General features: G+C 35.1%; 13 protein-coding genes and 1 non-coding gene across 15 annotated transcripts; 6 read left to right on the plus strand and 8 right to left on the minus strand.

Moving 5' to 3' along the window:
* Positions 1–8,624: 8,624 nt before the first annotated feature.
* On the plus strand, positions 8,625–11,999 carry LOC140888734 (uncharacterized protein At4g38062-like). Its single transcript, XM_073296434.1, has 4 exons — positions 8,625–8,739; positions 9,201–9,698; positions 9,843–11,335; positions 11,414–11,999. The coding sequence occupies exons 2-4, from the start codon at positions 9,225–9,227 to the stop codon at positions 11,997–11,999; spliced, it is 2,553 nt and encodes an 850-aa protein (XP_073152535.1). The 5' UTR covers positions 8,625–8,739; positions 9,201–9,224.
* A 2,352-nt stretch (positions 12,000–14,351) lies between these two features.
* Positions 14,352–20,744, plus strand: LOC140890766 (mechanosensitive ion channel protein 2, chloroplastic-like). The gene is made up of 13 exons (XM_073298797.1): positions 14,352–14,489; positions 14,572–14,646; positions 15,014–15,171; positions 15,849–15,972; positions 16,118–16,215; positions 16,291–16,404; positions 16,844–16,901; positions 17,817–17,966; positions 18,089–18,199; positions 18,478–18,645; positions 18,758–18,871; positions 19,367–19,423; positions 19,533–20,744. Exons 1-13 carry the CDS (start codon positions 14,412–14,414, stop codon positions 20,493–20,495), a joined length of 2,268 nt encoding a protein of 755 aa, XP_073154898.1. The 5' UTR covers positions 14,352–14,411; the 3' UTR covers positions 20,496–20,744.
* Positions 20,745–20,856: 112 nt separating this feature from the next.
* On the minus strand, positions 20,857–25,652 carry LOC140890767 (O-fucosyltransferase 39-like). Its single transcript, XM_073298798.1, has 10 exons — positions 25,025–25,652; positions 23,772–23,834; positions 23,574–23,655; positions 23,302–23,375; positions 23,113–23,201; positions 22,796–22,999; positions 22,208–22,478; positions 21,861–22,088; positions 21,582–21,779; positions 20,857–21,366 (listed from the first exon to the last, which is right to left on the minus strand). The coding sequence occupies exons 1-10, from the start codon at positions 25,157–25,159 to the stop codon at positions 21,157–21,159; spliced, it is 1,554 nt and encodes a 517-aa protein (XP_073154899.1). The 5' UTR covers positions 25,160–25,652; the 3' UTR covers positions 20,857–21,156.
* A 1,968-nt stretch (positions 25,653–27,620) lies between these two features.
* Positions 27,621–32,478, minus strand: LOC140890768 (GPI mannosyltransferase 1-like). The gene is given in 6 exon segments (XM_073298799.1): positions 27,621–28,063; positions 28,066–28,339; positions 28,445–28,992; positions 29,856–30,038; positions 30,749–31,126; positions 32,340–32,478. Coding segments are annotated over 5 exon segments (1,311 nt in total). The 5' UTR covers positions 31,020–31,126; positions 32,340–32,478; the 3' UTR covers positions 27,621–28,028.
* A 7,480-nt stretch (positions 32,479–39,958) lies between these two features.
* Positions 39,959–40,962, minus strand: LOC140888735 (uncharacterized). Its single transcript, XM_073296435.1, has 2 exons — positions 40,600–40,962; positions 39,959–40,528 (listed from the first exon to the last, which is right to left on the minus strand). The coding sequence occupies exons 1-2, from the start codon at positions 40,960–40,962 to the stop codon at positions 39,959–39,961; spliced, it is 933 nt and encodes a 310-aa protein (XP_073152536.1).
* Positions 40,963–44,216: 3,254 nt separating this feature from the next.
* On the plus strand, positions 44,217–59,350 carry LOC140893630 (kinesin-like protein KIN-14B). 2 transcript variants are annotated; one of them, XM_073302711.1, is made up of 23 exons: positions 44,217–44,607; positions 46,206–46,329; positions 46,613–46,699; positions 46,824–46,994; positions 47,073–47,179; positions 47,783–47,914; positions 48,046–48,224; positions 49,015–49,176; positions 49,560–49,651; positions 50,090–50,241; positions 50,536–50,709; positions 51,218–51,364; positions 53,501–53,689; positions 53,919–53,990; positions 54,110–54,183; positions 54,304–54,526; positions 55,065–55,256; positions 55,357–55,572; positions 56,060–56,407; positions 56,649–56,747; positions 57,723–57,863; positions 58,026–58,184; positions 58,735–59,350. In XM_073302711.1, exons 1-23 carry the CDS (start codon positions 44,422–44,424, stop codon positions 59,188–59,190), a joined length of 3,882 nt encoding a protein of 1,293 aa, XP_073158812.1. In that variant the 5' UTR covers positions 44,217–44,421; the 3' UTR covers positions 59,191–59,350. The 2 variants fall into 2 exon arrangements, with proteins under 2 accessions (XP_073158812.1, XP_073158813.1); XM_073302712.1 differs by having other exon boundaries at positions 54,131–54,183.
* Positions 59,351–64,011: 4,661 nt separating this feature from the next.
* LOC140886556 (mitochondrial uncoupling protein 5-like) lies at positions 64,012–65,228 on the plus strand. The gene has a single exon (XM_073293193.1). It carries the CDS (start codon positions 64,130–64,132, stop codon positions 65,093–65,095), a length of 966 nt encoding a protein of 321 aa, XP_073149294.1. The 5' UTR covers positions 64,012–64,129; the 3' UTR covers positions 65,096–65,228.
* A 134-nt stretch (positions 65,229–65,362) lies between these two features.
* On the minus strand, positions 65,363–74,249 carry LOC140886555 (uncharacterized). Its single transcript, XM_073293192.1, has 22 exons — positions 73,920–74,249; positions 72,998–73,433; positions 72,371–72,600; positions 72,223–72,279; positions 72,003–72,137; positions 71,566–71,684; positions 71,166–71,477; positions 70,910–70,997; positions 70,722–70,827; positions 70,516–70,626; positions 69,402–69,565; positions 69,183–69,303; positions 68,875–69,099; positions 68,585–68,775; positions 67,943–68,110; positions 67,763–67,868; positions 67,243–67,380; positions 66,951–67,112; positions 66,642–66,842; positions 66,247–66,444; positions 66,080–66,151; positions 65,363–65,812 (listed from the first exon to the last, which is right to left on the minus strand). Exons 2-22 carry the CDS (start codon positions 73,430–73,432, stop codon positions 65,660–65,662), a joined length of 3,492 nt encoding a protein of 1,163 aa, XP_073149293.1. The 5' UTR covers position 73,433; positions 73,920–74,249; the 3' UTR covers positions 65,363–65,659.
* Positions 74,250–85,453: 11,204 nt separating this feature from the next.
* LOC140891233 (uncharacterized) lies at positions 85,454–88,235 on the minus strand. The gene is made up of 5 exons (XM_073299616.1): positions 87,991–88,235; positions 87,148–87,566; positions 85,949–86,053; positions 85,783–85,854; positions 85,454–85,679 (listed from the first exon to the last, which is right to left on the minus strand). Exons 1-5 carry the CDS (start codon positions 88,130–88,132, stop codon positions 85,620–85,622), a joined length of 798 nt encoding a protein of 265 aa, XP_073155717.1. The 5' UTR covers positions 88,133–88,235; the 3' UTR covers positions 85,454–85,619.
* LOC140893690 (small nucleolar RNA snoR128) lies at positions 86,510–86,602 on the minus strand. The gene has a single exon (XR_012153282.1). It is a non-coding gene; the product is annotated as a small nucleolar RNA snoR128 (small nucleolar RNA).
* A 3,214-nt stretch (positions 88,236–91,449) lies between the features above and the next one.
* LOC140892203 (cyclin-D4-2-like) lies at positions 91,450–93,973 on the plus strand. The gene is made up of 6 exons (XM_073301012.1): positions 91,450–91,874; positions 92,200–92,304; positions 92,418–92,519; positions 92,833–93,034; positions 93,126–93,247; positions 93,583–93,973. Exons 1-6 carry the CDS (start codon positions 91,545–91,547, stop codon positions 93,811–93,813), a joined length of 1,092 nt encoding a protein of 363 aa, XP_073157113.1. The 5' UTR covers positions 91,450–91,544; the 3' UTR covers positions 93,814–93,973.
* A 4,646-nt stretch (positions 93,974–98,619) lies between these two features.
* On the minus strand, positions 98,620–99,496 carry LOC140892317 (zinc-finger homeodomain protein 1-like). The gene has a single exon (XM_073301166.1). The coding sequence runs from the start codon at positions 99,486–99,488 to the stop codon at positions 98,814–98,816; it is 675 nt and encodes a 224-aa protein (XP_073157267.1). The 5' UTR covers positions 99,489–99,496; the 3' UTR covers positions 98,620–98,813.
* Positions 99,497–102,512: 3,016 nt separating this feature from the next.
* Positions 102,513–105,776, minus strand: LOC140891170 (putative GEM-like protein 3). The gene is made up of 4 exons (XM_073299513.1): positions 105,327–105,776; positions 104,733–104,834; positions 103,097–103,368; positions 102,513–102,906 (listed from the first exon to the last, which is right to left on the minus strand). Exons 1-4 carry the CDS (start codon positions 105,685–105,687, stop codon positions 102,718–102,720), a joined length of 924 nt encoding a protein of 307 aa, XP_073155614.1. The 5' UTR covers positions 105,688–105,776; the 3' UTR covers positions 102,513–102,717.
* Positions 105,777–131,277: 25,501 nt separating this feature from the next.
* On the plus strand, positions 131,278–132,633 carry LOC140892296 (putative clathrin assembly protein At4g40080). The gene has a single exon (XM_073301139.1). The coding sequence runs from the start codon at positions 131,424–131,426 to the stop codon at positions 132,459–132,461; it is 1,038 nt and encodes a 345-aa protein (XP_073157240.1). The 5' UTR covers positions 131,278–131,423; the 3' UTR covers positions 132,462–132,633.
* Positions 132,634–144,179: the final 11,546 nt, after the last annotated feature.

The following is a 144,179-nucleotide window of genomic DNA, read 5'->3' on the forward strand; positions in this document are numbered from 1 at the left end:
CTCGTCCGTCCACGGTCCCGTCTACGCGATAAAATAATTTAAATACTAAAAATCATAAAAATCTCAAATTATGGGTTAAATGCTTGAAAATAAATCTTAAAACATGCACAAATAATTCACATCATAATTTAACCCATAAATCTAAAATTTTAAATAAATAAATTTCCTAATTATGCATGCGAATTTACGTATTAAAATACCGGGTGTTACAATTCTCCCCCCCTTAAATTGGATTTCGTCCTCGAAATTAAAGTACTTACCCGAACAACTCTGGGTAGCGAGTCCTCATGTCTGCCTCGATCTCCCAAGTAGCTTCCTCCTCCGAGTGATTCAGCCACTGGACTCTGACCATCGGTATGACTCGCGTCCTAAGTCTCCGCTCCTCCCTAGCCAAGATCCGCGCTGGCCTCTCCTCATAAACTAGATCAGGTGGCAATTGCAAGGGCTCGAAATCCAACACATGCGACGGGTTAGAGACATATCTCCGAAGCATGGATACATGGAAAACGTTGTGCACTGCTGCAAGCCCTGGCGGTAGAGCTAAACGGTAGGCCAACGTGCCAACTCTCTCCAAGATCTCGAATGGCCCTATATATCTAGGGTTAAGCTTACCTCTCCGGCCAAAACGTACCACTCCCTTCATAGGTGACACTCTCAAAAACACGTGATCACCTACTGCGAACTCCAAATCTCGTCGTCGAGTATCTGCATAACTCTTCTGACGACTCTGAGCAGTCCTCATTCGATCCCGAATCTGAGTCACAATGTCAGCTGTCTGCTGCACGATCTCAGGACCAAGTAAAATCCTCTCACCAACCTCATCCCAATGCACAGGAGATCTGCATCTCCTCCCGTACAATGCTGCATAAGGAGCCATACCTATAGACGACTGAAAACTGTTGTTATAGATAAACTCCACTAATGACAATCTAGTCTCCCACGAGCCTTGAAAGTCGATGACACAAGCTCTCAGTAGATCCTCGAGAACCTGGATCACTCTCTCAGGCTGACCATCTGTCTGGGGATGGAACGCTGTACTGAACAAAAGTCTAGTCCCCAATGCAGTGTGCAAACTCTTCCAAAATGCAGACGTAAATCTCAGATCTCTGTCTGATACTATCGACACTGGTATGCCATGCAGTCTAACAATCTCCTTGATGTAAAGCTCTGCATACTGTGCCAACGAGTAAGTAGTACTCATCGGCAAGAAATGAGCTGACTTGGTGAGTCTATCCACGATCACCCAAATAGCTGTGCAACCTCTGGCACTCCTCGGTAAACCAACTACAAAGTCCATCGTAATATTCTCCCATTTCCATTCCGGAATAGGAAGAGGTCTAAGAAGTCCTGCTGGACGCTGATGCTCAGCCTTGACCTGCTGACAAGTCAAGCATTCTAACACAACTCTCCCGATGTCTCTCTTCATCCCGGGCCACCAATACAATAGCTGCAAATCTCGGTACATCTTCGTACTTCCGGGGTGAATGGAGTACGGAGATGTGTGAGCCTCTGCTAGAATCTCAGCTCTCAACTAATCGACGTTCGGTACCCACATCCTACCACGGTACTGAACAATGTCATCCACAACTGTATACAGAAGACCACCCTTGGCCTCATCTCTCTGTCTCCAACGCTGCAACTCCCCATCTGTAGGCTGTCCATCCCTGATCCAATCTCGCAGAACTGGCTGCACCGTCAACACTGACAAGCTCGGTGCATGACCACTCGTGTAAAACTCCAAATCAAACCTCTGAATCTCACTCTGCAGTGGTAACTGCACTGACAAACACGATACCACTGACGACTTCCGACTCAAAGCATCGGCCATTACATTAGCTTTACCTGGATGGTAGCTAATGTCACAGTCGTAATCCTTCACCAACTCCAACCATCTCCATTGCCTCATGTTCAACTCCTTCTGAGTGAAGAAGTACTTGAGGCTCTTGTGATCAGTGAAAATCTTGCACTTCTCTCCATACAGATAGTGTCTCCAGATTTTCAAAGCGAAGACCACTGCTGCTAACTCCAAGTCATGTGTCGGGTAGTTCTGCTCATGAATCTTCAACTGCCTTGATGCATAAGCAATAACCTTACCACACTGCATAAGTACTGTGCCTAAACCTAGCTTAGACGCATCGGTGTACACCACTAAATCCTCGTGCGGTACTGTCATCGCTAAAACCGGTGCAGTAGTGAGTGCTTCCTTCAGCTGATCGAAGCTCCTCTGACAGTCTGAACTCCAAATAAACTTCGCGTTCTTCTTGGTTAAGGAAGTCAAGGGTACTGCAATAGAGGAAAAACCCTTGATGAACTTCCTATAATATCCTGCCAAACCCAAGAAACTGCGAATCTCCGAAGCATTCCTCGGAATACCCCATTTTTGCACTGCCTCAACCTTCGACTGATCCACTGCAATCCCATCTCTCGAAATAATGTGGCCAAGAAATGCCACCTGCTCGAGCCAAAACTCGCACTTGCTGAACTTGGCATACAAACGATGCTCCCTCAAAGTCTGCAAGGCTGTCTGTAGATGCTGCCTATGCTCCTCAATGCTCCTAGAGTAGATCAAGATATCATCAATGAAGACTATGATGAACTGATCAAGATACGGCTGAAAAACCCGGTTCATGAGATCCATGAAAACCGATGGAGCATTGGTCATCCCAAATGGCATCACTAAGAACTCGTAATGCCCATAACGTGTCCGGAAAGCAGTCTTGGACACATCTGCATCTCTAACTCGCAGCTGATGATAACCAGATCGCAGGTCGATCTTGGAGAACACTGAAGCTCCCTGCAACTGATCAAATAAGTTCTCTATTCTCGGCAGTGGGTACTTATTCTTCACTGTGACCCTGTTGAGCTCTCGATAATCGATGCACAATCTCATACTGTCATCCTTCTTCTTCACAAATAATACTGGAGCTCCCCATGGAGAAAAGCTAGGACGAACAAAGTCTTTCTCTAATAACTCCTGTATCTGCTCCTTCAACTCTTTCATCTCGGTAGGAGCAAGTCTGTATGGTGCCTTAAAGATAGGCACGGTGTCTGGCACTAAGTCGATGCTGAACTCCACATCTCTCACTGGTGGAATTCCTGCAACATCCTCCGGAAAGACATCCGGAATGTCACGAACCACCTCTATCTCTGATAATGATCTGCTAGATGGTCCTGAGGCCGTGACAATACTTGCTAGAAAACCTTGGCAACCCCGTTTCAACAGCTTTCTCGCCTGAATAAGAGATATCACCTGAGGAATATCACTGCTCTGAGATTCATGGAAGGTAAACGGGTCGCCTTCTGATGGTTTCACTGACACTGATCTCCGACGAAAGTCAATCGAAGCTCCATTGGCTGTCAACCAGTCCATACCCAATATCAAATCAAATCCACTCAACGGCAAAACCACCACATCTGCGCGAATGGAGTGCCCCTGAAGCTCCAACTCCAGTTCTCGAATGACAGTAGAGGTAGAAATAATCTGTCCTGACGGCATAGTGGCATCATAACCACTGTCAACAATCTCAGGTGTGATGCATATCCGTCTGATAAACTCCAGGGAGATAAACGAATGCGTAGCCCCTGAATCTAGCAACGCAAACGTGGAGTTGCCTCCAACTAAAATTCTCCCTGCACGCAAAAGAATCCCAACAATTTCATACCACTACCAAACTTTCCCCCAAAGATGAACTAATAGCCCTTAATTCTAATCACAAGTAAAACATGCTTCTTATTCTAACATGCAGATAGGTAACCCAAATAACAAATTATTCCACAAAGAAAAAAAAATTAAAATTCTTAACCAAAGGAAGAAATTATAAAATACTAGAGGTAAGATATACCGGTGATCAAGGAGGTATCTGGGTCTGCCTCCTCTGCCTGCATAACGAACACTCTACCAGCAGTGTTCTTATTCCTTGGGCAATTAGCTATCTGGTGTCCTGACTCTCTACAATGGAAACAAACTCCTGCTCCCAGAAGACAAGGTCCCGAATGCATCTTCTGACACTTCGGGCAAGTAGGAAAACCTCCAGTATTAGGGGCCCCGCCCCTCGGCTGCTGTGGCCTCTACTGCTGGTTCGGGCCCTTAGACGGCCCAGTATACTGCTTCTTCGCAGGAGACTGCAAAGATGGTCGCTGAAATCCAGACTGAATCTGTCTCTTCCCCTGCTGCTCTCGCTGTATCTCTCTCCTACCCTCCTCTGACCTCAGTGCTCTACTAACTGCCGCCTCATAAGTAGCGACGTCCATCATACGTACGTCATGCTTGATGTCCGCCTTCAGTCCCTCCACAAACTGCCTCATCTTCTCCGGTGGACTGTCTGAAATCAGACACAAAATGACAGCCCCTCTCGAACTGTCTCACATACTCAATCACTGACCTGTCCCCCTGTTGGAGACTCATAAACTCCCGGATCATGCGACTGCGCACATCCTCCGTGAAATACTTGGCGTAGAAGATACGCCTAAACTCCGCCCAAGTCAATGTAGGAAGATGTACTCCCCTGGCAGCACCCTCTCACCAAAGAGCTGCATCTCCCTTCATCATATAAGTCGCACAGTTCACCCTGTCCACGTCAGTAATCCCCATGTATGCAAAGATGGACTCCAAAGAGCGAATCCACCCCTCAGCAACCAATGGATCGGTGGTACCAGTGAACTCCTTCGGTCCCTTTTTCTGGAACCGCTCAGCTACGTCCTCCTCGTGGGACAGTCTAGGACGTGCAGCCTGCTGCTCCAACAGAGCAGTAATCCCTGCCATCATATTAGCATTGGCCTGCTCCAATGCTGCAAGAGGGTTCTGCGGAGGTGGAGGTGGAGGTGGAGATTTCCCACGTCTGTTCATAGGTCTCGGAGGCATTCTGCACCACCACATATTTCTTTATGTAAATCGCCATGCATAACTAAGTGTTTTAACATTAATGCTAACTTAAATTCTTAAAAGTAAATCATGCTATAAACACTTAAAACTTACAGACCGGTAGTGTGAATTTCTGAGCTCGCATAGCAGTAATGACCCCTCCAAGGACCGTGCTTTGATACCAACTGAAACGACCCTAACCCTCTAAATATAAATAAATATGCGGAAATTTTTTTTTTTTTTTACAATTACTAAGTAAAAATATGTACATACATGTCCATACATATATGCACAGAATAAATAGATTTAAAAATAAATAACTTAAATAAAAATGCAACCTTTAATAAATTAAATATCTGAGTCAAACATTTAATAAAATACTGACATAAGCAAAATAAATAAAATTTGCATGCACTGAAAATATTTAAATAAAATGAGTAATAATATCCACCACTGAAGATAAATAAAATGTATGACATGATAAAAATATTCAAAACATGACGTAGACTCAGACAACGGTCACGGGGTTACTGCATGTCCGCTCATAGGTCATCGCCGCCGGTGAGTACTACGTCTTCCTCTACGTACTCACCTGCACCATATCAGTGTAGTGAGCCTAGAGGCCCAACATGCTAACATAACAAGGGTTTAAAATAATTTAAATCACTTTAATACTAATACATAACATATACATGAATGAGCATGCTTAAAAATATCATGAACATAACATAAACTTAAATTAAACTTGAATATCATAATAATACATAAATATTGTTGAGCAAAGTATTTTCTAACATCGAAAGGTCGTCTCCATAGTGTAACCATACATACATTAAATACTGATCAGCGTGGTAAACCAACGTACGTGGCGGTGACGGATCACCTCTTAAATTGGCAGTAAACTGTCCTTCAATAGTTCACATATGGGGACGAATCCCCCTTAAATTATCACACTACTTCAACTTCCAACATAAAATTATTTTCTTTTGCTCAACCTTAAACATTAAATCATGCATAAAAATTATTTCATGAATGCATGTACTTAAATAAAATGTGTGTCCTTCATATATATTTAATTTAATTTCATACTAACATATAAATATTAGAAATAACTTCCATGCATAAAAATAATTAAATATATATTCAAGACACATGCAATTTCTCATGGGTTGTACTGAACTGCTGGCCCTAACACTCAAGCCCAATTTCTTAAATTCTGGCCCATTAACACTGAGAATGGCTCATTAACATACCTAAGCCCATTAACACCTTTCTAAGCCCAATAAATCAATTAAAGCCCATTAGCACATACTTGGCCCAATAACAACTTAATCTGGCCCAATGGGCCTAAAAGCCCAAAGACTGGCCCAATAACTTCCATGGGCTCCCAAGCCCATAAAAATTATTAGGCTAACTTAAAATAATTATTCAAGCCCATTAATAAATTTAAATGTAACTCATTAATTTAATTAATCTAATTAGCCCAATTAAAACACTTTAACTTAATAATTAACTTAAAAATAAAATACCCGAGCCCGACTAACTTAACCCGGACCCGAACCCAATTAACATAACCCATGAATTTCCAGACCCGACCCGGACCACCCCAAAACCCTACAACCCGTCGCCCCTCCCTTGTTTCTTCTCGGCCGCGAGCAGCAGCCCTTCTAGGGCTGCTGCCGCCCTGCTCCGGCCGCCCCTGGCCAGAGCTCCGCCGCCCAGACGTAGCCCATGTCTGGGCGGTCCTAACCTGGTCCCTGAACCCGAGCCATGCAACCCAGTCCCTAGCCAACCCGAGCCCTTTCCGTGAACCCTAAACTGTGCGCACAAGGACCAATCCTTGCACCAGCCCTTACCTGGGCTCGTTTGGCTCGAACCACTCGAGCCACTCGAGTCCAGACCACTCTCACACAGCCTAGGGACCCTTGGCCAGCAGCTAGACGCACCCATGGCTAAAAAAACGTGAGCATGCTTCCACAAAACATGAATAAAGCACATAATCAAAGCCAACTCGATTTTTTTGAAAAAATTTCTTGAATAAATCTGATGATCACACACACACACGCATAAACACTGATATGGCGAAAAAAAATTCGAAAGGAAACATGCCTTGTACCGTAGGTTGAAGAGAAGTAGGCATGTAGAACGATTCCGGGACGACGGGGCGACGACAACTTGACTTGGAGCTTCAAAAACGTGGCTATGGAGTCCTAGGGGGTGATGGCCGATGAAGAAGATGATGAAGATGGTGGGGTGGCGGCTGAGTGATTGTAGTCGGGTGTGGGGTTGGGTAGGTTAGATTAATCTAGGTTTTAAAATAAATAATTAAAATTAGTTAGATAGATAATATAATTTAATTAGATAGGTAATATACATAAAATATAAAATTTTAAACTCTTAAAAATACAAAATAATCTAATATAAAAACATAAATCCCGAAATATAAAATTAAGGGAATTTTAAAGATAATAAAAAGTCAATATTTTGGCTTATTTTGAATAAAAACGGACTCCTAAAAATATATAAAATTAAATACTGATAATTTTGAGAAAATAAAAGTCAAAATAATATTTTTGGGCTCTAAAAATGCTCATGAAATAAATTGGATAGAAAGTTGTTATCTCGTCCGTCCACGGTCCCGTCTACGCGATAAAATAATTTAAATACTAAAAATCATAAAAATCTCAAATTATGGGTTAAATGCTTGAAAATAAATCTTAAAACATGCACAAATAATTCACATCATAATTTAACCCATAAATCTAAAATTTTAAATAAATAAATTTCCTAATTATGCATGCGAATTTACGTATTAAAATACCGGGTGTTACAGAATTCATGAGAGAAGAGAGAATTCATATGAGTCAATACTCAGATGCAATTTTCATTGAACTCAATCACCCCTATTTATAGGAAAAGATTACAAGATACAAATCTGTATAAATATTATATTGACATATTTATTTTGATCACATATCTTTAATAAGATAATCATCTATAATAATAATATATTTATAACACACTTTGATTTTTTTGAAAAAATTAAATCACATAAAATACCTAAGATGATATCATGTGTTAATTTTACGAGAAGAAAATTTTTTCTGACAAAATTCATAAAAAAATATATATTTTTTTACAATAAAAAAGAGCGGAGAGTTATTCTCATGGATAAATTAGTAGACTACATTTATGATTGCGTTAATATAAAACTGGTACAAATTACGACGGGACCCACCACAGGTTCGATTAATTAACTTATAAATTTTGACGGTAATTAACTTATAATTGATATGAATGAACTAGATCCATCGTTTATTTGTACGCGGTAAGTGCTTAAAATAAAAATATCAAAACTTCTCACTAAAAGTTTGTGGTTAATGCATTCAACTCTTAATTAAGTATCCGAGCAACTTAATTATTATGGCGAACCAATTGGAATCCGAAGAAAACCTATCCTTTTTTTAAAAATTAAATTTAACTTTACCATATACATAATCCATTTATTAGCCCCGAGTCACAACTTTAAATAGAATCAGCCCAAGATGAGCCCAATTCAGAGTCCATCATTGAAAAGTGGGCTTTTTCAGGCCTCACCAGTCACCACAACGGATCAATGAATAAAATAAAGTTAAAATAAAAAGATCAGATTGCGATACAACGGCATCATCAAAACGACCAACGACCTCTCTCTCCGCCAAGGATTTCAAATCTCAACGGCTATTTTCCCCCAACAACCTCGTCCATTTCTTGTTCCATCATCACAGAAGCATCGTCGTTTTACAACAAAAGAAAGAAAACAAAATATTCACAGGGATCACAGTTCTAACATCCAATGCGATCCCGAATTACAGATTCTTAATTTTGTCCAGCAACAGGTAATTTTAACATTTGCTGCTTTTGTACTTTAACCTCGTTCTTTCACTTTTTCTGGAACTGGTTTCTCAAATTCTTGTGTTTCTTCACATTTTTCTGGGTTTCTAGCATCGTAAACTTGGGTATTTTTTTTGGTTTATTTGAAGTTCTCATTTATTCATACATACTTTAGTACTAATAAAGTTGATGCCTTGGGGGTTTATTCTTCGAAGTAGCAAAACATTATAGTGCTTATTCTTACTGAACCCTTAGATGTTATTGGCAACAGATACATCAAGGTAGCTAGGAATAACCAATTGTGAAGCATAAAGATACTTTCTTGCCCTGATTTAACAATTTCACGAGTTCCATGATGTAATACGTGTATGATTTGATCGATTCTTTAGGCTGCAACTCGATTCTATATAGATCATTTTTTAAAATCAAGATAATCACCTCTTCGCCTTCTGTAATAATGCAACAGGCACTATAAGCAGAAGTAAAGAGAATGGATGAGGTTTGTAAAGAGCTAGACGAGGCTAAAGCTGAGATCGAAAGGCTTAGGGAACAATCTCGAGTTAAAGTAGAAGTAGCTGACAGTTTAAAAAGAGCTCACATTGACCAGATAAGCAAGGCTAAGGATGCAAGTTCCAAGTTGGATCGACTAGCTCAGGAGTTAAGTGAAAAGGAGGAAGAACTTTTAATTGCAAAGCGAAGAAATGAAGAGCTCGAGTCTCAGTTGACAGATAAAGGGTCCATTATCAAGAATCTCACTTCTTCACACGATAAACTTCGAGTTGATACGAAGGGGGATGTTCGGAAGCGTGAACAAGAGAATGAGATGCTGGGATTGGCTCTGGATGATGCAAATGCCAAGAATATTGACCAAGAACGACAAATTCGTTCTCTTAAAGACGAGATTGAGAGTGTAAAGAGCGTTCTAGATGGTTCACAAAAGAAGCGTTCAGAATTGGCCGATAAAGTCAAGGAATGTGAACAAGAGAACAAGTTACTGGGATTGGCTTTGGATGATGCAAATTCCAAAAATATGGATCAAGGACAGCAAATTTGTTCGCTTAAAGGAGAAACCAAAAGTCTTGGGAGTATTCTTGCCTGTTCACAGAAGTGTTCGGTATCAGGGGATCAGGTCAGAGATTTTAAAGATGAGTTTTTTGAATTGGAGGAGAAAAATAGGAAGTTCGAAGATCAGCTAAAATGGAAGAAAGAGCAATTTGGTCATTTAGAAGAAGCTCATCAGAAGCTTCGTAATGAGTTTAGAATGAGAGAAAAGGAGTGGGAAAAGGAGAAAGATGCGCTTCTTGATGACATCTCTTTATTACAATTGAACCTGGACTCTGAAATTAGAATTTCGAAAGATTTTCAGAGTCGGCTTGAAATGTGTAATCAGGCTCTGGCTCATGCAGAAAGTAAGAACAAGCTTTTGGAGATTCAACTATTAGAATCCAGGGCAAGTTTTGAGAATGTTTGTTGTGAATACAAGGAAGCCAAATCAGAACTCGAGCGTTTGACTGATCAAACTGGCCAAGATATGGCAAATATGAGGAGCACGTTGAGAACAAAGGAGGTGCTTTACAACGAGATGGAATACCAGTTCAAGAAAGTGGAGCAAGAGAAGCAAGAGTTGATGGTTTGCCTTAAAGAAATCCAAGAAGATCAAATTCGTGAGGCGGGAAGATTTTCTTCCTCTTCTAAGCTTCAAAACAAGCTCAGATCCTTGGAACAGGTTCACAGGGAGTGTTCAGAAAATCTTAGAGCCAAAGAATCTGAGTGGCATATCAAAACAGAGAAGATAACGGCAGAGCTAATACTCTGTAAATCAGAGTTGAAAGACAAGGACTTGGCGTTGAATGAGGTTAAAATGGAACTTGAAGCTTGTGATTCTCTGATTTTGAACTTGGAGTTGATGAATCAAGAGACTTCTCTGATGCTATTGGTTTTGAGATCAGAATTTTTCGAGGCCCAACTGAGGCTTGCTGATATTCAAGCTTATGCTGATCATAAAAACAAGTGCATCGAGGACGACATAAGTGGTCTAGTCGAAAAATTGGAAGCAAAGGAGGCGGCTCTCAAGCGGGTTTGTAGCAAACTCGAGGAGGAACGTGAGGAAGTGGCAGTTTTTTCAGAAAGGGTTCAAGTTCTTGAAAGGCTGCAAGTTCCTCTTCAGAATGAGCTCGATAAGCTCGAAAAAACCCTCAAAGAATCATCAACCTGCCAACAAAGTTCAGAGCAAAAAGTGTTGCAATTACAAGGTGACTTGACCGAGATTCGTGATGCTCTGGATAGGACAAATGAAGAGCTGAATGACAAACTTTTTGAGGCAAATAAACTTGAATTTGAAATGAAGATATGGAGATCGATCGCCGAGCAGTTGGAAGCAAACCTCAAACAAAACTATGAACTACGTAGAGAATTGGAAGCTTCTCTGCTCGCACATACTGAGGTAGAGGTTAACCTTAAACAAGAAAAAGAAAGCCTTGGCCATCTACTTGCTGAGAAAGATGAAGAAATAGACCATCTTCAGCAACAACTCGCTGAGAGCACAAAGGTTGAAGAGACAGCAGATTGTTCATTTCAAAACGTGGAGATATATCAGAAAGAATGGCACAATGTGGAGCAAGAGTGGGTCAAGAACGAATTCGAAGGAGCTATTCTTGCTCAAGTTGATGCAGAAAAAACCCACGATCACGAAAAACAAACCCTTCACCAGCTTGTAGAAGAGAGAGACCAGAGAATATACAATCTGCAGCAGCTTGTTGCATCGTTGGAACACGAGTTTGAAAGCTCAACCACGTCTTTTTCATCTAGGCTGTCGTATATGCAAGAAGAGATGAACATATTCCACGACTGGTGGGAGAAGATAAAGACAGCTGAGGTTCTAAAGGAGATGGAGATTCAAGAGAAGGATCTGATGATCATGGAACTTGAAAATGATTTGATCGACGTCGGAAATAAAATACAAAAAAGCGAGCTCGCACTGGAAAGAACACGATTCGAAGTCATGTCATCAGAGAACAAAGATTTGTTGGATACAATGGGGTGGTTGTTTGATAGAATCAAGAATCAAACTTTAGAAGATAACCATTTAATGGATAATCTGGGAAAGATGGTTCAGAGAATGGACATGGAAAATCCGGATATGAGATTAACTGGTGATGATTCCAAAGAGAACGTCAATATTAATCGTTTCTCCTGCTCGTTCTTTTTGACGAAGAAAGCTGAAGGTGTTGAAAGAAGATCACCCTTGAGAGCTTTTAACAATTAACACTACTTGTACTTTTTTTTAATTTTTAATTTATTTTTTTAAACTCCATTGGCTAGTCAAACATTTTCAGTTTGGAAGTGTGGAGGTCTCATGGTAATTGCGGCTATGGTCATAATTTTTAAAATTACAAGAATATAGCAGTATCTATTTATTAATGTAGTAATTGTGGTGTATTTCATTCAGATATTTAATGATTTAATAATATTAATTATTAATATTGATTATGTTTTTAAATTATATATTTTTTTGGGATTTGATACATTTTTTATATTGAATTTAATAGAATATCACGTATTTGCAAAAAGAATTCTTCAGAAACTCATATTATGTAAAGAATTTTACGTTATCTTCATGTTCGAGTTAAATTTTTTTTTATTTATTAATGTAAACATTTTTACTTATATAAATATAAATAGGAGTCAAATCGGTTATTTCTTACATGTATATGTATATGTAATTTATTTTTTGGATTTTTTTATTTGATTGATGATAATTTGGGCGAGTTTAGGAATAGAAGTGGTGGTTAAAAAATAGACTCTTTAAAAGTGACGAAATAAATTTAGTTCAATAATTCAATTTTATTCTTTTAACTAGTGTTTATTTTAACTAATGTTTGGTTATTAAATTAGTGTTCTACGCACTCGTGCATGCATAAATATTATTTTTTTTTTGTTTTAAATATTTGTGTGAAAAAAACTATAGATTATATTAAAATTAAAAACTTTTAAAACAAATTTAATAATTTTTTTTAATTTTTTGGTGATATTAATTTTGTGAGACAATTTTCTTACTTTATCAAATCAATGAAAAATATATGTTTCAAAAAAAAAATCAATGAAAAATTTTAAAATTTTATTTTAAAATTTTATTTTTCATTTTTTATGTGAACTAAGTCGCCGTCTCATTGATAAATATCGGTGTAGGCTTTTATGAATTTTTATTAAATAAAAATACAATGTTATTGTGACTTGAGAATAGGATACTTGGTAGATAATATCTTTGTTATTTTTAAATTAATAATTTTTTTATATATTTTTATTAAGAGTGATGGAGTATTAAATTTTAATAATGCGGATACATATAAAATTGAAATTTATACTATAGATGTAAATAAGATTGCATATATAAAAAAAGAATAAATGCTTAAGGAAAATAAAATTTAATCGATAAAGTTATATGATGATGATAAAATTATAATCTATAATATATATTGTATAATAATTTCACCCTTTTTATTAATCTTTTTTTTATCGAATCATATCAAGATTTCTTTCATGTTATCCCAAATTTAACACTTTATTTTATATTATTATTAGATATATTAAATGACTAAATTATCTTAATTTTATCTAATATCCATATTTCATTTTCTCTTAATTTTCATTTATAAAACTTATTAAATTATCCCCTTTTTATATTTGCATCTCAAAATTCACGTGTTTTTTCATCGTGATACTTTTTTTTTTACATTTCTTTTAAATAATCAAATTGCCGCTCTATGATAATTTTTTACATGTATTTTCAAATAATTAAATTTTCGAACATATAAAAATTAAGTGTGACGGTTGTTAGTTTTAAATAAGAGTTCTTTGAATCAATTAGGAGTTATTTAACATAAAGTTTCAAAAGAAGATGAAATGACAATCCAATCGTGGTCTTGACAAAGTCATTAAGAAAGCGAGAGGAAGATCTCGTTCATGATTATTAATCTAGTTCGTGAATATTGATAATCAAAAGTAGAAATCTAAAACATGATGTTAAATTCAATATGATATTATACGTACCTACATAGAGTACATGTTATATTAAATAAGAAATTAATTTAAAAATTATTTCTTTTCAAATTACGATATTTGTCTTGTTAAAAATTACTTTAATTTCGGAAGACAAAAAATAAATAAATAAATAAAAATAAATTTGGAATCATGGGAAGAACACATATTTGAATGTCAAAAAACTAATAATTTGATTCAAAAAAAAAAAAAAACTAATAATCAAAGCATATAAAGAATTAGGCATCGCTTGGTTCGCTTGGTTTGAGTGATAGGATAAGAAATACATAGATAAGTAATATAATGTAAATTAAAAATAAATAAAAAAATAGTTAATACATTATTTGATTTGATGGATAGATTATAATTTATTTGATTAATTGATATAAAATTAATAATTAATAAATAGCTAAATAATATGACGAAAATAAGACGAAATTGATTGGAAGAAGTTATACATAGACATCAAACCATACAATGATTAATAATACATCAAATAATAATACATCAAACCATAAATGCCTGAAAACATAAAATAGCCACAAAATGGAAAGTCGGTGGCATTTCAAGTAATAGCTACGGAAAAACTATATACTAATATACACAGTAAAGGACGAAATATTTTCGCTCTCTTTCAAACATGTCTGCTGCCGGTTTGACGCAATTATTCCCTGAATATGGAATTTGGGGAAATCATGGTGCCGGCAAACGATTACGGGTAAAATTTAGCATAATTAGTTTCAATCTTTTGGGGTTTCATTTGATTCGGATTTATTCTGATTCTTTTCTGTCATCAATAGCTTTTCAATCGGCGGGATTTGAAAACAAGAGGCCAATTCTGCTTATTGGACTCTCACCTGTCGTCGGTTTCACGGGTGTGCTCTTTTTCTTTTCCGTTTACCTAGTGCAGATAATTTTGGCTAAATGGAAAATTTGTTCCCCCTGTTTTCTTGTGGCTAATTTGATGATGTGTAGTATAATTCATTTATTTTATAAAGGGAAAGATCAGATTTTGTCAGGCAGTTATGTGAAATCGACCTGTTGCCTGGATTCTTCAAAATGAAAATGAGTGGCATTTCCGAAAGATTGTTACTAAATCCTATTAACATGCTACTTTATTAAAAAAGTAATCGAATAAGTATTTATGATTATCGTATTTCTCTTTTACACTGTTATCCGCAAAAGGAAATGTTCAGTTATTGTTCTTGGTGGAACCTGACTTGGTTTCTTGGTATGGTTCAGATACATTGTAATTGGAGCCCGAATATTCCCAAGAGAGTTCTTAAACGGGTTTACAACTTCCCATGTAAATATCGGACAATCAAGTGCCAATGTTCTCTAAATCCAGGCCCATCGTTGGACGCAACCTTTGTAAAGAGTGTTGTGGTAAATTTAGCACGGTATTACCCATTTCCCTCTATTTTTTTTTTCTTTTTCTTTTTTGGATCAGATTGATTGTTTTAATTGGAGGACCAGTTTGAGTCTCCCTAACATCTAGTGGCAATTATGTCATGATCGAAGTTTATAATTCACAGATTTCAACATTTCAACGGAAACAGGAATGTGCCATAAATCCTTGTTAGCCTCATAGGTTAATGATTGTGAGAAAGCTATGTTTTGTCTCTATATTCTTTCTTTTTTTCTTCGAATATTTTGTCAAACTTAGTTGCCCCTAACTTTTGTTGATCAATTTATTACCTTGGATTAACAATATTGCATAATGCAAAAGCCTGTACCTGGACCAGTTAAAAGAATATAGAAAATAATGCAAGAAACAAATCAAGTTGCAGTCCTTTGTTTCCTGAAACACTTCAAATTGCAACATGGAGGAATTGTATCCAATCTGCAGCATTGAATCCACATCAGAAGATATCAGGGATGTCATGTGCTCTTGTTGTGTGTTGTTTGAGTATTCAGATATACCGATATAGTTCAACATAGAACCATTAATAAGTTTAGAAAATATGTATAGGAATAATACAAGTACTCTTTATTAGTAAAGAATATTAGTATTGGTCGCTGTTTCTTATTATTTGTTTTAAGGAACATTTGTCAACCGATTCTCTACGTTTTCTAGGTCATTTAAGAGCTGGCAAGGAAGTTCTGTCGCAGTCAATTTAGCTTCAGCAGTTGGTATTGTTATTTTCACAATTTGGGGACTTCGGCCAGTTGTGCGTATAAGTAGGAACATATTTTTGAATGTACGTCTTTCTTTACTTACTTAGTTTTTCACATGTAAAAGTTGATTTTTTGGACGCCTCATTTATTGTATGAGCGTAGTGCTATTGATGTTGAGCTTCTTCTTTCATTTATAATTTGAATATTTACATCAAACGTGCCCTGCAGAAAAACGACAGTAGTTGGAAAAAAAGTACCACATACCATGCTACAACCTCGTATATTCAACCTTTGCTTTTATGGGTCGGAGCCATCTTCATATGCAGGTTAGCTATTCTCTTAAAAAAAAGCCAAAATTTAGATAGAGTGTAATATATTGAATGAAAGTGAATATCTTACAGAACTTTGGATCCAATGGTTCTTCCTACGGAAGCTGGTCAACTTGTGAAGCAAAGGCTCCTAAATTTTGTCAGATCATTATCCACAGTGCTGGCATTTGCCTACTGCTTGTCAAGGTGAATTTCTGCTTGTTTGTTAATGAGTGTAATGTCTAACAGTTTCTTTGCATCTACTATTTTACCCTTAGCAACCTTTATCACTTGAATCAGGATTTGGACAGCCATGTATTCTTTTTGGTTGCTCAGAGTTTTATTGAAGCCGTTTATATGTGTTTTAGGCTTGGAATTTTGTTTTTCCATCCGTTGTTGACAGAGTTATATCAGTGCGTTGCTCTATTTCGTATGTTGATTTCTGTTCTGTGCCACAATTTTGTTTGTGATATCTTGTGCATCATGAATTTGTAAAAAAAAAATTCTTGTTTTATGAGTATTCGACCTTTTGTGGCCAACTAATCAGATGTATGGTAGTGCCAGTTGGCTTACCAGGATCAGTAGATACTAGTAGGTTCTACATTCACATCACGTAGGGCTAAGAGATTTTTTGTTTTTTATGCAGCGTAATTCAGCAAGCACAAAAATTCATGGAGACAAATGACGCAGTTGATACTAGAAATGTATGCTCCAACTTTTAGATACTTGTGAAGGGATTTTGAGTTCCATTTTTATATGTGAAACCTTGTTACATCGTAGGCTTTTGAGTTTCAGTGCCAAGCTCTAACGTTATTCATGCCCTCCAAATTTTTTCACTAGATTCACCACGATACAAGACGAAGTTTGTTATTCTTGTTTTAAAATTTTTTCACTAGTCTCACCACTATACAAGCACCTAGTTTGTTTTCCTTATTTTGAGTATGACTTAAAAAGTTCAATGAAATAGCAAAGTAAATGCATTTTTGTTGTACCGTTATGATAGCGTGCCATGAGTTCCTTCTTTTTGGGTTTTTGCATCGGTCCACTGTTTCCCATACTTCCTTAAAGGTGAACGCGCTGAAGCTTTTGTATTTTTTGTTGCATGCTTTTACAGTGATAATTAAGTGGTAGTATTGATATCTTAGCGTATCAGCGGCTAAAAAATAGTTTCTAGAGTGTTGAACTATCTAATACTTCTGATGTATTATGAATAGGGAATACTATAAAACCTTATTCGGTAATTTGTACGTCTATCTGTGGATCATGCAAGGAGCGTTCAAATTACCTTCTATTTCTTGCAAGTTTACAGCTGTTAAAACTAGTTGTTCTAGATTGTTATTAAATGATATGGAAAGAGGAATAATAAGATCTCTGAAGAAATGGAATATTGAAGCATCTAGTTGATTTTTGCTTGCAGCTAGACTAAGATACTAAAAGAAATTTTGTTGGCTCATGACATTTTCTCATAAAATCTAGAGCGTTGTGTTATTCATGTTTCACGTACTTGTCTACTTGATTACCAAGTATTGTTAGAATTCCTCATTCTTTTATGCTTTTTTAGTACCATGAATTTTATTCTAATAAAAGTCTCTTTAAACAAATTGGTTGCTCCTCGGCAGATGGGCTTCCAATTTGCTGGAAAAGCCATGTACACAGCTGTGTGGGTTGCAGCTATATCGTTATTCATGGAGTTATTAGGTTTCTCAACCCAAAAATGGCTTACTGCTGGAGGACTAGGGACAGTTTTGCTGACGCTTGCTGGGCGGGAGGTGTGTATATATTTTAGTTTCTTACATCATATTTATGGTTTCATATTCATGCTGCCAACGCATTTAGTTGTTAATTGAAGAATACTATTTCAATCAATTTTCTTTTTTATTTCTATATGCAGATTTTCACGAATTTCCTTTCAAGTGCAATGATTCATGCAACCCGACCATTTGTTGTGAATGAATGGATTAAAACTAAGATCGAAGGATATGAAGTTTCTGGGACAGTTGAGGTTAGTAGTTGGTCTCTAGTCCTCCCAATGATGAATGTGGAGCTTGCAAATATTAGCAATATAGTGGCTCTGAGTGTAATATTTGTGTGTGTGTTGATTCCCTCTTATCATCATCATCATTTATGTCTACCTGTTACGATATTTATACTATGCCGTGGAAAGAACATGCTGTCATAATTCTGAAATTTCTCTTTTGTTTCTTGGCTTAATAGCGTCCTCAAGTGTATCCTTTCACCTATAATTTTTTCATTGTTGATTTTTGCATTTTCGCTTGGCAGCATGTGGGATGGTGGTCGCCGACGATTGTGAGAGGCGAAGACCGTGAGGCCATTCACATTCCAAACCACAAGTTTACTGTCAATGTTGTGAGAAATTTCAGTCAAAAAACTCATTGGCGTATTAAAAACCACCTGGCCATCAGTCATTTAGATGTCAACAAAATTAGTGTAAGAATCTTTACAACTCTCACTGGTGATAATTCTAGAATGTGTCTAGAAAAATTGATTCATTTGCTTTGAACTTGATTCATAACATATTGCTTACGCCTCTTATATATAGAATATTGTAGCTGACATGCGCAAGGTCCTCGCAAAGAATCCTCAAGTCGAACAGCAAAAGTTGCACAGAAGAGTATTTTTGGACAATATTAATCCGGAAAACCAGGCCTTAATGGTGAGTTGTAAACTTTTAATATACTTTAGTTGGTGTGGTCCTTCTATTGGGTTCATTTTATTTGTCCAGTTTCAGTATTATGATATTATGGCAAAATAATTTCTCCTTGAAGAAAATCATGGCAAAACAACTGAAAACTAGGACAATACAGAAAGAAAATGAACTCCATTTTCATGTTAAGAACTCTTCAATCTTTCATTCCCACTCTCGTGCTCTATCTCATTAAATTTTGAAGGGTTTTGGTGATTGGATCACCAATTCTGATGCTTGGTCAAAATGATCATTCTTAGCTCCCATGATTGGAATATATACTGTTTCAACATTGTTATTTTTAAATGCGTGACTATTTTGCAGAATAATTCTGTTGAAAAACTTGGCATTTGTTCATAAGAATGAATTCCACGGGATTATAGTTTATATGTCTAGCTATTTTGTAATAGTATGCAGATCTCCTTTAAATGCTTCAGTCTTCTAATTTGGTCAAAAATATTACAGATCTTGGTGTCCTGCTTTGTGAAGACTTCACATCACGAAGAATATCTGTGTGTCAAGGTGAGAACATATGTTTATGATTTTATTCCCCCCAGATGCATTTCTTTGCATCTGGAAACTTGTCTGACCCGATCGTGTTTTCTCCAAAACCTTTTGTTTTGGGAAACAGGAAGCAATTTTTCTAGATCTTCTCAGAGTCATAAGGCACCATCGAGCTCGACTAGCCACTCCCATCCGCACAGTTCAAAAAGTATACACTGATGCAGACTTGGATAATGTACCATATGCTGATTCTACATTTAACCGGGGAGCTCCAGCCCCTCCAGCCGGCCCATTGCTTTTGATTGAACCCTCCTACAAAATCAATGGGGATGATAAGACCAAACCTCCTCAAGCTCGAACAATAAAGATAAATGGGGAGGAAGACAACAAGGATACAGGAAGGTCGACACCTGATAGTAAGATGGATGCTCAAGGGGAATCAACTTTGAATGCGGATTCCAAGTCACGAGAAACCGTCTTGCCTGACTCCAAGGAAAACGAGTCTCTGAAAGAGGATGTGAAACCTGCCATCAAGGTTGGACAAATAGCAAAAGCAGATGCCAAGGAGAATTCCAAGGTTTTAGAAAAATCTCTCTCTGATCAAAAGTTCAATATTGTCAATGCTTCAAAGTCTACCTCCAAGACTGATATCAAGGCTGCAGAAGTGTCAAGTTCTGATGGCAGCAGTTCACGTGGTTTGACTCAGAACACATCTAACAAGAAGCATCTCCCAAGTGTTGGGCAAGAGGATACGTCGGCTTCCATGCCAAAGCCATCAGGAGGTAAAAGACTTGATGATGTATCATCTCCTTCACAGTTAAAACAAGATACCAGACAACAAGTTACACCACCTATTAACAAACCTTCTATGGAAGAGAATATTGTTCTTGGTGTTGCATTAGAAGGGTCGAAACGAACCCTCCCCATTGAAGAAGACATGGTTCCTCAACAAAATCCTGTTGATGTGAAGGAATTGGCTGCACTTCGTGCTGGTAATGGTCCTGCAGTCACTGAAAAGGAGAATACTGATATTAAGCGGTCAAAAAACTCAGGATCATCAACCCTCAATCAGCATGACTTGCAAGATTAGTGATGTCTCCGAGTATTAAACTTGTGAGGAGTTGGTTCGAGTTTTTTTATGCTTATAGAGCCATTGCCACTGTACATAGTTATTCACTCTTCATATTCTATTCAGGGTCCGTCATGAAATTATGTTGCGTGGATCATACATGTCACTTGAAAATGTTTTCGATTTTTTTTATGCAAAAATTTCTTGTTCATTGTAGAAACAATTCTTGCGATGAACATTTGATTTATGCAAGTCATTTGGTATTCATATACAATTCAAAAAATGAAACCGGTTTCTTATAGCAAGATTGAATGTGCATCAGTCTTTCTAGTAAGAAATGCCTTTCGTCCTTAAAATTAAGGATAATAGGATTTAAAAAAAAAATCACGAATAGCGAACAATTGAATCCAATAACATATTACACAATAACCTAAAAGCTATTTAAGATAGGTATATCACTCCATGTCAGATGACTTTGACCCCATATTTAACAAATGTGCACATGCCTTGGATCCATCAGTGCAAATAAACATCATCTGGTGCAACACCAAATGCTGCAGAAGATTCGAAATGCTGATGAATTCCCAGTGCTTTATGGCCAAACAAAAAAGGGTCATAACTTATTTCAAATAGTACAAGCCATAAATATCTGCCACACGCCCGTATGCTAACAAACGAGAACTCAAGCTTTGCACATACAGTCGGGAGCCGGATACGTGTATATAGATTGTTCTGCTTTGCGTAGTCTGAGTTGCCCTTGCCTCGATATGTGCCCTTCGGTGACAGCCTCCTGGAATTCTGGCCAAGTCAAGCTTTTGTTCAAGAAAAGCTGCCCTAACAACGCCATGTTAGGCCTTATAGTCTTCATATTATGGTAAGTTCGATGACCAACCTGGTATATGAAGAGAAGTTTATTCTCATGTAACTCGAGAATGAATGAAAAAGATACACTGCGAGAGCATAACATAAAAGTTTCCCGGATCCAGTAAAACAGACTAAATGTTACCAAGGGGTAATAGAAACTTCAATTTCGATCCATTTTATGTTCAAGTTTCTTTTGTTTCACACAAAGAATCAAGAAAATAGATGATAACTTGAAGAACTTACCATAGCATTGTGCATATTTCCCGGCGAAGCGGAAATGAATATATCACTGTGCATACCGACATAGTAATCAACAGCCGCCAATAAAGAAGCTTTTCCTTTTATTTGAGCTCTTTCTTCGGAAGAAGTGAGGGACTTCTTGTCTTCCATTAGAGGAAATAAACTCCGCAAAGTCGAGATCCTGGCTTCCCCACCATACACCTTTACATTCAAGAAAAGGTTATGTTACCGTCTATTCAGATATAATCAATCATCAGTGGAAATAAAATAACTCAACAAAACCTTGTGCGAAGCAAGATACAAACGAGTGGAGTTATCAAATCCAAGGGCTGCCAAAAGCAATCCAATTTCTTCAGGAGTTAATGGGCACCGGCCTTGACTCCTCAACTCTTCATCAGTAAACTGAGAATTTAATACCCTTCCTTGCCAAATAACTTGTCGATACTTGGCCAGGGCCAATTTTTCGGCCTTACCTCCACCAAAATCACAAGCCGAATGAGCAGCCATATCCTGAGAAGACAACCAAATTTTCACACTCACTTAGCATATCACACAATAAGGATGTGTCAATATAAACGATCTTAAACTTATTAGATGCATTAAATATTGACTACAACAAGCAAATATACCTTGTCGAAACGAAGGTGGAGGACAACAAACTTTCCAGCTTCTTGCTTGTACTTGGGATTGGTGAACTCCCTAATATAGTTGGTGCCAGTAGCTTCACTGGGGCCACGAGGGTATCTGAGGCAACTAACAAGTGCATCTCCAAGAGCTCTGATGTGAGGTACAAAAACTAAAGCCTGGAAGTTGACTTTGCATCGTAGTCGTTGAATGTCAGCAGGCATGTTGTCAAAATCTAAACGGTGAGAAAATGGCGCAATTGCAGCGATTCCATAACTGAACAAAATTTGAAGCTTAGAACTTGACAAGGTCAACTTTCTAGTAAACTTGTAAATTAGTCTTCTTAGTGTTAATCTAACATTGTGATGAAACTTTAGGTCAATAAACTCCAAATGTGACATGTTCTTAAACGGTCATTCTAGTTTTCAGGGACAAAATGAACTTTCCTGGTATAATCGAAAATAAGCCCACTAAAGCTACATGGGAGATATGACCAAACGACAATTTTTGAATGTGAAGTCCAGCTCACAATGCCAATACAGTGGACCAATAAATTAATAAATACAAAAGGAAAAATTATCATATCGACCAACCTTTGCAAGAGAGGCAAAACATTCTCTAGATACCAGTTTGCAGAAGCATGAACAGATGCTGTTTTTACTCTTGTAGCTCTAATAGCTGTAGCATAATACTCCCTTGTGCTCCAAAAATATTCATCGGGCAACTCTCTGACTATAGATATGTCATCTTTCAATGTATCGATAAAATGATCCACGTCGAAAATATCCATGAAAGTACTGCATTAGAACAATCGAAACGGTCTCATTCAAGCACACTTTGAACAAGAAAAATAAACGAGAACAATATTCTTTTAAATAAACGTCTTATAGTATGGAGTCCTAATGAGTACCTTGAATCTTGCCAGACAGGATTTACTTCAAGATAAGGAACTATAAGAGTAGCATTCAAAATTTTGGCAACCGCAACTGCATCACAAATCTATGTGAATGGAAGTACATATTAGTAAAGAATCTTATTATTATCAGCATTGTATATGCTTAATTAGCATATATCATATATAATAAACAGATGTCCTTACACCCATTCTCTGCTGGTTTAGTCCTCCATCAAGAAATACTTGAACATATCCTTGAGATTTCTCAGGCAATTTTGCTGAAAACAAATAGCTAATCAGTAAACGGGTCCAAATCGTGACTCTATGATGCTTATTTTTAACAAATTTTAAATTTCATTATTTGGCACAAATATTTCAAAATTGATTTAAGAAAAGATCTCAATTTTTACTCACCTCTTCTAATGGTAAGTTCCAAATAAAATGATAAAAATGAAAGTCAGAGCCCCAATACTTACTGGAGGTGAAGCCATGCTGAGCACAGGTTTTCCATTGTTGGCCGGGCAAAGGCATCCACAGGTCAGCTTGTTGTTCATCTGACTAGAATAAAAAAATAATAATAATAAAAAAGAACACGAACAAATTATAGAGCATAATTCAACAGAACAATTATTTTTATGTCAAGTTAGATTATAAATAAGTGAAATCATACTCACAGTTTCGCGACGCAGAGCACTCTTGAGTAAGCGAGCGTGCATAGGTTTTGGGGTATTCCACTCCTGACAATACAAGAACAAAAATCAGTAGTTCAGAAGACATTTTCGACACATAAGAGAGAAGCTTTGCAGGCAAGGTTGCATAGTCATGCACCAACTTTAGAAGACGTTCACAGTTTATACAACTGTCGCATGCTAGGTTCACGAGTTTTAATTACTAAAATTGTTTTAAACAGCCAGGACCTTATCTCTTGGCACTCAGCACACGCGCGATCATATTCTATTACATGAGAGAGGTTATTACAAATCTTCTTACACAAATACTGGCACTCAGCTTCCCAAAAGATATAAGCAGATTTCAGTATCTTTCTTTTTCAACGACGCTTGTCAAACACCAACATTCACCAAATGAATCAGCTCAACCCCAGAAGATCCATACGAAACATGTATTACATCATTTGCAGATACGCTCATACTCGCTGCCCTTGAGAATGGCACACCCCATCCAGAATTAAGAATAAAGGGGTAGGGGAGGGATCAATCAACCACATCCATTTTGCACAAATTTTAAACGAGTTTTCAATGCAATGCATATTTCTTTACATACATGCATAATATTCTCCCAACATTTTTTAAAGTTTCGAAGCCTCGGGGTTCTTTAGATTCTAAGGGCTCTGCCAGATTTTAAGCCGTGTTACACATCATGTGGTTACAGCAATTATCAGATTCTATTGAAGTAAGGCATATATACAACTAAAAGGGTTCAAATCAAGTTAACCTAGCACTTCCATACTTCCAATTTGGAATTGAAGGCCAATTCTCTCCCTAATTCTTTTGCCAGTAACTATACATTATATATTTTCTCACACAGCATCCACATTTGCTTTTCAATCTAAATTAACCCAAATTAAATAATTCCTAAGAGATTCCACCAACTTCAAAAGGAAAAAGTCACCACCGACAAAGCCCAACAAGCTAAAGTTTGACCAAGAATTACAAGAACCTGAATCCCTCTCAAGATCAAATCTTTTTTTTTCAAGAAAACGTGTTTCCACACAAGATGCCTTCACCCTACCCCTTGTGTAGCCATCTGCCACAGCTTTAACCGAAAACACATCTAAAAAAGGTAAAGTGCAACACAGCAATTGCAAAAAATTTCACACGAGAAAAGCAAAAATTTCAAACGCGACACAAATCAAGGTAACTGCAAAAACAAGAAAAAAGCAAAAAATAAGAGGAAATCAAGAACATACCGAGAGAGCAGAGGGCAAAGCATGGCTGAATGGAGTGAAAAGACTTGGAAACAAAAGGGGCAAAAGAAGAACAAGAGCAGCAGCCATGGCTCCTCCTCTGTTGCTATGACTAAGAGAACGAATATGCTGCCTCATTTTAATAAATAACTTGATTTGTACGATTGCTACGGTAATATATTTTTGTTATTAAAAAATTGCGGCTTTAAGGCCTTTCACCATGGGAAAAATTACATGCAGAAGAGAAGCTGTCATAATAAATAAAATAATAAGATAGGAACCGTTTCACACGCACACACACACTCTCTCTTATAAATTAAATGAAACAAAATGATATTTTCTTTTTCAGCACAGCACCCTTAATGGGTTTTCTGCCTGAAACAATTATCACACCCAAAAATAGTTTATTTAACCCTATACAAAGCTAAAAATGAAATCTTGACAACTTTTAGCATATAAAGCACCACTTTTCTCAATAATTAGGAAATGAATAATTGAACGGTATAGGATTCAAGGCTAAAACACAATGAATGCGCAAAGAAACAGATTGACAGCAGATGTAGCGGCATGTTGCTTATGCAATTTTGGATTGGAAGAAAATTAATTGATGGGAAGGGTGTTGAGGTGTCTTTTTCACTCACAGCCCCAACGGATAGATATAATGGGCGAGAGGCACCGCGTGGCACGTGTCACTCAATCAATGAATTTGCTCCGCTGTAGTTTCACTTTTACAGAGGACACCTCATCAAGCTGGAAGCTACTCCTGTAATTCTCTACAATTTAACAATAATTAAACCCGATAATACATACTCTGTCATCTTGTACCCAAGAAGACAATATAATCAGATTAGTGTTATTAGTATTGTTTTTGGCTTTAAAGGGAAATTTGTAAGCTACAAACAAAGAGTTGAGTAAATAGAAATCATATGTAAATCATTTTAAAAGGAGAAAAAATTATATGTTTTCTTCTTTTTAAAAGAATATCAGAACTGCGAGATTTTACGACCGACAAATAGTCTTACTTCGTTTGGTGTGTTGGTGTGAAGGAAGTTCACACTACATCTACAATATTATATATGTATATATATCCTCTGAACGATGACTCACCATAAATAATGAATATCAAAATAATAGAGCATGAACATATTATAATAAAATGCCATTAATTTTGAATTATTAATGCAATTCAATTCCATTTCTTTGATTGTGGCTCATTGGTATGAAAATTCAACCTGTGGAACTTAATAGAGAATTAAGATTTATATCTTATCGTACATAAATTATTATTATTATTATTATTATTATTATTATTATTATTATTATTATTATTATTATTATTATTATTATTATTGAGATTTTGGGTTTGTATATATATTTACTAAACCCATTTGTCGACCTAGGAACATTTCAGGGAAAAAAAAAGAAAGAAGAGAAATATATTTTTATATTCTTAAATTCCTTTAAATAAAAATCATAATCTCAATTCTCAACAACTGGATTGCATGGACTCTATTGCACAGCCAACTTGGTGGACCATGTCAAGTATGTTTATGTCCGGTGTTTTCTTTTTCGTCGTCGTCGTCGAAAAACTCTTTTATTTTTCTTGTTTGATGATTAACGACATTAAAAAAATATTTATTACTTTTTATCATTGAAAAACAAATAAATACATGAACTTGTTTTTAAGCTTCCAAATATATGACCATTACCTATTTAACACTTTTATTGATGGATCGATCGTTCATGAATCGAAACATGACTATTTTTCAATAAAAAATGAGTATGACGAAGCATTGACTTAAGATATTTTTTAAATGAAAGTTACTGAGGCTAATTAAATTTTTTTTTTTTTGTCATTTTCCATTTAATTCAACTCATTCCCTCGATCTTGACGTTTTGCTTAATTTTGGATTCCTCAAATTAATTTTTTATTCCACTCATCATCTGCATTCTTTCTGTAGTAAAATTTTCCTCTCGGCTTTTGTAGTATTTGTCACTGCTAGTTATAAAATGAGCCATAATTTTTTATATAGAAATATATCTCTTAAATATCTTCAGAATACAGAGGGAGCGAGGACTCCATTCCATCCAATTTATTTTCCACAACAAACAATAATATTTCATTTTATAGAATTTATAATTCTATTTCACAACCCCTCAGCAATAATGAATAATAAATGCCGATAATTAAATAAAACTTATTCCGACGCAGTTTTATTTTATTTTATTTTTATTGGTGGATATCCGAGAGCCATCTGATCTTACAGCCTTTCGTTAGGTCTGATAGTCACATGATCAATTCTATCTTTTTTTGTGTGAAATAAATGGGCACTTTATTTTACGTGAAATTTGGATTTTGGAATATTAAAAATACGATTTTTGAATATATTTACGGCTTGATCCTTAGCAACAATAATTAAATTGTTCAAATAAAATGTTTGAAACAACTACATAAAAATATAATAAACATAAAAACCAAAGCATTTCAAGTACCAAACAAATTCTAAGTCGTAGAAATAATTAAAAAAAAAATTACTTCACATTATTGTTAAAATCAAAATGAGAATAAACTAATTAAAGTTGGCATATCATATATTCCACACTAGCATGAATTGATTGCATGAGATGCGAAAGCTAAATCATATCCGTCCCCAGTGTTCTTTTGTTTTCGTATTTTTCCACTCTGGTTTTAAAGTTTGTCCGATGGCTTCTAAATGATAATAATATAGTTGGCCTCAATCCTCATTACCATATTTCAACAAATATCCTTTTCCACCTCAGTGATTTTCAATTTAACATCATTTAATAAGGTAATTTCAATATTAACATCTTTTACATCAAAGCTAAATGGCCGAAGTTCTTGATATTTTCATTGGTACACGCTTCCACCAATGAAATAATTGAAACAAAAATTTCAAATATTGATTTTCTCCTACTGGCTTTATAGCTGGATCCAACCATGTTCATTTCACTCGGCCCCAAAAATCTTCATAAGAATACATATTAGTCATCTTTCATAGTTTTGCTCAAATTTTCCTGCACTAGTCGTTTTAACACTGGACAGTACACATGGTTGCCAATGACAGTAACAAGTACAAAAGTATTTGCTGCCAAGAACACCAAACTTGCAACCCAAAGCTGAATGAACACGTTCTTACCTCGAAATTCGAGCAAATAACCCCAAAGCAGCCAATGGGTTTGAGCGCCAATCCACAAAAAGATGCAAGCTAAACCTTTCCACTTGAGCTGCATCTTGCTCCACGGCAATATTAGAGGCAGTAGACAGAAGAACCAAACAAAGTATTGTGCAGTTATGACCTGGATAGACATCAATCAAATAATGATTATCTAGTAATGTTAACTAGTACAATTATGCATTAATGGGGTATTTTGCAGAACTAGAGGTATTGTATCGTCACAAACCTTGTTGAAAGCTACAAATGCAAGTGTCTGGAGAAAGAAACAGAATGGCAAATCACAGGCGAAACTGAATATCAGAACTAGCTGCACTGTGAACTGAGGGAGAAAGGCAATGAGCTTTTCAGTCACAGAGAACTCGTGTTCGTAGTGGAGGTATATGTGATAGAAGTAAATAGAAAAATTGTGTCGTGGATCTGTACGTGTGAGATGATATAGAAGCGCCTCGTGCAAGAATTCCCATCCGTATAAGAAGAAGCATAGCCCAGTCAAGACGAAGAAAGTGGATCCAGAAATTAGTCCAAATATGGCTCTCTTCCAAGTAATAGTGCTTGTTAGAAATGCCCTTATAGACTGCGAGATGGTGATTCTTGAGTCACTCAAGTGATGGGATGATTTTGAATTTCTGGAACTCCAGTTCACTAAGACAGGTTTTTTACCGGGTCGAAAACATCGAGGATCCAGAAACAAGATTATAGGAAGTGCATAGATTATAGGATATATTCTGAGGTGAACAACAAGCCCATACCAAAATGCTGCCTGTAAAAGATTACCTGTCCGAAAGACAACAAAAAATTAAAATAGCTGACTTTGGCTGCAGTTCATATAAAGAAACATATAACGTGAAGAATAACAAAATTTTGGGTCTGGACTCCAAGTGCTAACATGAAAATGAAGAGAGATGTAGGATATTATAATTTCTTTTTGATAAATTGCATCACAGAAATGACTTGCACGACGCATCTAGTCGACTGCTACTTGAAATTTTATAAATCTTGATCATAAATTTTGGGCATATTGATGCAGAAATATCTAAGAAGCTTTTGGTGTCTCTGCATCTTCTTTAGTACAGTTACCATATATTGTCCTCTTCGTTTCGTGTTAGAATAGAACCTTAATTTTTTACTTGTTATTAGTTTTTTATTAGACGAGATTTTACGAATGTTTCGAGGAGAGAACAAATAGTTAAATTTGCTTACATTTCTAATGTTTGACTGACTTTTTGTTTTCGAAATGAAGGTAGATGCTGCAACTTTTATGCAAGCATAAGTGAGGCTTTCAGATGTGCTCCATTCAATATAAAAATAAAAGAGCACAAATAGAGCATCACTTTCAAGTGAATTTGCTTTAATGATTTAACACTCACACAAACTATAAATCACCTAACAAAATTAGTACTCGAAGAAAGAAAAGCTTTTCTATTCATATGTTTGCGGTCTATTAATCTAAGTATGCGCTGCTGGTTTAATGCTTCTAAATATCTAGAAATAACTAACCAATTTACATCTAAAATTGTCTTCAAGTGTGGATAGATTTATACACATGGTTAGTTCAACTTCACATGCAGACATTTTAAAAAACAAATTGTTAAGGTATTTATTGGAAGAAATTTTATCAAAAGGGATTGAAGTTGTACCATCCATCATACATAATAAGATCCAAAGAATCATGGCACACACAATGGGCTCACAGTTGCCCCGGGTTCCAATGGTGAATGTGAATGGATTAAAAAGCCATGCCATAGCAGAGTAGCGGCAGAGTTTGGCAGGTACTCCCCGTAACTTCAAAATTTTGTGAATAAAGGATCCCACAAGTAGATCTGTTGAGTGAATTTGAGTTAAGATATATAATGGAATTGTCATTGGATGCATAAAAAACCATCCAATGCACACGTATCCTATTCCTATTAACACCTAACATATACTTTAGTTACCAAAAAGAAAAGAATTGAGTGCAAACTGGTTCTAAAAGACTGACCCGAAAAGGAAGCCTTCCATAATTTTATTTTTCCCGAAACCTACGTAGTTGAAACTCGAAATGACTTATTTCACCAAAAGGATTTTACTTTCCCCTTCATATTTTCCAGAAAGAAGTTACAACATCTAGAAATTATTTGAAAAATGACTAGATTTTGGAAATGAGCTTTCGAAAAGATTAATGATGAGTTCCCCTCCTTCCCACCCCCTTCGAAAAAGGAAAAAAAAAAACAAAAAGTATACACAGAGTATAAATAAATTCCAAACATAAAGCCTTAAAAAATCTTGTGAATCAGTTAAGTCTGGATACAACCAATTAATGTTTAGTAATTACCATTTTTCTTAGGGTTAAGATATGAAGATGATAGCACTTGACCAACACCAACCTGACTTGGCTGCCTTCAGGTTAGAATGCTTAAGAATTTAGCACCGAATATGTTTCTTTCCCTTCATGGTTAGAATCCCCCTTGATTAAATAAGTCCAAATTTCAATACAACCCAGTTCAATTGCCACCCAGAAAAATAGGTACTTTTCTAATAAATAATGACATACCTGAGGCTGAGAAAAGGAATTTACCCCACGATCGATGAAGAAATGAGTTAGGCATAAGAAGAAACGCTATTAGGGGTGAATACCGATAAGTAGATCTTTCATAAGGTGATTTTCCAGATGCCATCAAGGCAGCAGCATCAGAAAAAACAAAATAGTCAATATCCGTGTATCTAACCTCCATAAAAGCATCTTGCCACTCCCCATACAAAATCAGAAATATGCGAAACAATGCTGAGAAAAGAATCAGAGACTGGAAACTTATTTCTGCCATAGATAATACGGCGAGCAAATCAACAACCACCTTGAGTCATAGACCGCAGTATCTATTCCCAATACAACTAGCCATGCTGCGGAGAGCATTCATGCTGATTGAAATATCTGTGGAAGAGGGTGTTAGGATCTAGATCTCCTAACACAATTAAATTTGCAAATATTCATTAATGGACACGAAAATAAATTGATTTATATATTATGAGGAATGATAGAATCAGTCAAAGAATCATTTTACAAGAAGAATACACATTTTCCTTGCCCCCAGAACAAAGCTAGTAAGAACAAAACAAATCCCTCCTCCCTTCTATCCCGCTTAATTTATTTTGCCCCCTCCTAGTCCCTTTCCTCTTGTCAAAGTTGTTGTTTTTACTAGAATTCTCTTCTTTTTTTTTTGATAAGAAACAATATTATATTAATTACGGGAAAACTATTGAGCACAATAGGCGACAAGTGATCCGCAATCAACAAAAATCTTGTCATGAACCTACTCATATCAACAATAGAGGGTATGTGTTAGGCTAGATCTCCTACACACTTAAAAGGAAAATAGATTGATATGGGACTATAATCTGAGAAATATCTCAGCCAATGATAGAATCCTTTTACAAGAAGAATACACTCACTCTCCTTGCCCCTAGCACAAGCTAGTAAGAACAAATCACAATAAACATGAATGAATCCATCTTCTTTCTCGCATGCCTGATTCATCTTCCTTCCCCCTCATTCCTTTCCTCTTCCCCTAGTTATCGTTTCTAGAATTCTCTTGACACGATAATAGCCCATCTTTATTTATCCAGTCCGATTCTGTTTAAGTCCCCAACAGTATGTCCAAAAAATCAATGTGGCTGTTAATGTTGAGAGGAAGATGGACAAATTTCCATGAAGTAATGTGCATTTCACACACAAACATCACCACTTATTCAACCTTTTCTGTGGCCTCTAATTAATCAATTAAATAATGTCCAAAATCTACTTGGTAAAACTGACCTGAAAATTTTAAGTATCATTTGTTTAATTCTAGTGAGACCACTATATCTAATTCTTGTCGAGATTATAAACATCTTATTGGGGGTAAAAGACCAATCTTTTTAAATCAAAAGTTTATAGCGTTCCTTCCAATTTTTGGATAGGTTTCACGGCTTCTTGAAAACAAAATCCTGAAACATCGAGGACCTGCATTTATCCCTTTAAAAACAATTGTGCACTCAGGGTTCTCCGTGTCCTAATTTTACAAAAAACTATCAAAACAACAGAAACAGAGGTTAAAAAAAAATTAAATTTGATATAAGTACTGAGATTGAAGGAAAATAACTCATACCCATTCATTAATGATTGGTAGAATGGAAGCTAGATGAGAACCCGAAAAAGAGCGAATTTTTTGAAGTTTCTTGGCTGATCTGATCAGAGTGAAGCAAGGTCTCAAGAGTCGAGCCCCTCAGTACGACTAATCATCGTCGAATACTATTTATTTGATATATGAGGTAAACAAAGTTCATGTTATGTACATTTAAACGTAGTTAAAAAAAGGGAATATAGTCAAAATGATTCAATAAGTTTGCACATTTTGTGTTTTGGTTTTGTAAGTATTTAATTTTGGTTTTTTGTCCTATAAATTAAGTTATAATTGGTTTTTAGTCTTTTTTTTCATAGAATGTTGACGTGACATCAGAAAATGCTGATATGATACCTAAAAATGTTCAAGTGGCAATGAAAAATGATGATGTATCTGTTGTGACTTCAACAATTAAAATGATATGTTTTCAAAACCGAACTGTACCGACCGGTTCAATCAGTTCGACCCAAAACGGTCACTGATTTGATCCGAAACACTATCATAAATCGTTTTAACGGTTGAACCAAAAAAACTGGTCAAAAACCGGAAAATTAGTTTCTAGGTTTTTTGTTTGAAAAATTAGTTTTTTTTTTATTTTAAAACCTTAATTTAATATTTATTATATATATATATATACATGATTGTTTAAAATTTTTTTCTTTATTATAAATATTATTTATTAATATTAGAGTTTATAATTTTTTGAATATATTTATATAGTTATTTAGTTTTCAAACTAATATATATATATATATATATAATTTTTTTAAGTTTTTATAATTTAAAATATATTATTAATTATTATATTATATTATATTATATAAACGGTTTTTCGATCCGACCGTCCGATTAAAACAGTACAACCAGTTGGACCGTTATTTTTAAGTTGGATCGGTTTGATCACCGGTCCGGTTATAAAAACATTGCTTAAATAAAAAAAAGGACTAAAAACCAAAATATAACTAAACTTACAGGACCAAAACCCAAAATTGAATACTTACAAGACCAAATCACAAAACAAGCAAATTTACAGGACTATTTTGGCTATTATCCCTTAAAAAAATCATTTAAACGAATATATAGTATAAAGATAAACCAATATACTAATACTAATACTAATATCAAAATATGCACATTATTAATATACTCTGTTTACAGAGTATTGATACAATGCATGGTTATTATGAGCATATCTGAGGTGACATTTATCTATTTTATACGATGAAATATATCTAAATTGTACATCTACTAAATGAATGTTACGTTGGAAATAAAATATAAAACCCATTAATTTTGGTAATTATATCGTAAATGAAGTTGATTTTATAAAATTTTTCCATGCATGTCTAGTTAGTCATTTGTATTCTTTGCAAATTGTTCATTGATCTAGATCCCATGAGACGATCATCTCGATTCATATTTACAGAAAAATAATACTTCAGACAAAAAAAAAACCTTCACTTTGTATCAAAATATATTCACAATATTTTACATAACATAAATTAAAATTTATACTTTATAATTAAAATAATATTTTTGGATATAAAAATTAATATTTTTGCGAGTAGATCGAATCACTAAAATACACATGAAATAATTTAATAACGAAATAGCTGTGTAGAATAAATTAATTGTTTTAGAGTGCGTTTACTTTGTGTGATAGGATAACAACTGGATTGATAAATTGGTTGATAATGATTGGATAATTTAAATATGTGATATGATATTTTAATGTTTGGTGTGAATGATTGATTAAAGAAGATTGTTTGTATGGTGTTTCTTTCAATTGATTATTATATGGATTGATAATTAATATTATATGTTTACCAAAAATGCCCTTCCCTATCTTTTAACCTATCAAAATGATCGACCACAATTTCTCACCCCAGGTTAGTTCTCACCCCATACTACTCCTCCAACATAGGTTAAATCTCAAACCCTTTCCCTTACCTTTTCCAACGAAGATCTTCATACAATAATTGTAACACCCGGTATTTTAAATACGTAAATCCGCATGCATAATTAGGATATTTAATTATTTAAGTTTTAGATTTATGGGTTAAATAATTATGTGAATTATTTGTGCATGATTTAATTTATTTTTAAGCATTTAACCCATGATTAGTGATTTTACGATTTTTAGTATTTTAATTGTTTTGATCGCGTAGACGGTACCGTGGACGGACGAGATGACAACTTTCTAGCCAATTTATTCCATGAGCATTTTTAGAGCCCAAAAATAGTATTTTGAGTTTTATTACCTCAAAATTTTTAGTATTTAATTTTATATAATTTTAGGAGTCCATTTTTATCCAAATTTAGCCATTTTAATGACTTTTAATTATTTTTAAAATTCCCTAAATTTGTAATTTCGGGATTTTTATATTTTTAGCTTAAATTATCAGATTTTAACTTTTAATGGGGGTTTTTAAATTTTATATTTTATATTTAAAACTTTTAATTATCCTAAAACCTATTTTAATTAAATTAAAAACCCAAAACCTAATCTACCCAAAAACCTAACCGATCACTCACACATTCAGCCGCCTCCCTCCCTACTCTTCATCATCTTCATCGTTCCAGACATCCCCAAGACTCCATAGCTCGATTTTCATTAAGCTTCAAAGGTGTGTTCGTCGTTCGTCGTCCCGAAATCGTCCCACGCTCGTTTTTCTCTTCGTTTCTCGGTGAAAGGCATGATTTCCTTCTATATTTTTTGTGCCTATCAGATATATTAGTGTGTGTATTGGGTTTGCATCAAAAACATTGAAGAATTTTCAGAAAACAAATTGTTGTAGTTGTATGCGCATGTCTCTTGTTTTGGGTTGAACATGTCCACGTTTTTCATAGCCATGGATGTTCTAGCTGCTGGTAAGGGTCCCTAGGGTGTCTAGGGTGAGTCTAGGCTCGATTGGCTCGTTTGGTTCAAGCCAAAAGAGCCCAGAAATCGAGAGGTTGCAGATCGGGCACCATGGTCGCGCAGGCTAGGGTTCTCGGGAAGGAGGCTTCGGCTCGGTGCGTGGGACTGCATGGAGCTGGGTTCTTGGGCAGGTTAGGACCGCCCAGACGTGGGCTACTTCTGGGCGGTGGGGCTCCGGCCAGGGGTGGCCGGAGCAGGGCGGCAGCAGCCCTAGAAGGGCTGCTGCTCGCGGCGGCCGAGAAGAGAAGGGAGGGGAAGGGCTGATCGGGTTTAGGGTTTCAGGGCTGGTCCGGGTCGGGTCTTGGGTCCGGGTTGGGTCTGGAAGTTAGTGGGTTAAGTTAGTTGGGTCCGGGTCCGGGTTAAGTTAGTTGGGCTCGGGTATTTTTATTTTTAAGTTTTTAGTTTAATTAATGGTTTAATGGGCCTAATTAAATCTCAAAATTTAATTGGGCTCCATTTAATTATTTTGGGTTGAATTTAATTATTTGGGCTTAAATAATTTTATTTAAGTGAGCCCACTAATTTTTATGGGCTTTAGGGCCCATGAAAGTTATTGGGCCAGTCTTTGGGCTTTTGGGCCCATTGGGCCAGTTTAAGTTGTTATTGGGCCTAGAATGTCTTAATGGGCTTTAATTAATTTAATTGGGCTTAGAACAATTTTATTGGGCTTAAGTATGTTTATGGGCCAGATTTAAGTAATTGGGCTCGAGAGTTTAGGGCCAGCAGTCCAGTACAATCCATGAGAAATTTGCATGTGTCCTGATTATATATTTAATTATTTTTATGCATTGAAGTTATTTTAATATTTATATGTTAGTAAGAAATTAAATTAAATATATATGAAGGACACACATTTTATTTAAGTACATGCATTCATGAAATAATTTTATGCATAATTAAATGTTTAAGGTTGAGCAATAATAAAATATTTTATGTTGGAAGTTGAAGTAGTGTGACAATTTAAGGGGGATTCGTCTCCATATGTGAACTATTGAAGGGCAGTTTACTGCCAATTTAAGAGGTGATTCGTCACCGCCACGTACGTTGGTTTCCACGCTGATCAGTATTTAATGTATGATTTAAGGTTACACTACGGATACAACCATGCGATGTTAGAAATTTAACTGCTCAACAATGTATGTATTATGTTATTTAAGTTAATTTAAGCTATGTTTATGCCATGATATTTTAAGCATGTTCATTCATGTATATGTTATGTATTAGTATCAAAGTGATTTAAATTATTTTAAAACCCTTGTTATGTTAGCATTTTGGGCCTCTAGGCTCACTACACTGGTATGGTGCAGGTGAGTTCGTAGAGGAGGATGTAGCTCCTACCGGCGGCGAGGACCTATGAGCGGACATGCAGTGACCCCGTGACCGTGATAGATGTTTGAGTCACATTGCATGTTTTGATTATGTCAGCATGTTACACATTTTATAATATTTTTCAGTGGTTGTGAGTTTGGAATATTTTATTGAATATTGTCAGGGCATGCAAATTTTACATCATTTTTCTTATGCAGTATTTTTAATTAAATGTTTGACTCAGATATTTATTTTATTTAAAGAATGCAATTTTTATTTAAGTTATTTATTTATTTATTTATTTTAAATCTTTTTATTTTGTGCATGTATGTATGGGCATATATGTGCATATTTTATTTAGTAAGTATATAAAAAAAAAATCCGCATATTTATTTATTTATTTAATAATTATAGAGTTAGGGTCGTTTCAATAATAGCCCATATATCGACGATTGTTGGAGGTAATGAATATAATTTTTCTTTCATCTTTGATTATAGAATGTATATTTCTTTCTCATAATTTCGGGTAAATAATTTTTCTTCAAATTTCCATTCCAAATTTTAGGTGCATTTCCAAAGTGAAATAAGTTAGCTGATAAATTATATGATTAATTTATTGACAAGTAAGAATGAAACGCCGAGCTTAATGTTTTTCCGTATATTATATGATTATTGTGAACTTTTTGTGTTTTGGGTTGTTTTTAATTATAGGCAGCTATCGATGTTTTTACTAAGATTCCCATACATATTTTTTTTGCTGTAGTTTCATGTTAATAATGAAACGAAGAAATATAATTTAAGTTTGAAATAGAATTGAAGCGGCTGAAGCTTGTGGTAATGATGTTGTATATCCTATTTGATGCACCTTGTTTTGATGGTTTTCAGTATAGATCCTTTGTGTTGACTCACTTTTTTCTTGCAGTTTAGAAGATTAAGAAACTGAACCGTGGAACTAAAATGGTGATTTTCTCAAATTTAGCATTTTCTTGCTTCACATTACAAAACATATTTGTAATGTACGTGTATTGTCTATTTTGTTATCCGTGACAGGGCAAGACCTACGTTGTATTCAAAGGACGAAACCCTGGAATTTATAGTACATGGGAGGAAGCGGAGTTGGAAGTTTGCGAATTTCAATCACCTGTTCACCGGTCTTTTCATAGTCGGGATGAAGCGGTGAAAGCTTATACTAATTACATCGAGAAGAGGCATAGATCCGAATCACAGCATACACAGAGAAGCGAGAGTTCGACTTCAACAAACAGGGCAAGATCAACAAATACTTCCAGTTCATTTAATGCCACTGAATCTCGCAGCTTAAGCCAACTTATAGAAGCCCAGTTACAGTTGGCAAATGAGCAAAGACAACTTTCTTTAAGGTCTGCTGAGATATGTGCTGCAATAGAAAGGAAGTTGCGCTCGATGAATTTAAAGGAAGATGCCAAGTAGATGGTGCTTCCATTTCTAATTAATGTTGTGAGATAAATATGTACTGTTTTGAATGTGAATTCAGTGACAAATCTTGACTCTACCTATGGTACTTTTTTGTATAAAGTCTTGTACGTCAAGATGAATCCACAAATATTTGTAAGGGGGAATGTATGTCGAATCTGATTATGTTGTATGCAAGTTCCATGGTCTATAGACCATGTTCCTTAATTATAGTACAAATATCTAGTAATTATGATTTCTGGCTTATTTTAATTTAGTTGGTTAGTATTAATTATTGGTAATGTTATTGCATATTATAAATTCAATACGAAAGATCTGATAAATTTTTTTTTTTTACAACTACTATTTGGCATTGATGTTTTTTCATCATGAATCTGCAGGCTTGAGGATTGATGGCATGGATGTGAATAGAAAATGGTAAGACAATACAGTAAAAAAATCTAATTGATGTATTGTTGACTTGATGCACAACCACCTATTTGTATATTGTTTGGTGGTTGAGAACACATTTATTTGACTTACTTTTTGTTATATATATGTGCAGCACTATACAATAATAGAGTCCAACTTAGTTCCGGCCCTTGAAAGCTACATCTGTTGTCCACAAAATATGGATGACTCCCCAAGTAATTCGGACTCTACTGCACCATCAAATAACAACACTGATAAACTCCCTCCTGAAATCATAATTCTGTCCAGTGATTCGGAGGACGAAGATGTCGAAGTTGTCCTACTATCTTCTGAAGGTGAGAATGCTAATTCAGGAAGTGAAACAAATGCTGGAAATGGTGACAAAACTGTGTTGGATCGGGCTGATGGCAAGAATGCAATAAGATGTAAAGATGCAGATGTTTCGATCGCAACCGACTGTGGTGGAGAAGAATCGGAATCATGTCCCTCAGATGAGGCAACCACCGAAACCCCTGCTTCCATCCTAGATGACAGCAGTGGTGACTCCACCTACATACAAAGCTCTCAGTCTTCCAACTCAGTAGATGATGTTTACTGATAAACTATGGTGTCCCGTACTAGTAAATAGTGTTTGGTTAATGAGACTCATATTTCATGCCTCACATTTCGATTGGTTTTGGATCACGGTTATGACTCCTCTTAAGTTATTTCCGTTGTAAGTAGATGTTGCTTACCGTATTGGGCATAAGTACTCTAGTAGTGGTATATATGTTTTGTTTAAGATGGCTACTCATCGGTCAATCAACCAAACATGAAGCACTATTGTAAATGTATGTTGATGCATAATATATGTCTCCCTATTTTGTTTAAGAGGATCTCTCATTCTCCCACACATATCAGTGTTGTAAATTTGTTTTCTTTAAGATGATCTCTTAATCTCACACACATTTTCTAAGGAACATAACAGAAGGAGAAGAATGAGAAACCATAAATTCCAACAATGTTGATAGCAAAGAAATATTGTGTTACAAAATACATAAAACCAATAGTTTCGTTCAATCCTAAACCAAATAGGTGGATCATTAATTGAAAATTTTCACAAGTATATAAAAACATCCGAAAATTATTTTAACTTTGACATATTGTCTTCGTACTGCATTTCCATTAATGATAAGCACCAAATGTCTAGTTCAATACAACATATTATATATAATCTAATTAATTAAGGGAGACTATGAAAATACTGAACTGTACGAATAAAACCATATAATATTATAACATGACAATCACCAAAAAATCAACTGGTGTACTTACAACAAAAGCGCTCGAACAAGTAATATAATCTTGCGCTCGATAAAAGGTTTTTAACCACAAACGCAAGTACACCATAGTCATAAGCATAGACACTACAGAGGCTCGACAATAGAACCCATGGCTTACATAATGTTTTCCAAAACACAAAATATGTAGTGCCCTAGATGCAAAATATCAAAACAAGTTCTTGATCCAATCATCAATCTTTCTGCAGTAGCCGTCGAATCAAACTTAACCTACCCTCATGGGGCAAACGCAAGAACAGTACTAACTTGCTTGGATTGTCTACCATCAACTCCGCTACAAATACTTTATCATCCATGTTGATCTCTGTCATATGTCCTAATGCGTCAAATGCATTATCCATAAGGGCAGCTATCTTCTCGTCAGTACCAAGTTTCTTTACGAGATCCGACATAGTTGACTTAGTAATGTCTGCTAAATTGTTGATAGCATGGACAATACCATCATCACTTTCAACATTTTTCTTGCATTTCTTTGAGTCTCCCTTTCGATTGCTAGTTGCATTAGACAAAGGACTTTGTGACACTGATATTGATTCACCGGCACCCTCTGTCACATTGAAAAAATCAGTTGCCACATATTCGACATCAGTACTTACATCAGTGTTGATGTTCAGAACATCTTGTACAGCAGCCGCAAATGGCTCAACATAGCTCCCTGCTGCCCTATCGTTACCAAATATCTCGCACCAATCATTGAAAAATGGCCAGGACTTATTTCTCATGAGGCGTGCATTATTATCTGACTGTAACACCAATGTACAAAAAATTAGCCTATATAACATGGAAATAATTAAAAGCTAGAACAGGTTTGTACCTTCACAAACTCTTCCCAAGCCTCGTTCGAAGCTTCAATAACTTTGTCGGTGTCATTCCAACCTATACCACTTCGACTTAACATTGACATCAACGAGCCATGTGTTTTCTTCCACACATGAATTTTAGAAACAATGTGAGGATTAGCACGGATATTTGAACCTGGAAACGCTTTTGCGAGCTCAGTCTCCAAGAAAGACAAGTATCCACAACGAAAACCATTTTCGCTCCTAAACCCTCGATGGACTGCTGTTTTTAGAGCTTCGATAAGGGCTTCTTCCTCTCTCACGCTCCAGGTACGACGTGTTTTTTCAGTTTTATTTCCTTTTCCCTTTGCATTGAAAATGCTTGGACCAGATTCCATAGTTGTGTATTTAACCAATGTGTGATGACCTGCATATAATCGGAATTCATTAATTTAAACATAAATATATTTTAGCTAAGGACGTGGGAACACGCATACTGACTTGGATAGCATACGGTATGAGTAAAAATGACCAAACATTGAATCAAATAAAGCTTTGATTATATTACACATGATGAGAATCCAAACATAATCAGTCAAACAAGCGAAACATTGATCAAACACTAATAACAACATCAACTAATCTATCACTATAAGAACATAGAAAATTTCAGCAAGATGAAAAACACTGTTTCATGCCTCCCTTTGATACATCGAATTTGCTAAATTGTCTCTCCAAGTGTCCCAAGCTTGAGAAGATGTCAAATTATCTATAAAATCATCACTTGGGCCATGTGTAGGACTACATGTTGTATCTTCCACTTCTTCAACAGGATCATTGGGCATTTGAGTTCGGATAAAGTTATGCAATAAAATACAAGCCATTATCATCCTATTCTGAATTTTCAAAGGATAAAATGTAGGTGATCGAAGCACAGCCCATCTCTTTTTAAGCAGCCCGAATGCCCGTTCTATGACATTACGTGCACGACAGTGTTTGGCATTGAAACACTCCTTGTAATTTTGAGGCCCAATAGATGAATTGGCCCAAGCATGTATGTGATAGCGTACTCTCCTATATGGTGTCAAGAACCCTTCCACGTTAGCATATCCATTGTCACATAAATAATAGCACCCTGTCACAAAACAATCATTGGAAATTATAGATCTAAATTTATGAGAATTATGAGATTCAAGCACCGTAAAGTACTATGAATCTCACCGCCAATTAACACATATTTATAGAGGCATTAACTGTACACACTTGTTAATATTACCTCTCGGAACTTTGAGACCTTCAGATCGTGTCACATCATCATGGAGCACCCTTGCATCTGCTGCTGATCCCTCCCAACCACAAAGCGCGTAAATGAAGTTCATATTATGATCACACAAACACCCAGTACGTTTATGGCAATAGTACCCTTTCTTGTTCTAAATTTGGGCTGCTCATTTTTTGGAACATGCACACTTACATATGTACCATCCAATGCTCCGAGACAACCCTGAAATTAATTGTCAGATGGTGTAAATACCAAAATTTAATATCATGATGATGATGTTTGGAATTAAATGAGATTATAAACCTATTTTACAAAAAAATATGAAATATATCATAATTACCTTGAACCATTTTCAAGTATCATTTGAAGAGTTTTCGGTAATAGGAATAGGCTTGACAAGAAGTATAGGGTGTAGTTTCAATATGGAGGCCAACACTTCGTGAAAATGATTGCTAACTGTATGACCACTACGCATGTAATCATGTCCGGTAACCCTGTTTTTTTTATGATGTGCTAGAATGGATAAGAACATAGCAACCTTCTCCTCTACCTTCACATATCTAGATTCGACCAGCCCTCCAACATTAGTTAGTAAGTAACACAATCGTGCAAAGGCATTCCGATTCATTCGTAAATTCAAAACACACTGAGCATCGCCAACATCAGTGATCCTATGTAAATGATTAATTTGTTGATTTATTCTTTGTGTCATATTGTAAGACACTTCTCTTCTATGTGTGACACGTCTTCGTTTCGCAACTACATTCTTGTAGTGTCGTGCTAAAACACATACCATCAACAGATTCCCCAACAACATACGATGCACCAATATGATAAGGATAATGTTTCTACGTCGCGTGTCCATTGGTAGAAGTACTTAACAAAATAGAGAAAACATTAGATTGTCAACATATACAATACCACTTAAAAAAAGATGGGTGACTCTATATCAAAATTGGGGTACACCATAAGTGTGCTTCGTGTTTGAGTTTCTTCATTTTCGAGTTTGATATGTAATATCAAACTGACATTTTTTTACATCGAGAAGGATGAAAACAAACAGAAATCAATATATATGTTCATACATCAGTGTAGAATTACTTTGTATTTCTCTTATTTTCTAGGATAAAGGAAGGGTAATAGAAATAAAAATAAAAAATCATTAAATGAGCAATGAACAATGATAAATGAACAGCCAATTAGTTATTGCATAAATAAAATAGTGTTCCCGAACAATAATGTGTAAATGAAAAAATTATATGGTTGCTTCTGGTTACGAAGCTTTTACACAGCAAGATGAAAATCAAGACACCCATTGAAAGAAACAACACAAAATTTTTTTTAAATGGCGCCCAGATCGTTTGTACCTATTTTTGCTTATTACATAATCAGCCTTTACACCCGCTTAGCTCAACGAAAATCAGCATTCACAGACACCATTGTTCTTGTACATCGCGTGAGAGAACTCAGATCTAGATTTGAGAATAGTGATAATGAAGCATAATTTTTGGCATTAAAATCGGAATATGAAGGGGCAATATGGTAATGTTGTCCTCTCAATCCAATTTACTGTACACATTTGGATTCTTAAACCCAGCGTGTGAAGTGGATTTGTTTTCCCTATTGCACAGTGAAATATCTCGGGGCTTCGGGAAATGGAGAAAAGCCTTAACGACGAGAGAAACAAGGGATAGACCATCAATCACAGGATAATCCCATACACCAAACACAGCCTTAAAAACCATTAACACATACAATATGTACGACACGTCACATCAATGTTTTTGACAAAATGTCAAAGTTTAAAAAATTTATTGACGTGAAATAAGCAAAAAATTCAAGTAATTAATTAATAAATGGGAAGAGAAACAAAGTTATTGGTCCATAATATTGATACTTTATTTACAATAGTACATATACGTGAAATTCTCTTTAGTTTTAATAAGACAATTTTTTATTTATTTGTTATGTAATCTTCTGTTTCGATTATATATCTCTATTTTTTCACATAAATTACACAAGTCATTCGAAAAACAAATTACCTAAAACCTTTTTATTTTATTTTTATTTAATTAATTCAGAAAATAGTTGCTAGTTTTTCAATATATAAAATAATTAACAGAGTACATTAACAAAAGAGAAGGAAAAATATGGTTAAGTATATTATAATCTTATATATCTAAAAACAAAAAAAAAACATAATTTATATAATTGAAAAAGGCAATATGAATAAATTTTTTGTTATATATCAAACTTAAATGTAAAATATTAATAATAACAACAACAACATAAAAGGTGAAAAAGCTATCGGGGACACAAATTTAAAACGAGACAAAACGACGACGTCTCTCTTGTACCACCACTAAAAATTTTTGAAACAGATTTATCAGTGTAATAAAGCTGAAAAAATGAAAGCCACAATTCAGTAGGAGGAAGGAGAGGACAGATACTTCTTACATGCTCATCTTTGTAAAGTTCCTCTCCCAATCTGCAAACTTCGATTTAAATCTATGTGATTTCATCTGTCCACTTCAATTGCTTTCAATTTCGGATCGATCGAGGATTGCTTTACGAAATGGCGGAGCAGAGTGGGAGCAATAATCGCTGGAACTGGGAAGTGGCGGGATTCCAGCCCAGGAAGTCAGTGGAGCGTGACGAGTATATCAAGGCATCCGTCGCACCTTCACTCCGCCGTTACTCCGTTTCCGTATCACCTCATTCCGAGCTTTCCAAAATCCAGCGACTCAAAGATAAAGTCAAGGTTTATGCTTTAATCTATGTTTTCTTCTACCAACGTCGTTTAAAGGGGCAATTGGTATTTATCATCGATTTCTTGATGCATTTTACTTTGGGAATGCGTCTACAGTGTTTTAGCTTTTGCATAATTGTCCTTCGCGCTTGTTGGCAGTGTTGTTTTGTCGAGTGGAGTGTCAGTAAATTGAAAACTTCGAGCTAATTTTGAAGTTCAGAGATGTGTATATTGAAAGATTGTTAGGATTGTATTGACTGTGTGTAAAAATCGAATCTTGAGGTTTGAAGTTTCTAACGCTATTTTGATATTTGTGGTGGTCACATGGATTGTTCACAAGTTCATGCTGTAGATTCTAGAAGGTGGCTTCTGTACTGTTTCTTGCTTGTGGCCGCTGGGTTGATAATCAATCAAATATAGTGTTCAATTCTTGGTGTGGTATCTGGTTTTCTGAAAACTATAATATAATATCAGAATCAAATTAAATACAGTTGTGGATGGAAGTAGTCGTCTGTATTTTGTCATCAGTTAATTCTGGAAACCTTGAAGAGTTGCAGATAATTCAGTTTACTTGTATATAATTAATTTTTTCCTGCTAGAACTGGTGCAGCAACCGATTCTTCTACATGTAAACATGTATCTTCCAAGTGCCAGAGAATATGGAGAGTGTTCCAATATGTGGTTTAAAAACACTGCTGGAACGGAGTTTTATGGAAGAATCAACGATTTTTGGATCTAACCAATTGTTGGATATGGACTTCTGTTCTAATAATTTTATGGAATACAGTAATTGCCCTTTGCTGGATGTTTCTGATTCACAATTGACAATTTAGATAAGTAAATACACATTATGTGTCAATAAACTATGGAATGATATTAATCTACGATTGCGAAATGGCTTTGATTACTGTTAAAAAACATCCTACTTCTCCCCCAGGTGTTTATCAGCAACAACCGCTTTATTTCATTGCTAATTTAGATTACCACAATGGTGCTTGTTTGATAAGCCTTCTAAGACCAACTCCCATCGAACGCCATCCATGGTGCTAGCTTTGGCGTAAATAAGGTTTTATTTTTAATAAATTAAATAATGCAATTAAAATTATGAACGCATTAAAAGATAAAAAATCCCTTTTCAAATTTAAACATATAATTCATAATGTGTTTATTTGCATTATTTATTTTATTATAATACACAATAGTTATAAAGTATGTGACTTAGTTATTTAATTAAATTGATTCAACTTCTTAAATAAACCGAATTAATTATTTACATCAATCAAATGTAAATAATATGTAAATATATTAATAAATTTATAACTTGAAATTCGGTGCAACAAAACAAATATTGTGAATAAAGTGATGAAGACCATTTTGAGAATATTCTTTTTCGATTAAAGTTTGAAGTAGATGAGTTTTATGACTCGTGCAAAAATTGTGAGATTTTACTGCAAAAACCATGGAAAAGTAGAATTATGGGTTGGAGATAACTTAAGGTAGTCAGAAATTGATGATTTTGTTTTCGGCTTTAGTGCAAAGAATCTATTAGTCCAATGACCAAAAAAATATTACTTCAGAAAAAATGACAATGTCTAATTCGTTTTGAACAGCTTATTAGGGAAGATTACATGCATTTGAGGCAGGAAGTTGCAGATCTTCAAGACTATTCCAGTGCAAAACTTGATCGAGTTACGCGTTACTTAGGCGTACTTGCTGAGAAAACCCGTAAACTTGGTAATAAATTTCGTTTCTCTTAAAAATGAGTGAAACATAGATTTCAACATAATAAAAAGATGCATAAGCAATGCAAAAATTATGTGTAGAATGTGATTCAAACACAATGGACAAATATGTCTCCACTTATATTGTTTAAAGTTTTGCAGACACATGTTAAGCATATGTTGAGTTTGAGTTTTAAGTTTTATGATAAATATTCAAATCTTTTGTTTTTCTTGGGTGTTTGTTTGTATTCTTGACGTTTTTTTGTTTGCTGGAATCCATTCTCATTTACTTTCAGATCAGGCTGCCCTTGAAACAGAAGTTAGAATTTCGCCACTGCTATCTGAGAAGAAGAAGTTATTTAATGAGTTATTGACTGCCAAAGGTAATAGTTTCTGAAAGCTGTCTTATGTGTCTCAGCCTGTTATGTTCTGATGTTTGAAAATCATAAAGACACATTCTACTGACAACACTTCACTCCTACATGAACCTGAATTTATATATTGCAGGAAAGGTAAGGGTGTTTTGCCGCGTTAGGCCAAGTTTTGAAGATGAAGGTCCATCAATTGTTGAATTTCCTGATAATTTTACTCTCCGTGTAAATACCGGTGATGATAGTCTCTCGAATCCAAAGAAGGATTTTGAGTTTGATTGGGTTTATGGACCTCATGTTGGACAAGGTGGAACTTATACTGTCAATTAACTTTCATTTTCTCAGCTGGTTATCACATGCATTAACTGAGTCCATCCATTTGCAGCTGATCTTTTCACTGATATCCAGCCCTTCGTTCAGTCAGCATTTGACGGATATAATGTATCTATCTTCGCATATGGTCCAACATACTCAGGAAAGACGTATACTATGGTATCTCCTCTTGCCTTGTCTCTCTTTGTATCATTTTTGCTATGTGCTTTTGCTCTATTATCTTTGCATATTTGCAATGTTCTAAAACGTGGTAGGTGGGCGGCCACCCAACGTCTAGCTTCTAGGCACTAAGGCGGCCTCCTAGACAGTTTTTTTAGCCTAAATATGTAATTCTTTTTGTTTATCTCCATATCTATCCAATAATTCCTCTGTATCATTTTCAAACTAAAAAATCCATTGCATTTTTCTCCTTCATCTGATACAAATTGACAAGTACCGCCTATGCGGCAACCAGGCCGCTTAGGCGGTCGATTGATGTAACAAAGCCCAAAGGCATCGCCTTTTTAAAAATCGGGGCGATGGGCGACCAACGGCGCCTATTAGAACACCACATATTTGTAGGTCATTCCCTCGTATGTTTCTTCGACGCTGTTATGCTTATGTGAAAATATGTAATGCTTTTGTTAAAGTTTTATATCGAAATAAGGCTGACGATTCTCATTCAATACAATATTGAATAACTTGGAATGCTATATATTATCACCTCCGGCTGTTCAATTTGACGATATCTCTATTTTTCTATTAACACTTGTTTTCCTGCAGGAGGGATCCAGCCATGATCGTGGTTTATATGCTCGTTCTTTTGAGGAGCTTTTTGATTTATCAAACTCGGATTCAACTTCTACATCTCGATATAGTTTCTCTGTTTCAGTTTTTGAGCTATATAATGATCAGGTTCCTTTCCTTTGGCACCACCATTTTGTTTCATATAATATTTTCTTTACTTTTCTCGGCATAATTTTTTATGTATAATGCTTGACATCTTTATAATACCTGATGTTGGACCTTGCATATGCTTTTTGTAGATGAGAGACTTGCTGTTGGAATCTGGAAATTCTGTTTCAAAGGTCCGTATTGGATCACCGGACTATTTTGTAGAACTTGTGCAGGAGAAAATTGAGAATCCAATAGAGTTCTCGAAAGTTTTGAAAGCAGCATTCCGCAATCGAGGAACCGATGTTTTGAAGTTTAAAGTCTCCCATCTGTATGATTTATAGTAACGATCATGCAGTATTAATAGGCTTCTTGTTTTTTCGTGTTTGTCGTTTATCGCTGCTATTCTTTGTTTGATGAACCACAATTATATTTCTTACACCATCCATAGTATTGTGGAAGGTCAATGAGCTTTACATATATACTTCGATTATCTATCTCATTTATTTCTCTGTGGCAGAATTTTTTATTTTAGAGTTTACAATGTGAACGCCCTGTCATAGATCAGACTCGATGGAAAATTCTTTTTTTCTTTAAAAACTTCATTATTTAAAGTTATCAAGAAATGAATGTATTCTTGATTTCTGTCAGAGTTTCAATCAATAAAACCAATTTATATGAACCTCATCTTGAAACAGCTAAATGCGTAAGAACTGCTGATTCTGTTTGTGTTCCAGTAGGAATTTGACCTTCTATTTGTTACTATACGTAGATAGCAAATTGATGTAATAGAAGCTTAAGTTTTTAGGACCCCTACTCGTAGTTTGCATGGTCACATGTTTCTGCCGAAACCGAAGTATGTTGATCTCCACTTGCATAAATAGTGTTAGTTCTTGGAGCCTTTCCCCCCCCCTTTTTGTTAATCAATTTCTATCCATGATTAGAAATTTCTGTAGTGAAAGAAAAATCAACCAACCAATTTTTTGAATTCATCAAATTTTCTGCCATGAGAATGTATTAAAATTTTGTATACCTGTTCTATTGCATTTTACTTCGCGAAGGACATGATAACGGGTGAGAACTTATATAGTAAACTTTCTCTTTGGCTTGATGTTTTGTAGGATTGTCATGACACACATATATTATAAGAACTTGATAACGGGTGAGAACTTATATAGCAAACTTTCTCTCGTTGATTTGGCTGGAAGTGAGAAGACAAGCGCTGAAGAAGAGACTGGGGAACGGGCCACAGAGTTGCTGCATGTCTGGAAATCACTCTCAGCGTAAGTGAGAGTTTCACGTGGAGAAATAATTTTTTATCTTTGAGATGGAAGTCTTGCAATGAAGTTAGCCATAACGGGATAAAATCTGTGACAGAATAGGCATCGTTGTTTCCTTCATCGCTATGGTATTTTAAGATATTTCTAGCCAATGTAAATCACAGTTGCAATTGGTAATCGTAGTGTAGGTATATCTTCTTATTATATTTTGTTTTTAGCACACAAGTATACCCTTTGTTCTGTTATTAATCATAAGGAAAGTACAAGATCTTGTCGTGCAAAGTTTTGACCCGTGAGATATCTACTTATTTAGTTTGTCCACTTGTTCGTTTTCTTGCTGTTTGTTTACTAGTTCTTATTGATTGTTTTCAATGTTGTACATGCAGGTTGGGTGATGTTTTGGCATCCTTGACCTCTAAGAAAGACGAAGTTCCTTACGAAAATTCGGTGCTTACAAAAGTTCTCGCAGATTCTTTAGGTATCAGTCTCTTTTCAATACTTTTTATGTTGTCAATTGTTTTTTTATATATGTTTGTGAAGATATTAATTTTAGGTGTCTTATTTGATACAAAAATTCATTGCTCAGACGTGGGCAAATGTTTACCCTTCTTATCTGCGGCTGCATTTTGTTGTTTGCTCCACTTCTGTTGAGTTAACTTCTCACAAGTGATTCTTCATTGTCTCCATTACTTTATTCACATACGAAATGCTACTCTTTGCAGCGTAGACAACGCAATGCATAAAAAAATATATGTTCAAAATGCTAAACCTGTTATTTATTCACCTGAACTGCTGTCCAGTCTTTTCATTTATACTTTTTAAGCATATACAATTTTCTTATTTAAAATTTCTTTCTTTTTTTTAATGGTTCTCATTCCTATTCAGATAATAGTCCGTCTTTTCATTCATCATGCAGGTGGAAGTTCCAAAACAGTGATGATAGTCAATGTTAGTCCAAATGCATCAAATATTTCTGAGACATTATCATCCCTGAATTTTTCTGCAAGATCTCGAAATGCCATGTTGAGCCTTGGTAATCGAGATACAATCAAGAAGTGGAGAGATATGGTAAGTTTGCTCTTTCTAAGTGGCTTCACTATATTTTTCTCATAGCAATTAAATATACTCGATTAAGAGGGATATAAAAAAGGCTGTCACAATGTCGCCTTTATTTTTCTATTCTGATAATGCCACATGCAGTGCCAAAAAGTTCATAACATTTATCTAGATGACTATAATTGTCATGGCCATTTATCAAAGGCATGGTGCTAATTTCATGATCAGCGTGCTAGTGAAAAATCTTCTCGATGAATCTGATGGCATTTTCTTTTGCACTGATTTTCAACTGTGATGTTCTTGTAGGCAAATGATGCACGAAAAGAATTAGGTGAAAAGGAAAATGAAATTAGCAACTTGAAGTTGGAAGTTCTGGAACTAAAACAAGCTCTGAAGCCTTCGAATGACCAGAATGTTTTGCTATATAATGAAGTTCAGAAAGCTTGGAATGTTCCTTTGACGTTGCAGTCAGATTTAAAGGTTTGTGAGATCATTCTTTGGCATAGTTTTCCTGTACTCTCTTTAAGTACTTGTTCTTTCACAATGTGTTGCTTTATTTAACTACTGGAACCTTTTTATTTTATATCTTTACTTTGCATTCAGTTGGCTATTGTTGTAAATGCAAAGGTCTAGGTTTATGTACTAGATCAACTGAATGATTTCGTCATAAATTTTTTTATGTAACCTAGATCTTACTTGGAGTAAAATTTTATTATAATGTGAATAACAGTTTGCCTCTTCCTTTTAAATTTGAATAATGGTAATAAAAACTCAAAGCTGACTCTCATATCCCTTTTGACATGTCCAATTTCTTTTCAGAGAACTTGTTAGCTTTTTCTCTTCAATATTTCACAAACACTGCATTGTTAATGAATCAGATGACAGTTGAATAATTCTTCTTGAAACGTGACAGCATTATAGTGATTCGACTTTCACTTAAGTTTCTTTCTCTTGTTACAGCTAAACCTTTTTTTGTCATGTTGCGCAGTCAGAAAATATGATGCTTGCAGACAAATATAAAATAGAGAAGGATCAGAATGCACAAATCAGGAACCAGCTTTCTCAGTTATTACAAGTGGAACAAGAACAAAAGATGCAGATCCAAGACAGGGATTCAACAATTCAGATGTTACAGGTTGATCCAAAATTCCGATATTATTCCTTTGCCATTCTTTAGTGTAAATTTGGATATGAACTGCCCACGTAACTCCTCTATAGGTTACTGTAGAATGTTTGCATCATATTTACTTCAAGTGGCTGCATCCTTCTTTTGGAAACAGGGAAATACTGAAAAGTTTTCTATTCATGAAAATAGAATTGGGTTAATCAATTATCATTTTCATTTGCATATCTGGAAGCGTTCTTTGCCTGAACATCTATTAAATACCGTCTTTTTCATGCTTTAATTTTATGTTACTCATTACTGGATTCTAAATGATGAATACACATATATGGTTGAAAAGAGTTCAGTTTGAATGCCGGCCCCTGCAGCAGTTATCTTCAAATTTCTTGTGGAATGTTGCAGAGAAGCAATATATCCTTCAGCAAATAAAAATTATGTGTTCGTTTTCATCTCGCCAGGAGTTATAGTTATTTATTAGCTATTATTATTGCTGATATAAATTCACGTGTTTTCTGTTTTTGATATGGGGAAAACTTGGGGTCGGAGTGCCTTTGGCGGCTGAAATATTGACTTCTTGGACTGGGTATCATGTAATCTTTGAGAATATATCAATCTCCGATTTATTAAGAGATTGGGCTTTTGCCTTTTGTTGATAGGTGTAGGATCATGACAACCTTGTTGTCGAGGGCGGATTAATTGTCCGCATTTTGTACTACATAACTTTATCATAATTAATACAATATTGTTTCTTATAAAAAAAAAAAGTGATTTAAGCTGCATATAACAATGTTGGACTTCTTTATCACGTAGTTCAAATATTTTGACACGTAAATATACCAAGCTCCTTAGCTGCCTCATCTCATCTCTTACGATATTGGTCAATTGGTATTGATTCTAAACACCTATTGATTGTGAAGAGATAGTAATTTGATTTTGATAGATTTGTAATATTGCGGGATAACTATTGAAATGCTTGGTTGATTGGATTAATAAAAGAAGGACGTAAATTTAGTTAGTTGACAATTTTACGTTTATTAATAATCATAATTTTCGTTTTCAATATCATCATTATCCTCATCATCCCATTTTTACACGGACTTGGTGCTTGGCTGGGTGGTAAAATAATTGAGTGATCAATTACTGAATGTTGAATAACATGAGTGATATGAATTATACCTTTTTTTAGCAAGCAAAGACAATCATACTGTTTTTATTTTCGTTTTAGTTTTTTGCATATTCATTTTAAAATTGGTAGGTGTTGTGGTCAATATACATGTCAATCACCGATGCTGTGGATTTTAGACAAGGCATCCACCTTCTCGGATAAATTGTCAAGCAAAAAAAAACAGAGTGAGAATTTGAATTAGAAATTGATATTTGGAGTTGAACAGTTTCTAAAAACTTACCATGGACACCGATTTTTCCTTGTTTCATTCCATTTCTTGTTACTTTCCAGATTTTCTCCTTCATCTAACGTCACTTCCATGGACAGCAATTCTCTGTTGACTGTTATCACCGACCTTGGCCTTGGTCGTCTCTATTGAGCATGACACCTCGTCTTTTCTTTTTCTTTTCAATTTTTTATTTTGAAATAACTTCAGTAATTTAGATTGGTGTAGTGATGAGGACGATTCTGTGGATGGAAGATGCTAGTCCCTTCCCTCTCTTGTGATGAATAATCAAGAAAATGGTGATTTATGCTGTGCCAATGGTTTTGATGCAAAGTAAGAATAACTGCACCAAACGCTGGATGGGGCAGGATTATTTTAACAATCCAGCCTCAATCTATAGTACCAAAGACATAGTATAGTTGGAAATGATAAAAATCTAGATATATTCTCATTTATGCGACACATGATTAGTTCTTTTGAAACCTAAATCAATTTTAGCATGTTATATTTAAAGAACATGATGTTAGGCTTTCTGAAGCGGAACATGTAAATTGCTTTTTCAGAAATGACAGCCTTATGGTTGATTATGTGGCTAATTTGTTGGATGTAGTTTGTGGTAGAAGTTTATAAGTTTGGCTTTCTATTTCCAATGTTATTTGATTACTCCAAAATCTGCTAGCAGTTCTCAGATAACATTTTATTAGATAGCGAGACTCTGAATGTCGTCGCTTTTCACTTTTAATACTTTCATCTGCAGGCCAAACTGAGGAACGCTGAATCACAATTAAGTGAAGCCCTTCTTTCTCGTGAGACCAAATCAGCAAATGGCTCTAAATCACAGACTGAAGACGAAACCAGCAACAAAGCCACAGGGGATAGCATGGATTCTTCCGCAGTTACCAAAAGGCTCGAGGAGGAACTCAAGAAACGAGATGCGCTTATTGAGGTACTTTATTGTTCTCATATAGGATTATGTTGGGGCATTTTTCTTTTAGCATTTCATTTATCGAGCTTCACTGCAAAGAGATGAGGACCGAACTTTTTGTCTTCATGGTAATGGTCAGCGGCCTCTGTTAAATATGAAGGCATGGAGACATCATTATTTTTCTTTTCTAACAGTAGATTGATTTTATTTGCTGGGAGGATGAACTTTCTTTTGTCCTTTTATTTTCCAGAGATTGCATGAAGAAAATGAGAAATTATTTGACAGGTTGACAGAAAAAGCATCTTTAGCTGGATCACCTCAGGTTCTTTTATCACTATCTAAAATTTTGTTGCATGTTCCAGTGGTTCAGTTTGGTGTGTTATGTTTCTTTATTGTCGCTTATGCACAGAGTAACGTGTTGTTTTTACCTCCATGTATTAGTCACAAAATCTTTTCTCTCAGTTGTCAAGTCCTTCTCTGAGGGGATCAATCAACCAGCCTCAAGTAATAGGAAGGTGCGTTTCTCTTCTGGTTTTTGAATACTGAAAGTTTGAGTTTTCCACATGGTTCTAGATTTTCTTTTTCTTTTTTTCTATTGATAGAAATTTCTCTCTTCATTTAATTTTTTTTTACAGGAACAATAATACTAATGGCAAAGGACGACCTGGTGGTGATGGTTCTTTGCAGTTGACCCCTGATAAGACTGACGGCACCATTGCATTGGTTAAATCTGATATTGATAAGGTTAAAACTACTCCAGCTGGTGAATATCTTACTTCTGCCCTGAATGATTTTGATCCAGAACAGTATGACAGTCTTGCTGCAATCTCAGATGGAGCAAACAAGCTTTTGATGCTGGTATGGATGGGTTTCCCCCATATATTCAAATGTTATTTTCTCACAGTAACAATTTGAATTTGTGAATTTCCTGCTGCTATTTCACTTTCTTTAGGGACGTTTTCTTCTACAATTTTTAAACCTGGAAGGATTTATTTGTGATAGTGTTTTCCATGCACCTTAAGTTCACCGAATTACAGAACTCATTTTATTCCCTTTCAATTCCTCCAGTAACAAAACCCTTTCAGTTCCTCATGGAAACACTTTAGTTTCTTTTTTGACTCTCATATTCTCATTGTAAGAAAAGTTGTGCATGCTAGGATGCGTTAGATGCTACAATTTGTTCGATATATTTTTGTGTTACGCTTGTTTGGTGTACTGGCACCATTCTCATGTGTTTTTTTTTTATGTCTAACTAAATCATGTTTTACCATGTAAGGTCTTCTGAAATTTTGTGCACTTTGGAATAAAGGAATCGAGTATTAACAATCTGCCAAATGGTTTACTATTGTTATTTCACAAATTGCTCATTTTCTGATGCTTGTTTGTAACTTGACAGGTTCTAGCTGCAGTTATTAAAGCAGGTGCTTCTAGAGAACATGAAATACTTGCTGAAATTAGGGATGCTGTGTTTGCTTTTATTCGTAAAATGGAGCCAAAGAGGGTGATGGATACAATGCTTGTTTCACGTGTTAGGATTTTGTACATTCGATCGCTACTTGCTCGGTCCCCGGAGTTGCAATCTATTAAGGTACTGGAAGTTGTTTTCCATTCCGTTCGGCAGTTTTCTGAATCTATGTTAGCATAAAATAATGTGACCTACCGAAATTATTTCTTTTGTTATAAATCAGGTTTTACCCGTTGAACGCTTTCTGGAGAAACCTAGTGGTGGACGCAGCAGAAGCACGAGCCGCAGTAACAGTCCTGGAAGATCTCCTGTGAGATATGATTCAAGCATAAGAAATGCATTGATTCAGGAACAGATTCAAGCGTTCAAAGTGAATATAAAACAAGAGAAAAAGTCAAAGTTGTCTTCAGTTGTCCTGAAGATGCGTGGCATCGATCAGGTGGCTTGGGTTATATCTTTTATTGTTGTATATTATCAGTATGATTTCCATTATCTTTCTGGGTTCTGTTTTTCTTTTCATATTTTTTCCTTGGTGAGACATTGAAAGTGAGATTCTTCCCCCTCAAAAATATGATCTATAATACAACCTGTGCTCCAGGTAGTTTATGCCGTAAATATAAATTGCTTTGTTTCTGTACCATGTATAATAATGATAAATAAACTCACTTCAATTTATTTCTTTTGCTTTTTAAGAAAAAACAATACATTGCATTGCCTTTTTTTTTTTACTTTTCCTCTTGAGATCCTCTTCCCACCCACCCTCAATAGAAAGATAATACTATGCTTTTCAGTTACCTGGCATCACGGTATATCCACGAAGGGGCCCTTTTTATTTTCATATACTGTTTTAGTCGTCTATGATCATTTTTTGTTCGCAGCCTTTTAATTTCGTTGAGTTTGTGTGACACTTTAGATTCTCTATACAGGAAACATGGAGACAACATGTAACAGGGGGAAAACTTAGGGAAATAACTGAAGATGCCAAAGCCTTTGCGGTTGGAAACAAGGCTCTCGCAGCTCTTTTTGTTCACACCCCAGCGGGTGAGCTCCAGCGCCAAATCCGAAATTGGCTAGCAGAAAACTTTGATTTTCTTTCTGTAACTGATGATACGGTAGCGGGAGCAACTGGTCAGCTGGAACTTCTTTCTACGGCAATAATGGATGGTTGGATGGCAGGACTTGGTGCTGCCCAACCTCCAAGTACAGATGCTCTCGGGCAACTTTTATCTGAGTATGCTAGACGCATTTATACTTCTCAAATGCAGCACATGAAGGTATGATGACCGTTCCGTCTTACTGTGCTTTTCCTATTGTCATGCAATAATTCTTTTCATAGTTGTACGCTGACATCTGCATGGTGGCCTTCTGATGCTCTCTACTCCCTATTTTGTTCAGTGTTGAATTTGAATTTGCCCCCCTGAGGTTTAGATCAATAATATTGTTAGGTCACTCAACCTGCATGCATTGTATTGATAATTTTTTTCATAAATAGTTGATATTCCACATATCTATCAGGATATTGCTGGTACTTTGGCAGCCGAAGTTGCAGATGATCCTGCACAGGTAGCCAAGCTACGCTCAGCTCTGGAATCTGTGGATCACAAGAGAAGGAAGGTCAGCACCATATCAGTGTTTTTTTTTCACTTTTCCTGTTACTGGCGGGCCCTCATTTTCTCTCTTTACGTAAATTCTGTTGAGATTTCATGCTTGTTGTTCATCATAGCTAAGAATTCATCTATCATACATGCCTGTTCCAGCAGTAACTAATTTGACCTGTTTTTTGTTCTTTTTCTTACTTGGTAACGTCTAAAATTACTAGTTACTAGAAGTAAAAATACAGCAGTTTTGATATTTTTTCATAGCGATGTGAATGTTACACAGTGCATCCAATTTTTCATTTTTGAACCATGGATCTTAAAAACAACTCATTTGAAACTGTGACTGCTTTTCGAACTATGGTTTCTTAAGAAAGAAAATGTCAAGAAGATACTGATTTCCCCAGGAACCGCTACTTGGTTTCCATGGGTTAAGAAACATTATTATCTACGGTTGCGTTTTTGGATTAAAATATTTTGTTTTGAGAATTGAATTTAGAGAAAGGATTTGAATTGATTCCTATAATGAGTGTTTGTAATATCTTGTTTTGGTTAAAAAATAATTAAAATTGAAGTAGAAGGGTTTGAAATCACACATGCGATTAGACTGGATTTATGTCAAGGGTTTGAAAGTAAATCCACAAATTTCTTTCATTCAAATGTGACATTAGGGTAACTGACACTTATTGAAGTTTCCAGTTTTTTACTGTTGAGGCTTCATGCTGACTGAGTGAAGTTCTTTGGCTAAAATATTATGGCATAATTGCAAGTTGAGAATTTTGAGATGTTATCAATGTATAAATTTTTTTTTTGACAATATGCTGACTGCTTATTCTTCAGGTTAAAAAGGTGCTTCCGATTTGATCTCTTATTTTCGATTAGATATTAGAACTTTTCATACTTTTTTCCCCCAAGAAGGACCATATTTATTTGTCTTGATGCAGTTGGGATGTTCCCGAATCAATTAATCGTGTCATTTTGCATGAATAATCAGATTTTGCAACAAATGAAAATCGATGCGGCATTGTTGACTTTGGAAGATGGTGCTACACCCATTCGAAACCCTTCAACTGCTGCTGAGGATGCAAGACTGGCATCGCTAATTTCCCTTGATGGCATGTTGAAGCAAGTCAAGGTTTACCGTGTTTCTTTGTTCTTTCTTTTGTCTCGTTCTTTCTTTTCTTTTCTTTTCTCCCCTAAATTGTGCTATTAGAATATTATGGATCATTGATAAAAAAAAAGGGAATATTATGTATCAGTAAAAAGAATCTGTGACAGGTGTTTTTCTTTTTAACAGGAAATAATGAGGCAAACATCCGTCGATGCTCTCAGTAAGACTAAAAAGAAATCATTGCTTGCTTCTCTAGATGAACTAACGGAACAGATGCCTTCGTTACTTGACATTGACCATCCATGTGCTCAGAATCATATTACAGAAGCTCGACAAGCTGTGCTGGTATACTGTTAATATCATGCAACATGGAATTGGTTTACCAAATTTTTTAGGTTGACAGATTAAATTGGGTTTTGTTTTTAGCTTCCAGTTTGCCATTTTTTTTACATTTATGTTAGCTTACGTTATAGTGTTAATCTACTTGGTACTCCTATAGACGAGGAGATAAATGCATATGATCTTCCCAACTTAGAGGCGGATAAGTGCAATAATCTTCGGTTCGCTGAAATGTTCTCGACACATTACTTTATTTAAAAACCAATCATATAATGCTGAGGAAGCCAAGAACATGAATCTAGGTAATTGCTGTGGATGAGGACCTATGTATCATGAGATATCATGATGGCTCATCTTTATGCGCTTTTATTTCACACACCTATTTTCATAAGAAAGGTAATAGCATATACGCCTAACAGATTTGCTAAAATTCATGTTTAACTGTCCTGATTGACATATATGGTATTCTTGTAGCCAACATGCCTAACGGATTTGGCTAGTTCTCTTGTTTCAGTCTGTCCTCGAAAGGCATATCTCATATTCTTGTTTTATGCAGTCAACTTCTGAAGAGGAAGACAAACCCCAGGATAGAGAAAATGCTTCTAAACTTGGTGGAGATGCTGCATATGGTGCTGAAACCGATGTTGGGCAGTGGAACGTTTTGCAATTCAACACAGGCTCAACAACCCCTTTTATCATCAAGTGTGGAGCCAACTCAAATTCTGAACTGGTCATCAAGGCTGATGCACAGGTTCAAGAACCTAAAGGTGGGGAAATAGTTAGAGTCGTTCCAAGGCCATCTGTTTTGGAAAGTATGAACCTTGAAGAGATGAAAGAAGTATTTTCACAACTTCCGGAGGCCCTAAGTTTGCTTGCTCTTGCTAGAACAGCGGATGGAACTCGAGCTCGGTATTCAAGATTGTACAGGACGTTGGCCATGAAGGTTCCTGCACTCAGGGACTTGGTTGGTGAACTTGAAAAGGGGGGAGTACTAAGGGACGTTAAATCATGATTATTAAATCATTGAACTGGAAACTAGTTCATGTAAATTGTTCCTTGTATTCTTTTATCGCATGGTAATTTTTATCCTATCCTTTGGGATCTTGTTATTGAAATTGTGACTCGTGTTTTTTTGTGTATTCTTTTGTTGTGAAGTAAACTCTGTTCTTTTATCAGTTTGATTTAATATTGGCTTCAGAAAGATGGTTGCCATTTCCACCCGTTTTGATGTGGTGTTACTGTTAGTCATGGAGAAACTCTTCTGGGTAGTAAGTTTGTGTCGACATATTATACTTTACGCATTCACGTGCCTATATTATCAGCAACCTTAGCACAAATATATATTTTCAATGATATTTTAAAAGAAAAAAAAAATCATTTAGTTTCGAGATATCAATATTTCCGTATCTTTGCCTTTTGTTCATAGGTTATCATCTGTTTGAATGCCAAAATACTTCAATAATTATGGATAAAATGTTTTCATGATTATCCTGAAATGATATATATACACACAAAATTAAGGTTATGATGGTATTATTATTATTATTTCTCATCAAATATGCAAATTTTATTGGGTGTCCGAACGAATTAGCGGTTGTAAAAGTACCATGCGTCCATTAAATTTAAAACACCATTTTTTTTTTATATATATAGCCAAAGTGGATCACAACTTGAATAATATCAGCACAAGCATTTAGTTTTATTATTATACAACCTCAGCATCATTATAACTCATAGCCATGTATTATTTATTTGAAAATACTAATACATTTCTACATGTACATGGCGGTGGCACTCAATTTTATTTATTATTATAGACACAACTCAACTACAACTTAAATTTAGTTCATAGTTTCCGGTTCGGCATTTTGCATGTATGCATTAGCTTCTTCAGCCGTACGGCAGCATTTGCACCCCCATATACTCCGCAGCACCCGTATCTGCAACGGCCACCACCTCCACTTAGATAGAATTAAGTATTTCAAATACACTTTTGTTGCTTAGAGAAGTAACACCATAAACATCAAATCCACTTATTTTTTGTTTATATGGTAATTCATGATAGTTAAGATGTATTTTAAGTTCATCCAAGAAAGTAATGATTTAAAATCTATTTTAATCTATTTAACTAGTTTGTAAATAATTAAGTTATGAATTTAAGATTTCTGATCTATGTTTTATTGTTAACATTAAAATTATAATCGAAATCTATGGATTTGAAATACTTTCATCCAAGCGCAACCGACAACCATATAGTACTATGAATATGCCATCTGTCTGGAACAACTAATACGTTTTTTTCCTACTTCTTAATCTAAATAAAAGCTTTATCGTTTGCATTTCAAGTGTTTATAATCTTGTTCATTCATACTCGTGAAATAGTAATGATATTAATCCATGCACCGTTGCATGTGTTGTCAGTTTTGTACTTATATAATTTTTTTAATCATTAATCTGATTTATATTTAAATAGGAGTATAATATCATGATTGTAAATATAATGAAAAGTCTTGTTCCAATTTAAATTGATCATTTGTACCTTAATTGTAAAAATGAATAAGAAACTAAACTACGTACAATTTGAAATTATGGGGAAAAAAAAAGGAAGAAAAACGAAAAACCAGCCAAGATACCATGTTTATTAATTTGTCTCTAGAATTAAACTCGTTAGACTTACACTTATTAGTATTAATGATGATAGTTGATACATATGAATTATGATGTATTTTCGTTCTAAATTAATCGTTCATTTGTTTAAGTGCTTTAATTTACTCTTTGGATAAGGTTTTGTTTGGATTTGAGAGAATAATGGAAATAATTAAAGGTTTGATTTGAAATCCATCACAGTACACATTAATAACTCAAAAAGTAATTACTAGTTGAAATTTGAAATTAATGATCAGATTAATTTGTTTCTGTAGATTTGAAACCCTTAATCATATGGTTAATTCAACCCTAATGGTGGGGATATGTCTTTAACAACATATGAATGGCTCATATATGGTCAATTTTTATTTATTTATTTTATTTTAAACTGGGTCTACCGTGGATCTCTGATGCTTAATTAGTGAAACATGCGTGCCCTTGTGCAAACAACTTTGAAATTACTTAACATAAATGAATTCAAACAGTCAAAATAAATTGATTTGAAAATTTCAAAAATTCACTTACTGCAATCAAAATGCAACCTTCGTGATGTTAATTTTAAATAGTAATGTTTTTTTTTGGAACTGGACAAACTTTCTAATAAGGAGACACGTCGTAATTTATGTATTATTTACTCTTTTTTTTTAGTACAAATTACATCGAATATCGAAATCACATCATATTGCAACACTAAAAAGTGAAATTTGCTCGCACAACCGATGAGACTTGAGTATAGACTCGAGATGTGCTTGTCTCGAGCTAAGAAATTAGCTAAATCTACCTAAATAAATTAGAAAATCTACCCGCAATCAGCGGAAATCGAACCTGAGAATATCGGTTAATTTGGCCATTGGTTGTTTGTTGTAATTTGATCTTTCATTTTAAATATATGTATACGACAGTAATACTACATATCTTTTACTCTCAAAAAAAAAAAAATACTACATATCATTTATTGGATATAATATAATAATTCAAGCTAAAATACTCTCCATCGTCTTGCCATATTTTCTAACAAAAAACAAGTACGATTTATGTAAAAAATTTCCATACACAAAAGACAATTACGCTCACACACCCCAACTAATTAATTTAAAAGGGACATGTATACTCCATTGTGGGGTATATAAGATGATCGATGTTTATCTCAATTCATCATATAATTTTTCAGATTCATTTGACAATGCGAGGGATTCACTTGAACAAGATGAATTAAGTATATAGTGAATGGCCTAATTAACATGACAGGCCAAGAGAGGTATAGACTATAGAGTAATTAATCAGTACCATTTGGTCTTTGGTGAATTCTTTTTATAAAATTTCTAAAGTATCATTTTTATCAAATTATTGATATACATAACATCATGACATTTTAAGTTTAAAATAATTTATTTATTGCACACAAATTATATATCCTTTTTGTAACCATAACGTACGCTTGTACTTTGATCACGAATATTTATTATGCATGACATAAAATTAATTAAATCCGAGAATTATCGGTTTAACTGATACAATATTTGAGAAGATAAATTTAATTGTAATAGATTAAATGATTAATAGTTAACCTGATAAATTGATTTCTCTCACTCAACCACCCATATAAATAGTATCCTTTTTATTGGACTGTATTATATTAAATATAATTAATATCGGAAAAATGATAGTGATTTAGACATTAATAATTTATGAAAAACCCCTAAGCGAAAAGAAAAGGTCGCCATTTTAACATTCCACACTAGTTGGAATTATTTCCAAGTCAAAGTTCATGCATATGGATAGTTTGTCCCCAGATATACCTCAAGAGGCTTCTAATTTTGTGCAAGTCTCTTGTGAGATACGGTATCCGTGAGACGAGTTAACTTTGTCATATTTATAGTAAAAAAAATAAATATATGTTTCACAAAATTGACTTGTAAAATCGTCTCACGTGATTTTTAGTGTTTAATTTTATTATTTTGTAATTTAAACTTTTTATAGATTATAGATTTATAATTACATTTTTCGTATTTGGATACTACCTAAATATATAAAATTATTCGAAGAATATATGATATTATATTTTTCCTCTTTTATTCCCTGTTTGTAGGGGATAATATATATTATATATGGCGTAGAATGTTATTTTACACTATCAAAAATTCATCATCATCTCATTAAAAAAAAAAAACATCAACATCGTGCCTTATTTATTATTTCCCATTAATTGCCCCTTTGGTGAGGTCAAGCGCGCAACACTTTTGACTTTCCAACATTCATTTTCAAACCATATATAAGAAAATGATTAATTCATATTCATATCATTAGGGATAGATTCGTGCTTATTTTACAATCGATATATTCTAAGATATATATTATATACGGACGCTGGAGTAATTAATCAATAAATATATCAATGGGTATAGAAAAAAAGTATAATGATGAAAGGTGTACGTGCTTAATAAGACTAAAGCAGCTTAATAAGACTAAAGCATATATATATATATATATATATATATATATATATATATAGAGTTTCTTTCAAGTACCTACCTACCATGCTCACCAATGATGTGACACTATTCTATTGGATGTGATAAAGATGTGATAAATTGTAGGTCCAATAGAATAGTGTCACATTATTGGTGGGCATGGTAGGTGGTCACTTAAAAGAAACTCATATATATATATATATATATATAATATATATATATATATATAGTGTAGGTGAGTAACTTTCCAACCTTGTAGATTATTATTTCACCCAAAACGAAACCACCAATTTATACCACTTTTTTGTCAATTAGTTAATTGTGAGGGATTCAAAGTCTTTAAAATACCGAATCACAATTTGTGTTTTATATATATATATATATATATATATATATATACTACTATCCTGTCATGTATATATGCTTACTAAAATTAATTAATAAATAGTGGGAAATTAATAGTGAAAAATATAGCCAACAATATTAATAGGAACACGGTTAATAGTTGTATATAGCTTAGGTGTCCAGAAATTCAAATTTTGATAACTTCAAAGTCAAAGGAAACAGAATGAGGCCCGCCCGCTCTTTCCTAAAGTCAACAAATGGGAATTATTTAGAGAAGTGGGCCCCTTAAACTAATTCCCCCCGTAACCGTATATTTTTAAGTTGAAATAGTCCACATATTATTCACTTCCCAATTTCAACAAATCTTTCCATATAAAATCCCATCATTGGTCTCTTCAACATTTCACAAAACTTCCTTCTTCTTATTCTTCTTTCAGCCGTTGATTTATTTGATCTTTTGGGTTTCCATTAAGGGGGATCGGATCGATCATGGGTTTGAAGGGATTTGTTGAAGGTGGCATCGCTTCCATTGTTGCAGGTTGCAGCACTCACCCACTCGATTTGATCAAAGTGCGCATGCAACTTCAAGGCGAGGCCGCACCACCTGCCAACACGGTGCTACTCCGCCCTGCTCTTGCCTTTCAATACCCCGCCGCCGGAGCCCACCACCACCATATCCATCTCCCTCCTCCACCTCGCGTCGGTCTGGTATCGGTTGGCCTCAAGATCTTTCAACAAGACGGCCCTGCCGCATTGTTCTCCGGCGTTTCCGCCACCGTCCTCCGCCAGACGCTATACTCCACAACCAGAATGGGTCTCTACGAGATCATCAAGAAAAAATGGACCGACCCAAATACAAATAATATGCCTCTGATGAGGAAGATCACCGCTGGGCTTATCGCCGGTGGAATCGGAGCCGCCGTCGGAAACCCCGCCGACGTAGCGATGGTACGGATGCAGGCCGACGGCCGGCTCCCCCTCTCGCAGCGGCGGAACTACAAGAGCGTGGTGGACGCCATATCTCAAATGACCAAGAACGAAGGAGTCACTAGCCTGTGGCGTGGCTCTTCCCTTACAGTTAACCGAGCCATGCTCGTGACAGCATCGCAGCTCGCATCATACGATCAAATCAAAGAAATGATACTGGAAAAGAATCTGATGAAGGACGGGCTCGGCACCCATGTTACCGCCAGCTTCGCCGCCGGATTTGTGGCGTCGGTGGTGTCAAACCCGGTGGATGTGATCAAGACCCGCGTGATGAACATGAAGGTGGAGGCAGGGGCGGCGGCGGCGCCTTACAGTGGTGCCATTGACTGTGCAATGAAAACAGTGAGAGCAGAAGGAGCCATGGCATTGTACAAAGGTTTCATTCCTACGATTTCGAGGCAGGGACCCTTCACTGTGGTTCTTTTTGTTACGCTCGAACAGGTCCGCAAATTGTTAAAGGATTTCTGAAGATGACGACGAAAATTAATTTATTTATACTCATATTGTATACTATTCGATAGTAATATAGAGCATCACATTTTTTTGTAATTCCCAAATTTTATTTCCTAGCTCGATAATGAATTGAGGTATAGACCATAAACCATACTCCATACTCAAAAATAGTCTAGTGAAAAAAAGAGAGATTAGAACAAGTGATTAACAGAATGATGATTCACCGTTACTTTCATAGAACTTAAGGGATACGGGTTTGGACATAATTGGGAGATCAAGCTTCAAATTAATCATCAAAACAAAAGAATATATAAAACAAAAGAATATTAATATTTCCTACGTATCTCGTCTCTAATGCTTTCTATGACTACATATATTTATCCTAAAGAGGCAACTTTATGTTGACCATGAGAGTTGGCTTGTCCCTCCAAAATCAAGCATACTCCAAGAATCGACCTGTCCGATCCAGTAACCACATCTCCGGGACTCTGTCACCATATAGCTTGTGAGCCAACAGGTCAAGAAGGGGATTTGAGTTATTTAAAGCTCGAGTTGTGGCTGTCATATATCACATAAATTCTAATAGTAGTAGTTGTTGTCCTTGTTATTCACGGCATCCTTGCATAGAATCGATCGTACTTCAAGAATCGACCTTGGAGGTTCCAAATCCTTCTCTTGTAGTGCATTGCCCAGCAACTGTTGCATTTGTGAAGCAAATGTGTCGTCTAAAACCTGAAAATAATCACATACCCCATTCAGTCAAGCATAATAAAACATATCAAAATAGGGGAGCTCAACTCCTCTTTACCAGTTTCTAAATATTGTACAACCTTTACAATGTTTACCTCTCTCAAGTGAAACTTTATAATTTTCCAAATTTAATTTAACAATCCCAAAAGTCGAATAAACTATTTAGTTAGCCTCCTACAGTAATCATAGGTAACCAAAAGTAGTTCACCACTGTTTTCACTGTCTTGAGAGATATTTAGCTCAACTTACAGTAGCAGCAACTCGGGAGGCTTTGTGCCAATATCGGTTTTCTTTCCTGTCTTCTAAAAACTTTAGCACATCCTACGTTGAAGAAAATGAATACGGTCATGATAAGTATCCGACATTTGCTTATTTAAACAAGAAGCATACAAGAAGGTTCTAAAACATCTCGATACCTGGCCCATCCGATCCCAGAATCCTCGGCAAACTATAACAAAAACTTGAGTTTCAAGTACGTTATGAAGTTGATTGATAGTAGTTGCCAGCATCTCCTTCAAAGGCTGCATCTTATGCCGTAAATCGGATTCTATAACATTGCCTCCCTTGGCATTTTGAATAATCTTCTTCAGCTTTGTCACATTATGCAGTTTTGTCTGAATATAAAAAATGCATACACGTGTACTTGTAATCAGAAGTAGCTTGCGTTTTGAAGGGGTTACTTTTAATAATGTTAATAGCTCTTCAACGTGCGCAAAATAACAAAACCATCAATCAGTCACAGCTGATGCCAATTGTTTAGTGAAACTTGAGCTCACATTTCAAGAACTGGCAGATTTTATAAAATACTCACATTTTCAATAAGTTTATCAGTAACCGATTGTACGTAAGCTCTGAATTTGGATCTAATCATCACAGTTACTTCGCTGAGACTTTCCCCAGCAACCATATTTCCACTTTCAGGAATGCAAGATACCCACATTTTCAACTGTGCTTCTATTTGGGGCCTTAGAACATCAAGCATCCTTTTCATGGAATTCAATACGGCTCCCAACTGGAGTGGGAAATAAAAAAGAAAAAGAAAAAACAATGTAACTATCTGTTTGAATGTATTTGAAAGCAAGGAGATGTATCCAAACTTGTAAAAGATAATGCATTGCACCTCAGCTGAGACATTGTAAGGACATAAATTCCCCTTGGCCAATTTCTGGACATATTTGAGACCAAATTTCATTGGCATAGCGTTTTCTTTCAATGGGGATAAAACATCCGCGTATTGCTTCTCCAATCTTTCTACCACTGCTTTCTCAACATCTGCTATGGACTAATGAAATACACAAAGGAAAGAACAAGTCAGACAAACAAAAATGTATGCACTGAAACAAATCAAACAATTCGGACCAGTGATGCCTTAAAAATACGAACAAATTTTGAGTATTTGTCATTATTCATACATTTTCCAATGTAAAAGTATATTCTGGCCAGCGACTGATAATGACATCATACTCGGCCAGCATCTCCTTTAGACGAATATATATATCATCTACAAAAGTGGTTGTGGAATGCTGCACAGAGAAGCCAGCAGACTTTACCTGGAATTACATTAGCGCAAGTGAGAAAGACAGATTTTCAAGCATACTTCACCAAATTAGCCCCCCCACCTCTCCATATTCTTAACATAAACAGAAAAAATGGTACCACATAGCCTCAACTTAGGTGCCTAAATCTACAAATGAGATGTGTAGTCCCCACCAACTGGTCTAACAACAAGTAGATATTATGAACTTTCATATCATACAAACCATATCCAAATATAAATGCATCCAACCACAAGCTTAGTCACGTAAAACTCTTTCAACTGAAAAACAAAAATGATCTCCAATTTATCTACTTCATTACTTGAGGGATGGAATCTTTTTAAGTTATAGATTTACCAATTAAATGAGAGGCATATCAAAATACATAAAATAGTACCTTGTCAAACTTGCACAATTCAAGCAAAGCGAGACGCTTATCTTGGATCCAGAGGGTTATGTAGACATGAAACAACTCTTTTGCATCGACCCCACCTTTGATGTGACTGCAAGAACCCAATTTGAGTGAATGCCGAATAATTGTAGCACCAAAAACATGAAACATATTAGAGTCCACTACCTAACATTCCACAAAACAAGATCTCTTTGAAAATCAGCGGCAGCAATAACAAGTTCTACCACTGGAGGCGTAGGTCCAGCTGGAGGGCATGCTACAAGGAATGCTCGCAATCTACTGTAGAGCTCTGTACTATATATGGATGATGAAAGGTTTGGAAGGTCTATAAAACTGCAGAAAATCCACAAGAAAATCATGAGAATGAGAACTGATAGCAATTTTGAGGAGGAGGCGAGAGAAGTGTCCATATGTTGGAAAAAAAGAATCCATGAACTCAATCTTACAAACCTTTGGATACAAAGAATGGGGAATGAACAAGTATTGTTATAATGCCCACAGCTAGCAAACAAAAATTACCAAGAAAAGAGTTCAAACCAGCATTAAAATGCATAAACATGGATTAGCTTTGTCATGTACTAAGAACAATGAGGGGTCCAGAAAAACACAAAACTATATGGTGCATGAAGGAAAAAAAGCTGAACAAGAGCCTCTAGGGGGAAAAAAAAAAAAAAGAAATAAAATAAATGGGTATCAAAAACGAAAAAGGTCAGTAAGATTATAATTAGATTGTCCAACAACAGAACAAAAAACAGCAGCTAATTACTGCCAGGATGCATAACATCACCATGTAAGTAACCAAATTACCTGGGTAGAAGATCCTGCTTGTGGATTTCGATATCAGTCAAAATCTCATTCCGTATGTTCAAACAAAGTGATTTCATTTTCTTATATGCAGTTGAAAGAGCCACGGGATCCATCAATATGTTTTCGTTATTGTTGGAGACAAACTCTTCTGATTCTGCCAAGTGCATTTTTGACCTCTTCTTTGTAGCATTCTGCACAGGAGATTCCAATATAAAGTATTGAAAGGAGCACATATATAGTATTGAAAGGAGCACATGAAGATATCGATTGAGCTTGAGAACCATCCTCACCTGAAAATATCGGCATAATTTTGTCTGTACCTCAGGTGAAAGTATATCATTCAAAAGCTTGTATAGCTTCAAAGCAGGAATGAGAGCTGGCGCTGCCTCTCCTGTCGCAGGCCGGAATATATCCATAATGCCCGACAGTGATGATTCATCTAATGACTTGTAGTTCTCAAATACTAAAGTAAGAACTTGCTCAATTTGATCGGACACCTCACCTAAGATACGGACCTGATCATCAATCAGTTAAATTAACAGGAGTTACAACCACGAGAATAAAGCTTCAGAAGTCATCAATCTCGAATTTCACTCACCTCTTGGTGACTCAATATGTTCTTAGTTTTGCCTTTGATTACCACAGGTAGCATCAAATTGTGCACCAAATCAAGACAGTCTGCAGTTGGAGTGGCAACATCCATAACATATGACAAGTATCTGAAAATGCATGATTAAAAAAATAGTAATTATCCATGATAGAAAACGAGATTGAAAATACTTGTTCCTCGAGTAAACCGGAGGACAAATTACAGTACCTCAATTTTGTGTATGCATCAGAAACTCCAAAATAAGATGCAAATTCGGCCAACAACCACCTCCATGAACCATGTAGCGACAAGTTTCTTTGCTGAAACTGTTGGATTTTCATTGCAGTCTCTAACACACAATCATATGCAATGGTTTCCGCAACAGATCCACACTGTCATACATATACAGCATAAGCAAAGAAATGGGAAAAAAACAATGTCGTTGGTACTGAAAAGCAACAAAGATACACATTATAGAATCCGATATTCATACAAAATTAATTGACTTTTCAAGTACAATTGTATTATTTTTTTACAGGAAGTACAATTGTATTATTAAATGCAGGAAAAAATGGCAAAAAATTTAATTTATTTTTGAAGAGATCATCATATATGATTGTGTGTTTTTCAGAGTTTTACAGAACGTATAAATAAGCTAGACCTTTGCCAATGACCTCTTGGTCAGATGGCATCACCTCTCCCACAATTGGAAGAGGTCTTGGGTTCTATGCCCACTAACCCCACCCCTTAGACAAAAAAAAATAAGCTAGACCTTTACTGCAAATTATTTCACAATCTTTCAATGACCTTTCATTATATCCATTCTTTTTGCAATAAAAATCTGCAGTACCATGTACTCTATATAACTTGCAGAAATACAAATAGAATGCTCAGCATTCTACCAAGAACTCAAGGGGGACAATACAACACAAAATGGCTGCTAAAATGTTATTGATCTGTTTAAATCCAGTTAACACAATAGCACTCACTTTCTCCCAACTTAATTGGCCTCTTCAAATTTTTAATATTATTTGAACCAAAATCTAATGTTTATACTTTCAATAAGCAAGCCTAAACTTGATTACATGGTTCAATGATGACACCATAAATGTCCAAGGCATTTAAAGCTTGAAACATAAATTAATCAATCCAAGATTTTTATCATAATCCAGCTCCAGCTCCAGCAAGTTAACAAGAAAAACCAGACTGTTCGATCATGACATTTTTGGCAACCTCTTATTGTGAGTTTTGTTGTAGACTTTTAGTTGAGAGATCATTATCTGCCTATGCACAGAATGTGAGAAGTGAGTCAGCCTTCATGAGAAGAAAAAATAGTAAATACCTTGTGACTATTTTCATCAAGAGTAGTAGAATAGTTAATGTATAACTGTATTTTTCCAACTTGTTCGTGCTCCGGTTCACGATATATGAAACAACTACGAAGCTTCTCTCCCTGCATCACAATAATAATAATAAAAAATCAATCAGTTACCTCACACACCAAATTTTACAAAAACAAAGTTGTGAACACAATCTAGACATCATTACCGAGTCCTCAGCAACATCGGCCACCTGAAGCACTGCATGGCCACAATACTTTCCCTTTGAATCGAGGACTTCAATTATCAAATCATCTCCAAGTCCATCTGGCAAGCTGCACAATTGCATGAAAAAATTTACTACTCTGAGTGCACCAAGTTGAAGTACAAAGGAAAGAAAGTGAGAACTGCACGTACAATACTCGAGTTTCACCAGATCCCGGATTCATTCTGACGGCATCCTCTTCAGATGAACTTTTTGATCTCAACAAACAGGTATATGATTCTGCCATCAAAATAAATCTACATTGTAACATCCCAGATGAAAACATAAATTTGATATTCCCCCAGCTTCTATAATGAAGTACTTTTTTGCTAAATATTTACTTATTTTTCAAACAGTAATACAAGAAGCAAATGTAAGTTGTGACCATGCCATTGATGCCAGGCGTACCTTGTACCATTTCATAGGAAACTGTACTGCTGCGCCAGGCATTCAAACCAATTTTTAAGAGCTTGGGAACTTCTTTTACATATCGACGTGTTCCAACAATTACATAAGTCACGCTTTGTTGTAATAAAGAGCCATTGACATTCATTACTGGGGCTACACGTTCAGTCTTCAGCGCTCTCCGTTCAGAAGAGATTATTGATTTTACATTAGTCAGCCGAAGCTGAAGAGAGTCCAGCTTTATGCTCGAGGATGACTTTAAAGATGAAAAGGTGCATCCAGTGGGTGGGTCCATTCCCATTTTCACTTTCCGCACTGCAAAATAACTGGTTCTATGAGGATTAATGCACCAAGAACATGAGAAAGGATGAACTGATCAACTACGAGAAAAATGTGGAAGGACCTTGAACTTTGATTTTGCCAATGGTTTTCTTAGTCTTTACTGAAGCTCCTTCACTGACAAGTTCTGAAGAATCCTTTTTCAGTAGCTCTTCTTCAGACTGTAACAATATGTGCTTTAACCTACAATGGGAGAACAGTTTACAGAACCCGAATTCTGGGAGTAGGAAAAATTTCTAGAATTTGGAACTTCGTGGCATTAAACTACAACACGAATAGGATATTCTGGCAATTGATTTCAAGACTCCCAGTCAAGGTTCAAATTTTTCATTTAAAATACAAATCTGCAACTGGAACCATCACTTTTAAAGGATATATGGGGCAAAGAAGCAACAGACTTCAGTAACAAAAGCCATTCACGCCATTGTGCAACAAAAAAGTCAATAATTAAAGAAAAAGAACTACAGAAAATATATTGGCAACCATCTGTGATTTCCTCACCCGAACGCATCCCTCAGCAGTGCACATTCATTTTCCAAAAATGCAGGTGCTTCCATACACCCTCTGGCCCAGGAATGTAGACATAACCTAACACAAGCATCGTAGGAGAGAACAGAGTACCAATAACCCAGCCCACTGCATCAAAATTTAAATGATCAGCTATAACATTTGATAAGATTAGAATGCATGATGCCAAAATGAGAAGTAATAGCCATAAAACCTCGCATGAAAAGTAGGAAATCGAGCGGGCAAAGGCTGAGAAGGCACAGCTGTAGTCCTGTGAATCGCAAAAAAAACTACCCTTAATACCATGGACCTACATAAAGGTGGTTAGATTGAAGAATGCATGATACAGAAAAGATACATACTTTACAGCCACTTTAGGATTATTAACTTCTGTTGCACCTAATTTATTGTTCTTGGACATGTTGGACTCAACCTTGGTCGCAGAACTGCCCAACGTTGTGGAGCTAGCATCAGCCATAGAAGGTGGAAGTTTTTCTGGAACTAGATTAACTTGCTTATACGAGCCCACCAATGGAGGTGCAGTAGGTATATCATCCTCATGTGACCTGTTCTGCTGCTGTCTATGGAAGCCCTGTTGAAGACAGAAAATCCAACTAGCACATTACAATTTTCTCATGAAAGATCAGAGTATAGAAACAAGAAGCAGATGCACAAGTAGCAGCTGTAACTTTGTCTCAGGGTGTTCCTCACGTGAGCAAACATAGATAATATGGGTGACCTTAGAACATATTTTCTATTGAGGTCCAGGTCCCTGATATTCAATAAGTTTTTAACTAAAAAGCATATATATAATAATATGATAATTCTTTGTTTTCTACCGAAACAAAGTCTGATATTTAAGCTAAACAGAGCCAGATTAAGCTTTCCATCAAAGTTTAATTTCTAGCTACTCGCTAGTGAAACCAAGCATTTAGGCTCCAATTCCCAAAAGACTTATTCAAAAGGAATCTCAGGTTCAAAATCCGGACCTGATTCACAGTCTCCTTATTTGGCTGCATACTGATGCCTGATGCATTAACCCCTGACTGCACCTTTTTCTCACCAAAAATCCTATTGTTGTTTCTTGGTGGTGTGGAATTCACTTCTGAGCTCGTGATTGATTCTGACGAATCATCATAGATAATCCCATGGCGTCCTGCTCGTCCATTCAGAAACCCATCGTACTTCGTACTTCCATTAGGAACCTTGTCATCCTGCGGTGATGATTCAGGAGAATATCGGGTACCATAACACTCTCCTTCAGAATCAGAGCAAGTATCCATCTCAGATTCTGATAAGTTGTCAATGACGCTGGTAACATTCAGCCCAGACGGCATGTGCCCACTCCGAAATCTGGACACGGAGGGCATTCCCGAGCTGAGGCCCCGGTACCTCAACCCAGCCATTGTATCAGCATTCGACATTCTGTGCACAAAATCAGTAACCTAATCACAAAATACTCAATATCACTCCAAACCAAAAAGCTCTATGCTTTATAATTACATCCACACAAAAACACATTCACACAACTAGAAACCAAGATAAAGTTTGTTAAGCTACGTTAAAGATCTAAAATTTTCAGGATCTGAAAATGAAACAACATAAATACGTACCAAAACTTAAAAGGAAAAAAGGGGCGGGGAGAGAGAAACTTGATTTGTGAAGAGACTGATGAATCCCAGTTCTTATTTTTCTCGTATTTAGTATTTACCAGTGTTTGGCAGCGAAATCATCAAAAAACAATAATATATCACGAAACCCACGATCTTTCCATGTGAAGTTGAATCTTAGAAAAAGGTAACAAATTTTGAGACAATGCAGCACAAAACTTCCCGTAAATACGCAGAACACCCAAAACTCATAACATGAAACAACCCAAAAAATACTGTACAGCCATACAAGGTGAGTTACCCAGTGTAATTGGTGTGATACACACTCGACTCACAATGTGAACAGAAATTCGAAGAGTCCGACACTTCGACTGCTCTTGTAATTTGAATTTTTTAAATAATATTCTCTCTCTTTTCTCCCGAGTTTCAAGAACCCATTTTTCTCTGTTTCCGCCGTTCTTGAATTAGTAGAACCTTTCACAAAATTCAAATTCTTAAAAATTAAAATAAAAAATCCATATATATATATATATAGACTACTAGTAAACTATTTTTGTTCCTTTCATTAAAAATCAAGTATTTAAGGAAAAAAGAAACGTTGAAAATAGAAAAATTTACAGGCAGACGTTATGAGTAAGTGGGTGGCAACGTGAGGTGAGGATGTCGTGGAGTTTGAATCTTACACTGCTCTTTTTAACGGTCGGTCTGATTTAGTGGCGAGGCTTGGGGGACTTTCTCGGGTTTAATTCAGTGATATTACATTTAATTTTGTGATTTAAGGAGTATATTTTTATAGTAATTAATTATTGCACTTTAGTGTGGAAAGTTAGAAGAAGACAGTGAATTAGGAGTGCTGGAACTTGAGTGGGAGCCTGCTGTCAGCTTTGCTGCATTAATTATTTATCTATACTATTTCCATCTTCTCTTTACTTCTTCCGTTTTGTTTTGAAAAATAATATATTAATCGATATTTAATTATTAACTCCATATGAATTTTTCAAAAAAATTTAGGGTTATATCATATTATCCATAAACCACGGTAACTTAATAAAGGAAGAAGGTATTTTAATAACTATTTTTAGTGAACTTCCAAAATAATTTCTCACACAATAAATAAAAAGATTAGATAAAATTTATAATGGAATTTTTATTTATTCTCACATTATTTGTCATAAATTTCATTTCCACGTTGATAAATTTTATAATTTATTTATGATGTGACATCCTATCATCATATTCAACTAATAGGTGATTGATTTATGAGTCAATTATGAATAAATCCCCAAACCCAAACCTTTCTTTCTCCCAACTTTCTTCCTTAAAGATTCTTTCTTTGCATTCCCTAAGGACCACAAAACTTGATTATTTTAATATTTAATTCTTGTACTCAATATGGGTTGTTTTGTGCTTAGATCTGAAGGTTTTATACTTATATCTAAAGATCTTTGTGCTTATATCTCATGTTTTAATGCTTATTTTGGAACAAAGAATTATGTGCAATAAATGGTATCAGAGCTTTAGATTAAATATTCAGACTTAATATTATTCGTTAACTCATACTTTTCTTTGTTGAGGAGAAGATTTTTTACAAAAGATGACTTCAAACGAAGGTTTGAATCAAGAGGATTTTATTTATATGAAATCCTATAAACAAGTTAATCTGTTCACAATAGATTACTTACGACAGAAAGATGATTTCTAACTCTCAATTTTTAGAAATTAGCCCAGATTCATCTAAACTCTCCGGAGATCTTAAAGAAATTCAAAAGACGGTACAATATTACAGCAATCAGCTGTATGAAATACCTCGGCAGATTGAAGGAATCCTTAAGAAACAAGAAGAAATTCTTGTAACCTTAAAGGATCTTCAAACTAAAATCACAAATCTAGAACAAACTTCAGGTTCTAGAAAAGGAAATACAGGAGGAAGGTTACCACTCTCGTTTGGTACCGAACCGTTGTTACATCAGAAAGGTAAAACCAAAATGGTTCAAAAAACTTTAACTGATGATGAAAGGATGATTAATCTTATAAAAGCAGTATCAGAGAAAAACACTATCTGATGACTACTTTAGAGAGATTAAATCTCGAGGATCTACAAGATCTCGCGGATTCTTTTGCGAATCTCAAAGTAGTAGATCTAAAAATGAACTCCCCTGAGGGTGAACAACCCATAGGGAATCCCCCAAGATATGCGGTTAAAACAGAAGAACCACATAGTGAGTTTCAGGTTGGAGAAAATTCACATCCAGCAGGAACCAGATCAAGAAGGAGTAAAATCCCACTCCATCAAACTCCTTACGGAAAAACTGTTTTAGATCCAATACATCCTTACAGGGTTATGTTAAACCTTGATGTTTTGGACTTCAAAAATAGAGAAGATCTTATAGATGATTGGACGTCAGCTATGAGAATTGCAGCAGGGACATTAGATCTCAATAAATAAGGATTCATTAAACTTCTAGAAATGAGTCTAATGGGATCTGTCAAGATTGCTCGGGAGATGACTATGTCAGATACGAAGAAATCAATCTTAGCAGGAGAATCCCTTAGCGAAATTGGAGAAAGAATGGCCACCCTATTTAAAGCACAATTCATAGGGGTAGACTATTTCAACGATCAAGATACAGAGAAAAAGAGAAGATATACTCAAGCTCTGTATAGCCTCGAGTTACATGATATCTGTTTAGTTGATGAATACATTATGTTATTCACTAAATATAGATGGAATTCAGGAGTCGAGGAATGTGACGCCCGGGGCTGAGGAGGCAGGGAGTGATCGCCGGTGCCAAAAGGTTGCACGGACAATGAGCGGCTCCTGGTAGGCTTCTAGGCGGAGGGAGACATGAATGAACCGATCCCGTGCCGGAATGAGAGGGGATTCTGAGACTGTGTAGGTATGAGACTACATAGTTGAGGAGGGTTTAAAAGATTTCATATGTACTGCTCATATCAAGAAGGTGCATCTTCTTTTCGGGAGCTCATCACATAAGAACTCCAAAGTTAAGCGTGCTTGACTTGGGGAAATTATAGGATGGGTGACCCCCTAAGAAGTTTTCCAGGGTGCGTGTGAGTGAGGACATAAGCACGCTGAAAAGACTCGTCTTGATACAGTGGGTCGTTACAAATGGTATCAAAGCCGACCTCTCTTAGTACGGTATGGTTCGGGGACGAACCAAGCGGAAGATGGTGGGCATGTGACGCCCGGGGCTGAGGAGGCAGGGAGTGATCGCCGGTGCCAAGAGGTTGCACGGACAATGAGCGGCTCCTGGTAGGCTTCTAGGCGGAGGGAGACATGAATGAACCGATCCCGTGCCGGAATGAGAGGGGATTCTGAGACTGTGTAGGTATGGGACTACATAGTTGAGAAGGGTTTAAAAGATTTCATATGTACTGCTCATATCAAGAAGGTGCATCTTCTTTTCGGGAGCTCATCACATAAGAACTCCAAAGTTAAGCGTGCTTGACTTGGGGAAATTATAGGATGGGTGACCCCCTGGAAAGTTTTCCAGGGTGCGTGTGAGTGAGGACATAAGCACGCTGAAAAGACTCGTCTTGATACAGTGGGTCGTTACAAGGAAAATGTAGCTATTCAGCTATTTTTCGCAAAAATGCCAAGTCCCTGGAGAGAAATGCTGATTAAAGAATACGTTCCAGGTCATTTTGACACTTTGGCAAGACGCGCGTCCTTTTTGAAAGGAAAATTGGCAGAATGGTGCCATATGGCAGCATTACAAAAGAACTACAAGAAAATAAGGGGTATAAATAAACGTACACCTTTATGTTATAAAGATAATAATCTTCCAACGATCATTGGAAACAGATCACAGGGATTTAAAAGGAAGAAATTCAGAAGTAATCCCTACAATAAAAGAATGAGAAGTTATTGGAAACCAAGAACATTTTGGTCCAAACAAAAGGCCAGATCTTATAGGTCAGGAAGAATAAGTGGACCTACAAGAACATCCCCAGTAACAAGCTCATCACAAAGCAGGGGAAGAACACCATCAAGAAAAACTTTCAGAAGAACTCATACAAGAGCAAGTGAAAGCTTCAAGGATTGCAACTGCTGGACATGTGGAGCAAGAGAACATATATCTACAAATTGTTCAGAAAACGAGAAAAAAGGAGTTAAACTCTTTGAAGCAACACCAGATATGGATGATGCGGTCTTCTTTCAAGATCTAGTCCAAGTATATCAATTTGAGGATATCCCCTCAGATGAAAGCATATACGAAGAAGAGATATTGTTTAGTCAAGAAGATTCTGAGGATGGATCAGAATCAGAATCAGAATAAAGAAGAAGTGTTTCGGCATGAAACACATGAAAGTTTGGCTGGATTATTTAGCCAAACCACGATATCTCATAATATGGTCCAAAGGATTATGAGAGAAAATCCAACGTTACAAAAGTACCAGGGATTTTTGGCAGGACAAGTAGAAAGAGTCTTAGGCAACCTAGGGCTTAGACAAAGAAGACATAATTTGATTTACAAAGTATCCAGAAGGGAAATGACAATCGCCATGGAGTTAACAAGTAATCAAATAGAGATGCAGTTAATTCCTTTTGAAGAAATAAGAGAGGAATTGCAAAAGTTGAAAGGTGAGGTAGCAAGGACGATGTCTTGGATTCATATTGGAGCAATCCAAATAATGATCAAGGCAACTTTTAAAGAATGAATAGATTCACTCATAGATATCGTAGTATGCGATAAAAGAATGGGGAATATTCAAGATGTTGTCCTGGGTACTATCTCAGGAAATCTTTGTGCAGGAAAAATTGTATGAGTTATCTATCCAAGAATAGCCTACAATTTAGCTGACAAGGACTTTAGTCGAGCCTTGACGTTGCATCAAAACTTCAAGGAAAAGAGACTAATGAAGGAAGGTAATAGACCATATTCTATTACATATCAAATTTCATATGCTCTTTCTAATACTGATCATTCTGAATTATTTATTAGAAATGAGTTCATTGAAATTTCAGAGATCTTTGGGAAAGTTGCTCATACAATATACCCAGAAAGAATCGAGTTTCCTTTAATTCAGGAAACAGACATTCAAATCCAAGATAGACAGGTTATATACAGAAACCTTAAAATAGAACCTCGAAGGTTATCTTTTCAAGAAAACCGAATGACAAATAGGAGATGGGACAAATCTCCTATTCAAGAAATTCCACCAGAAGAAAAAGAGTTTTCTATAATAGGAAAACTTAGATCTCCAGAATGATGGAAAGAAGTGAAAATAGTATTCGATATTACAAGTCATCGGAACCAGTTCCCTTGTAACTCGATTTACTATTTGGAACAACATGAAAAAGGAACTTACCAAGGATTGATAAAATATTGGAGAATTGAAAGTTCAAATATGTGGAATTCCAGGAAAAGAAGTGGATCAACTCATTCTTGGCCTAGAGTTTCTGGAGGACCATAAACCATGGAAACGCCTTGAAAAAGGAATAGAGTTCATGGCAAAAGAAAAGACTTGGAGGATTCAATAAGAATTCTACGAAATGAAAAACCAAGAGAATTGGATAAGGGACAATCCCTTAATCAGATTCGAGAACTCTGTTTACAAACAGAGGAAGAAGCAGCTGTTGAAATTAGTAAGTCATGAACATGATTTACTAGATCGCATTGAAGAGGTAGAAAGAAGTAACCATACTCTACCTTCTGAAGCCTTAGGAAGACTAAAGGTGAATAGTCTTAATCGGATTACTGAGTTACAACACAGTCTGTTAAAAATGGCAGGCCATTTAGTAATCCCTTTAAAAAATGACAACAAGTCCTTTCTCCATATACATTCCGATAGGGATGTTGTATGAACAATATAAGGCTGAATACTTTGCAGCTTATATTGATTCGGGAGCAGGAATTTGTACAGCAAAAAGAGGAGTCTTCCCTGAAAAATGTGAAGAAGATTTGCCAAAAATTGCTGGACGAGATTTCTCTCGAAGAATTTTAATTCTTTGCAAAGGAATAAAACAAGCAGAGATCCTTATAGGAGGAGCAGGTCAGATACCTTGGTACAAGGTAAAGACACCACCAATCTATTTTCATGATACAGGAGCTGATATCCTGTTAGGAAATAACTTCTTACAAATGTTTAAGAAGTACACACAAGACAATGAGTCAAGAAGACTTATGTTCACTACAATTTGTGATCATAAAATTATTGTTCAAAGACTCAAAGTTGCTTTTTATCGACAATTGCCGATAATATTTCGCAGCCAGCGTGGTGATAAGGGACAACTTTTTCACCCAAAAATGAAAGATCCAAGAAGGTTTGGAGAAACCATGTTGAAAATAACAACAGAACAAGAACTCCAAACAGAGGATATGGAGCTTCTCAAGGTAACTCTAAATCATAGAGATATAGAGTTAGAAAATAAGGTATCCCTTGAAAATGTCAAAAAGAGGCTCAAAGAAAGTTATAATGAGCATCCTTTGGCATGGTGGGATAGAAATCAACTCAAAGTCAGTCTTACTCTAAAGGAAGGCAAAGAGTATGAATTCGTCAGATATAAGCCTATCCCGATGAACATAACAGATCAAAGGGATATGAGAATGATTATCAAGGAACATTTGGACCTTGGTCTAATCAAAGAAGGAGTTTCACCATATAGTAGCCCAGGTTTTCTGGTCAAAAATCATGGTGAAATAAAAAGAGGGAAACCCAGGTTAGTTATTAACTACCAAGGTATTAATAAAATCCTGGAGTTTGACGGGTACTTCATACCTAGTAGAGAACATCTAATTAGCTGTGTACGAAATGCTAGAGTGTTCTCAAAATTTAATTGTAAGTCTGGATTCTACCAGATAAGAATGAAAGAAGGCAGTAAGAAATTCACAGCCTTCTCTACTCCACAAGGACACTATATTTGGGAAGTTATGCCTATGGGATTGGCTAATGCACCCCAGATATTTCAAAGAAATATGGATAACCTTTTTAAAGATTATTTCAACTTTATGTTTGTTTATATTGATGATATTCTTATAGCATCAAAAAATATAGACGAACACGTTAAACACTTAGAGATTTTCTCTAAAATTTGTAAACAAGAAGGACTGGTGTTATCTGAAAAGAAAGCAGTCATAGCAACAAGGAAAATTGAATTCCTCGGTATTGAGATGATGAAACTGGAATAATTCTACAACCCCATATTGTGGAAAAGGTAAAGAATTTTCCAGATAAACTCAAAGATGTAAAACAACTCCAGAGTTTTCTTGGAGTAGTTAATTTTGCAGGGATGTTCATTAACAATCTAGCAATGTACAGAAAGGTGTTCAGTCCTTTGTTAAAAAAGGATGCTAGGTTTATATGGACCGATGACCATACTAAAGGGGTAAACCAATTAAAAGAGATATGTAAGAATCTCCCAAAAATGGCTATACCCGTAGATGAAGATGATCTGGTATTATTTACGGATGCCAGCGACGATTGGTGGGCGGCAGTCCTTACCAAAATCACTCCAGATGGGGAAATACCATGCAAATACTGTAGCGGTCTTTTTTCAGAATCTGAGGCCATTAGATGGCATATCAACGAGAAGGAATTTTATGCGGTTAAAAGGGCTTTTGAAAAATGACCATTATTTTTACTTGCTAAAAAATTCACTCTGAAGGTTGATAACACCCAGGTAAAAGCTTTCCTAAATAATAAGATTGAATCTAAACCTGAGAAAGCAAGGTTATTAAGATGGCAAGCATTATGTCAAAATTATATTTTCTATATTGTTATTATTAAATCTCATGAAAATATTCTTGCAGATTTTTTAACAAGAGATGAAAGGCAGTGACGTGGATTCCATCCTGAAAATGCAGAGGCATCTCAGGGAACACCTTGGGTTGCTTCAAAATGAGTTCAACCAGTTAGCCATTAATGCTGAAATGGCCGGCAGGTTACAACAAGCTGATCGGATCAAAGTATCTAATCGAATTACAGGATGTATGCAAGCTCAAACACAACTATGGGCTGCTATTCAAGGGCCAATTGTGAAGGCTATAGAGAAACCATTGGTTTCTCATAAACAAGATATACTAAAACCATTGGTTTTACAAGAACAAAAAATACAACCACCGGTTGTGAAACAAGATGTTGAGGAATCTAAAACTCAAGAAACAAGAGCTAATATATCATCAGCCTTTAATGATCTGGATGAAGCAACAATTGATGAGGATAACTCATCAAGTCAACCCTCCGCCTCTGGGGTAAAAGAGGAAGAGATCAATCTTAGGCTCAACACTGACAAGGGCAAATCTAAGATTGATACTAATCCATCTATTATTTCTCCATTCCAGGTTTATCAACAGAAGTGGGAGAAATTGAATACAAGGAATGAAATCAACCCGAACACTTGCAGGGTTGATGTTGCAGGAATATATCCAAGGGTTTGGCTAAAAAACAATGTCAATCCTAAAGATGTAAAACTCTAGTATGAATTTGGGGCTTTAGCCTCAGTTTATACAATGTCACCAAGCTTTCTGGAGATATCACAGTTACCAAAATGGATTCAGGAAGCAGTCCAAGAAACATGGGCAAATAATGATCATTTGTCCAGAGGAGATGTGCTTGAGTTATATTTTTTCAGTGCAGCTCCAGAACCAACACTGAAAGGATCACACGAACCCTTTCATTTTATCAAGCTGAGGAGACCTGATATAAACAGTCATAAATTTATCAAGGATCCTAAAACTGAAGAAATACCCTTAGTGTCCACTTTCGGGGAAAATGAGATCTCAACCAGAAGGGCATGGGGTATTTGGGTCTGTCTTACTGAGATGGACAAAGTCAAGTTTCCATTCAAATTTTATCAGAATTCTGTGAACGGATCGTTCCTGTTGAACACAATGACAGGAAAAACTACAGCATTTGCGGAAGAACTCTTCGAAAAGAAGAGAAATCTTTTGTGGAACAACAAGCTACCGGGGAGTAAAGAAACTCGCCGAAAATTTTGTAACATGGCTCATATTGGACGATGGTCAGAGAATATCTGCCCAGAATGCCCAAATCAGAAGGAGCCAGAATTTGGAAAAACCTTTAGACCCCGAACGGATCGAAAGGATTTTTCCGAGACAAGCAAAGGTGGACAAGGACCACCAAAAATGCGTTTTCACAGGAGTCTACTTCAAAAGCAAAAGATGCCCCGACAACAATAAAGCAGGCATGTGAGGAGAATAAAGCCAAAAGAAAGTGGCAGACATGTGATTCCTCCACTAGTAAAAGATGTCATCAATAATGACATAAAAAATTCAAGACAGCTGCCTCCTCCACTAGTAAAAGATGCCATCAATAATGACATAAAGAAATACAAGACAACTGTAAGATTCCCTGAAGTTTCTCGGTGAAACGAGTGGAACTACAACTATAAATACAGGCATTTGAGGAAGCTGAAGACATCGATAATTTCCTTCAGTTTTCTTACGAATAAAATTGTTGTAATATTTCTCTTTCTATTGTAATAAGTTTTCGTTTATGTATTTCAAGAACGAGGCTACTATGAGTAGCTAAACAAGTTGTCTTCTCCTCTTCAAAGGAGTTGATTTATGTAATAATATTATGTCTGAATAATTTTTCTAAAGTCTCTTGTTCTTTCATGTTCATATTTTATAATTAAATTTATATACCATACGCCTTAAGGTAGAAAATGAATTAAGGCTGTGCTGGGTGTCGTTGAAGGAGCTTGTGCAGAAACCATCTGTTGCGACTGCGTGGTTGGAGTGTGAGGAGCACTTCGTAAAACTCGGCAGGTATGACCCGACGACATTATGGTCAAAGAGGTATTTAAATTTGATTTACTTTACGGAAGCATGTTGGACCCTAATCTAAAGTATATAGGCTGGAAACCTTGCGCAACCAATAGTTCTTCACGACATGAACTGGTTCGATAGGTAAAACAACGCCAAAGTACAAAAGATTAGTTGAATACTTGTTTAATCAAAATTGGGGACCACTAGGGAGTGCAAACTAAAAAATTTGAATGTAGGGAGTTAGGAGAAATTTATGTTTAGGTTTAGGGAGTTTAAAATAATTACCCCTTGATTTATTTTATATATATATATTAATTTTAATTTGATATGAACCGTGTAATCGTGTGCTAATACTATAATTTATATTTATTTATCAGTGTAAAAAATACATCAAATATGTAATTCAAATAATAAATTTTAATTATCCCATAAAAAGTTAGCTAGAGAAAACTGTATCCCCGGGGAATGTAGCATAAATTATTGATGACTTAGTTGCTAAGAAAGAAACGGGGCACACCGAATAATTGAATGTGGTTATTAATAACTGGAAAATAAAATAATTTAACATGTACTTATCTACTTATTTTGGGGAAAATATAAAGACCGATCAACCACGACATTGACACGGTCAAGCATACAAATGAAATGAAACGGTGGGAATCAAAGGCTCGCATTTATTATTATACTAATGGCAAATTCCACGCGTTGTGCTTTTGTATAATTAATTCTTATGTACATTTGTATAATTAATTCTTAATAATTGTAAAAAAATTAAGTAATTGTAATTTTTTTTTAAAAAAATAAAACAAAAACAAAGAGGCCACACCATGACACCAATGCATCAATTTGGCGTGATCTCACATTTAATATAATAGAATAGAAGAATAGATAATAATAATTATTATATAATAAAAATTATATAAGAGTGGATTTCTTTTGAGATTGTCAAGTTAAATCTATTCATTTTTTTAGAGTACAAGTACAATTTTAGATCCAAATAACAAATTGGAGTAAGGACTCGAGACTTGCTTATCTTGATCAAAAAAATTACAAATTTTTTTTTTAAATCAACTTAAAGAAATTAGGACAGCTACACGCAGGCAACGAGAATCAAACATGGTCTTAGTATCTCAATCTTAGCCTCATCGACAGGTTAAATTTACTCATATTTATTATAAAAAATAATATTTTTAGCATCAAAATAATACATTATCATGTGTAACCTTAATTAAGAAATTTATCTCACAAAAATTTACTCATTAAAAATATGTTTGTTGGTCTCTCACAGTATATTAATTTTTTTTCCCTCGAAAATACTCATTTTTTCACAATTCTATAATATTTTCAATGCAACAACATACAAGTCAATAAATATGAAATATTAATTAACTTTAAAAATACTTTAATCTCGATGTATTTCAGAAAGAAACAAAAAAAAATTAATGTTATTCACAAATGGTATGCAAACATTTGCTACTTATTATTCTTTATGCATGACCCACCATGTGCAATGGAATATTCACCTAAAAAAACTATTTCCAATACATAATTCACCGATCAACAAATTTTAATTGGTCTATTTTATTACAGTAATAACAAGATTATGTGTAAAAGGAATTCGAGGAGATATCCTGCTTCATAATTCGTAATTTTATATTCTCGGATTGTAAAGTTTGTTCTGTTGGAGTGTTTTGAAAACTTCAAAACTAAGCCCTCCGACAAATTACATAGAAGATGAACATAATAGAGAAGAGAAAGTGCTTATTCTCGAGAAGTTAGATTTAAAATGGGTTACATGTTTTTAGGTTAAATAGTAAATATGGTAAAAATTAAATAGTAAAGATAGTAAAAATGATTGATTAGATATTCAAAATTTGAAAATACCGCAGGCAGATATGTATTTATAACTAACTTATAAGAACAATTATTGAGTTCAGGAGAACCATTTTTAAGAATAGAAAATACGAAAAAACTCCGTATGAGTCATGAAACCTTCTCTCGTACGAAGGAAAATTCAAAGAATTTAATCAAAAAATTTCTCAGGCATCGAAAGAAATTTAAAAGAATTTTGTTCCCGCAAAACTAAACAAAAGGAAAATAATATAGGAACTCATCCACAACTTCCTTTTTACACGATATATATATAACTTGCCTACCGCAAAATATTTAACAAGACTTTTATATTTGAAAAAGGAAATTCATAAACTAAAATTTGCAATGCCTAACCAAGTTCAACTTCAATCATTCTCTCAGCCAATAACCTCATCCTTAAGCTGCTTGACTCTAGCAACAAACTCCTCCCTATTTTGCTGCAAAATAGAGAATCAATTGTCATAGACGAGAAAAGGCTAAAAGATCGATCTAAGGGGACAGAGGAAAAATAAATTGACAAGTATTTTGTTGAATCCCAACCTCGAAAATTAGATAGCGAGTGGTAAACCAAATCGTGTAGCCCAGACCCACAAGTTCCAACACTTTTGGGAGCTAAAATTTAAACCATCCAACAAGTTAGTGAAAAGGTATAGTCTAAGTGTAATTACGGAAGGATGAAGCATGGACAAAATCCAAGCACACTCACCAAGGGAATAGAATCAATGGCACCTATGACGGCAACTGCTATCCTAAGGGCAATTAAGCCTCCAACGCCCAACGCGACGATTGAATATTTATCTTCATAGTTGAACTGAATATGGAAAAAAAAAAAAAAAAAACCAAGATTGGATATAGAAAATAAATCGATCAGAAAATGGATACCTTCGCAGAGACCAAAAATTAACCATCTGCCTATGCTCAAAAAATAAATAAATAAACCATGCCAAACTCAAAATTTCCAAAGGCTACAAAGAAGGCTTATAGGGCTTTAACAACTGTAAATTATAATATCAAGATTCAAGCAGCTTTTGGTAAGTAAGATACACCAAATTCCAAATACCGAGCACTTCTTTATGCAGTAATATTAAAAAATCAATACACCAAAAGGTATTAAAGTTTAATAGAGAACCGCCAACTCTAAGGAGAAACTATACAAAGAATAGATGTAATATTTGAAACATAACAATAATAGATGAGGGGCATACTAGGAAATTACTTGAACCAATGAAAGAATGCTGAAACAACAACAAAAAGTATAGCATAAAGGTTGCTCAGGTAACCGCTCAGAATCGACATCAGAGTCGATGTTTCATTAAGCGTTCATATGCTTTCATCATATTGAAAATACTCCTCACAGCAACCCAGTTCATGCTATCAGCTAGTCACTTTCCAGTGAAAAATTTTAGAAGGCGAGAATGTTAGAATCAAAAGGTGCATGCTAGTGTGTGTTGGGGTGGCACACCAACAGCAACTCGTAACAATGTGATTTCAAAACACAGCCAAAGAAGAAGGAATAAAAATAGGGTGCAGCCTTTAAGCTAGGGGTAACTAATAGACTCAATAATAATGAGAGATTTGGAAAAAAAAGTTTGCTCTTGTGAAATGAAAGTTCCAATTAAAATGTCAGTTTTTCTCTTATGCCTTTCTTTTTGTGAAATTTTGATGACTATATAGGAAACAAATTTCCTATAGTCTTATCGACAAAAATCAAACTGCACAGACAAGTAGAAGTTTCAGCCAATGGGTGATAGTGTGTGAATGTTTAAAACAATGAAATGCCAAATGTTTGAGACATAAGAATGCGGAAAGAACGAAGCTAACAAAAAGAACAAATAGTATGGAAAGCATAACCATTGGGACATATTATACGCAAGGACAACAAAATGAAAATCATGAGAAAAAAACCTTTATATTAAGGTCCTCCAAGAACTTAAGTAGTTGCAATGAATCATCTTCTAGGGGTAACACATCAGGCTGATTAATGTAATCTTCCTTCTTTCCAACAGGCAGAGACTCTACCACTTCGACTGTTATTGCACTGTCAGATTCTGGCTCATCCTTGATATCAGAGGTTGCTTCAGTCACTGCTATCTCAGGCACAATTTCCACAGGTGTGGTCTCCTGGGGAGCAGATGCCTCAGGCGAGGTGTCAGATTCTGGCTCAGGCACGATTTCCACGGGTGCGGTTTCCTCGGGAGCAGATGCCTCAGGCAATGTATCCTCGGGTGAGGTTGTCACAGTAACCGTATCTTCGGGTGAGGCTGCCTCATAAGTGGTCGCCTCAGTCGTGGAGCTGAGACATGACATAATTGTGTATCGTTGCCCTGTTCAAAAGATTACAGGAACTAAGCATCTTCATTACCGCATTTAACGAAAATGGATCACAAAACCAGCAATAGAAAAAATCATTGTAAGTTAAAAACAATTTAAATTAAATTGAGAAAGATAAGTCCAAACCCCGTCACTCACTTAAAGGCAAAAGCTCCTATAGCACGTTTCAAGCAAACAAAATGTGAAAAAACATCAACAGCATAAAATCAAGTCAGCAAAAATAATGTTCCCAAATCAACATTTCTCATCAGCATCCAAATAAAGTCTGATAACATCTCAACAACTAAGCAAACCTTGGAAGATCTATAGCAAAAACTAGAAAAAAAAAAAGAAAAAAAAAAGAGCAGTTGAGCCAAATTGTTTTCTAGTAATATCTAACATAAAAGTCGACAAGGCAAGCAAATTGAGAAACATTACCACAAGGAGAGCGGGTTTTCTTCAGCTGGCCATGAAAAGGAGGTCTGCACTGAATTAGGCATCGAAAATGGCTGGGAGGAATGTGAGGCGGCGGCTTGTGAAAAAGAAGATTGGAGATGCCTCGAGCTGTGCACAGCTCCATGTATTTTGAATGGACGGTATGATAGGAAAGGGATGATCAAATGCTAGGGTTTTATTTGCGATCGGATTAGGTTTCAATGCTGTGTTTGGTTTCACAAGGTAACACGTGGAAAAACAAGGCGGGACGTGATTTTGTTCCGTGTGGTTCCCTTCCCTAGGAAACGGGAAATATTAAACAATCCTTCCCGTTGTGCTACCTCCCTCGGGCTATGATCCGAGTGAAAATCCAACGGTAGATTTGTTTAAGTATTTGATATGATCTCATCTTAAATTATTAAAAAAATGAGTCGTTAGATGTAGCATGAACACTGTTCGTATACTAGCATAGATAAAATTATTAATTTGATAATTTTATTAATAATCTTGAATTTGATTTTTTTTATTTATCAATGATTTTTTGGCAAGCTTGTAATATTAAATTTATCCGGTGCATATAAATCATTTGACTAACGTGATTTACAAACTATCGAATAAATTGATAAAATATTTTCCAAAGAACAACAAAATTTTACCGTCATAAACAAAAATTAATAATAAGAAGTATCTAGCGTTTCGTGGAACATCATGTCTATATATCATGTTAAAATATAAAATTTTAAAATAAGATATTTTGTACTGTTATAGGGATTTTTGGTAAATACGTTATAATCCAAAACATGATTACTCTTGCAGCTTGGTCTTATGTTGTATAGCATAGGATAGATATTTTTCTCATAAAAATCAATTTCAATCATGTATGTATTATTATGTGATATTTTTAGTTATATATGTTTCAAATGAATTAAAAATAGTCATCGGGTTATGTTAATTTTAGAAGTGGTTTTTCGATATACCGTATAAAAATATATTGGTATAAAAACTTATATCGATACCGATATCGATACCAAAATTCTGAAATTTTGGTACGGAAAAAATTCATATTGATATCGTATAAGTACTGAAAAAAATTCGGTATATCGAAAAAATGTCTGTATATCGAAAAACTTTCGGTACGATATCCCAAAAACTCGATATTTTGATCCGATATGTCAGCCCTACTTATTTTGATCAATTTTAGTTCTTTCAACCTTATAACATGTAATTAAATGGCCAATATTATTGTTAATTTTATTTTTTGTTACATACGTGGTTAGAAAAAAATTTCGAAATATGAACGCTTTTTTTTTGACAACTTATTTATAAATTTTAACAATTATATTATCCATTCAATTACATGTTTTTGATGAAAAATGAGTAAAATTAATTTTAAAAATACATAATTATATTATTATAATTAATTCATTAAAACATACATGACTAAAAATGTTATATTTTATGACATTTTGCCTATTTTCCTATTCTCTTCTCATATGTTCTTTTTGATTTCCGAGAATACCGATTACATGATGAGTCATAACTCATTTCAAATAAAATAAATATGATTAGCTGATATATTTAGGAATAGCCAGTGTATATATGATGTATCTCGTTAGATGGCAATGGCAATGACCGTGGTTCGTGAATATTTATTGCAGATACTTTTGAAATATTGTGAATCATTGTTTTATTTTAAAAGGGTTGACCTTGAAGAGAACCCCATCCTATATGAGTGGGATGCCCATTGTTTATGTGGGGTTAAATCGAATGATGTGCACGAGTGAAAAGAACCTAAGGGAGGGAGCAACATGACCAACCCCAAAGTATACTCCCACAATATTTCAGCAGGAAATATGCTCCACACGAGAATCGAACCCGCAACGCTGGAGAATTTTTTTTCATGTCACCTCAGGCCTTACCAACTCGCCTATGTGCCTGTGGGCGTGATTGCGTGAATCATTGTTTTATTATCACATAGTTGAGATGTGATAGTAGGAAATTCTTAATAATTAATACGTATGGAGTTTTTTGGGAAAAAATGTAACAAAAATAAAAACTGTGAACATCACACACGATGAATATTCAGCCGCTATTTATTTAGTTTTTGAAAAAATGTAACAAAAATAAAACTATGAACAATAGACATGATGAATATTCAGCGCCCACTGTTAATTAGTATATTATAAGAAATAACATAAAATATAACAAAAATTTGAAGATTTGATATGAGAAATCTCGTGGAAATAACACCAAAAATCAAGATAGATAAATGATATGGTAAGTTGGGGGAAAACGAGGTTGAATGGGAAAAAATCTCAACAAATAAAGTTTGAAAAGCGGATATTTTTCTAAATGGTGAAAATAATGGGATGCACAGGGGAATTAAATTAATTATATTGGACCAAAATGTTTATGCAAGAAAAATATTAAAATTTTCAATCCATCTAGCTATTTCAGCTAAATTCTTTATTATATCATCAATGTATTTATCTCACTCGTTTCCCAGTCATTTATTTATTTTCCTTGTACTCGCCATTGACTAAAGACCAGAAAAAAATTCACTTCACTTTCCCAAATAATCAAGGGCATTCTCGTATTTCACTGTTTCATATTTCTTATTGATTATTTTTTTAAAATAAATATTTCTCATTGATTATTAATTACTAATATTAATTCAAATTGCCAAGTGCCCATGATTTATCATTATTATTTTTTTGGAGTTACAAAGTGCTCATGACTAGTTTTCGAGTTTCTTAAACCATAAAAATAACTAATGTGCTTAAGAAATGCACAACCACGCACCTTAACAAAGTTTGATTATTTATAATATAATTTCAATTTATCGATATAATTATTGTAAATAACTGAATTTCAATATACAAAGTTCAAAGTATTTAACAATATGATGAATAATAATAAAAGTACGTGTGCATACCCTATATGACATAAAAATATTTTTTTTTTTTTAAAAAACATTAGCTATACTCAACGATAATATATTCTGACTTGAACAAATTCATATAACTTGTCATATGTATTATATATAAAAATTTAAACTCCTAATATTATCATTTTGATAATATATTTCTATAATTTTGTAAGAAAATAAATGAACCACGTTAAAATGACTTATGTTACACTTACACTCATACCAGAAAGGTATTATCTGTCTTGTGATTTATCGGATCTAAGCTAGAAGAGAGTTCACTTCCCTTTTTTCTAGGTTGCATTTGCATTAAAATCTCAATTAGTTATTTTTTGAATATTTTAAATTATCTTAATCCAAGATCGCCAATCCAGTGTAAAAAAGAGATGCTCTTTTATTCGAACCGGGTCGGTTATAATGACCCGGCCCGATTCCGTTTTATTATTTATTTAAATTTATTTTTGTATGTATTATATCTATATATATATATATATATATATATATCAAGAAAACAACGAAAAATGACTGACATGCAGAAAAAGGTCCCCTAAAAACCCATTCTTGGTGAGATTTCGACAACTTCCATTAGCAACAAAAGCACATTCATTGAGGGGGTGAGTTCCCATTCCCAATGGCCGACTGCAACAGCTTTGACTGTTCAGAGCCAGACTTGCTTTGTCACGAACAAAATACTGCCTTTTGCTCCAAAGGTGACGATGAATATGATGATCTTTTCAATCCTTTCGATGGTCAAAACCATCGGAACAGTGGGAAAATTGGGTCAAATGGCGGATCAGAATCAGGGCCGGTGACTCCTTTGCCATGCCCGAGTGCAGAACACATTGGTTGGATGGTTGAAAGAGAAAGGGAGTTCTTCCTCGGAGATGCGTATCTTGATAGGTTGAGGAGTGGGGAGCATGTTTTGGGTTTGAGGAAAGAGGCTTTGGATTGGATGTATAAGGTGAATCGATTGCCGTTCTTTATAAATTTGATTGCTTTCTGATCAAAACTGAATTTTACTACGATTGCTCGCTCATTTGCTGATTGGGTTTTTCATTTTAATTCATTTTGATCAGCATTTTTGGGTGCTGGTTGTATTTCTTGATTTCCTCCGTTTTCCAATGATTTTTGCCAAAATGGGATTTTTCCCACATCAATTGATAATAATCTAAAACAGAGAAGAGTCCGCCGTTCATCGGTTTTATTTTCTGATTTCTGGTAATTCATTCAATGGTTCAATTGTCGGCACTCGATCACATCATTTTTGTGTCATTTGTGTTTTTCAGGCTTATGCTTACCATAAGTTTGGAGAATCATGTCTGTATTTGGCTGTGAACTACTTGGATAGGTTTCTATCTGTATATAACATGCCCGTGTGTTCATCCGAAAGCGTAAGAACCTATTTGATTTATTTTCCTGTAATGACATTTTGTTGTTTTAGTTGCATTTGAATACCGTTGTCTTATATTTTTGCCTTCCGATTTGTTTGCTTTGGCGTGAACAGGGAGGTAAAAAAAAGTGGACAACTCAGTTAGTAGCTGTGGCATGTTTATTACTCGCAGCCAAGGTGGAGGAGGTGAATGTTCCTTCTACTCTTGGCATACAGGTAATATACTAACCCAGTGATCCCATTTGTTGTCAGCATCGGCTGCCGCTGTTGTCATGTGTGTCTGCCTGCCTATGTGACACAACAATTGAAGTGTGACAATCGCAACTTTAAGTTTTGAAATTCCGAGTTGTTTCGTTGTCATCGGATATAATTTTTCGGCAATCTCAGAACCCGATTCTCATACCTTTGTAATATCGCCTTTTCAAATGAGTGATTTGATATTTTGATCATCGAGGAAAATTTTTTGTTATTTTTGAGTTGAGAAAGCTGAATCCGACTGATGCTTATTCCATATGTATGAATGGCTCAGGCAGGGGAGACGGAAGTTGTGTTTCAAGGTAAAACCGTGCAAAGAATGGAGATCGTGGTGCTGGAATACTTGAAGTGGAGGATGAAAGCTTATACACCATGCAACTACATAGACTATTTCCTTAGAATGATTAGTGATATTGAAATTCCACCAGAGCCATTGATCTCCAGATCCGTCGAAATCATTTTAAGCACAATAAAAGGTCTGTTTTCAATTTTCAATTTAAAACAATATACTCCTTCGTTCAGAGAATGAAGAGTTGATTCGGTTTCTTGGTTGAGAATTCCATGCAGGTATTGATTTCTTGGGATTCAGGCCTTCTGAGATAGCTGCAGCAGTGGCAGTGAATGTTTCCGGAGGAATAAACGGAATGGACATTGATAAGGCCCTGACTCGTTTCATAGGAATAGAGAAGGTAGGAATTTACATTGGTTCCTATTAGTTTACCTTGGCCAGGACATTTTCTTCCCATGTTTTGGTCAATATTATGAAATCCATGATTTTAGAACTCGATGGATTTCAAATAACGCATGGCGTGAAAATGAGTTTGATCTTCTGATTGTAACACTGAAAGCTGAGTCATATGGCTCATAACTCGAACATGAAATCTTGAATTTTCATTCAACATTAGGTTGTCTCAGGCATGACACAGATGGTAGCTGGCCAGGTTTTTGCAAAGTAATATTGATGCATAGAATTCAGTTGAGTCTAATTAAATGCAAATCAAATATCACGCCTTTAACTTTGCAGGAAAAAGTATTGAAGTGCCTGGAACTGATTCAAGATTTGACACCAAATAACGTGACTGCGGTTCCATCATCAGTGCCCCACAGTCCGATTGGGGTGTTGGACGCCGCGTGCTTGAGCTATAAAAGCGATGGAACCACAGTTGGCTCATGCCCAAGTTCTTCAAACACGAGTCCCGACAACAAAAAGAGGAAACTTGATCACCGGACTACATCCAATTCTTTGATTTCCTGAAAATGTAAATTCTATATATATTTTTTATTCGGTCGTCTAATTTTATTTAGAATAGACTCCTCTCAAGGATCATATAGTTGTTTGAAAGGGTTCCCATATAAGAGAAAAATACAGTATTATGTATCTTGAGTTGAAAAACATAGTGGAAAAGCCAAGAAAAATGGAGTATGTTTTGTTTCAACAAAAGAAGTAGTCTCATAGTGGGCGAGGTTGTTTTTATAAGACTTGTTTCAACAAATGAGATGCTATATGGATCTAAAATTGACGAAGCAGAATAAAGATGCTATTCCGATGGGCTTTATGGCCCAAACACACTTCTATGGGCCTACAGTTTATAGTATCCACCTTAACATAACAATCTCAAATCAGCAATTTGAAATAATGTTATAACTTAAATAAATATAAATATAAATCAGTATCTCGACGTTAGTTACGCAATTTTTATTTCTCTGAAAATATAATTAAATAAACAAATTAAAGCCTTTTAGGCTTTTAAAATTTAGAAGATAATTTAACCAAAAATTTTTTCCAGCTATTTTATATTTTGATTCGAATTGTAGACATTAACATCAACATTAGAATATACACATCTGTATTCTTTTTCAATATTTGGATGGTGCTTTAAGACAACCCCAGACTTCAAATGCCTTGCAAGTTAAGAACAATGCTTCACGTGCATTTTTCTCTTAAAAATATAATAAATTCCTCCCAAAAACCAACTTATTGCATGCAGACATATTTGGCTCCTAAATTCGAATCATTTACAATAAAAAAAAAGACATCAAAACCTTATTATGTCATCTTCGTTATTAGGTCGTAGGTCTCCACTCCCTCAAGTCCCTCTCATCCTAATTTAATATAAATCTGTCACGTTTTAAAAAGTGCAAGTACTTGTATATTGAAAAAAATAACCCAACTTTTCAATATTAATGAAATAATTTTGAACGGGGGCCGGGGGAACACCAAATTCATAAAGGTCAGTATTATTTATTATTCATACTTTCAGCATATATACATACCACTACATTATATTATATTATATATATGTGGATCACTTCGTATTTGGATCAACAGATACGGTACGACGCATGTGTACCCAAAAACATTAATCGTTTTGGATTGGTATAAACAGCTGCGCCTAAATCCATTGCGATAGCGATTAATTAGCATCTAATTTAGGATCAATTTGTCGTCTCACACCATTATTTATGTGAAAAAAACGATTAAATTATGGTATTTGCGATTCCAATTAAATATATACATTGTGGCAAAAGAGTCATTCATGCGACCAACTCAACACTTTTCCAGCGTAATTAAACTAGCTATATATAGCTTCGCCTTTTATCTTAACTATAGCTTATATTACAAGATAATTGAGTGATTAACTCGATTTCACGATTGGTTATATATATATATATATATATATCATGTTAATTAAAATATATGTAATGCACGTCCTTTGAACTTCATGAAATATCCATGCAGTAAAGATCAATCAATTAAAGGATACACGTACACCATGCCAAGAAACGTAAAAATGTCAGTCGAGGAGTTGACGATTCGAGGGGAGCTGGAAACGGACGTGGAAAGGGATTTGGAAGAGGAAATCAAAGATGGTATATACCATCTAGCACTAAAGTTGCATGAACTCTATCAACACAAGAAAACAAAGCATTTGGAACCAAAAAATAGCAGAGAATATACGTCTGAGGTGAACATAAACATTAGAATGGAAGGCGGAACCATAATTCAAATCAAAGAAATCAAGAAACAAGGATCGAGGATTAATCGCCCCACGCTCGCCACCACCGCCATTAAGTCTCAACCAAATGTAGGCGGACCATGTTATGAAGGCAGTACCAGTACTCCTCATGATCAAATGAAGTTCAACTGGGAAAAGAGCCTTCGAAAAGAATCGAAGCCTTCGATTTTTATGGGCAAAATCCTTCCAAAAAATTATGTTGGGTGTGTTCAATATTCTAGTACGAAACCCGGTTGTGCTGGCAAAAGCATGCATCTAGGGATGAAAAACGAGGTTCTCAAGCTTGGATGGAAATATTAGCTAGGGAATTTAATTGGTGTGTGCATGGTATATATATAATAAAAAGATTTGTGTGAAATTTGAATAAGGTACGTATTTTTGTGTGTGTGTGTGTGTGTGTGTGTCCAATAAAGAGAGCTATAGCTAAGGCTTTCGGTTTGTTCTTTGCCAAGATATTGTAGAAAGTTAAATAAATGCCATAAAATATTTAAATACTTTGTGATCTCTTCATTATTAACGATCATTCATGATTTGTCATAAATCTATTAGTGCAATTTCACTGTTGGATACGATAAAATACCATGAAAATTAAATTATATATACGACAGTACTCCTTTTAAGTATTTTACTGCTTAATTGGCTGATACAGCATCTCTATATAGTCATGCAAACGGCAACAGATAATTTAATGCCAAAAATTTTAGCTTTTAAGGGCATTTATATGTAAATCTCGATCGACTGTATAAATCTTTAATGAATGCTTAAAAATGTTCTTGTCGGAAAAAAATAAAGTAGCTAGGTGGTTGATTATAATTGTGCATAAATTGTATATACAAAAGTTTGTACCCATTATATTTTGGATTGATGAATAATTTCAATTTGAAGTGGGACATGAAGAGAGATTTTATATATATAATATATTAAAAAATTTGGACATAGGTCAATTTGTAAATGATGTAATATTTAGACTAAATTAATTAGTCCTAGTAGCTCATGCATATATATATTTGAGTGTGGACCACAGATGGCAGTGTGCAGCTTTAGCTGATACACCAAATCATATACATATATTACTACAATGAAATATCCAAAATGCTGGATTTTGTTATATATTACTGTTGCACTAGTCTATATATCACGGGCAGGCACCGATTTCATTCAAATTATTATTATTATTATTATTATTATTATTATATGATAAATCAGTCTGTGGTTCGTAGAAAGAAACAAGAATCACCGGTGGTTAACACGTAAGAATGAATTTGGGCGCCACGTGGCCACAGCCAAAACCCCATTTTGGATAAGAATTTGAATTTACCCTACTTTTTTGTTAATATATTTCCATTAAGATTTATCTGCAGGATGGATAAACATTACTACATTACAAGCTGTAAGATATATAATATACTACAATATTAAATAATTAGCATGTTGTCGAATTTCTAAAAATAAAAGTTATAGTTACCTCAAAAAAAAAAAAAAAAAATGTTAGTCAAAACAAAGACAATGATTTACTATAATAAGAAATGTTATATATGGAAACATCTACGTAATCTCTTTCATTCCCAATGTGCAGCAGTTTCGTGTCAACCTAAATTGCAAATTAAATGGATGACACCTCACATCATAGGTACCGATACTCAAACATATCAAATTTTACCTTAAAATATGAAGGGGGTTTTTTTTTTTTTTTTTTTTAAACATCCAAATATGTTAATTAATTAACTGTGGACAAAGAACTTGCGAACTGGTAACGAATAATGCTGGAGGTAAAATCGTGTTCTGAGGTACGATTAATTTATTTACGACAATTATGTATATTTCAATAATATTGTGAAATTTTATATTTTATTTATCAATAGATTTGATAAATAAAATTTATTGTATTGAATTATTTTTTTTTTGCAAAAATCGTTGCACAATTTTAGTTGGATCCGTAGCATTAATTGCTTGTAATCTACTAATTATTCGTATTAATCATATTAATTACTACTCTCTTTATATATGGCAATTCTATCATACAATGACCTAAATCATTATATTTAAATTCTTACACATGCAAGACACACACACACACACACAACACTATAACAAAAATTCATGTATTTTTTTTAGAGTTTTATAACATAATAACATCCAAAATGTATGAAGAAAGCTTCATGGATACGGAATAAATAATAACCCTTGCTACTTTGGAATGTTCAACTGATCACATAGTTTCAGTGTTCTCGTAATTAGCTCAAATTTCCTGAGTTTTAATAATTTTAAGGTGAATATTCTTAGATTCTAACATATTATACATACATGCATAAACGAAGAAATGAAAATATATGAGAGGTACAGAAGATTAATAATATTATGTTCGTGGCGTAGGTTGAGAATGGGGTGAGCTAGCATTCAATAATATCAGCCAATCCGTATGTAACGGAATTAATGAACAATAATTTTGGTATATAGTTTTTGAAAATCAATAAATAAATTATATAATTAATATATATATATATATATATAACAGAGGTGAATATTGCAATGCAAACCCCAAGAAAAGGGTGCAGGCATCCAGCAGTAGTCTTGCACCAGAAATATATACACTAGAAAGGTATGCAGAATCATTAATCATGTTTTTACTCACCTTACATTGAATTAGAAATTTTGGAGGTACATTCTTAAAAGAGAGTCAGATGGGAGTAAAGATATAAGTATTTCACATGTAACATATATATTATCATGACTATTCAAAATTATTATTAATCACACATACATATATATATATATATAATCTTGTGACTGTGTGTATATATATCAGTATGTATGTATAATGCTCTACCTATACAGAAACATGATGAACAAGATACACATTTGATATATATGCAGTTTCATCTCCATGAGAAGAATTAATTCCCTCGTTTTTTCCATAAATTACGTACATAGATTTTTCAACTCCAATGATGGTGTAATTAAAATGCTAAACAAGGAATTCTAAACATGGGAACAAACAACATACACAGATGTATACAAAATGGTTATATATATAATTAGTTAAATTTGAAGAGTAGTTGAAACAAATATCACAAAGTAGCGAAGAATTAATTGATGTTGATCAAGAAACCTTAATAATTAATTGTCCAATAATCTTCTAATGAGCTAAAATCATCGTCATAAAATAACACCACGGCAACATAACATTACAACATATGATGGATGAATCAGATTCCCGGCCCAATGGATTAAAAAAAAATTAAATTTTCTTACCAAGGGTGTTCTTGTTGTTGTGCATCCACACTTTGAAGACATGCCTTTTGATTCCAACTTCATTGCAGATCTGCTGCACTGTTTCTTCATCCTGCTTCTGAATTCTCCACCCTAAACGCTCTGCGGAATCCAGCATTTTATCCTTCTGTTCTTGCGTGAACTTTGTTCTGAACCTTTTCTTGGCGGAGCCGCCACTAGGGTTCGAATAGTAGTAGTCCTCCATTTCATCCCTGGACCCGCCTCCGCCTCCGCCGGAGCTGGAAGGAAGGGCCAGAGGAGGCACCGTTTGTTGGGGCGGTGCCACGTGGAGGTAGCCCGTGGGGGTTTTGTAACTGAAATGGCCGTGTGGGTGGTGGGTTAAGAATAGTTGATGGTGGTGGTGGTTGTGGTGGTGGCCGAAAGAGTCGCTTTCTTTACGGTGGAAGTTGCGGTGGCAGTTGCAGGCGGCGCACTTGAGGGCGTCTAGGGTGCCCTCGGCCCCGGCCGCCATGAACTCGCCGCAGCCGTCGACCGCCTTGCCTCCAATACCCACCGCATGGTTTTTCAAACATTCCTTGTATCTGGGCTTCCGGCGCGGCGGCTCGGCGGAGTCCAACGGGGGGCTGGGCGGCAACCCAATCTCTTCTTCGTGTTCGTCTGCTTGATCCTCCTCATATTCCATCCTGTCTCTTTTTAGCTAATCTCAATATATCATCTATCCATTATCACCTATATATATATATATATATATAAATAAAATATAAACAATTCATAATTATATAAAATAATTTTAATTATATCTCTTTTCCAGTGTGAGGCCTAGGTAAAAAATCATCCTCTCAACTAAATCAAGTAGCTAGCTAGGAAAGCTCATATATATTCAGTAACTAAACTGTGAAAATTATGTGGCCATTGATTCTAATATAATAAATTATATATGTGAAATGTAAAATTTATTCTAGCTAGGTAAAATAAAAATATGATATTGAGATATATGAATTTGATGGAGATAATGAAGATATATATAATAATAAAATTTACAGCACAGTAAGTAAGAAGGGAAATGTATTTCCAAGTGTGGTGGAGTGTTTGATAGTTACAGTACAGAACAGTACTGTATACCTGCACTGCACAGATTAAACAATACAATACAATACAATACAATACACCAACAAGGTTGGCGCGTGAAAATTAAAAATAAAAATAAAAATGGACCCATTTTGTTATTTTATTATAATATGTGAGAACAAAATGGTTTGGCATTTTAGATCACAAAAAGGGAGACACTGTCACACTTATATTTACTTGTACTCGGCACGTAATAAATACATTTGTTAATTTTATCATGATTAATTTTTTTCCTTTTTTTTGTAAAATTAAAAAAATCAATGTGGTCCATTTGAGAAAAAAACCCAATTGACTAATACGCACTAATTATTCCCTATCTGACTTGATATGGAGATTTTCCTTCTTTTTTAATTTTTTTATTGCATACAAGCGTGAACAAATACATAGAGACAAATTAGCTTAGTGTTAACATTTACATGTGATATTATTGGATTTTATTAGCTGATGGGCCACAAGTAAATGAAACCCAGTAATCGTGGAGTTATAGCCCAGCCCAGCCCAGCCCATCCGAGTGGTATAGAGACAAGAAATATGGCAAAAACTGTATGTCATTTCATTCTCTGTCACACGTTACCTAAAAGCTCAATCATGTAATCTCTTTGCCCATTCTTAACACTGCAACTTCCCACGTCTCCTCAAAACCTCGTTTTTATATTTTTCATTCATTATCTCCACCAAATTAAAATTTAAATAAACCCCGTTTATATATATATATATATATATATATATATATATATATATATATATATATTACATAATATTCAACATTTTTCTTTTCTTATAAATAATTGATAGGGGTAGGTGTTGAAAAAAAAAACAAACTAGGTTAGGAAGACAAAAGAGTTAACAAATTATTTTTAATCTGTAGCTGCAAAAACTACCATACAATTCTGAAAATTGAAAGACTATCATTTCATGTTAAATGTGATGAATTTTGCACCAGGTTTTGAACTCATGATCTTTTTTGACTCTAATGTCATATTCAATAACCACTTTTTATTTTCCTTTCCTTCTTTTTTAAAACAAAAATAATACCCAACGAGACTTGAACAAGAAATTTTTTTATTTTTTTATTTTTTTTTTGGTTGAAATTGTGAGCATAAATTGAATAATAATAATGATATGGCATGAGTCTGTAAGATAGACATAAATGGAGAGGAGGGGAAGGAGTGAGGGTCCAAAGGGAATTCCTGTGCTTGGTATAAAAGGGGAGAAAATTACGGGAAAAAGGGAACAAAGATTGTGACAATACGAAGTAAAGGGGAATGGTGTGAGGGGTACCCTCTCATTTTTGCCCTTTCTCCCAACCCTATCTGTTATTTTTATCAAAAAACAAAAAATCAAGAAAATATTTCTGTCGCATTTCACAGTACAATTTTCGAAGAATTATATCACACATACACACATACATGTGTGTCTCCTTTTCCTTTCTTTTCAACTTCTCATTTCATTACAGCTAAGGATATATATATATATATGAAGCAAAGGATATTATTCACTCGTCATAGGACATAGGTTAAAAAACAATTAAAGAATGCTGCATAGGCATAGCTAGCAGGAACAAATTAATTATGCAATGTAAATGATATTATTTACTATTTGCTTCAAAATTACACCAAGAGCCTAACAGTGAAGTGAATTGAGTAAATTATTCATAATATACAATATTTTACCCAATAATCCAATAAATATGTAATTAATATACAAATGCTTCGATCGAATATCCAAATTAATCAAAGCATCGGCATCAAATCGCCAAACTGACACCCAACCGCAGACCTTCATCTCAATCAAAATAATACTTGATGAGCATTAAATAGCGACAATAATAATATAATATTTTTTTTAAAAAAATGGGAAATTCGGAAGCATGTGAGAGTTGCAGAGAATATAATACGAGTAGATTATATTTTGAAAAGTAGGGTCCCATTTTGTAGATGATGAAAGCTATAAATAGTAACGCTATATAAAGCTAAAACTCGCTTAAAAATAATGCCATGTTTGGGCTGACAGTCTCAAATGCTCCTTCCACTAAAATCCAGTCCACTAACAAACACAAAACTGCAACTTTATGCCCATCACTAGATTTCACTAATTATGGCCAAATATTTTCCCATCCCTCTTAATCTTTATTTTTTTTAATTACTGTTTTAAATGCTGAAAATGCTAAGTAAGAGATGGGGTTGGTTTCTTTTTTTCCCTATTTTACTATGACCAATGTTCAGTTAGTTATGTTCCTTTATTGTGATTATAATTGTAATGTGTCAAAACTACCTTGTCTATAAAGTTTTAGAAAATAATGTAGCTAATTATTTTAAGGGGGGAAAATAATGTAATTAGTGATACAATGGGTTAAATAATCACACTGCACATATATATAGTTAAAGAAGCCCAAGTGATATAATTAACAATCCGACGGGTAATGATCATAATAGTTTTAAGAGGACAATGGAATTAAGGCTAACAATTTTTTTTAGAGATGATCAGCTTATTTTAATAAAAAAATGATTTGTGTTTATGAATTATGACAAGACGTATTTTGAAGTATATAAGCTACTAAGCTCAGGTATTGAAGAATTAATCCAGAAAATATGCAAAACTGACACATACTTGGTGCATTCTTCTAATCACAGTACATTGATCCAAGACTCTACGGTATCCCATACGAAATGTTAGCACAAAATAAATTTCAAGTATAGGACCAAAGGGTACATCAAAAAACATATGATTTATCTAAAAATCACTCAGATTTTTGTAGTGAAGTTTGGAATCTGAACTACGCTCTACACCGATTGGGTGTCCCGTGCTTGTAAGGCATCTTGGAGGCATTTCACTGCTCCGTCATAATTCAAAAACCCCATATACCAAAATTCATGGTTATCGACAGATATAACCTGGATATATTTTTCAGCTTTATTGGCTCTACCCAAGGAAGAATTCACGGCTTTGAGCTGATGTAATGGGATAACCACCTGTTCAAAAACATTTGCATCAGAGATTTCTATGTTAATTGTTAAGATGTTAGATGAATATATATACTACAGGATGAGGCCAACAGGTAAACATAAAATGTGTTTGCATGGAAAATGCTCGAGTGTTATGCAGTGCCTAATTTATTCAGTACCAAGGCACATACATAGCCGATAGAACATTAAATAATACCTTATAATAGCTCCATTCGGTATTGTCACCAGATTTGTATGATAGTGGATTGTCGCTACAAAATGCAAGTTTTGCGGTAGAGACATACAAAACCCCCATGACCGGACCGGCCGACGTGGATAGGTAACAAGCATATGAATTCGTCAGCAGTTCTTCTGGAACCGTATCGAATGTCTGTCTAAATATCTTCTCATAGCCGCCTTCAGCTAGAACCTTTGTTCCCTGTGCTATTCTTCCCAAGGCAGCATCAGCTAGACTAGGGCTTGTTTTCACTGAGTTGTCAAAAACAGACAAACAAAGGAAGGAAAAAAATCTAAGCAACCATGTCACAGGTAATTGAACGGAAAAAAAGAAAAAGAATGTGAAGAGGGTGACCTAGTATTACACAACAATTATGCAAATAACCAACCACAGCGGAGATTATATTTCCCATGAAACAAAATGGAGAAAAGTGAATCGCTTGAGAGATTATCTAAGGGATAATAGGTACTTGAATGTCCTGGCCAACATTTGAAGATACCCACCACATCGCACAATTATAACCATCAAGAGTCTTAACATATAGTGTCCGATTTGAATGCTTTAGCAGAATAGCATTGGTAGTTATTGACCATGCATGTTTGGCTAAATGGTTAATAATCTTTAGCTAGGTATGTGAATGTGGTGAGCTTAGTTGGTTTCAAGCCACCAACAGAGCTAGGTGGTGCAGGGTATCATAAAGCTATAAGAAAGATTGACATGAGAAAAGGGTGGTAGGGGTGTGAATGGGTCAAGATTGTGTGGAGCTTTTGAAAACTTTGAAGCTCATATATAAGATTGATAGGTTTTCAGTTCAGCTCGAACTGCTAATTAAGTTGGCTTGGCTTATAGTTGATCAGATTAAAATGGAGGACATGTAAGGGCATCCTATATTATATTTTAAGAGAATGTTCTGTAGACTTTTGGACCAGTGGACGACAACGATAAAATAAAAACATTGGTTAATCATAAATAAATATAATTGATCAATCGATATAAGTGAAAAACCATGTAATTAACATATACATAATTATAGTATTAAAAGCTTGTGAGCTTATTCATGGTGTTTCGGGCAACCATATAAACGCTCAAATTCGATAAAAATGAAGCTAGAGTCAAACGGCGCATGAGTTGAGTCAGGCTATCTTACACTCTTCAAAGAGGATTTGGAGACTGAATGGATATAACATTGAAAATGCAAGTATCCAAACACAATATACATATAAAAAATAATTTTTTTTAAAGTTGTTTGCCTGGGATCAAGGAACTAAGGGTGGATAAAGTAGAAAACTTCAAATGAATAGCAAAATGGATTGTATGGCTATGAAAATAATGTTAACTCAGCTTTTATATGAGTAAGAAGTTTGAAGAAGAGATAAACAAATGCAATCATGTTGGTACGTCCATATTTATAGGCTACCAACGGAAATTATCAATTCAGTCATCTGTTTACTGTGAAAATCAAAGCTGCTAAAGAGATGAATACTCCATATATTTCAAACGTCCCTTCAAAGTTGAAGGAACTACAGCAATTGTCTGCTTGAAAATAACGATTGCTAACAGTGAATAAGTTAAATAAATAAAGGCAAATAGAAAAAAACTGAGAAGAAAATCTTACGGTGCTGCCATGTGTTCCCAGCAAGATCCTCAGCCTTTTTTGTTGCTTCCCCTACTTTCTTCCCCCACCTCCCCAGCACATCCTTCACACTACCCATAGTCTCTGTGAACCCAAAACAACCAAAACGTTCATATTTTTAATACATCCAAATTCCACAACATCAAAACAATTTCCTCATGCCAACTATAGGAAGCCAGCAATGCAAATGATTGAGTCGTAATTATTCTAAGGAAAAAAATCAAGTCCTCGAAAAACAAATCTGAGGAAGACTTTCGAGGTTATTTGCCGTTAACTTCCGCATTGCGCAACATAAGTACACATATAGGATGGCAATTTAGAGTAAAAGACAAACATAAAAGTGATCAAGCTTGAGCTGATTTTACCCCATTTCTAGTGAAAATAATGAAATTCAGACCCCGTAACAGCAACTAAATACTAATGAAGACCGCCCAATCTTGGCAAATTCAGAGAAAACATCAAATCATATATAGCATCAAAAGAAGAACAACGTCGATCCGATCGAAAGCAGACGAACAAACATCCAATCTAGCAGCACTTAATTACGCAAATAGACAGACACGAAGACTCTCTGACCTTTGAAATTAAATGAGAGGGAATTGCTAGAAGCGGAAGGTGCTGGCGCGTAATTAACATAGGGATTGCTGGATCCACGATCGGAATCCCTCGGGACGGGCTTTTCCACGACCAATTCCTCGTTCCAATGCACAGATTTCTTCGATTTCAAAACCCCCACGGCCGGTTTAGTATCCTCCTTGCTATTGCCTTCATTCAAATCTATATCAACGGTGACACTGGTCTCGTGATTATCCGCCATATCTCCACCTGCAGGCTTCGGGTTAGGTTCGGGTTCGGGTATCGGGCTCGGATCTTTAGCAGTATCCTTGTTTTGATGGACATTGTTGTCTTCTTTGGTCGTGGGAATGGGATGCTCCATTTTCAAAATATATAATAATAATATTAAGTTTTTGGAATGGAAGAAGGAAGGAGACTCTTTAAAACTAAAATTGGAGCGTGGTCGGGAAAACAGGGAAACTGGTGCTACCGGTGACTTTATATATTCGGGAGTAAGTGGGTGACCGGCGAATTAAACGTTGGCCTCATGATACCAGGTCCACCATAAAATTCCAATTACATATAGTTTGATTTCCAATCGAAATAATAAATTACAATCTATTAATTCCCAATTTCATATTATTTTGGGGAAAAAAACCCTGAATCTAGGCCCATTTTTGGACATCGCCTTCAAAAATTTGCCTATAATTTCTTGTAATAAGTAAATTGATTTAAATAGACTCCTTCAAAAATCGTCCTATAATCTCTTGCATTTTATATAGCCGATGCCTCCTTTTAAACCAATTCAATCACATCCAAATATCATGACTATCATTTATTAGAGCACCTTTAATCTGAGCTCTTTTTGATCATGCAATTCAAGTAAGGTTGTTACGTATGCATTTTGTATATAAGTTTTTTGTAAGCCACCTATCTAATGTACATCACTTGCACCGTTTGGGCCGATCCAACCAGGCCTCAGGCCCTCTAGCTCCGGGTCTTGGGCCATTTCCTAGCTGGGCTGGTTTTTTTATATCAGTACCTAGCCATTCGGACATTGCCCTTTTCCACCTAGGCCCATTTCATGAGGGCTTGCGTTATATCACCCGCTTAACAAATTAAAAACGGTGAATGATAAACGTCTGTATATGTATATTAAGTATAAGCCGTTTGAAATTAAGGTAGTGTTTGAGAGAGTTTCTAAGAAGCACTTATCAGCTTTTCATTAACAAAATTTTACAAAATTTCAAATTTTTGTTAACGAAAAAGCTGAGAAGTACTTCTAAAAGTACTCGCAAACACTACCTAAACATGAGACCGCTAACTCTTTACCAAGAACAAGAATTATTGTAGTATAATAATAGTTGTTGGAAGCTTTTGTAGCTTTACACTAGGAGGATGGTATGTGTTTGTTTGCCACATGAATTGCAATTAATCAATCAAATTAACGCATAATTTTATAACCTGCATTAATATCGATAAATAGGAGGGTTAATTGTTATCATTTTCATGCGATGCAATGCTTGTACAGGTAGGATCTAACTTACCAAGGTTTGTAGATTGAAATGTGGAAGGTCCCGTCCACATGGTAAATATATAGAGTTGAATATGGTGGATTTAATTCTTGCGTGGTGCTATCCATCTTCTCTATCCGATTCACGTGAGTTTAATTGGTATTTTTCATGAGGCGTTGATCATGCACTTGGATATTGACAATGGTTTGCATGTGTTAATTTCTTGCTGGTGTATTTTTCTTGTGCAAAAACTATTTGCCGTAAATGTATGGCATTGGAATAGCTGCTAATATGTATGGGAAAAAGGGAAAAGGCCGGAGCAAATAACTAGCTCTAGCTAGTTTCAAAATCTAGGTAAATTAATGACGTGAGTGTTTATTAATATTGTTGCGACATTCTATTTTTTGAAATCCAAACGTTTAAGTAAATGTTGATATCAGAGAAACCCTTCATATATATATTAATGTTGATGTTTTGAATTTTAAATCTTTATACTTTCATGCGACAATCATGGAAAAATATATATTAATATATCTAGCTACCTAGCTCTTAATTAAGATGTTGACATTCGTATTATTACAACACTGAAAAGCTCTAAATTATTGAACAAGCCTGTTGCTGAATCAACTAGCCAAAGTTTCGAACTTGGTACAAATTACAGCATGTGACTCACCATCTTTTCTTGATCTATTCAGAATTTTAACTGCGACGTGAAACCTCAAGTTAGAGCACTGGACTATCTAAAACAAGGCTCTGAACACACGCACACACACACACACAAAATATTATAATTAATTACAAGAATTATCATGCAATAATTAATTAGTAAATAATAGTAATATTAACCAAGAAATTAAATCATCAAGTCAAACCTTAATCAGGAGTCAGGACATACAATGTGCAAGAGTGTGGTTAATTAACTTATTTATTAAATTGAAAATAATGTGGGTTGGTTTTCACTAGAGATGGATTAGTCTGATTAAAGTGATTATATATATTCATGTAACTCAATTATCAGTACAAATATCTGTCCATTATAAGTGAATGAATAGGATACAGCTAACCTACCGCCAATCAATATCATTATCATTTATCAAACCTGATTTTCTAGTGTTTACAGTTTACACGCCGAGGGCCGGGAATTACTATTTCAAAATTTATATATATATATATATATATTTAAATAATGATCGATATTTTTATACTTAACTATGTATGTAATATATACACATTACATACGAATACGTCCACATACATTATATTTCTTCGTAGTGAAGCACATTTATTATTCAGGTTACTATAAAATTAATTAGTCGTAAACAAAATAGAAACCTGTAATTAATACTACGTTTCCTTTTAAGTCATTGTTGAAGTATGCTTCTATCAGATTGAATAAGAATAGAGAAGAGATCGGATCGAATAGTATAGATCAGATGAGCTCGGTGTTCAAATGAGTTCATGGTCCAGATCGAATACTGGGATCAGATCGATGTGATGGTCAGATGAGTCTTCGGATGAGTTCATGCAGATCGATTACTCGAGTACTGTGACTTGGTTAAAAGTCAGACGGAGTTTCCGTAAAGCGGGAAGCTTGCAGGCAGATCGATGCAGATCGAAGTACAAGAGCAGATCAGACTGATGAATGAAGGCTTATAGGGTTGGACCATGTTGACTTTATAATTGGGCCGTAAGTTATTGTTGACCTAAAGCCCAAGATAAAAGTTGGTGTAATTCTCTATATAAGCAGATGGAAGCTGGCCGCAACGAACATAACAGAAAATTATATTCTTCGGAATATATTGAGAGAGAAGAAGGGGAGATTTTGGAGGAGAAAACTTGGGCGAAGATTGTGACGGAAAGATTCAAGTATCAATAGCTTGAATCGTGTCTGTATCTAGCATTAAGAGTTTTCTGGTCTATCTCTGCAATAAGCTCTGTTGATTGAGCTTGGTTTGTTCTGTTGGTGATTAATAAAGTGGTTGTGTTGCTCTCCCGTGGACGTAGCAAATTCATTGCCGAACCACGTAAATACTTGCGTTGTTTATTGCTTTCGCGTGAGTGTTTGAGTTTGATCTGTGTGCATTGGTTTTATCTGTTTCTGAGATTATTGTTCTTGTGCGTGTTGCTTGTTAACTTTATCGAAATATCAAATTTTTGGATTGATTCCTAACAAGTGGCGTTGTCTGTGGAAAACTAAGCAAAGATGGTGGGATCAATGAAATTTGATATTGAGAAGTTTACGGGCAAGAACAATTTCTCGCTCTGGAAAATTAAGATGCGTGCAATCCTGATACAACAAGGATTGGTGGAGGCTCTTAAGAAGAAGGAGGAGATGTCCGATGAGATAAAGAACAAGGATGAATTGCTCGAGAAAGCACACAGTGCAATTATTCTCTGTCTCGAAGATAGACCTCTTCGGGAGGTGGCCAGAGAAGAATCTGCAGCGATTGTGTGACTTAAACTTGAGAATCTATACATGAAGAAATCCCTGGCTAAGCGTCTGTACATGAAACAGAGGTTGTATTCCTTTGTGATCAAGGATGAGAAGAACCTGGAAGACCAGATCGAAGAATTCACAAAAATATTGGATGACTTGTAGAATATTGAAGTAAAGCTTGAGGATGAAGATCGGGCTTTGATACTTCTGAATGCTCTCCCAAAAGCATATGAAAATTTCAGAGATGCTTTGCTATATGGAAGAGAACAAACGATAACATTGGAAGAAGTTATGTCTGCTATTCAATCCAAAAAACTTCAAAGAAAGTCAAACACAAACACTGAATCACATGGAGAAGGTCTTACGGCGAGGGGCAGAAGTGACAAGAGGACATCCAATGGGAAATACAGGCCAAAGTCCAAATCGAAGAGTCAAGGAAGATACCAGAACAGAAACTTGGGTAATATGAAGTGCTATGCTTGTCAGAAGGTTGGACATCTGCGAAGAGATTGTCTGGAAAGGAAAGAGAAGCAGCAGGAAAAACCAAAAGAAGATGGTACTCTAGCCGTAGCTACAGATGGATATGACTCAGCAGAAGTATTGGTGGTCTCTAAAGGTGATCAAAACCACGAGTGGATACTGGATTCAGGATGCTCATTTCACATGTGTCCTATGTAAGGCCCTGAAAATATGAATATTAATTACAAAATTAGAGATTTAAATTTCGTAGTTGGAAAATATTCAATTTGGAAATTATGAAAATTAGAGATGTCATTTCCGAGCCAAAAATATTTAATTTGAGAATTTACGGATTTTGAGAATTAAATTCCGGGATTCTTAAATTAAAAAGAAAAAAATATTCGAATTGAATATTTGTAGGATTTAAGAATTTAAATGGTGAGTTTGGAATTAAAAATAATGAATTAGAAGCAAAAGAATTGGATAAGGACCGAATTGCAATTATTAAGAAATTCAAGGACCAAAGTGCAAAATTCCAATTGTTGGCAAGTGGACTACACGTGGCCTTGTATATATGAATTGCATGTAATTCCTTCCTTATTCAGCAGAATAAGTTGAGAAGAAGGAGAGAAATCAGATTTAGCCATTGTTTTATCCTTCAAGCTCCGATTAAACTTGATCCGGCCGGTAGAATTTCAAATTGATCGTATATTTGCGATCACGGCTTCGAGTGCTACACTTTGACGTAAGTTTGGCTAAATTCTACGATGGTTTAATTTTGGTGATATTGTTAGAATTAAGATTTGATTGTATAAACGTGTTCTAGTTTATACGACGATGGTATATTTAAGACGGATCGAGAAAAGATCGTCGTTTGAACATGTTTTCGATTTTTGGAAGTATTTTTTAAATTATGAAATTATAGGCTACTGGATTTCGAGATTATGATGATATATTGATGTTGATATTGAGTTTAGATGGTGATAATATTGATGATTATGATTTTGGAATTACCGAATTCGAACCGTTACGCCGTCGATTATTGTTTGACGAATTCTGAAAATTATGGACTGAAATTATTGTAACTAGGTGGAGAATGTAAAGTTACAAATGAGTTAACGTTGAAGAATAGACGAGGTTTCAGCTTTTAGATTTATCAAGTTTGAATCGTTCGACGCCGGCTTTCGGTTATTTGAACAAACTTTGATGTTGTTGTAACTAAATGAGATTGAATGATATTGGAATGTTGTTATTGAATTGAGGTGTATGAATATTTCATTTTTAGAATTTAAGTTGAAGAACATCGAGTCGAGTCGACGGGATTAAGTTATCGAAAATTGGATCAAGATTGTATCCAAGAACAGTTGGACTATCAAAGAAGAATGAGCAAGCATTGAAGTGAGCAGAATTTTGAGAAGCTTGTGTTGGAGCAAGACTTGTTAGAGTTTCAGAGAATGGAATCGAGACAAAGGTATGATTCGACATTAACCTCGACAGGTAAAATAACTCGAGAACGTGGTAGTTTTCGAGTTTATTAAATCACATACATGCATAATTAGTTGTTTTACTTAATCTTATATGATCTAAATGAATTACTTGACTTAGTTGATTTGGTTGATATATGAGTTGTTTGATTTAAACATGATTACTTGTTGATATTGATGATTGAATATTTATTTGAGATTGATGAGTTTAGATTATTTTGAATTGTTGAGTTATGGTAGATTGGTTATAGAATTGAGAGTAAACCTCTTGAGCCATAATTCTTTCGAAACCTTCAAAACAGAATCGAAAAGAAAATATTGGACGTGGTGAACTTATATATGAGAGGCTAGAGATCTGACTTGATTTCTTTTTGCCACGGTTCTCAGTATAGTGTTCACAGTCCAGGGAATACGAGATTGACCACCTCGATCGGGAGCGGAGGTGAGAGGCTTGATTTTTGGCCTTATTATATTTCCGGGATCTCAACGAGATGATTTTTGAAAAAATCGATTCTGTGACACTTGAATCCTTTAACCCTCAACTTGTCTTTGAGTTTTTATGTTATTGAATGAATTTTCTTTGAAAAATATTTGACAGGTAAGGGTATAAGGAAATGATGATTTTGATAGTAGATTACTTGTTTGAGTTATATCTACTTGATTTATATAGATGTCTTTCATACTGAGATTTATTCTCACCGGAGTTATCCGACTGTTGTTTTGCTTGTATGTGTGCATTGCATCAGGTTGAAGAGTAAGCGAGTCAGACTTGACAAGGAAGCGAGAGATTGAGAGATTAGAATGGAGACTCGGGTGATAGAAGAAGTCTATGTTCTTTTGTAATGTCAAGCATGTTATATTAGAATCCAATGTTAATATGTTGAACTCATTGGTTTTGTTTAACTTTTCATGTTTTGATGTTTGTATTAAAGGCTTGAGATTAGACTTTAATCTAGATGTTGATGTTGTTGCTACATTTTGATATTAGTTGAGTCACTTTTATAGATTCTACATGTAAACTTGGGTTGGTTTATATGTAAAAATGAGACTTATCTTGTAGTAGCATCATGTGCTCTTAGTTATGAAGATGATTGTATTAATCATGCCATTAGCTTTGATATTATCATAGAGGAGTTAGCATGAACTTGTTCTAATTCTTTTGGATATGATTATGTTAGCATTGGCATAACTTGAAAGATGTTTTAGATGGCTTGAGAAGGCTTGGACAGCAGCACTAATTGCTGCATTTTTCTGGGCAGCAGCTGAGCAAATGCCTTTATTTTTTTCTGGACTTTAGGCCCGCGCACGGGCGAGCATGCAGCTCGCGCGCGCGCGAGCCAACCAGCTCGGTTGCTGGTTTGGTTGCTCGCACGCGCGCGGTGCAACCATATTTAAAAAAAAAAAAATTTTTAGGCCTTTGATTGCTTGATCTTAATTCATGATGTTGAATTAAATGTTATTATTTGATCTTGAATTAACCGTTATGATTTGAGAGATTAGTACCCGAGTCCTCACAACAGGTGGTATCAGAGCGTAAGTTCTTGGAATGAGTTAGAAGTTGAGCGGGGTAGATCGAGTCGCATGCATTTTTTTTTTAGTATGGCTTGATTGATGTTTTACTGAAATTGATAAAATGTATGTGAGTGTGATTTACTACGTGGAGAAATTATCTGAATACATGCTTAAATACTTATGTGTTTACCTAATTATGTGAATTCACATGAATTTTTGAATTCCTTGTAAGCATGTTTCTTTGAATAACATGAAGAGTTGTAAGCATGTGTAATATGGCAAAGCATGAGATTATATGTACTTTTAATGATTTGAATAGTATAATCTCTGTGTTGCTTATGAATCTTATTTTGAAGTAAGTCAGGTTCTTTGGGTGATATGAGCACCCCAGATTGAATCGAACAGTACTCCGCAAGTGAAGTAAGTACCTTCGAATGAACAGATCAGTATTGTAGTAAACTATCAGAATCGATGGATGCTACACTCACATCGATGGAGGTGCTATTTGAACGATTTCAGACGTATAATCCGCCAACTTTGAAAGGTACAAAAGATACCAGTGCTTGTGAAGGTTGGTTAGAAGAGCTTGATCAATTGTTTGAATCTTTAGAATACTCTGATGAACGAAGAATCAAGCTGGTTGTATACCAACTGCAAGATTTAGCAAGAAGCTGGTGGTTTGCGACGAAGCACTGTCTGGAAAATAGAGGTATAGTAATTTCTTGGCAGGTATTTAAGACTGAATTTTGCCAACGATTTCTTCCAAAATCTTATAGAGAAGATAGAGCAGGAGAATTTGTTAACTTGCAACAATGAAATATGACTATAGACGGGTATGTTGCTAAATTCTCCAACTTGCTCCGATTTGTTCCTCACGTGAATCAGGATGAAGAAGTCCAAATGAATCTGTTTATCAATGGACTGAATCCGGAAATTTATGCTTGGATAGATGCGGGGAGACCGAATAGATTGGCTGATGCTATTGATAGGGCTAAAAGAGCTGAAGCCGGTTTTATGAGACATAAAGAAAGTTCAATCGTGCCTCAGTATTTCGAACAACCGCAATCTCAGTCACATTTATCATCACAGAGCAGATATGAGGCAGGAGGTAGTGTTAGTGGAAGTGAAGAGCGGATACAGTATTTGAGGCAACAGTTCAAGAAGTCTGGGAGTGACTCTTCTATCTCTAGCAGACCGAAGCAGCTTGGTCTGGGTGAGAAAGCAGAATATTCCGGTGAATACTGTACTCACTGTGGAGGAAAGAATGCTAGCAATGAATGCCGAGGAACTTTAGGAAAATGTCATCGTTGCTATCAAGTGGGACATTTTTCGAGAGTGTTTCCTAATCCATGGGAAACGAGGAGAAATCTGAATGAAGATCCAACTCTTAAGCAACAAGCATCTACAGATCCCTCGGTGCAAGATGCACCAGATGATGACACTACAGGTACATTTGAGCTTTAAGTAATTTGCCTGCATACTGATGAATCTGGCTGCATTGCATACAGATATAGTTGCATAATTTATTATGTTACATTAACTGTATGTTGAACCTTTATCTGAAGTAGTTGCTATGTGATAACCTGGGTGAACGACTATAAAAGATGATATCAGCAAATTGAATCTGAAAAGCTGAATTATAGTTTGAAAGAAATCAGATTGAATTGAAGTTGATTGTGTTACTTGAAATATAGTATGAGTTTTCAAATTCAAGTTCCGCTTTATTTTGGATATTGAATAAGTTTATGGATCAATCATTATTTGGGAAGAATTTAGAAATCTGATAAGATGAATACGAAAATCAGTTACAGCTGAGCCTTCTCTTTGATTTTGTTGAATCTATTATATCATAGGATCATGACTCTTGAATTTCTTGATATCGATTATGAGGTTTTGTATTCGAACTCGATTGATTTTGATTGGCTCTTATTCCTTGATAGAGTCTGATTTTAATTCACTCGCTTTATGTTGAGATGCAAGTGAGTTGTTTTCACTTAGCAGATTTTGTCATTCAGAATATTTGTTCTTTGGATGACCTTGACTTGAGTGAGTTTCTTTGATTATGAATTTTAAGAGTTGTTGATCATTTGGTATATACATTCAGTATATTTTGATGATTTTGGCTCGTAATTGATAGAACTTTGGATTCAGAGTACCAGTAAGAGTTTTGGATTGATTGTATGATTTTTCCAGAACTTGAGAAATAGAAAGAAGAAATTAGAGAATGCTTGATCAACTGATTAAAAACTTTGTTCTGTACTTGAGTTTCTAGACAAGATACTCAAATAATCAGGATTGTTGCAATCTAAACTACGTTAGATTAGTTTGGAAATATTAAAGCAACATTGAGATTAAATCAAGCAATTAGAAGTTGGCTGAGAATGCTAGATTGAGATATGAGACAAGATAGCAGATCAGAGATACTGGATTTTGAGATGAATATTCGTTTGATTGTGCCAGATAATCTAGACATGAGATATCACATTCTGGAAAAGGCACACTACAACAGATTATATATCCATTCAGTTGTTTGGAAATGTTGTATGAATTACTTGGAAATCAGTATTGACAAAAGAAAATGGAAGACGACATGACAAAATTGAATTTCCAATACCTATGTTTTCGGTAATAGAAGCAGAAAAGAAGAGATTGAGTGATCTATGAATCAGTTTAGCAACTCTAAAGTCAAAACAAGAATAATTTTTTGACAGATTTTAGTTCAAAATTACTCAAATCGTCATGAGTTTGCGATTTGTATTGAAATAGATTCGTCAGATTCAAAAATACGTTGTATTAGCTGTATTATCGATATGAGTTGCTAGCTGTTAAGAAGTTGGTGATATGATAAAATTACAGGAATTGTTGAAATTTATTGTCGAGATAGAGACTTTAGATTTAGTTGGTAGATTGTGGCATCGATTTTCAGAAGTTCTGAGTGTTTGGTTGTATGTGATTGCATTATGCCACCCTTTGATCGATGGATTATCTGAGGTGACTATCCAGATTTGAGGAAATGCTCAGAACTATAGTATCTGATTCGATACTAACTGATAGATTTTGCCACTTGCTTACTGCAATTCCTGTAACAGTTATTTGATTTATGTAGAAATCGTGTTTTTGATTAAGAAATGAGAAGAAAAGCAGAAGTTTCTTTGTGATGATACGGTATTGCTAAAGTATTGGTGATCAGATCAGATGTGGCTTGATAAAATACAGAGAATATGAAAATTGATTCGTACTGTATTTGAACAGAGCAGATTAGATAGAGTCAGAGTTTGAATCTTGAACAGAATGTTCAGTGAGAAATGTTCTTCCGAAGAAATATCTGATTTAGAAAGAAATTTCATCATGATTTGATGAATAATCGATACAGATTTTGATCAAAAAGAAAGAAGAAGATAAAATATCAGAAAAGATATCTAAAGCTCTTAGAGTTGAAGTAAGAATTACTTCAGTCAGCTTTACAGTCTACGAGATTCAGTAGTACGATTGAATGCGATTTCGAGGACGAAATCATTCATTAGAGGGGAGGAATTATAAGGCCCTAAAAATATGAATATTAATTACGAAATTAGATATTTAAATTTCGTAGTTGGAAAATATTCAATTTGGAAATTATAGAAATTAGAGATGTCATTTTTGAGCCGAAAATATTAATTTGAGAATTTACGGATTTTGAGAATTAAATTCCGAGATTCTTAAATTAAAAAGGAAAAATATTCGAATTGAATATTTGTAGGATTTAAGAATTTAAATGGTGAGTTTGGAATTAAAAATAATGAATTAGAAGCAAAAGAATTGGATAAGGACCGAATTGCAATTATTAAGAAATTCAAGGACCAAAGTGCAAAATTCCAATTGTTGGCAAGTGGACTACACGTGGCCTTGTATATATGAATTGCATGTAATTCCTTCCTTATTCAGCAGAATAAGTCGAGAAGAAGGAGAAAAATCAGATTTAGCCATTGTTTTATCCTTCAAGCTCCGATTAAACTTGATCCGGCCGGTAGAATTTCAAATTGATCGTATATTTGCGATCACGGCTTCGAGTGCTACACTTTGACGTAAGTTTGGCTAAATTCTACTATGGTTTAATTTTGGTGATATTGTTAGAATTAAGATTTGATTATATAAATGTGTTCTAGTTTATACGACGATGGTATATTTAAGACGAATCGAGAAAAGATCGTCGTTTGAACATGTTTTTGATTTTTGGAAGTATTTTTGAAATTCTGAAATTATAGGCTACTGGATTTCGAGATTATGCTGATATATTGATGTTGATATTGAGTTTAGATGGTGATAATATTGATGATTATGATTTTGGAATTATAGAATTCGAACCGTTACGCCGTCGATTATTGTTTGACGAATTCTGAAAATTATGGACTGAAATTATTGTAACTAGGCGGAGAATGTAAAGTTACAAATGAGTTAACGTTGAAGAATAGATGAGGTTTCAGCTTTTAGATTTATCAAGTTCGAATCGTTCGACGCCGGCTTTGGGTTATTTGAACAAGCTTTGATGTTGTTGTAACTAAATGAGATTGAATGATATTGGAATGTTGTTATTGAATTGAGGTGTATGAATATTTCATTTTTAGAATTTAAGTTGAAGAACATCGAGTCGAGTCGACGGGATTAAGTTATCGAAAATTGGATCAAGATTGTATCCAAGAACAATTGGACTATCAAAGAAGAATGAGCAAGAATTGAAGTGAGCAAAATTTTGAGAAGCTTGTGTTGGAGCAAGACTTGTTAGAGTTTCAGAGAATGGAATCGAGACAAAGGTATGATTCGACATTAACCTCGACAGGTAGAATAACTCGAGAACGTGGTGGTTTTCGAGTTTATTAAATCACATACATGCATGATTAGTTGTTTTACTTAATCTTATATAATCTAAATGAATTACTTGACTTAGTTGATTTGGTTGATATATGAGTTGTTTGATTTAAACATGATTACTTGTTGATATTGATGATTGAATATTTATTTGAGATTGATGAGTTTAGATTATTCTGAATTGTTGAGTTATGGTAGATTGGTTATAGAATTGAGAGTAAACCTCTTGAACCATAATTCTTTCGAAACCTTGAAAACAGAATCGAAAAAAAAATATTGAACGTGGTGAACTTATATATGAGAGGCTAGAGATCTGACTTGATTTCTTTTTGCCACGGTTCTCAGTATAGTGTTCACAGTCCAGGGAATATGAGATTGACCACCTCGAGCGGGAGCGGAGGTGGGAGGCTTGATTTTTGGCCTTATTATATTCCCGGGATCCCAACGAGATGATTTTTGAAAATATCGATTCTGTGAGACTTGAATCCTTTAACCCTCAACTTGTCTTTGAGTTTTTATGTTATTGAATGAATTTTCTTTGAAAAATATTTGACAGGTAAGGGTATAAGGAAATGATGATTGTGATAGTAGATTACTTGTTTGAGTTATATCTACTTGATTTATATAGATGTCTTTCATACTGAGATTTATTCTCACCGGAGTTATCCGGCTGTTGTTTTGCTTGTATGTGTGCATTGCATCAGGTTGAAGAGTAAGCGAGTCAGACTTGACAAGGAAGCGAGAGATTGAGAGATTAGAATGGAGACTCGGGTGATAGAAGAAGTCTATGTTCTTTTGTAATGTCAAGCATGTTAGATTAGAATCCAATGTTGATATGTTGAACTCATTGGTTTCGTTTAACTTTTCATGTTTTGATGTTTGTATTAAAGGCTTGAGACTAGACTTTAATCTAGATGTTGATGTTGTTGCTACATTTTGATATTAGTTGAGTCACTTTTATAGATTATACATGTAAACTTGGGTTGGTTTATATGTAGAAATGAGACTTATCTTGTAGTAGCATCATGTGCTCTTAGTTATGAAGATGATTGTATTAATTATTCCATTAGCTTTGATATTATCATAGAGGAGTTAGCATGAACTTGTTCTAATTCTTTTGGATATGATTATGTTAGCATTGGCATAACTTGGAAGATGTTTTAGATGGCTTGAGAAGGCTTGGACAGCAGCACTAATTGCTGCATTTTTCTGGGCAGCAGCTGAGCAAATGCCTTTATTTTTTTCTGGACTTTAGGCCCGCGCACGGGCGAGCATGCAGCTCGCACGCGCGCGGTGCAACCATGTTTTAAAAAAAAATTATTTTTTTTAGGCCTTTGATTGCTTGATCTTAATTCATGATGTTGAATTAAATGTTATTATTTGATCTTGAATTAACCGTTATGATTTAAGAGATTAGTACCCGAGTCCTCACACCTATAAGATCTTGGTTTGAAAAGCTTGAGGAATCAGATCAGGGCATGGTACTGTTGGAAAATAATCAATCATGCAGGATAAAGGGCTCTGGAAATATCAGAATAAGGATGCATGATGGAATTGATAGAGTACTCACCAAAGTGAGCTGTGCCCGAGTTGAAGAGAAAATTAATATCACTGGGAACACTTGATGCTCAGAGATATTTATTCAAATCAGGAGCAGACAATATCTCAGTGTCTAAAGGATCTCTGATTATGATGAAGGCTGTCAAAAGGAACCTCCTATATGTACTACAAGGTGAAACGATTATTGGAAGTACAACAAGTATTCACGAACAGCCAGACAGAACCAAGCTATGTCATTTGAGGCTAGGACATGTAAGTGAGAAGGGATTACATGAGCTGTCAAAACAGGGTCTGTTAGGTGGAGATAAGATCGAATCACTGGAATTGTGTGATAGCTGTGCTCTGGGAAAATCAAAAAGAGTATCGTTTGGTCAAGGAAGTCACACAACTGAGCAACCATTGGCCTACATTCATTCAGATCTATGGAGTCCTTCTCGGACAGAAACTCATGGAGGAGGCAGATACTTCATGTCTTTGATAGATGATTACTCAAGGAGAGTATGAATATTCATCTTAAAGACTAAGGATGAAGCATATGACAAGTTCAGAGAATGTCTGCTGGCAGTTGAGAACAAGAGTGATAAAAGAGTTAAACACCTGAGAACAGATAATGGGCTGAAATACTTATCAGATAAGTTTGTCAAGCTATGTAAGGAGAAAGGCATTAACAGACACAGAACAGTGGCAGGAACGCCACAACAAAATGGTCTGGCAGAGAGAATGAACAGAACTCTTCTGGAAAAGGTCAGATGTATGTTAATCAATGCTTCTCTTCCTAAATCCTTCTGGGGAGAAACATTATCTACTGTGTGCTATTTGGTCAATAGGTGTCCATCCAGTGCGATTGGTTTCAAGACACCAATGGATAAGTTGAGTGGAACACCTGCAGACTACTCAAACTTGAGGGTATTCGGATGTCTTTCATATGCTCATCTGAAACAAGACAAGTTGGAAGCAAGGGCAGTCAGATATATATTCATTGGGTATCCGGATGGTGTTAAGGGTTATAAAGTTTGGAACCTGGAGTCAAGAGGTCCAAAGTGCTTCAACACCAGGGATGTGAAGTTTGATGAATCCAAACTTGGGTATAAAATGAATACAGATGGAAAGGACAATCAGATCAGTGTGAATGATAAACTACCGATTGAGGTGGAGTCTTCTGTGCTAGATGAAGAGTCGGATGAGATGCAAGATGATGATATGACAGCAAGTGATCCAAAAGAGGACTTGAATACCTATAATCTTGCAAGGGACAGAACCAGAAGGAAGATCAGAGCTCCCAAGAGGTTTGGTGAAGCTGATCTGGCTTGGTATGCACTGACAGTAGCTGAGGAGGTGGAGTATTCAGAGCCGAATACATATGATGAAGTTATGGCGAGTAAACAGAAAAACAAGTGGATTGAAGCTATGAATGAAGAGATAAACTCACTTGAGAATAATCAAACCTGGAAGCTAGTAGACAGACCGAAGCATCAAAAGATATTGGGATGCAAGTGGATCTATAAACAGAAGGAAGGAACTCCTGGTACAGATCAGATCAAGTATAAAGCAAGATTGGTTGCAAAGGATTTTGGTCGAGTAGAAGGGATATATTTTAATGAGGTCTATTCTCCAGTGGTCAAACATTGTTTCATCCGGATTATGTTAGCGCTGGTGAACCAGCTCAACTTGGAGCTTGAGCAGATGGATGTGAAAACTGCGTTTCTACACGGTGACCTGGAAGAAACCATCTATATGGAACAACCAAAGGGCTTCATACATTAGAAAACCCAGAACAAAGTATGCTTAATGAGAAAATCATTGTATGGGCTGAAGCAGAGTCCGAGGTAGTGGAACAAAAGGTTTGATGAGTTCATGATTAATATTGGTTTTGTGAGAAACAGGAAAAGACAGGAGATTCATCTGAATCAGAAAGAACTATTTGAAGAAGGTTGTTCTGCGGTACAACATGAATCAAGCAAAATCTGTCTTGACCCCTCTGGGACAACATTTGAAGCTATCTGCGAGTCAGTCACCTGAAAGTGAGGAAGACAAGATGAAGATGGCTGGTATTCCATATGCTATTGGAGTGGGGAGTCTCATATATGGAATGGTGTGTAGTAGGCCTGATCTGGCATACGCAATCAATGTTGTGTCAAGATTTATGGCTAATCCGGGTACATATCATTGGAAAGCTCTGAAGTGGATTCTCCGATATCTCATAAACACAACTGGGCTGGGGTTGAAGTTTGAAAAATAGCAAGATGGGATTGATCCGATAGTTGGATATGTGGATTCGGATTTTGCTGAGAACTTAGACATGATAAAGTCGTTGACTGGATATGTGTTCACCTTTTATGGCACAGCGATCACCTGAAAGTCAAATCCACAGTAAGTGGTTGCTCTTTCTACCACTGAGGCCATAAAGGAAGGATTGTGGTTAAAAGGGATGATAGCGGAGTTGGTTGTAAAACAAGATCAAGTTGTAGTACACTGTGACAACCAAAGTGCAATACACTTGACGAAACACGAAGTCTATCATGAACGATCGAAACACATAGATGTGAAGATGCATTTCGTCAGAGATGTAATTGAAAAAGGAGATGTGATCCTTGTGAAGATAGCATCAGAAAAAAAACCCCTCAGATGCTATGACGAAGTCACTACCGCATGCTAAGTTCAAGAAATGTTTGGACTTAGTTAATGCGGTGATTGAAAATTAGCCAAGGCGGATAGAATGGAGAGCAACATTCAATCTAAAAGAATCAAGGTGGAGATTGTTGAAGTATGTTTCTATCAGATTGAATGGGAATAGAGAAGAGATCGGATCGAATAGTATAGATCAAATGAGCTCGATGTTCAGATGGGTTCATGGTCCAGATCGAATACTGGGATCAGATCGATGTGATGGTCAGATGAGTCTTCGGATGAATTCATGCAGATCTATTACTTGAGTACTGTGACTTGGTTAGAAGTCAGATGGAGTTTCCGTAAAGTGGGAAGCTTGCAGACAGATCGATGCAGATCGAAGTACAAGAGCAGATCAGACTGATGAATGAAGGCTTATAGGGTTGGAATTGGGCCGTAAGTTACTGTTGACCTAAAGCCCAAGATGAAAGTCGGTGTAATTCTCTGTATAAGAAGATGGAAGCTGGCCGCAACGAACATAACAGAAAATCAAATTCTTCAGAATATATTGAGAGAGAAGAAGGAGAGATTTCGGAGGAGAAAACTTGGGCGAAGATTGTGACGGGAAGATTCAAGTATCAATAGCTTGAATCGTGTCTGTATCTAGCATTAAGAGTTTTCTGGTCTATCTCTGCAATAAGCTCTGTTGATTGAGCTTGGTTTGTTCTGTTGATGATTAATAAAGTGGTTGTGTTGCTCTCCCGTAGACGTAGGCAAATTCATTATCGAACCACGTAAATACTTGCGTTATTTATTGGTTTTGCGTGAGTGTTTGATTTTGATCTGTGTGCGTTGGTTTTATCTATTTCTGGGATTATTGTTCTTGTGCGTGTTGCTTGTTAACTTTCTCGGAATATCAAATTTTCAGATTGATTCCTAACAATCATAAATAACAATTGGGACATGTCTTTGTCATGACATCAAATAAATATAATGTATCATGCATGCATACGTTAATTCAATCAATCATTGTTGAATTATTCATTTATATATATATATATACACCTAAAGTCACGACTCGAGATAGACCTAAAGTCACGACTCGAGATAGCTAGTGGGAAATTATAAGTTTTTATGATTATTATAAAAACAGGAAAGCGAGCTAATTCAGAATATATATATATATATATATATATATATATATATATATATAGCTTATAAGTTTTTATGATTATTATAAAAACAGGAAAGCGGCCCACAGGGGCATAGGCAAGTTGGTAAGGCCTGAGGTGACGTGGGAAGAAATTTTCCAGCCTTGCGGGTTCGATCCTCGTGTGGAGCATATTCCTTGCTGAAATATTGTGGGGGTATGCTCTGGGGATTGAGTCATGTGCTCCCTCCTTCAGGTCTCTGCCGCTCGTGCACATCCCTCGATTTACCCTCCGAATGAGCCAATGGGCCTCTGACTCATGTGGAATGGGGTCCCCTTCGGGGTCAACCCCTTTTATTAAAATAAAAACAAGAAATGAAAGAGTGGGTGCCCTATTAGCCAACTTGTGGCTAAGGGCCTTTATGACTCTATTTGTAAACAATATTTGTTTAATATAATTTACACTTTATATTGACATTTACTTTATCTTTTATCATATTGTTATATTGTGACGTGCTATATGATCTTTATATAAAGACCTTGAATATACTAAAATGCATGCAAGATGTGATAGTGGATATGGATGACTATCATGAAACACATCTTGTAATCACTGTATATTCTAAACCAGTTCCTAATCAATTGAGTCGTCTGCAATAAGGATAAGGATCGCTCAAGATTGAGACTAGTATTTACGATGTCGAGTACCACGTTTCATTGGTATGTAACATAGAGATGTTCGAAGCATGCAAATGGATATTCATTGGATGAATGATCGAACTACCCTATTCGGACTTTCCAAGTGGTTTTCACTAATTGAGTGGAAAAGTCCGTGGTTTTGGTTGTACATCATTATTCCTTACTACTTGAAACATTATAGAGACTCTATATGCTAGTACTGTACTTTGACTCGTTTACCGACTCTATGAGGGTCATCAGGTGTCGAGATTGGGTACAGTTACAACACATATAGGAGTCAATATTTTGTTGTCAAGGATTCACCACACGCTTGCGAGTGTGGATATCCTATGCGATCTGAGGAGATATTAGTGTGACAAATCTCTTGCCAGAGTACATGATGTACTTTAGGTTACTTGGTTTTCTAGTTGCACATGCGATGTCACTATTTGATCTTCAAGAAGTATTGCATAGTTATCGAATCTCGAACGACTCTCGATATACCAATGGTTGTTGATTCGATCGGGATATATGGATGAAGGGGCCGTACTGTACGCTAACCAAAATCCACTGGCTCTTGCAGGCACTATCAGTGATACCTAGGGAATCATGGGGTGATGTTGCTAGGCGCTCTTATCATGATTCGATGGGCAAGTCGGAAATTGTTGTTCTGAGTCATAAAGGAGTTGTGGGCCCACGGCTAACTGTATCCCTGAACCATTGAGGGTTAGACAAGTAATAGATTTCTAATCCCCGTTGAGATAATTAAATTTAATGAGTTAAATTTAGTGAATGAGAAGTAGTACTTCTTATTAATGAGTAGAGGGAGTGAGATTTCCTAAAATGACATAGGGATGCCATTTTTGGAAACCACTGAATTCGGATTCAGAAAATTTATCTTAACTTTAAATTGTACAGAAAAGGTTTCTGTACATATTGGTAAAATTGGTTTGTCAATTATAAGTCACGATAAATTTTATATTAATTTCTGAACATGCGGGCTTTGCTTGTCAGACTTGAACTTATGACTAATGGGCCCTAAGCTGTTAGCAGCCCATGTTATAAATAAGTTATTGCAGTACAGAAATTACACAACACAGCTCATAATTTTCGAAACCTAGAGAGCACTCTCTCCCTAGGGTTCGGCCACCCCACGCCCCTCCTCTCTCTGTGTTCGAAAATCCAGTCTGCAATTTTCGAAAATTGTAGTCCGGTTTAACAGATTAGATCTGTTAAATTCTCTTCATAGAAACTTCTGATAAATTTTCTAGTGCAGTCTATCAGAAGGATTTAGAATTCTGTTCGTGGGCCTGATTCAGGAGTTGATCGATCGAGTCATCAGTTCGTAAAATTTAATTGTTATTTTATTTTGCTTAATTGTTTTTAATCGTAAGGATTTGATACCCACGATCTGAAATCGTTCCAGATCAGAAAATAAAAATTTTTAAACTTCCGCTGCTACTGGTATCACATCTGATAGATCCGAGAACGTGTTCCAACAGAAAAGCGAGCTAATTCAGAAAATATATATATATATGTAGCTGCTATATGTTTCGGCAATAAAAAAAATATAATTGTAGTGAGTGTGGGGAAGCGTTGACAGCAAGGCCAGTCTCTTTATGTAGCTGTCACATTTTGTTGAAAAACCTAAAGAAATCGAGCTTCGAAGAATAAAGACAGACATTGTACCAAACTAGCTTTAACTTGTTACATATATATATATCTGTAAACCTAACCCTTTTCATTTACAGCTCATTCCTTTACATTATTTATCACCTTAATTTCCATTTTCAGATTATTAAATTTACAATTACATTCACAAAAAATAATCATATATATATAAAATATAAAATTGAATTATTTGTTCCCAACGGATACAAAAACACATGCATATATGCCTGCTAGCTAAGACAACTTTATTTTATTATAAAAATTTAGAAGTCATATTCCCAACGAATCTTATCATGATATATATCATGCAAACGTTAATTAAATTACAGTAGTAGCTCTCTCTCTCTATTTCTTTCTATATCTATATATATATATATAAAATTTCTTTCAATTGCCCACCTATCATGCCCACTACCATGTCCATCAATGATGTGACACTATTCTATTATACCTACAATTTATCACATCTTTATCACATCCAATAAAATAATGTCACATCATTGATGGACATGATAGTGAGCATGATAGGTGAACACTTGAAAGAAAATATATATATATATATATATATATATATATATAAATCACTCCACAGGCTCTTTTTATACATATGCTCTTCACTTTACAGTACTCCTCTTCAAGTACTTGAGTTCCCACGCTAGAGCTAGAGCCATGGCTTGCTTTCAGATTCACATAATTCTCTTCCTCCTCTCGCTGCTGGCAGTCTCATGCACTGCACAAGCTCCATCCGGCGCCCCCAAGGTCTCTCCCACCGCAGCTCCAACACCCGCGCCACTGGTGGCTCCGCCAACGCCGTCTCCAGCCCACCTCACACCACCTTCCTCGTCTCCTGCTCCTACCAAAAAACCATCTTCTGCTCCTCCGCCGGCTGGACCCGCCGCAGCTCCACCCCCGGCTGATCAGCCTCCGGCAGATGGGTCCAATGGGTTTGTGAGCAGAGCCGCCTTTGGTGGCACGGTGGTCGCGGCAGCACTTGTTGCGGTGGCTTTGATATGATGTAGGGTTTGGCTTCCACGTGGTTTTCTTATGGACGGATATGAGATTTGTTCAGTTTTTATTTTTATGTATTATTTTTAATCCATCACATTCACATTGTTGTATTTTTATTTCGTATTTAGAGTTGCTTCTGTTTTATTATATTTATTGTTATTGGAGGATTCTTTTGCATTTCATTATATATATTTAATAATCAGTTTATGTTATTTCTTATATTGTAAGTATTTCGTACATTGCATTTGATTTTATATATATATATATATCCATAATTTAAATATATAAAAAGGGTATTAAAATTGTTTAATCGCAATCATACCTTTTTTTATTATATATATAACATAATGATCAAATGTTAATTCGATTTATTTTTCAGTTTCTCACTTTCTCAAGCTCCTGCTGTCAAATCCTAACGTTTGATTGATGACTATATATATACTTTTATGCAATAATATTTTTCACTTTAAAAAAATATTTACGGTACAACTGCAATTGGAAGGCAGGGAAACGTGCTCCACTATCTTCAGATTATCTTTATGGACTTTACTTTTTGTTACGTTGTGCTTATTGGTCAATGGTCATGAATTATGAATCATGCGTACCATATAGTATTTCTTGCAAATTATTACTAATATTGGGATTATGGATTCAAGAAATTTAATGGGAAATTTCTGTGTCACATTTCATATGTTAGGATGTATTATATATACTTGGAGTTTTTTTTTTTCTCATGAATAGTTACTCCCTTAAATACTTGATAAAAATAAATATTTTATGGTCTAGTTAATGAATTGACAAAAATAAACAACTAAGTGTTATAGTGTGAGACAGAAGGAGGTCCATTATAGTTTGCTGTCAATAGAATATGGCACATGAAGCACCGAATGTATAGCTGCAAAAAGGGATTTTTTTTCCCTCTTTAAAAGCAAGAATTAGGTTTTTGTTGGCACAGCTGGATTCTTTTAAATTTAATATTATATTAATATACGATGGCCTTTTCACATATTTTAATTTTTATTATATTAATCTGATAACTTTTTTTTTTAAAAAAAGAAGGAATTGGGCCGTGATTAAAGGCGCGTTCAGCGGATGATACATGCATAGTTTCTAGTGTTAATAGTTGTATTTGTCTCCATATTTATAATTATATACTTTTGAAATCAATTTTAAACATTGGTATCCTCAAATCTCATATATGAATGAGTTCACACAATCAATTACTATGTCTTTTAAGAAGTTTTTCCAAATTATAATTTCTTCAAAAATTTCTTGTCCATCCACTTACAAGTTTTACATGTATATATATATATATATCGTGGAATCCATGCCTTAAAAATAATGAAAAATTTAATTTTGGCTTACTTCAATTTCATAGAAATTAAAGTTGTCCATTTAGGTTTAAACTATTTTACAAATTGAAACTGAAATGAAATCATCCATAAACTAAAGACAAACCAAGAAAAAAATATTTCTTTCTTTTTAAGGTAATTATTTTGATTCTTTGCTTTAAACAATTATAGTTTTGGATCAATTTTCTCCATATATTATTTATGGTGGATAGTGTAATCTTATTCAGATATTGTGGGTGGCTAAAGTAATATAAAATTGAAAATTCTTTCCAATTTGGGCCCAAACGGATCAAGCTTATATATCGAGGAATAAGTAAAAAGATAAAGTAATTATAAGTCATTGGGCTTTAAAATACTTAAAGATGTATGAAACCATGGTATGGAGCCCAACTTGATCCATTAACATTCATATATTTAATTTAATTAGTGAAAGTAACGTGCGATGCACGTAGGAACATCTTTTTTTATCGATAAGCATTGTTAAATAAATTAATTGAGATGAGAAGATATTAATATGCAGTTAATAAATAATTTTTATGGTAATAATATATACTTTTTGAAAAAACAAAAACTTATTACATGTCTTAGTGATGTAATCAATATAATCTTCGACATTGCAACTAATAAAAATATTTGCAATATTTTCGAACAATGTAACACTTGCAGTTTTAATGTTTGTATTATTTACGGTCATGATTATTTTAATTACATCCATATTAACAGTTTAGAATAAGACATTATCAATAATTCATGTAAGCTTATAAATATAAGTGTTACGTTTATTGTAGTTTTACATTAATATAATATTGATATTGAAACTTATGTAATTATTACAGCTCGATCGGGTTTTCTATTTTTTTTATTAATCTTGAGAAATTATGACATGCTTCGTACCATGAATTCGTCTTATTTTTTATCTCATGTATGTATAATTTATTCTTTATTTGTTTTTTTTTTGGAAAACATCTTTATTTGTTAATAAGTGAGATATGTTAATAAAATTATTTTAAATATGATTTTGTAATTTTTTATGTTATATGTTGATTAATGTTGATTTATGGAAAAAATTGGTATAGATAATGCATTCTAAACCTTAATTTAAATTATTGCGTCAAATATTTTTTTTATTTTATATTTAAGATTTTTTTCTCTTTAACGATTTTTTAAACCATGTGTTTTTTTATTTTCCATGAAAGAATAATTATTTTTTTTGAGGGTATGAAAGAATAATTATTATCAGCATCTTTAATAACAATTCTTGTGATACTATCTTCATCAATCATTTGCATTTTTCTATCGTTATTATTTAATCAGACGGTCTCTTTTTTATGCTAAAAATATTTACTTGCAAATAATAACAATAATTTCATCATTCTCATCTGCATTCTGGTATGTTATCGTCTTTCATTACTTGTATGTCATTATCGGTAATGATCAATGTATTTGTTGGATATCCTCTTTCTTTATTATTTTTCGTTTTTCGAAATCTACTGATCTTTTTTTTGCTTACAATGCTCTCATTGCTGAAATTTTTGATTGAATTTTGATTGTATTTAATTATAAATATTAATATTTCATATTTTATCCCAACCGTTTGTTGCATATTTTTATTTATTTATTTATATGATTGAAAATTTGCATCATTGTAATTTTTATAGGATCTTTAATTTAATGTGAGGCGTGTCATGCGTCCATAATTTTTCTAAACTTCTTTTTTTGATTTATTAACTAACTCGTAATAGATTGATTAACATAGATATATTTACAGACTTCAATAATATTTAAATAATATAAATTTTATGGATTTGCTAAAAACAATTGAAGATGAATATTCATCTCCAACTATTGTAAAAATATTCCTTCGTTAATTGTAACATTATCTCATAAAATAATTGTTATAGTTTTTAGATTTTTTGAGGAGGAAAGATAGTTAATTTTTTAAATTTCAACTTTTACATATATGATATTTGTGTGTTGGTTTGTTTTTTATTTATTATTTTGGATTAAAACTTGACTCCACATGAATTGATTTATTTCAACACTGTTGTGTAATTTAATATATATATATATATATATATATATGAGATCATGATATAATTATTTAGTTCAATAGGTTTTTACGCAAATTAAAATGCATAAGATTTTTTTGTTGAAAAAATAAGTCATTCCATCTACAAACAAATAAAAACTAAAGTATTTTGGTGTTTCAATATTTTAGAAAATTGGATAAGTATTTAATTTAATTAAAAATTTTTTGGAAAAAATATGTTCACTTTATCTACAAGAAAATAAAAACTAAAGTATTTTGGTATTTTTGTAAACTGGAACCTTATCTAATATGCACACATTGTCAATTTTGACCTTATGATAATAATTGATTTTACAAAAGTATCCTCATAAAATTTAACGAGTGTGTATTAACCAAGAACAAAGTTGAAAATACATAATGAAAAACTTTGACCTTGGTTCACACTTTTATAATTTGTATAGATAGATAGATAAGTAATATAATATATTAATTTTATGTCATAGCCAATATTTAACTTTTATATTTATATTCTTATATGTATTTATTTTTTTACATAAATTTGTTTGAGTAAAAGGCAAAGTTGTAGATTCACAATTATAAAATTTTACCCTTGTATTCATATTTTTAGATAGGTAACGTATGGATTGAAGTAAAAGTTGAACAGAGACTTAACTCACCTATTTAATTTAAAATGGAGACTAGTATATCGTCTAGGACAAATCATCATACCAACACATTTAATCTAATGACCAGTATCTAACATCTAGAATCCTCGTTTGTCATTGTTATGGCATGTGCCACGCTTTTTTCATACAGAATGCCGAATTTATATCCGTGAGATGAGTAAATCTGATCAATATTTACGAAAAAAGTAATATTTTTATTTAAAGAATAATATGTCTTCATAAATCGGATTGAGTCGAAATCCATCTCACAAAATTGACATGTAATACCGTTTTATAAGAGTTTTGAGTTAATCTAATGACTAATATATATTATCTAACACGAAAAAATAATGTGAGACAATCTTATGAGTTGTTTTTGTGAATATATGTTGAATAGACTCAAATCATGAAAATGTATCATCTTTTATGTTAAAAATTATTATTATTTTATTATAGGCGTATATCATCTAATTCCATGAAGGTGGTTTGATCAGTGAACTATTTGGATAATCTGATTACTCCTGATGATATCCTTGATATCTTATGTCAAAGTTTTACTGTCAGATATTGATTTTCTAAGTTGTGATCATGTACGCGGTCAAGCCAATATGGCTGCCCATAAGCTTGGTAGGTTTGGTTTTTCATTTTCTTGTCCAATGTCGTGGAAATTAGGTTTTATCCCGTCTTGGTTAAAAGACGACGACGTGTAAATTTGATTGGTTTTTAATGACTTTGTTTATCCAAAAAAAAAAAAAAAAAGTAAAACGTTAATAAAGAAGACCAACTCATGGTCTAGAATCATTGCTATCACATGTGCTTTGGTCGACCCAAGATGCTGGAGTGATGTTTTTGAACTCCAATAATGACCAACTCACTTACCTCTATTTTTTTTTTGTACTGGCTCAATAATCAATATATTCAGAAAAAGAGTTGCTATATGAAAAATTCAATCCATGTGAGAGTCACGTTTTATAATCCAATTTGCACCAACGTGTCAAGTATCATGTAATTAATACTACAGACTCGATCAAATTATACCTACTCTTCGAATCATCATCCATTCATTCTTATCAAAATAATAATAATAAAATAATAATAATATCACACAAAATAAAATTTGATCTTCTTCCCCCCTGCAATTCCTTTGATGGGGAAAATACACACACTTAGGAATATCATAGGAATCATCAAAGACAAAGCATCCTTATCCAAAGCCGCCATACTCTCCAACCCATCCGCCGCTACTCTCCACCAAGCCGTACTCCGCGCTACCACCCACGCGCCGCCATCCGCGTACGATGACATCCACTTCAATTCCCTTCTCGTCCTCGGAGACAGCTCACGCGCCACCGCATCCGCTATCATCACCGCCCTCATGGATCGGCTCCACCGCACCAGAAACTCCGTAGTGGCCCTCAAATGCCTCCTAATCATCCACCACATCATCAAGCGGGGACCCTTCATCCTCCAGGACCAGCTCGCAATATTCCCGGCCAACGGCGGGTATAAGTACCTAAAACTGTCCGCCTTCCGCGACGGCGCCACCGCAGCAAGCTGGGGTCTCTCCGCCTGGGTGAGGTGGTATGCACGTTACCTCGAAACCCTCTTGTCTACTTCCAGGGTCTTGGGCTATTTTGTCTGCTCATCTTCGAACAGCATGGTGAAAGAGATCCAGGAACAGAGGATCCCTTCTTTCTTGAACCTTGATCTCATCAAAGACATGGATTCTCTGGTTCAGTTGCTGGAAGAAATCTGCAAAGTGCCAGATTCCCTTTTGCCAGAAGACGACGTGTTACTGGAAGAAATCATGAGACTACTCTCCAACGATTATCTCTCCACAGTCAACGAGATTCTACTGAGAATGGAGGAGCTCAGACACAGGTTAAACTTATTGAATTTCGGTGATTCTGTTGAGCTAGTATGTTGTTTGAAAAGATCACAAGATTGCGCCACTAGATTATCCGAATTGTACCCGACGAAAAAGCCTTCGATTGATACGATGTGGGCTTCGATTCAACAAGTGAGAGATGCCGCTGAGATGCTGAAAATTGAGAGAGGAAGGGGAAGATCGGTGGGCAGAGAGAAGACGTTCGAGTCAGCTCGGTTCGGAGAGCGAGTTTTGAAAGTCGGTGACTCGATACGCTTTCCATCCGGGAGGTTCGAGTTGAACAGGTTTTCTTCTTGAAACGGTATTAATCATTACATTTTTTATCATTAATTTGTCAGATATATACATTAGTATAATGTTTGATTTGATAGTAATATTAATATTCTATTTGGTACATTCACGCAAGTTTATAATTTAATTTAGTGGTGTAATTATTCAGCTTCATGGGTGGGTTAGCTTCCCTTCTTTGTCAAACATTAAATCTTAGTTAAATCAGTAAGGACTTTTGAATTTCAAAGCAGATTATTCAAACTTTTAAATGTTTGGAGATCTATTCTATTCGAAGAAGCTTGAAAGATAACGAGTTCGTTTGGAAACAGTAGACATTTTAGAAAATGCACTTATTTAAGCCCAAATAAGTGTTTTTTTAAAAGCCAGAAATTTTGGTTTTTTGGCTTATGCTTATATTTTAAATTTAAAAAATATTTTTTTAACATTTATCCAAACATTAAAACTACTTCTTTTTTTTTTTAATAAAAGCAATTTAAAAAGTTGAACTTATTTAAGTGTTTTTTAAGCCAATAACTTTTGTTTCCAAACTAATATATCAAATTCGTGTGTTTGTTTTAATTTTTAATTTATATCCGAATCGGACCTCAAATAAGCGGGTAGTCTAACGTCGGGTCTGGATTTTGAATTGCCCCGAACAACGAGCTTTGAAATTTGATGAACATATGTTTGCATTTGACGATGCCATATGATATACAATGGCGGAGCTAGGATCCGAAATCCATCCGGGCAAGAAATTTTAACGAGAAAAAAAAAATAATGTATAAAAATTAAAATGATGAGTAATACCTATTCATTGTAGCCTTAAAAAGTTTTTCATTAATAAAATCTTCAATAATTTTTTTGGAATCGTGTGTAAGATTTAATAATATTTGTTTGATATCATATTCAAATTTGTTTTCCATATGACATCATATCATCAACATGAGATCAGTGCATAATCTAATATAAATAGAAATTTAAATGGAACACACAATTAAAATTTTTATGAAATCAAAAATTGCAATTCTAAAAAAAATCATTTCAGTGCAATGCAGTTACTTTTAAAATAAGCAATATCACAAAGTGAAAAAAAAAATTAAAAAAAAACAATAAGAATGAGTGAAAATACTATTAAAAGATCGGAGATTGATAGAGATGAAAGTTAAATTGAATTAAATCTAATCAAGAAAATAAGGTACGAAAAAGACTAATTTTGAGACATATGGTCTACTTCATTTTTTTAAAATGAGCTAAATGTGGGCTATTTAATTTTTTTAATTTGATTACCCGGGTTAATATCGCATTTGTCCAAAAATAACATATAAAATTATTTATAAAATATATATAACACATTTAAAAAACAATTAAAAAATGTGGGTGGCACTATGTGTGCCTCGGTTGAGTAGATGTTACACGCAGGGTATTACCATGAGGGTGACGTGACGGCTCATGATTGGTTAAAATCGATGGGCCCCACGTGGGACCCACTAATTTTGACCAATCATGGGGTTACACTTCGCCCGCGGGGTAGTGCCCTGCGGGCGGCATGTACTAAACCGTGTGCCTCCGCCCTTGATGATATATATATAGAAGTTTATGGAACTTAAATTCTATTGATATGAACAATGAGTATATATAGATACAAAGAAGTTCCTACGAAAGCTTAAAGATATGCACAATATAAAATCCTAACTTACGTTGCGATATACATGTAAATTACTAAAGAGATAAGGTAAGTAGATAAATACAAATATTATGAATATCTACAAGAATATTTGCTAACAGGCCCCCTCAAGATGGTGATTCGTGAAAAACACCAATCTTGAACGTTAAATCACGTAGGCGAGCAGAGGACAATGGCTTTGTGAGCGCATCTGCCAGTTGGTCTTGAGAAGAAACATGAGAGATGCGTAACTGCGAGCGTTGAACCAATTCCCGAACAAAGTGATAATCCAGCTCTATGTGTTTCATACGAGAGTGAAAAACCGGATTAGCACATAAATAAGTAGCCCCAATGTTATCACTATACAAGACAGGAACAGAGGGCAGTGAGATGCCAAGTTCACGAAGTAGAGAGCTGATCCAAGTGAGTTCAGCCGCACCAGACGCAATGGCGCGATATTCAGCTTCGGTCGAGGAGCGAGCGACCGACCTTTGCTTCTTTGAGCTCCAGGAAATCGGGTTGGAGCCTAAGAAGATGACGTATGCAGCAGTGGAACATCTGTCATTAGGATTGCCGTCCCAGTCGGCATCAGTGAAGCCATGCAGAGAGATAGCGGTATCCTTCCGGATGTGAATACCATAATCAAGAGTGCCGTTGAGATACCGAAGTAAGCGTTTCACAGAGCCCCAATGATGTTCCGAAGGAGAGTGCATGAATTGAGACAGACGGTTGACAACAAATGCCACATCAGGGCGTGTAAGGAGAAGGTATTGTAGACTGCCGAAAACATGTCTATAGCGGGATGCATCAGTAGAGGGGGCACCATCATGAAGCGATAGTGTGGTCCCCATCGCCAGTGGTGTCTGAACAGGCTTGACACTCTGCATATTGAAGCGTGCAAGAAGATCAATAACATACTTGCGCTGAGAAAGAATGAGACCGCCATTGTTTGGGAGAACCTCAACACCCAAGAAGTAAGATAACTGCCCCAAGTCTTTGAGAGAAAACTTGGCAGCCAGTTGGGCGACGATGTCAGCAACAAGTGATGAAGAGCTACCTGTAACAATCAAGTCGTCAACATAAACCAAGAAATAAACTGTATCAGACTGGCGGCGGAGAATAAAGAGGGAGACATCAAATAGGGAATTGGAGAAGCCAAGACCCAAGAGAAAATTGCGCAGCACATGATACCAAGCACGTGGTGCCTGCTTAAGACCGTAGATGGTCTTGCGGAGCTTACAAACATGTGTAGGAAAGTTACTATCACAGAACCCGAAAGGTTGAGCCATAAAAACTTTCTCATCCAAGGAGCCTTGAAGAAAGGCATTATTGACATCAAGTTGTCGCAATGACCAGCCCTGCTGTATAGCAAGACTTAATATAATACGAACAGTGGTGGGCTTTACGACAGGGCTAAAGGTGTCACTGTAGTCAATTCCAGGGCGCTGGTGGAACCCTTTAGCAACTATACGGGCTTTGAAGCGATCGACAGACCCATCAGGATTACGTTTGATGCGAAATACCCATTTACAGCCCACAAGATTATGACTGGGATGAGATGGAACAAGATCCCATGTACCATTGCGGAGCAAGGCATCAAATTCAAGAGACATAGCAGACCGCCATCGAGGATCTTTGAGGGCCAGAGAGACACAAGTGGGTTCGAGTTCAGAGGATCCGGCGGTGGTGACAAGTGAGTATTTGGGGTTCGGTTTGCGAATATTAAGCTTGGAGCGGGTGAGCATGTGGTGAGTAGCAGACGGCGTTGGGTCATCCGGAGGGTTGGGTTGCGGCCGTGGTGAGGGATCCACGCGAGGAGGTGGGATAGCCAACGGAACCACGTGTGTTGACCGAGAGCCCGTAGGGGTGGGGAGAGGAAGAAGATGGGAGGGGATGGCGGGACAAGGGACATAGTCGGAAGATGGCGAGGAGAGAGTGGGATAAGGAAAGACAGATTCTTCAAAACGAACATGACGCGAGACAAGGAGTTTGGTGGACACTGGATCAAAGCACAAGTATGCACTTTGAGTTAGGGAGTAGCCGAGGAAGATACAAGGACGAGATTTGGGCTCTAGTTTATTCTTATTGTAAGGTCGCAACCAAGGATAACACAGACACCCAAAGACACGCAGTTTGTGAAGGTTTGGACATTGACCGAATAATTTTTCGAACGAGGAAGACATAGAGAGATTGGATTTTGGCATGCGATTTATAGTATAGGTGGCAACCGCAAAGGCAAAGGGCCAGAAGGTGGGCGGAAGTGAGGCTTGGTGAAGTAGAGTGAGACCAGTTTCGACAATATGACGATGCCGACGTTCAGAATACCCATTGTGTTCAGGCGTGTGAGGGGGAGTGGTGAGATGGGAGATGCCGTGGGTGGAGAGAAATGGACGCAGAGCCAGAAACTCCCCACCATTGTCAGTGTAGAGAGTGACAATTTTAGTTTTAAACTTGTTTTCAATCAGCGGAGTGAAAGCGGTGAAAATGGAAAGGACATCAGATTTACGTTTCAGTGGATAAAGCCAGACATATTTCGTGTAATGATCGACAAAAATGACATAGTATTTATATCCATCTATGGAAAGGACAGGCGACGACCATACATCAGAGAAAATTAATTCTAGGGGACGGGATAATGTAAGAGAAGAGTCATAAAAAGGTAACTTGTGGCTTTTATTAATATTGCAAGAATTACAAAGAAACTGTGAAAAACTTTTTGACGAAATAGGAAAGACTCTAGAAGTAACTAAATGACGAATAACTGCGGACGAAGGATGACCTAGGCGAGAGTGCCACAGGGAGAGAGAGTCAGAGGTGGCACTGAGTGCAATAGGAGGGGACTGGGAGGAGACGGTGCTCGGCCAAACGTAAGTTCCGTGCCTACAGTGCCCGGTGAGGAGCAGAGCCCCCGTGCGAAGATCCGTCACCTGAAAGGAGGAGGACAAAAATGTGACATAAACATGATTAGTGTGACAAAGTTGAGTGACCGAAATCAGATTTTTGGTCATAGATGGTACACACAAAACATGGTCAAGTAATAAAGGCTTAGTAAAAGTAGATAGAAAAAGAGAGCCGATGTGAGAAATATTCAAACCAGTGCCGTTTCCAACGGTCATTGTGTCAGACCCATCATATGGCGCATGTAGTGACAAATTAGCCAGATCCGTGGTGACATGATGCGATGCACCGGAGTCAAGGATCCACTCAGTAGATGAAGGCTGGCTCAGAGAGTGGGACGCAGAGTGAGCCTGTGGATGGGCATAGGCTGGAGGAGGTTGTTGCGATGGAGATGGTGGTGTCCAGGATAGGTACTGGAAATTTGGACATCGCTTGGCAGAATGTCCTGTAGTGCCACAGAGCTGGCAACGGCCGAGATAGGGCCGCGGTGATTGGCCAGAGGGACCCGACATGGGCCGAGGAGCCCACAGAGTAGGTCCGCGTGGGCAAGGCTGGCCAGAGGGACGGTGCTGGTCGTGAGGTGCACCGACAGTGGAAGGTCTGGCAGACCGGGAGGCCGGAAAGGCAGTGGTAGGACCAGTGACAGCTGGCGGCCGATGAAGAAGCTGAGCCTCGAAGCTGAGCAGTTTCTCGTGAAGTTCGTCAAACGAGATCGGCGTGTCACGAGCCTGAATGGCGTGAGATATTTCATTGTATGTATCGTCAAGACCATTGAGAACCTTAAGAGTAAGATCCTCGGAGTCGTATGAGACGTTCATGAGGGCGAGGGCATCAATAATTGCCTTGATACCATGCATGAAATCTGTGATAGATTTGGAGCCTTTGACAGGGTTGGAAAGCTGATTTTTAAGTTGGAGAATCCGACCACGGCTCGGGGAAGCATAGGTCTTGGACAGAATCGTCCAAGCATCAAGCGAGGTTTGAGACGCAACAATAAAAGGGATGAGGGTGGGTGTGAGAGAGCCAGTGATGGCGTTTAGTAAAAGTTGATCCTGACGAACCCAAAGAGAGTAAGCAGGATTGGGGATGGTGGCAGTTGCTTGAGTTATTGTTTTTGGTGGGCATGGGTTGGAGTCATCAACAAAACCCATAAGATCGTAGCCAAGTAGAAGAGCACGAAATTGAAGGTGCCAGGCCGTGTAGTTGGTGGATGTGAGTTTGAGAGGAATTTGAGCAGTGTCGTTAATGGAAATTAAGGAGGGTGTGGAGGGTGGTGGTGAGGGAGCGGAGACGGTGGTGTCGGCCATGGTGGTGGTGATGGGTGGCGAGAGGTGACGGCTCGGCGATGGTTAGAGGCGGCTAGGTTTATTGGCGTTAGCCAAAAAAGGGCTTTAATACCATATAGAAGTTTATGAAACTTAAGTTTTATTGATATGAACAATGAGTATATATAGATACAAAGAAGTTTCTACGAAAGCTTAAAGATATGCACAATATAAAATCCTAACTTACGTTGCGATATACATGTAAATTACTAAAAAAATAAGGTAAGTAGATAAATACAAATATTATGAATATCTACAAGAATATTTGCTAACAATATATACTAATGATATTTGGAAAATATATTAAATATTTAATTCATCGATTGTCGAACAATGCTATCCGAAGTTCTAATTGATAATGAATGACATTTTGCAAGTAGTTGAGTATGTCAATTTGTCGTTAGCTAATCGAATACCATGCACGCCGTTGAAGCCGCAAACTTATACATGGTCATTAGACTAGAAAATAATTATTTTATGTTTTGAATAAGAAAGGTATATAAATTAAAGGAAAGGTACATGATAAATTATTGGTTGGAATATAATTGCTACGACCATTATCCTTTTTTTAAACAAAATTTTATCTTTAAGAAACTGAGTGCAAAATAAATAAAAATTAAATTGGTAAGATATATTATCAACCAAAGCGGGGATTTTTCCAAAAACACAATTGAAATACACAAAAAATATTTCTTGTAATGATATAATTTTTTTCATCTTATATATTGAAGTTTGTGTGTGTTTGTACAAGATTAAGAAAGTTATTGGAATAAATTGTAGAAAAATATTTCCAATTCATCTTTATTTGATGAATGTTTTAGTGGAAACAAATTGTTGTAAGTAGTTAATATATTTAATGCTGATAATATATTCATAAAAAATACATATAAAATAGAAGTTTTTTTAAAAATGACCTCCTACAAATATCCAAAATGAAATTTGGCCTTAATTTAGGTTAATTTTTAAAACTAGCCTTTAATTATGTTAAGTTTCAAATTTATCTTTTAGACCATTTTTACATTAACATACAAATATATTACTATAATTATATATGGAAATACTACATATTTTTTATTAGAATTTTTTTTTCACTTATTTATATAATTTGATTTTATATTCGAATGTATTTTTTTCGACATTTAATTTATAGTAATAACAAAAAATCAATAAAATTATAACATTTTATTGAATTAGTTAAAGTTTTAGTTCTAAAAATTTATTCTTTATTATTTTTTCTATTAATAACATTAATATTAACTTATTTCCTATCATTTATTGTCATTAGTCTTCTAAACAATATTATTTTATTAATAATTTAATTATATACGTAATGAAAAATAATCGAAATAATTTGAAATCATGACGGATTTTTTTTAGAAAACCAAAAAATTCATATTACTATCTATAAATTAAAACTTGTTTTAACAAATTAAATATAGTAAAAAATTACTACCATTTTGATCTTAACATTAATATTATACTTATTTAGCATTATTATAAATTTATAACTACCGATCTAATTTTTATGTATTTCATAAAAAAACATTTATAAGCTATTTATATTATTATGATTATTATTATTATTAAGAAAAAATTATTCACGATAAAGATAAGTTTCTTGTAATTATTTTGGAAAGTGTTTCTAATTTTATTAAATTATAGTAATTTATTGATATGAGATAATAGAAAAAGGATATTTTCGGATTATTAAATTACTAAAAGCTATATTATAAAATGATTAATAGATAAGACTATTTTTAAAAATAGTCAATTAAGATGGACTAGGTTAAGTAAATTCTCTATAAGGATATATATATATATATATATATATATGAAGAAATGAACTTTAAATATGAAAAATGAAATGTGACCTCTATCTAAGCACTTGGATTTTTTGACATTGTAAAAGTTAATCAGTTACGACTTCAATCCCAGTTGTACTTGCGAAAGCGTAATTTTGCAATTGAGTGGCTTGGAATTCGAGATGAATTTATAAAAGGGAGAAAAACAAAATTGTCAAAAATCGGAGTGCCTAGAGAAGCCGTAGGGTTGACTAGGGGTGTAAAACATCTATTTTTTGTGTTATTATTTTTAAATTATCTAAAAATTATGTTTCGACAAAATATTATTATTTTGATAAAATTTTTTATATATTATTTTAGTTTTTTTAAAATAATCACATTTTTTTACGTAGTTAATATAAGATAATATAATATAATCATAACATAAGAATTCAATTAAATCGATTGATATTTGTACGGATTTAAGTGATAAAAAATAAAAAAATAAATCCTTGCACAACAAATTTAATGGATCAAAATATATAATATATCAATTGACAAAATGATAGAGTATTATTTTTAAATGGAGATATTTTTTGTCTTTTAATATATATTTTAGATAAAAATATATATATTTTGGGAAGAGTGAGGTAAAAAAAATTTAATACAGGAGTTCATTTGCTCAAATCCATTACACGAGTGTCATTAGCTTTTCGATAATTTCACGGCGAATTTAGTGCTATTTTCTCCATTATTTCCATGTTACTAATATAGATGATATGAAATAAATAAAGGTGGCTAAAAAAAATAAAAAATAAAGGTAACATATGTCAACCAAGTAGTTTTCAAAAGGAAGTTTATTTGTTTTCCTAGCTTTAGCCTATTTTATCGCAAAATAAGATTATATCCCGATTAGGAAACTCCAAAAACACGTAAATAAGGAATATTTTCAGATATTTTTTTTATTTAAAAAAAATGTTGAGTTGTCACATTCCTTTTCCTTTTCATACAAGACTTATAATTATTACTTGGTTTCCTAAAAGAGTTATAAATATCTCTCTGCCTATATATATCCCATGCACTGCCTTTTTTCCTTCTTCGTTAGCATCTGAATAACGCAACACAAAACAAGAAGCATGCAATCAATCGTGGTAGCAATGGAGTCCCGATTTCATCAAACAACGAGTCCGGTAATCAGATTGGTACGCCGCCGCGCGGAGAGGGAGAGGATTCCAACTTTTCTTACGATCGATGTTTCTTGTATAGATCATCTGCATGCGTTTGATTCCGGATCATCATCTGTTTCGGCAGCTCCGGATGCTCTTATTCCTGACGAGAAGAAACAAACAGCACAACGTCTTGAGATGAAGCCGATCATATTCGAGAAAGTGAAAGAAACCAAGGTCATCAGACTATTTGGAGTGCTTCTTGAAGCCTGCACAGATGTTGAGTACACGACGGTATTCAATCCCGAGCCTCTTAATTTTTTCAATCCAAAAACGGGCGATATTCAGTCCGTCCCGGGACGGCCCGACGAACAGCGCGGAGGGCGTGCGAAGGATAACGAAGAACCGGCTGAACCATAACTGCCGGTGGATAACTTTTCAAGACTTTTGCGGGGCATAGCGGCTCGAGTTGGCGCCAGGCCGGTCTTCTTGTACAAGAAAAAACTGACGAAATCCGACCTTTCGTCGAACCTCAACAGGCTTTTCGTCACCTGAAGCAGAGAGCTTATGGGATTTCTGAGAGATGAGGAGGGGAGACGCGTCCAAGACGAGGACAAGAGAATATGGTTGGAAAACTACCGGTTGCACTTAAAATGTTGGAGCAGCTTGAACATGGTTGTCCTGAATGGGAAAGATTGGAGCAAGATGTTGTCTAGAAATCAAGCTGAGGTGGGACAATTGGTAGAATTATGGGGATATAGAGAAGAAGATGATGAGTTGCACTTCGCCTTGAATTTCAATTAAGGATGCCAATTGCATTGGATAACAGCAGGTGGAGTTGCAAATATATCATCTTAGGGAATATACAATTAGGACTTGTGTTTTTTCTTTCTTTTTTTTTTTTTTTTTTTTTTTTTTGGAGTGCTTGAGGTTTTTGTTAGTAGTGATCAAGACCAACAAGCTGATGTAATCTTTTTTAGTTTCTGAATGCAATTTTTAGTATACTTCAAATCTGATCCCAACAATCTCATTCTAAATTCTTTGTGATATCGAACTTAATACGAATTAAAAAACTAAGAGTTTAGATGTATCATATCATTGTGAAAGGTATGTGCATGTTATATGGGAAAAATTATTTCAAAATCTGGTGCAAACTGCAAACACAACTTCAATATAATATACACTTATGCTAAGAGAATCTACAAATGCAAATTTTTTTAGTGTTGAAATCAAAACTTCTTCTTGTCTTCTAGACTGGAAGCGTCACCCTCATCCGCCTCTGATTTCTATAGCGTGTATAATCCCTCATATTGATCAAGAATTGGACGATCCAAACTCGACGATGATGTAGCCATTCACTGAATTCCCTCGAAAACCTAAGATAAATAATTAATAATTTGATTTATGTGAGATAAATAATTGAAATATGAATAAATAATATGACAAAAAAGACGTGAGACTAGATAAAATAATTTATATCTAGATTATTAATTTGCCACATCAAACGGACCCATAGTAGATTGATAAACAAAATAATGATAAATATGAAAAGTTGATTATATCTTCTTTTTTTTCAGAACTTGTAGCGATCATTAAAGGAATGTGATTTGTGTAAGAACATGTATTAATGGAATTGAAGTCCACCAAGCGAATGTCGATTCTAAATATACTTGTAGTGCAAACAGTAATGTTATTAATCTAAGTTAAACACTTACATTGAAATAATTGCAACATAAGCAGAGGCGGATGGACCCGGGGGGGCCATGGCCCCCCCCCCCCCCCTCCCCCCCCCTCCAAAATTTTAAAAAAAATTAGTACTAAATAACTAATATTTTTATGCAACTAAATATATAAAAATGGCCGCTATAATTTTGAACAAAGGCTCATGTAGCTTATTGGTAAGACGATCCTCTACGTCCTTTATGGACCAAGGTTCAAATCCCCTTCTTCTTTTAAGAATTTATTTTTTTTTACCTTTTATTATCTCTTTTGTTTTCCTTCTTTCTCCCATCAATATTCAATCTCCTCCTCCTTTTAGGTATTTATTTTTTTTATCTTTTATTATCTCTTTTGTTTTCCTTCTTCTTTCTTCCATCCTATTTTGTTTTCTTATTTGATATTTCTCTCTTCTCTGTTAATGTCACCAAATATATCTAAATTATTATTATTATTATTATTTAACTAATAATAAATTATTTATTTACTGAAAATTTTAAAATTTATTATCTAAAATTATGTAAAATATAATGACATTATAATAACAAATAAAAAAAAAGATACCATATTAATCGAAATAAATTCCAAATATCTAAAATTTTTATATATTTATTGATATCTTTAAAATTTATCATCTAAAGACTAACATTATACTATGTTTCATATATAATCACTTTTTTATATTTTTTTCTAAAATATATAGACTTGTATCGGTGAATTTTTCCCACCACTTGATTTTATAGCGACGATTTATAGTTTTTTCATCAAAAGAAAAAACTGCTGCTGGTTTTGTAACTATAAAATCCCAACAAAAGATCCAACATAATTTGAAATTTCTTGAAAATTGAAACAATAAATTTTTTTTTGGGTCGAGAAAATTTGGGTGCTGTTTGAAATAGGTGAAACCCTCAGTGACTAATGATGGTAAAATTTCGGGTTCAAGGCCAAAATATAGCCACCATTTTTGAAACCATTGAGGAAAAGTCTTGGAGCAATTTGTATCATACATAATAAATCATGAATGACTTGAAGGTTTGACAAGGAACACATAATACCAAGCTTTTTGATAATCAAAATAATTGAAGCATCTTGGTATTATATTTGGAATTGAAAAGTTTTTTTCCTTCCCATGGATTAAGGTTCCAATCTTCATAGGTAAGAACCTTACAAATTTTGAACTTGGAATGAGTCAGAAC

This window comes from Henckelia pumila, chromosome 3 (assembly GCF_033568475.1).
Source record: "Henckelia pumila isolate YLH828 chromosome 3, ASM3356847v2, whole genome shotgun sequence".
Lineage (NCBI taxonomy): Eukaryota > Viridiplantae > Streptophyta > Magnoliopsida > Lamiales > Gesneriaceae > Henckelia > Henckelia pumila.

Coding starts and splice junctions, on each gene's coding strand:
- LOC140888735 (XM_073296435.1), bottom strand. CDS start 40,962: ATGGAATCTGGTCCAAGCATTTTCAATGCAAAGGGAAAAGGAAATAAA. Junction 40,529..40,599: donor CTTGGGAAGAGTTTGTGAAG/GTACAAACCTGT, acceptor TTGGTGTTACAG/TCAGATAATAATGCACGCCT.
- LOC140893630 (XM_073302711.1), top strand. CDS start 44,422: ATGGCGGAGCAGAGTGGGAGCAATAATCGCTGGAACTGGGAAGTGGCG. Junction 46,330..46,612: donor TGAGAAAACCCGTAAACTTG/GTAATAAATTTC, acceptor ATTTACTTTCAG/ATCAGGCTGCCCTTGAAACA. Junction 49,652..50,089: donor AGTTCTCGCAGATTCTTTAG/GTATCAGTCTCT, acceptor TTCATCATGCAG/GTGGAAGTTCCAAAACAGTG.
- LOC140891233 (XM_073299616.1), bottom strand. CDS start 88,132: ATGGAGCTGTGCACAGCTCGAGGCATCTCCAATCTTCTTTTTCACAAG. Junction 86,054..87,147: donor TGGAGGACCTTAATATAAAG/GTTTTTTTCTCA, acceptor TTCCATATTCAG/TTCAACTATGAAGATAAATA. Junction 85,855..85,948: donor CCATTGATTCTATTCCCTTG/GTGAGTGTGCTT, acceptor TTTAAATTTTAG/CTCCCAAAAGTGTTGGAACT.
- LOC140888734 (XM_073296434.1), top strand. CDS start 9,225: ATGGATGAGGTTTGTAAAGAGCTAGACGAGGCTAAAGCTGAGATCGAA. Junction 9,699..9,842: donor GTTCAGAATTGGCCGATAAA/GTCAAGGAATGT, acceptor TGTTCACAGAAG/TGTTCGGTATCAGGGGATCA. Junction 11,336..11,413: donor GTGGAGATATATCAGAAAGA/ATGGCACAATGT, acceptor TGCAGAAAAAAC/CCACGATCACGAAAAACAAA.
- LOC140886555 (XM_073293192.1), bottom strand. CDS start 73,432: ATGTCGAATGCTGATACAATGGCTGGGTTGAGGTACCGGGGCCTCAGC. Junction 71,478..71,565: donor TGGCAAAATCAAAGTTCAAG/GTCCTTCCACAT, acceptor GTTATTTTGCAG/TGCGGAAAGTGAAAATGGGA. Junction 70,828..70,909: donor TCTGGTGAAACTCGAGTATT/GTACGTGCAGTT, acceptor GCAATTGTGCAG/CTTGCCAGATGGACTTGGAG.
- LOC140892317 (XM_073301166.1), bottom strand. CDS start 99,488: ATGGAATATGAGGAGGATCAAGCAGACGAACACGAAGAAGAGATTGGG.
- LOC140886556 (XM_073293193.1), top strand. CDS start 64,130: ATGGGTTTGAAGGGATTTGTTGAAGGTGGCATCGCTTCCATTGTTGCA.
- LOC140892296 (XM_073301139.1), top strand. CDS start 131,424: ATGGGGAAAATACACACACTTAGGAATATCATAGGAATCATCAAAGAC.
- LOC140890766 (XM_073298797.1), top strand. CDS start 14,412: ATGTCTGCTGCCGGTTTGACGCAATTATTCCCTGAATATGGAATTTGG. Junction 16,405..16,843: donor TTTGCCTACTGCTTGTCAAG/GTGAATTTCTGC, acceptor TTTTTTATGCAG/CGTAATTCAGCAAGCACAAA. Junction 16,902..17,816: donor ACGCAGTTGATACTAGAAAT/GTATGCTCCAAC, acceptor GCTCCTCGGCAG/ATGGGCTTCCAATTTGCTGG.
- LOC140891170 (XM_073299513.1), bottom strand. CDS start 105,687: ATGGAGCATCCCATTCCCACGACCAAAGAAGACAACAATGTCCATCAA. Junction 103,369..104,732: donor TGGGAACACATGGCAGCACC/GTAAGATTTTCT, acceptor TTGACAACTCAG/TGAAAACAAGCCCTAGTCTA. Junction 102,907..103,096: donor CCGAATGGAGCTATTATAAG/GTATTATTTAAT, acceptor GTTTTTGAACAG/GTGGTTATCCCATTACATCA.
- LOC140890767 (XM_073298798.1), bottom strand. CDS start 25,159: ATGAGGCAGCATATTCGTTCTCTTAGTCATAGCAACAGAGGAGGAGCC. Junction 23,202..23,301: donor TAAACCAGCAGAGAATGGGT/GTAAGGACATCT, acceptor CCATTCACATAG/ATTTGTGATGCAGTTGCGGT. Junction 23,000..23,112: donor CCTGTCTGGCAAGATTCAAG/GTACTCATTAGG, acceptor GTTCTAATGCAG/TACTTTCATGGATATTTTCG.
- LOC140892203 (XM_073301012.1), top strand. CDS start 91,545: ATGGCCGACTGCAACAGCTTTGACTGTTCAGAGCCAGACTTGCTTTGT. Junction 92,305..92,417: donor CCGTGTGTTCATCCGAAAGC/GTAAGAACCTAT, acceptor TGGCGTGAACAG/GGAGGTAAAAAAAAGTGGAC. Junction 92,520..92,832: donor CTTCTACTCTTGGCATACAG/GTAATATACTAA, acceptor TGAATGGCTCAG/GCAGGGGAGACGGAAGTTGT.